This window comes from Myotis lucifugus, unplaced genomic scaffold (genome assembly GCF_000147115.1).
Source record: "Myotis lucifugus unplaced genomic scaffold, Myoluc2.0 scaffold_168, whole genome shotgun sequence".
NCBI lineage: Eukaryota > Metazoa > Chordata > Mammalia > Chiroptera > Vespertilionidae > Myotis > Myotis lucifugus.
Window position 1 is genome coordinate 2,786,688 of NW_005871216.1, and position 124,188 is coordinate 2,910,875.

General features: G+C 40.6%; 1 protein-coding gene across 1 annotated transcript; it reads right to left on the reverse strand.

Annotated features, from left to right (window-relative positions):
• Positions 1–12,344: 12,344 nt before the first annotated feature.
• On the reverse strand, positions 12,345–86,237 carry CUNH1orf87 (chromosome unknown C1orf87 homolog). Its single transcript, XM_006096116.3, has 11 exons — positions 86,131–86,237; positions 69,721–69,939; positions 59,362–59,500; positions 58,542–58,805; positions 53,538–53,659; positions 50,195–50,360; positions 42,655–42,752; positions 28,964–29,037; positions 23,572–23,642; positions 20,126–20,333; positions 12,345–12,505 (listed from the first exon to the last, which is right to left on the reverse strand). Exons 1-11 carry the CDS (start codon positions 86,235–86,237, stop codon positions 12,345–12,347), a joined length of 1,629 nt encoding a protein of 542 aa, XP_006096178.1.
• Between the last annotated feature and the right edge of the window lie 37,951 nt (positions 86,238–124,188).

Here is a 124,188-nt window from a genome sequence, read left to right on the forward strand (position 1 = left end):
TCAAGTCTGTTATTAAATCTTGATCTGGTGGCAGGAGACCTCAACCCAAAGGAATGACTCTAAGGCAAGGTTCTATTGACATTTCGGGTTGGATAATCCTCGTTGTGGGGAACTGTCTTGTGCATTGTGTACTGTTTAGCAGCATCTCTGACCTCAGCTCACTAGATGCCAGCAGCACCACAGCCCCCTTAAGATGTGACAATACTAGTAAGACAAAACCTCTAATGGTGGGAACACACACACTATGGTAGACCAGAAGGGCAGATGCTTTAGGTTGATGATGATGATTATGATGATAATAATAATAAACAACATTTTTTTCACTAGCTATTATGTTCCAGGCCCTGTTATACACAGTCAGATGTATTCTCATTTCATCTTCACAACTACCTTATGAATTTAGTATTGTTTACTCCATTTTATGGAAAAGGAAACCGAGGCACAGCAGATTAAATAACTTGATCATTGTCACACAAAGCTCATAAGCAGTGAGCTGAGACTTCAGTGCTTTCACCATCTGCTTTCCTCAAGATAGACTAGATGACAAGACTCAATGTTTGGGTCACCGACTGGTGTCAGTCTATGGATTGATTACTTATAGTCCATGATGAAGTAAATGAACTACATCACCAAGCTAACTGTTTAGTTCAGCTAATATATGTATGTTGTGGCCAGACTTTCTCAGTGAAGAAAGCATTGCACAGATTTATATCCTGACACAAGTTTCTTATCTTGTTGCAGGCAAGCATATTGTTACAAGTAGGCACAGAAATGAAAATGTCATCTAATATTTCCATAGAACTTGACCATTGACGAGTTGTACTCCCTTCTATATTCTTACTTGCTTCTTATAGAGGTTCCTTTCCAGACCTTGTGAAGCTGACTGAAGAGACAACATAAAACAGTCATCCCTTTCCAGTTGAGGGAACCAAGGCTCAGACAATTCAGCGATTTGTCTTTGCCATTAAGATAATAAGTTGGGAATCTGAAATCAAGTCCACGTTTCCTAACTCATAGTCCATGTTCTTTTTGAGTCAGTGTAAAAGCCTAAAAATAGATTACCTGCAATGCATGGGTACTCTTCTATTGTGGATATGACAGGGTTATTGAAATAACAATATCACAATTCTTTGGTCAACGTACTTTTCATTCAAAACTCACAGTGCTCATTTGAAATCTCTGGGGTTGTGGAAAGAGTCTGAGGTTTGGAATCAGTCTCAGCTTCCGTATTTACAACTTACATGATCTGAGGCAAGTTTTTAAGCTCCTCTGACCCTCAGTTCCCTCACTCGTCAGATGGGCATAATCACATCTACCTTCGGGTGTTACAATGGTACAGCACCCGGAAGGATGTCACCTGCATGGTGGGAGCGAAGTCAGTGTGACTTTTCTCTCCTTTCTATCTAGCATGTGCTTTTTGATCCTCTTCCAGATCTCTCAAACTGTCTCCTAACATAGTAACTAATAACAGTGGAAACTAATCTTTATCACTAATGCACAATCCATCTGGGAGAATGTCATTCCTTCCTAAATCAGGACTAATCAACGGGGCCTCAAGACCCAGCCCCGTCCTACCCTGAGCTCGTAGGAACAGATGGAAAATAGGCTGGGCAGATGGAAAAACTCCATTTTCCAACAGGAATTATTTATTTGTGAAGTTGGAGCCACTTGGAATGAGTATTTTGAATTAGGGGGATGAAATATGGTAAGATTCACAACAGGGCCATGAAATTAACTAATGCACTGTGCCTACCAGCGTCACTGTGAGGCACGGAGTAGGAATAATAATGGGGCTTTTAAAAAATGGTCCAAACACATAAATTATTTACTCGTGTGTGTGCATCAGTGTCAGTGACTCCCTTGAAGCTGTTCTGCTGCTGGCATTATCCCTCATGCCCTTCCTAAGAAAGGCTGTTCTCCGTTGCAAGGTCCTTTGTCTTTGTGATGAGGTTATTATAGGACATGGACGTTATAAAATACCTAACTGCCACCTTAGGAGACCTGTTTAGTGTTACTCACTGTGCATAGTGTTTTCTACACCTTATATGCAGCCCTTTTGATGATCCTGCAAAGGAGGTACTTTACCTGAAATTCAATGATATTAAATAACTTACCCAAGTCATACAATAGACAGTAAGAGTTTTTCCTGCCTCTATTCTTACATCTCAGAGTTTCCCCCATGTGCTCCCCAGCAATCAAAACATTCGTCCAATCACATCACAGCCTGTTGCCCTCTACCTGGAGTCTTAGCAGGGCATCAAGAGCCTTCCAGATCTGAGCCTACCTTATCCAGCTTCTTCACCCTCACATCATGCTTCAGATGTATGTAACCAGAGTTGCCAGTACTCAGAACAAAGACTGGGTTCATGGCTTAGGGGTTTTGCTCATCTTGCTTGGACTACCCAAAAAACTCAGCCCTGCCACACTCTAGGGCCCCACTTCTCACCCCATTTTGACCAATTGCTTCTCCTGTGCCAGGTGCACCTCAGTTATAAATATTCTAGGAAGACTTTCCTGACAACAGGGGTGTTCCTGTCACTGGGCTGAGCTGTGTGCCCCTGTGCTGTGGCCAAATACTCCCGGCTCTCCCCTCATGTAGCACCTACACTCTGTTGTACTCAACACCTTCAGTGTCTGCCTTCACTAACTGATTATGAGCCCTACTTCACTCATCTCTGAATGCCTGGTACCCAGCACAGCTCCAGGCACAGTGGGGAGTTTGTATTTGTTAAACCGATGAGTGAGTAACTGAATGATTGGATGGATAAGAATGACAAGTGCTATCTGCTCAAGCATCCATATGGTATGTCTGTGGTATTCATGATGGCCTCAGAAAACAAAGAAGTCACCCATTTAGGAGTAAGTCATGAATGTCTCATCTGCATCCCAGAGAGGGCTGAGGGAAACCATGGTGCTGGCTGAGTGGCCTTCTCAGAGTGAGGAGGACTGAGCTGGGACAGAGGTAGATGGGAGTGGACATGCGCGTTCTGACCTGATCAGTTCCAGGGAAGGAAGCTACCAACGATGCAATTCCAGAGAGGGACCAGTACGGGAAGGAAGTTCGAGTTAGTCAGTGGTATTTGGACAAGACTGTTATCTAGGCAGTTTGTAAAAATCTTAGGAAGTCCATTCAAACTGTTTACTGAGGCCTGGCCATAGTAGGTTCTCAGAAATACTTTTTAAATAAAAAAGAGAGAACTATACAGGGCTGAGCTCCTCTCTTCCCTCCCTAGACACAAGAAACTCAGGGTAATTAGAAGCTCCAGAAAGAAGCAATTCAGGCCTTTACTGGCTTCTACAGGCAACCCAGGGTAGGTTGGAGCTGGGAAGGGCTGTGTTCAAATCCTGGCTCTAATTACCACTCTTGCTGAGCCTCTGAGTCTCAGCTCTTCATTCATAATTCCCACCTCTGAGGCCTGTCATGAGTGATGTGTACGGTCACAAAACCTGGCCCAGAGTGTGTATTTAAGGGATCATTCTTTTCCCCTTCCTTTGGGTCCAGTGAACCTTGGCACAAGGCAGCAGGAAACAAATCCCAAGCCACACTGGTGTGTGGTTACGCAGTTCCTTGCACCCTGCCAGTCAGGCTCTCGGAATGGGGCAGACCTGCTACTGGCAGGTGGATAATAAGCCAAGATGGAGTAGGACTGGCAAGTCTGACAAGAGATGGCCACTAAGAACTGTGCTGAGAGAAGGCAGGTCTTCACCTCTATCTCCAACTCCTGCTGGACTTTTAGCAAAGTCACACCCTCATCTGCAAAATGGTCACCATGCTTCCCATGTCTCACCCTACCCTTAGCCTGCTCTTGTGTGTTGTTCTGAGGGTAGCGGGCATGCATGGAGACATGCCCTAGGCAATGCATCACAGTGGACCTGGAGAGAAGGGAAATTCCCTCAGGAGGTGGGGGAATAATGAGCCACAAATGCTCCTTTAAGAGGCAGGATTTATGCCCTAACCGGTTTGGCTCAGTGGATGGAGCATTGGCCTGTGGACTCAAGGGTCCCAGGTTTGGTTCTGGTCAGGGGCATGTGCCTTGGTTGTGGGCACATCCCCAGTGGGGGCTGTGCAGGAGGCAGCTGATCGATGTTTCTCTCTCATTGATGTTTCTAACTCTCTATTCCTCACCCTTTCTCTCTGTAAAATATCAATAAAATATTTTTTAAAAAAGAGGCAGGATTTACATTGGATCTCAGGCTCTGGAAGCTCCCACTGTACACAGGCCTTTGTTTTAGGTTTGCCTGAGCATAGCAAAGGTCTTAATAGACTGAGTCTGTGGCCCTCAAGTCAACTGAAGACATTGATGTGATTATAACTGTGATTGTTAAAAAAGAACAGAAGAGACAAATCCAATCTGGGGGTGGTGGTACCTTCTCTCTTTTTCTGCCATTGAGATAAGGTGGCCAAGACATGGCAACCTTTCAGATGCTTCATTAGTTGGAATATTTTGTCACTCAAAGTATTCTCTACATGGGAGGGACCACTCATCTTTCCATCACTGACATATTTTCATCCATCTTGAGTGCTTCTGAGGACAGAAAACTATCAGCTTTATAAAGCAGTCCACTAACAATTATAATTATTAGTTGAAAAAAAATTGATCTCCTTATAATTCCCCATTCCTCCCACCACTCTTAGACCTAAAGAGGAGCAGAACACCTCTCCTACCTGCCTTTCTGTTCCTTCACTCTTTCGCCCACATGCTGACTATGAGGGCAGGTGGTGCCATGGCTAAGGGATGGGAAGTGTTGTTAACCAAGGTCAGTTCTGTAGGAGTATTCTGAGGTCGAGAGGGATCATTTGGGAGGGGCTACTTACTTAGAGATTTACTTAGAGACACACTAATATGAAGTTAAAAATGGAGGGTGTTGGTCAGGGTTTGGATTACCTACTAAGGCACATATAATTTTGATTGTGCAGAATGAAACGGAATTTAATAACTAAGAGTAAGTAAAAAGGGTATTGCAAGAAAAGGAAATTGCATGTGCAGAGGCAAAAAAAATCACAAACATGCATAATATCTTTAGGAAGCTGGGAGTGGTCCATGTAACTGAAATAAAGATGGGGAAATAGAGGCAAATGAGGCAGGAGAGGTGGGAAATGGAGAGACAAAGGAATGCAGTGAGATGATTATTTCTAGCCAGTTATCAGCCAAGCTACAGTCAGTCTCATTTGATGGGTAATGGGTAGCCATTTAGTCATTATGCAGTTTTGTTACACTTTTTTCATTTATACAAAGACATTTATTTTGTATCCTCTATAGGCCAGGCCCTATTCATAACCCTGATGATTTGGCAGCACAGGGCCCAAGACATAGTTTATGCTTTATGTGTATTTTCCAAATAAATAAGTACGGTAGCTGGCTTGTATAACTTACGGTATTATAACTTCACTTAAGACATCATTTCTTACAGTGTCTTGCATAGAATGCTAGTTTTGAAGGATGTCAAAATGTTAATTGAAAATAAAAGTAGGTTGCTCAGATAAGTTTGAAATAATTAAGGGTAAGAGAGGCTTTTTTGTTTTTGTTTTAATTGTTTGTTCATTGGGCATTCAGACTCACTAAGGGAGAAAACATATAGCCTATGGTGCTTCCCAAATTTTCTTGAATATGGAACACCTGTCTAGAGAAGCACCACATGGTCTTAGTGATCCAGGGAACACATTCTGAGAAACGTAGATCTATAGAAATTAGAAACTAAGTAAAGAAGAGTGGTTTTCATCATTAAGAACATGGTGGAGGGACAAAGAGTTAGAAAAGAAGACCCAGTTGCTGTTTAAAAAATCCAGCCACAAAGTAACCTATCTGATTTCCGTTTTATTTCACTGGTGATATTCACAAAGTTGTGTCTAGTTACAAGGCATACTGGAAAATGTAGTCTCTGCAAAATGGCTACTTTTCACTTTGAACTCCCCATTATGGGTCAGGGAATACAAATTTTGGTGGACAGCTAACTATCTCTGCTGTAATGTCTGAAAGAAAGGTTCCATGACTGAGCAGAAGAGAGAAAACTAGAAGAGTCTGGATATGCAATTTCACACAGCTGAGTTCCAAGGGCTATTATTGGTAGTTATTTCACTCTTCCTATTACTTGCCAGGGTGAAGCAGTCAGTTTAGGCAAGTGTTGCCACGGTAACAAACAATCCCAAATTCTTAGTGGCTTAGTTTTTCTTTGTGCTCAAAGTTTATCTATATATATAAAGTCTAAGCGACCGAATGACCAAATGACCGAATGACCAAATGACCAAACAACTGGTCGACCAGTTGCTATGATGCACACTGACCACAAGGAGGCAGATGCTCAATGCAGGAGATGCCCCCTGGTGGTCAGTGTGCTCCCATAGCCAACCTCCTGCAGCCAGCCAACCTTCTGACATCCTTCATTTCAGCTGGCCAACCCTGATTGGCTCTCATCGGTCCCAATCACCGGCCAGGCTAAGGGACCCCACCCATGCACAAATTTGTGCACTGGGCCTCTAGTATACATATAAAATGTTGATTTCTGCTTTGCTCCATGTTGCCTTTACTCCAGGTCCTAGGCTGCTCTCTGAGAGACTGCTAGCTTGTGGTTGAAGAAAAAGAGAACATAGAAGAACCAGACAATATCTTTTTAAGCTATTGTTAGGAGGGACATGTTTCTTCTACCCAACTTTAATGACCCGAGTAAGTGATTGGGGTTGACAGGATGGTGTTGACAATTCTCTCAGTGGGAGAAGAGTGAAAAGTCACAGGTTAAGCCTGGTATCAATGAGGTAAGGAAGTATCTCCTAGGGAGAAGACACATTTTTGGACAATAGTTATTTTGAAAACATTATAATATATCAGAGAGGGGAGCCAGAATTCCTACCCTTTGGGGTTAGGCCACTGGAAGGTCCTATGACATTACCAACCAATTTCTAGGGAAAGTCATACCTTCAGTTGTTGGCAGTCACTCATCATTAAATAGGGGATTGGATTTCTAGTCTTGTGACTGTTAGAGGTAATGTTCTGCTCACCTGGGACTGCTCTCAACATCCCTGGAGCCCTGAGTCCAATAGTCTCTGGAGTACAGCACCCTTAATGAGGAATAGAATCCCAAATCCTGGCCTATGAAGGTGAGAGAAGAGTCTATACAAACTAGGGTGTGTGTGTGTGTGTGTTGAGAGGAGAGGATAGCAAATCTTGAAAAACAGTGAGGTGGAAAAGAGATTAGATATGGTGGCTTGGACATGCTCTTTCCTTTCCTGGTAACATCATTTCTCTTTACTCACCTGGAAAAATCTATCTCAGTACCCCAGGGTGAGCACAATGTCTTCTCCTTCAGGGAACCCTCGCTAATCCACTCAGGTGAAGACATTTAATTCTCATTGTTCCCTCCTCCTTCCCAGGGAAAATATAGGAACACATACTTATCACACACAGACAATTATTTACTTACTTGGTATTATGGGCTGAATTGTATCCCCCCATAAAAGATACATTGGAGTCCTAACCCCCAGTACCTCAGAATGTGGCCTTATCTTCAACCAGTATCTGTACAGAAGTCATCAAACTAAAATGAGGCCGTTATGGTGGGCTCCAATTTAATATGACTGCTGTCCTTATAAAAAGGGGGAATTTAGACACAGAGGCAGACATGCACACAAAGAGAATGCCTCCTCCCCAACTCAAGTCACTTCTAGAGGAAAGTTCTCTCCCTCTCTCTCTCCCCCTCTCTCTCTCTCTGTCTCTCTCTGATGTCTAGAAGGTCCAGGGTTTCTACAATCATTGTTGCAATTATTGATCAAACTTTACATTCTCTTTGGCCATAAGGAAGGGTAGTGAGTGGATTAAAAGAGAGATCAATTTTAGCAAAACAAATTGGAGCTGGAGCTGCCTAGAGAGGAGAATGATGACAAGTAATGAGGCCCACATCTGAATGTGTTCAAACCTAGGAAGGCTGAAGGAAACTCTGCTTAGGGTTGTTGCCATGAGACTGTTGAGAAATAGCTTTGCTGGTTGGCATCTTCTAGGAAGTGGCCTACTGATCAGTGTTTTGTAATTCCTGTGAGACAGAATCTGGGTAGCCATCCCCTCCTGGCGCTGTTGAAGATTGTGTGGGGAGCAGGATAAGTGTTTTGAGCAAGGGCTTGGTACAAGGTGCCAATTGCTTTCCATCAGATGAGTCTTTGTCAGAGTTCAATCTGCTTGTGAATTATTCTGGAATCCATTCCCAGCAGAGCCATCTGTTCACAATTGTTCTACCATCTGACCATTTACCCTCTATCAACACCTGTCCCCTGGGCACTCCCACTGACAGTTAGAGTCAACCCATTGTCCAACCTGGATAAACTGAGTCTGAGGAGAGACTTGGAAGGAGGGGAGGAGGAGGGAGACCTTTCAACACATTGGCATTCAGGGCCAAGATGTGTCTGGGGAGGCCCAACCAAGCCTTCACACAGAACTTGGGGAGAGAGCATGTGGCCCTGCCAGAACCATATTGTGCCCCAGGCAGTCTGATGTCTCCACAAATAATATTGATGCCTTTTGTTTGGAAACTCTTTGTGGAGGCTTCCCATTTCCCAACAAGCCACGCTAAATGCTGGTCCTCCCCCAAGCCGCTTGGCCTTTTGCACAGTCCCTCAGCCAACTGTGCAGGCAGATGAGGGGCTCTGAATGCTAATGAGGGGAACGGCTGGCATTCCTGAGGCACCCCAGCTCTGGGAACCCCGCCTTTGTTGCTAAGGAGCCTTGGAACTGTAGCTGAAAGGCTCTAACAAGAGGGGGGAGCGAGGAGAGGGAGAGAAGAAAGGCATTTGTGTTCAGAGCTTCACAGTTCTCTGACCAGCTCCAAAGCTGTCCAATTTCTGATCCCAATTAGAATATCAAACTCTGTTATTGTTTCTCTTAATAATCTTGGGAAATTCCTTTGAAGAGTCAGTGAGCACTTAGCAAACCTTTTGGACAGTGTGCTCCGTACAGTTGTACTTCTGCTTGTGTGAACAAACCACGTCGAGCATTCTGAAAACACCCTTTATTCCAGTCCCCAGAAGGCAGTCATGGGGATGGGAGAACTAGAAGAGGGTGAAAGCTGTGGAGTTTTCAAAATGTTTATGTGAGAGCTTTATTCAACAGATGTTTTCCAGGTGCCCACTTACTGGAGAATCTGGGTTCTGTGCTGGGGACAAAAGTGAGCAAGACCTTGGTCCTGGCTTGGAGTAACCTTGAGACTTGTTAGGGAGACAGACCTCACATAGTAAAGAGAAATTTGTGGGTTATTTGCTCTTACTGTGACCCAGAGAGCACTGTTGAAGTGTGCACCGGATTCTAACCCTTGCTTAGTCTCTTCCGTGCTGTAAGTCCTTAGGCAAGTACATTTATCACCTTAAGCCTCAGTTTCTCATCTGTACAATGGGCATAGTAATACCAACCTAGCTGGGTTATAGTGAAGACAAGTGCAGGTGAGAGAATGAGGAGCAGGAATGTGGAGGATATAGTTTATCAGGATCCCATTATCAGTGAGCCAACTGTGGGCTTGGAAGGTGTCTGTACCTGAAAAAGACAACTAATGATTTGGCCTATTGAATAGGGTAAATCAAAATACTGTCTAAGAGTAAAGTACTAAGCCAATTTCCCTTTATGGAGCATGTCTATGCACCAGGAATAATGCTGGGCAATTTGGAAGCATGATCTTCTTACCACAAGAGTAAGCAGTGAATTGCTCAGCATCACACATCTGGGAAAGAGTCTGCCCAGCTAGGGAGACCCAGTGCCTGTCTTCAGTGCTCTTTCTGTCTTCAGAAGCTGAGGCTTCCGAACATTTGGGGAAGACACAGGTGACACCATGTATCTCCAGAACATATAGGAAGTTAACCAGTCCACTGCACACAGGCACTCACTTGAAAAGATTTGGCTAGAGAAAGTTGGTCAAGACCACAGACACCCTCTACTGTGTTTGTTAGAACTTCACAATGACACAGCCATGAGGAGTATACAAAACACCACTGATCTGAGAAGAAAGAGAGAGAGAGAAATAAAAGGTTTTTTCATAAGCAAACCATGGAGAACTCCTAGCATAGAGGTCACAACAATATTTTGAAGTGTGATGACCTCATAGCATTTTCCTGTTTGTGTCCAGGGGTTTGGTTTGTTGATTTAACCTCTACATTGTCAACTTGGTATCTAAACTTTTCTCTATGACTAAAGTGGAATTTTTGTTCTTCTAGTGTTTACTTAGAGAAAAACTAATGAATATGTACTTCTGCAAAGAGCAAGTCTTGGATGTCTGCGCACAGACACACAAACACATGCAACAGATGTTGGGTAAAGTAGTGGATATTCTCAGATAGGAGTTGATGCAAGAGCAATGCCCACTTGGCTTTAGAAGGCAGATATATTTCAAAATTTATTTTGCTGTAGCAGAAACTTCACCTCCATATGCCATCTCACACAGACTGTTGTTCAAGCTTCCTGATTCTCAGCAGCTAACGGAAGGGACATAAGAAAGGTCCATCTCTACCGTGTGCAAGGAATTGTTCAAACGACATGGCCTTCAAGGTTTATAACACTCCTCTGTAAAGATAAGATTACTCCCACTTTACAGGTGGAAAAACTGAAGCTCAGGGAGAGCCAATCAACACGACAGAAGTACAGGGTATGTACCATCTGTAGTCATCTAGGTCTGGGGACACCTTTCATGCTATGTCAATGGAGTCCCCTCCAGTTGTCTGACTTGGTGGGTGCTGAGGTTCTCATCTATTGGGAGCTATACTAGATGCTGGACATAAGAATTGAGCCAGGTATAATCATTGCCCTTCAGGACCTTATGATTTAGTCTGATAACCCCAGCTTCATGTTCAGGGCCTTCCTTTACCTCAATCCCTTTTCCAATCCATTCCCCCACAGAGATGTATCTTAAGTATCATGTGACTAGTGCTTTCAAAATGCCCTATACATCTGGCCAATTGTCATCAGGTCAGGCCCAACCCAGCATCTTTCTTTTCACTTCCCTGAGGCTCTGTTTCCCCATCTGTGAAATGGAGCTGTAAGAACTGCCTTATTGCATTGTCAGAGTTGAGTGAAACAAAATATGTCAAGTTCCTAGTGCACAGTAGTTGCCTCGTGCATGTTGAATTGTTTGATCTAACATTCTAATTTTCCTCATTTGGTATTTTTAGCATGAGAAAGTCACATCTGTTGACTTACTTCTCTGGCCTAAAAGGCAGCTAGTAGGTCGAAGGGTTCTAGAATGTTAGAGAGGTGATCAGTCTGCCTCCAGAAGCATTTCTCTGGGCAACTCGAGGATTATAAAAATGAAAGCAGGTTAGACCAGAGGGCCCTTAGAGGTCGTTTATGTTAGTGGATCCAAATTATTTTGTTCATAAGGTTTTGTTCAAAAGACTTTATGAGACACCTGCTGTATACAATGGATAAAAGAGGGTACTCAGAGAGCTTTCTGTTTGCTTTTTCCCTTAAAACCAACTCGTCCATGCAGATGAGAAAACCAGGATCCAGGTCACTCGGCATTAATGATGGTCCTGGAAACATATTTGTATCTGAAGTCCTGGACCAGTGTTCATCAATAAGCTCGTGCAACCTGTGGTGTGTGTAAGTGTGTAAGTGTGTGTTGGTGTGGGAGGTGCAGAGTTGAGGGTGGGGGGATGTTAATGATAGAAGAACTGAAAATTGCTGTAAAGTTTTACTTGATTTTTCTGCCAAAAGAAGTGAAGAAAATGCTACCTATTTCTAGAATTCTTTGTCCCAGGAGTCCCTCCTCAAAACTTCTATCCAGTACTCTGGGAAAACATCCCTGGAGACAGTGTAACATTATCTAGTTATGTACTAGAGAAAACACTAGGCTTGTTCAGAAAACCTCAGTTGGAATTCTACTTCTTAGTAGTAAGATAATATATTGTTAATAGTTTTATTTTTCCTATAACGTGGAAATCTTTTCCAGAACAGTAACTTATCCAACAACGATGTATTTAGATCAATTATGTGACAGGCATTCTGGGGAATTGACAACATCTAGCCTGTTTTTTACGATATGAAAATGCAGGGTTTGCAAAAACACAGCTTGATCGGCAATGTAGAAAAAAAATATGTAATATTCATAATAAGCTTTATTAGAATAGAAGGGGATTTTAAGAAATTGGATTCTTGCCACCTCAGAAGAGAAAACCTGACTTTCTCGGATCACTTTGAGCTGCTTATGAGCGAGCATCACAGCCAGAAACCAAGGCCAAGTCCAAAGCATCTACATTAGCTGCATTGGCCTGCACCCTGACAGCGCCTGCCTCCACCACTACACTCGGGCTGGGGATCAACACGTGTGTGGGTAAAAAGGGAGATAAAGGAAACATCTGTTCTCACAATATGGGCTTGTTATCATAGCTCCTTTAAGTACCGGAGTGCTGGTTCCAAGAGCATATTTTCTCCGGAACGGAATCTCCTCAAGGCCTGGTCGATTTTCCGAGGGCTCAGGGACAGGTTGTAAATGAGGTTGTAGTTGTGAATGAGGCGCCTGGCTCGTTCCTTCTCCAGGATTCCTGTTAGTAGGTGGGGTTGGTGGGATGTTTTTAAAAGAGGATGGAGAAAACAAAAAAGAATACAAAATGTATTAGCTTGAATGACTTTGGAGTAACCATGAAATACTAATATTTTGAAACTTTAAGCTTCTTAAAAATCAAGTGACACCTTAAAATGATATTTCTAGTCCAGGTATGCATCATAGATGCCAGGAGGATTTTTAGGGTGACTTTGGGGAGAGGAGATGGGGGTCCAGTAAAATCTGTAGATAGATTCTAAAGCAACTTAAGCATGTTCTTTGTAGCCATAAAACTTAAAAAGCCAAGTTTTGAATTAGATGGGGTGTTTGCTAAAAAGAGTTTTTAATTGTTCTGGTTTATTTTTATCTGTGAAGTAGCCTATATAATAAAGAGCTAATATGCAAATGGTCATCACACCCTCGTGCTCTTGTGCCGGGGCTGGGGGACCAGAGGCCGGGCCAGGGCACCTGACGCTGCGCCTCCCGCCCTGGCACTGGGGCCAGGGGACCTGAGGCCATGCCCCTGGCCCCAGCATTAGGCCAGGGGACCTGAGGCCATGCTCCCTGCCCAGTGGGGCTTGACGGGGGACCTAAGGCTGCACCCCCTGCCCAGTGGGGCTTGATAGGGGACCTGAAGCTGCGCCCCCCACCCTGCGGGGCTTTATGGGGGTGGGGCCGGCTGGGTCTGGGTCTCGTGTGATTTGGAGGCGCACGCAGGTGGGTGGGAACTTAACTCTAGGTCCCGCGGCACATCCAAGACTCTGACAGGAGGGAGATTTTCATATACACTTTACTAATTTTCTTTCATCTCTGACACTTCTATTATAGAGAAAGGGCAAAGGCAATATTAAAATATTTCCTCTAATTAATTCCCTTTTAATGTGCACTAATTTCGTGCACTGGGCCACTAGTCCAAACATATACCTAAACATGCAGGATTCAAAAAGCACATTTTTATGCCTTTCTGGAAGTGTATTTACTGTGACTCCTTTCACCTTGCTGTGTAATCACAGGTAAACCACATAACTCCTTGTGGCTCAGAGTCTGAATCTGTCTAACAGAGATGGCGATGTTTATCATTATAGGATTTACTCTGGTATCCACGTGTTGTATATACCGGTGCCAACGTGTTTCCCATGGTAAGGTTAGGTAGGTTTCAATATTGGAAAGAGTTTAAGTGTAGAACATTCCATCAGCCAAGATCAACAACTCATTCATATGCCCCTAATTGTGAACTTACATATGTCAGACACTGTGGTTGGGAATATAAAAGGTTTATAAAGGTGGTCTATTACCTCAGGAAACTTCCAACCAGTTGGAGCTAAAAGATATGCAAAAAATTAACTAAAGTGCAACAACAATAACAATAATGGCTGATACTTATATATAAACTAGAGGCCTGGTGCACGAAATTCGTGCACTGGAGGGGAGGGTGTCCCTCAGACCAGCCTGCACCCTCTCTAATCTGGGACCCCTCGGGGGATGTCCGACTGCCGATTGTCGGACATCCCTCTCACAATCCAAGACTGCTGGCTCCCAACCACTCGCCTGCCTGCCTGCCTGATTGCCCCTAACCGCTTCTGCCTTCCAGCCTGATCACTCCCTAACCACTCTCCTTCCAGCCTGATCACTCCCTAACCACTCTCCTGCCAGCCTGATTGATGCCTAACTGCACCCCTGCCGGCCTGATCACCCCCAATTGCCCTCCCCTGCTGGCCCGGTTACCCCCAACTGCCCTCCCCTGCAGGCGTGGCTGCCCCAACTGCCCTCCTCTGCTGGCCTGGTCACCCCCAACTGCCCTGCCCTACTGGCCTGATGGCCCAGAACTGCCCTCCCCTGCCGACCCTCTTGTGGCTGTGGGCACTGCCATCTTTGAGGCAGTCAATTAGCATATTCCCTCCTTATTGGCTGTGGGTGCCGCCATCTTTGCAATGGCATGAGGGTCAATTAGCATATCTCCTCTTTATTAGATAGGATTCACCATGTTTCAGGCACCCCTACAAGCATTTTACCAATAACAATTCATTCAATCCCCATGAGAACCCATTTTACGGAGTGAGAAACAGATGTGGAGATGGCAAGTCACTTGTCCAAGGTTGCTCGAGTCCATGCATTAAATCACTCCTCTAGATTATAGAATTAGGGGAAGGACAGTGTTTCTAATCAGGCTCATATTGTTTCCTGGATATGTTCCTTAATTGTGAAGCTCTATGCTAGCGGTATAAATGAGAAGATTTTAAATATCAGGATGAAAGATACATCCCTTAGATGTTGCTTTACTACTTTCCTGTACTTGTGCAGACTGTAGTAAATGATTGTAAAATTCTTTCTCAAAGACTCCACAGGCGGTCCCCTGGTAATTTATCGAAAGCCACTGCCAGGCCATGAGAGAGAGGTCTAGTGGATGCCTGTCATCTCTGTGTAAGTTACCAAATACTGTTCGTATTGGAATGTGTAAGGACTGTTAAGCAAGATGTGCCCCTCTGAGCTCCCATCCAATGGGTGTTTTTATCAGTGGACTACAGACATGTGGTCCTAATGTGATTTATTTCTTCCACTTCTGTTCTGTTGTCCAGTCCTATTCTATATACTGCCCATCCTATCCCGGTTTGTTTGTTTCTATCCTATTCAGATTTGTTGATTGTCTATCTCTTCTATTAGAATGTTGGTCCTTTCCTCTGCAGAAATCTTTTTCTTTGATGTTGGTCAAGGGCATCTCTGCAGATCTCTGGATTAGCTGGCTGCTGTTGATCTGGCCTGGAATTGATTCCTCAGGACACTTTCTCATACCCTGTCTTTGGAGTAAGTGTCTGCCTGGGAAAAGTGCTTTAAACTTTTGAGCTGTGGTTTCTTTGACTTTAAAATAGGGATAATAAAATTGTATAAAAAAATCAGTAAAATAGCAAGTGCTTAGCAAAAGGCCCAGAACTAGTAAGCACTCATTAATGCAGTTAATACCAGAGAATAATGATAGCAATTATAACATCCACGTTGTTTCAAATATATAAGAATGTATTTTAATAAAAAGAAATAATTAAAAATATATATCCATATATACTTCAGTGTATATTTTAATTAAAAATTTAAAATAATGTTAACACATTTAGGAATCACCACTACTGTGTGTGTGTGTTGGGGGGGGGGGGCACATTTTCTACTATTTTATAAGCTTTACCATTGGTAGGGGCTCCCTACTGTCAAATAAAAGTCCATTGCCTGCCTTGGTTGGGTGGTTGGTTGGAGTGTGGTTCCATACCCCCAAATGTTTCAAGTTTGATTCCTGGTCAGGGCACATACCTAGTTTGCGGGTTCGTTCTCTGGTCGGAGCGTAGAGGAGGCAACTGTTCAATGTTTCTCTCTCACATCAATATTTCTCTCTCTCTCTCTCTCTCTCTCTCTCTCTCTCTCTCTCCCTCCCTCCCTCCCTCCATCCCTCCCTCTGTCTCTAAAAACCAATAAAAAACAACAACAACATATCCTCAGGTGAGGATTAAAAAAAAAGTCCACTGACTGGAATTTGTGTCTGTCTGATTTACAGTCATTAGGGGCTGCCCACAGCAGCTGCCTAAAATAACCCTTACAATCCATCTTAGTGATAGAAAGCTGGTCCTTCTCCCACCAGAATCAAAATGAAAGAAATAATAAGAAGAACCTCTTTAGCATCCACTTCATTCTATAGTTCACAAAGAATGTTCAGATCTCATGTGATCCTTTCTCAAATCTGGGAAGTACATTTTATCATTATCTGTCCTCTTTTATAGTGGAGGAAAAGGCTCATATAATATAAGTGATTGGCTTTCAGGACTCAGAAATTGGTAACATCTGAACTTGAATCTAGGTTTTTTTGGTAAAAGTCAACAAAGCAACAAAAGTAACTCATGTCCTTTCTGGTATATCATGGGAGTTTGGTGTATTGGGAAGTCCAATAGATCTAAATTTGAAGTATGGTTCAACTTCCTACCTTGAACTTGGCTTTCTCCTCCATAATAAGGACACTAATTCCTTCAACATGTGGTTGATATGAGGAGTTAGTGAGGCAGTGCATGTAAAGTCTAGACCCACCCAGAGAATGTCCTTGAGGGCTCTCATTGCATTCTGTCACCTTGAACTCTAAAATACTTTTCACCCAGCCTTTAGTTCACTGGGAAAATTCCAAATCTACCATTCATCCCAACATTTATCTCAACTTCCTTTCCTTCTTTAGAAAATATGACCAGTTATCCAGTCATTTCTTATTCCTTCTACTCAAGGATATTTTCTTGACAACCCCCATTAGAAAATAAGCACAAAGTAGGTTCCCAGAAACGCCAATTTGATGATGGATGGTCTGCCTTCATCCTGGATGGAGGACACCCTGGCCTACATATTTCCTTGCACATAATAAAGAACAGTGATTCATCAGTGGGCAAAATAGGTATCATCTGCTCAGTGTCTAGAATGGGGCAGTGGTGGTTTGCTAAATACTGGGGTTAATATGCCAACAAAATGACTTCAGTTAATCCTCTTTCCTAATTAAAGATAGTAATAGATGTTTCCAGATCTGCCTGACACATTCCTTGGCTGTTGAGGAACTACTGAATTTCATAGAAACAGAGAAAACAGACATAAATAGTAAAGAGGCCATGAGAAAGGCATTTCAGATCTGTTGGAATCTGCCTCCAAAGTCAACAAAATACCGTTTTTCCTCAGAACAGTTCAGAAGCATGAGAAAGGTCCTGGTCTTTGGGGAGTCTCTTAGCAACTAAGTTTATGATCCATCATCCATCATCGTAAGTCAGCATTTGTTTCTTTGAAAATGTCTTTTATTTCTACTCAGTTTTCTGTTTAATTTTGTTTCATTTTTGTTTGTAACTCATCACCACTCTCACAGTACTGGTCTGAGTACCTAGAGTAATGATTATTTCAATAATCTTTTAATCTCCTTTTCTCCAGTATCTTCCCTAAATGATCTATCTCAGCTTTCCTTGTGTTCTCCTCTGGGTGAACCTTTGCTGAACACTGGGTAGAGAATGAAGCCCCATCCTAGCTCTCAGGATTCATAATAGTGTCTCAACTTCACTATTCAACCAACATGAGTCTCGAGTTCTGACCTGTTCACTCACTTCGCCAAACTTCATTCCAACCTCCAAACTTTGCAGAAGATGGTTTCGAACTTGGAATGCCCTACCCACTTATCCAAAGTCTACTGCTCCTCAGGCTAATCTCAAGCTCTCTTTTGCATGGAGCCCTCTCTGAGTACCCCAGCTCACATTAGACAATGAGCTTCTTTTCATCTCTCTCACTGTCCTTTGGACTCTTTAACTCTTCTTTGTGTCTTTACTTGTAATAATTTACTATATGCTGTTTGGTGTTTTGTTTTGTTTTTGTTGTTTAATGATTGGTATCAAACTATTGCTAGTCTCTGTGTCTTACCTAAAAGCCCGTTGAGGTCAGAGACCATGTCTCATTCTTTCTTGTTTCCCTCCCATTCCAGCCTCTAGCACAGTGCTGGTCTCATAAGAGATGCTTAATAAATGATTTTCTGATTCAGCTAAATAAAATTTCATTGGAAATTTTTATTTTTTCCTTTCTTTGTTATAATTATTAAAAGTCCTTGGGTGATGGAGGGTAGTTATACTTCATGTGGTCTATATTTCATTTCCTTTGGAAATTCAAAACAAAATGAAACAAAAAGAAAAAGAGAGAGAATGAAAAGACAGGCATTGATATTGTATAATTACTTCTAGGGAGTACTGATGTGTATACTAACTCTTTAAAAATTAATTACTTTCAGTTTTATTGAAATATAACAGCGTGTGAATTTAGGATGTACAATGTGATGATTTGATACATGTATATATTGTGAAATGTTTACCACAATAAGATTAGTTAAAACAACCTTTACTTCACATAATCACCATTTCATTGTTGTTGATACTGTTATGGTGAGAGCATAAAAGCTGTACTCTCATACCAATTTTCAAGTGTACAAAGGGTATTGTTTAATCACCACCCTACACATTAGATCCTCTGAACTTATTGCTCTTATAACTGAAAGATTGCACCCTTTGACCAATGTCTCCCCATTTTCTTTAGCAACCACAATTATAATCTCTATTTCTTTGAGTTCAATGTTTTTAGATTCCACATATCATACACTAACTCTTCATGAACCACAATATGTGATTAAATACAACAGGTTCAGTCCATGTGCTTTTTCATAAGCTCCCTCCTTTCCATTCCCCAAGTCTCTGAATTCTGGAATTCATTCTCTCACTTGGACATTGCAATGGCCTCTGTTCCCTTTTTCCCGCTTTCATCTTCTTCTTTATTCATTCACACATCAAGGATCTTTATGAAATACAACTTTATCACATACTCCCCTGCTTAGAAACTACTCACTGTCTTTTCATTAAGTTCAAATTCTCTGGTCCAGCATTTAAGAGCTTCCTAGATCTGGTCCCATCCTATGTCTCCACCTCTATCAGTTAATATTTTTCTTTAAAATTTTTATTATTATTTTATTTTTAAGTTTTTTATTTATTTTTTGTTTTAATTTACAGTTGACATTCAATTACTATTCTTCTTAATAGCACCTATATTCTACCCAAACCTCCTTGCATTGAGCTTTACACATAGTACTTTGCTTGGCCAACTTGCACCTTTGCCAGGAAGGACCCCGTATTTCATTCCTTTGTATACAAACTGCCTTTTATCTTAATGATCCATTTCACATTATGATCCAGTCCCTGATCACCTCACTAGGAAGGAATTGTCCTTTCTCTGAATACCCACATAGCACATTCTAATGCATTTAGCACCTTCCATCTTGGATTTAGTTATTTGTGTACATTCACGAATTTATTTGCTGCCTCAAAATTATGTTAAACAGAATTGTGCAAGGTGCTGGGGTAAAAAGGTAATGTAGTCTACTGGTGAGATAGTACTAAGCCCTTAGACTAAAAAAAATACACTATGTCCAATATGATAATGGATATTAAAGAACTCTGAGAGACCAGATAAAGGTTTGCCTAAGTCTGTCTGGGGAAATCAGGGAAGTCTCAGAGGAATAGAGCTTTAGTTCCAACATATAAGATTTATAAGTATTAAGTAGTCAGGTGGAAAAGATGGGAGGTGTCAGGCGGTGGGGTAGGTAGAAAACAGGGAAACAGCTCAGATGGAAGGTGTAGGGTTAGAAAAGGCAGGCTTTAGGACAAACCAAGGCAAGTCTGAGGAAGGCAAGTTATTCATTATGACTGGGTAAGATATGCTGAAAGAATAACAATTGAAGAAGAGACTCGTCAGTCAGGTGGATAGGGCCCAGGTTTTGCCTTTCTAAGAAGTGTGGAGTTAGCCTGTTAGCAGGCATGCTGAAGTATTTTATTTAGGAGAATGAGATTGGATTATAGGTTAGACTCAGGTAGTAGAGTGGAGGGAGGATCAGAGACACAAGGAAACTGTAAGTAGCCTGGTAGGGGATTCATTCATGTCTTGATTCATCTTTATATTTCTTGATTGTGCTCAGCACAGCGCCAAGCACTAGGTTTATAGGAAAATTGTATTTTTTAAGAAGTGAAAAAAGATGTGTCCACTTTTCAGATGAGAACATGAAGAGAAAGGTATATCAGCTTCACACACTCACCTGTATTACTCAGATCACACAGGTAGAGGGCATTTTCTAGCTTCCTGAACCTGTCAATCCACATCTCACATTCTTCAGATTTGTTCTCCATCACTGGACTCACAAATGGCTGTGAGACTGGTCTGATCGTCAAAGAGCTCAGGGGATCTTTGGGGGCTGACATCTCAGCAGGAAGGTTTTCTGGCTGCAGCTCCTCTTCTGGAGACTTCTACCAAAAACACACAAGCATCTCACTGGCAGCACATTCACCACCCAGAGCGCCTCCAGTCTTTTGGCCAGAGACGAGGCCACACAACTAGTACGATTTATTGCAAGGTCTGGCTTTTTAAAGGTAGGAGGATGAGTTTCAAATCCTCAGTTCCATAGGACCATATCTGCCAAGTCTTGTTGGACGTAAACTACTATCTGAGTGTGCGTGTGTGTTTTTAAGGAGAAGGGTGAAATCATGACTTTTATTCGGTTTGCATTTCTGATTTACACAAAGCAAAGTTTTTGTAACTGGCTGAGCCTTTTCATGATGTTTTAGTCTTCATATTAGTGGCACCAACAGGACATGGGCTTCAGGAAATGGCTACAACATCTTGATGGGAAAACCTCTGGATCATGAATGTGAGTTTCTTGACAAAGAGTGGTTGAAACAACAGTGCTATTACCTTAGGCTAGTGGGCTCATTATAACAGACCATAAAGCACCTCTAGTTCTGTCCATTCCATTCATTTAACAAAGGAAGCTGAGGTGAGTGGAAGTGACTTACTAAGATCTTACATTGAATGGTAGACAGAACTAGAGCAAGGGTGTAGAGGTTATGTCTAGCTCATCTTGGTAACATAACCCCATGTTCAGTATAAAATAAAGATTTTTTAAAGAATAAATAGACAAACAAGTCTCAGCGGGGCCATCCTGTCACCTACCATGTAGAGAGCAGGTTATAGTTTGATCTACCCAGCTCTACTTTTCCAGGAATTGCTGCTCTCTACATGGATGTAGAGAGAACTGACATATATCTAAGTACTTAGTATAGGTCTGAGCATCTAATACAAAATGGGTCAATAAACACATTATCTAGTGATTTTGGAAATATTTGTGAGAGGTAAAGACAGAGAGATAGACAAACAGAGATCTCTGGGTGAGAGGTAGCAGGTTTTCCACTGTGTACTGGAAATGAGCAAAAGCTGGTCAGTTGAGATATAGATGATAGATAGATCAATAGATAGAGATAGAGATAGATAGATAGATAAGAGAGATATAGAGTTGACAGAAGAGAAGAGAGAGAAAAGATAGAGGAAGTTATGATAATGTTTAAGAACCTGATTTTAGTTCATTGTTACATTTCTAACTTTAGGTAGCATAATATGCTTCTCTATTCATCCAATAAATTATGTTGGTAGAGTTGATTCTCGTAATTGAAACCCAAATAATCTTAACTAATTTGCCATAGAAGTATGCCTCTAATTTGTGTATAACATCTGTGCTTCCCCCCAACTTTCAAATACCTGAGTTTTTCCAATATTGTACCTTTGTTTCAAACTTCTCACTTATAAGCTATGAAAAAAATCCAATAGCTCTAAACAATAGTAATTGCAATAAGAAGCCAAGTTTTGAGTTTGTTAACAAACATGGATTTAGCTGCTGCTAGGGATGTGAAGAATTGCTTCATTTGAAATAACAGAATGATATATGAAATTGTACCCATATGGATGATCAGCAACTAGTAGATTTTTAAGAGATTAATATTAAAAAATCCACTTCAATAAAATCAATTTTTGGAAAAGCTGCAAGCTACATAAAGAAAATTGAGTGGCGAGTGAGTCTTATACTTGTTAGAGCTTTGGGTCACTTTAGAAATCTGAAGGAAGCTTTAGGTTATCTACCCAGGTAAAAGCACATTTGTATACAGCTTGGTGGATATTTAGAGGTTCCAAAGAGATCCTTGGAGGTGAGAAACTGATTTTAAATAACTTTATATTTCTTTAGATAGTTCAACATTCTGTTTGACCACTAAAGACAGGGAAAAGGTAAATTTGTATGGACCCAAATTAAGCTCAACTCACTCACTCACTCACACATCTTATACTGTTTTGGTCCCATTGCCTCTAAATGAAGGCCAAATTCCTTGCTCGGCACACAAGACCATTCAAGTTCTTGCTCTTGCTATCTTCTTTCAGTCCTACTTATACATATTTTTTCTCCAGCCACATAGAACCAGAGAAAAATGAGGTTGTTTTATGCCTCATACATGCTGTTCCCTCTTGCCACTTACGCATTGATAGGTTGGGCTCCTCCTACTCATCCTTCAAGACAGGAGTCTTATTTCACTTCTTGTGGGAAGCCTTCCCTGGCAGCTGGGTGAGGGGCAGTTCTTTGCAGCTCCTTTATCCACTATAGCTCTTACTGTGGGCTGTTATAATAGTTATTAGAGTATATCTCTCTTCCACCAGAGAACTGGAGACTGGGCCTGTGGCATAGTCACTTATGTGTCTTCAAGGTCTGGTTAGTGTCTGGAACATAGTTCTTAAGATATGCTTACTGGAGGAATCAGTGAATGAGTGAGTGATTTTATTTGGGGCAATAAGAAAGTTGCTTTACCAAACCTCCGCTTCAATTTCCCTTTCTGAATTCTGTTGATACAGGGATGTGAGAGGAATCAATTATTGCAGAGCTGCAGCAAAACCCTCCAAAAGAGGCAAAATAAAAGAGCAAAGTCTATTTTTCATAATCTTATTCACAACAGACTTAACACTCAAGGAGAAAGCGTTTGCTGCTGTTTCCTGCATGGCAAGTGGCTTGCCAAAATGGATACTATTTTTCTAAAATATTTCAAAGTGTGAAGTGCATGAAGAGGCCTCCCGTCATTTTAAGATGAATTATGTTCTAATCCGGGCATTTTAAAAACAACAACAACAGAAAAACTCAGGCTGGTTTTCAATTCTGTCTGCATCTCCTCCTGGCTAAGTGCTGGGAATATTAAAACAGATTTTTACTGCTTGCCAGATTTTTTTTTAAAGCAAAGAAAGAACCCATTATATTTTAAAATGTGATGTCTGGCGAAAAGGTCACCCTCCGTTTCTGGAAGCTGGGCTGAAAATGTTAAAATAGGTCTCCTGACCACCCTTTATTTTGATGGCAGCTGGTGGATGGGTCACAGGCTTTGGAGGGACACCTGTGCACGTGCTACAGGTCCAGTTTCTTGGGGCAGATGGCACGCCTGTCACCAAGTGGTGATGAGGTCTCTGCATGCATGCTGGCTAGAGCAGGGACCAGCCCACACTCTAGGATTTCTGCTTCCCTTCTCTGCCGGAGGAGAGTCTCAAAGTCAAAGATAGTCTGACATCAAGGCATTGGGTGGAAATAAAAAACCCAGAAGGGAGGGCCCCACCCCACATCAGAGACCAGAAGGGGAAGGACCGGTGAAGCCCTCCCCGAGCTGCATACACCCAGGTGCGTACCATATGTTCGAATTTTCCCTGAGACATCTCAGGGACTTCAGCCTGCACTGCGGTGGCAGAGGTTTCCTTTCCTTCCTTCTCTGGACAAGAAATAAAAAGTGGAAGGTTTAGTTTGGTCTCTTCATTTTAATACATACACACATGTCCCCAGGCAAAGAAGATGTTGAGGCTCTGCTATATGGCTGGCACTGTGTTGGGTGGTGGGGATACACTGATGGGTAAGAAAGGCCGATTCCTGGCCTGATAGAGTTCTCAAAAGGGAGGCAGATGCTACATAACTACTCAAAATGATCATTTCATTACCAACTATCATAAACACAACACAGGAGAATGTGAAAATATTTGAACTTATTTTGGGGTATGTGTGAGTGTTAGAGGATCAAAGAAAGCTTCTTGGAGGAAGTGACACTTAAACTGGGGACCTGAAGTGTGAGTAGGAGTTTCCAGGCAAAGGTGATGGTGGGTGCATATGGTACAGAGCGTTCCAGATAAGCACAGACAATAGCCTGAACCGCCCTGAGTCAGGAGGGCTTTTACAGTCTGCGGAGTGATCCTGTCTCTTAATACAGAAGCAGGCACCTCTGCCTCTCCCTCCACACAGGTGTGTGCCTGAAGTTCAGGTAAAACCTTTGTCTTCTCCCTTCCTTGCTCCTTTCAGTGGTCAGAGATCCTGTGCAGGAAGATGTTTGAATAGCATCCTTAACCCAGAGATTCTATAAGTTGCTCATTTGGCTGTCTTCATGGATAGAAGAAATTTCTTTGGGATTCAGGAAAAAGACACAAAGACCTTCTGCTAAAACCCTCTAAGACAGCGGTTCTCAACCTGTGGGTCGCGACCCCTTTGGCGGTCAAATGACCCTTTCACAGGGGTCGCCTAAGACCATCCTGAATATCAGATATTTACATTACGATTCATAAAAGTAGCAACATTACAGTTATGAAGTAACAACGAAAATAATTTTATGGTTGGGTCACAACATTAGGAACTGTATTTAAAGGGCCAGAAGGTTGAGAACCACTGCTCTCAGAGTTATTGTGAGTACTGTGAGTATTCCTCATTCATCACTCAGTACCTTCCATCAGACTGGAGACTGATTTCTCTTACAAATCTGTGCGATGACCACACAGTCCAGATTTCTGGGTGCTTCAGCTCTGGTATTTAATGCAAATTCAAATATGCCATTAAGAAATACATGGAGCTCCAGTGGCGCAATCGGTTAGCGTGCGGTACTTATAAGAAATACATACTGCTTCTGAGTTGGGTTTCACCATCCTATATAATAAAAGGCCAATATGCAAATTGACTTAACAGCAGAACAACTGGTTGCTATGACACACACTGACCACCAGGGGGCAGATGCTCAATGCAGGAGCTGCCCCCTGGTGGTCAGTGCACCAGAAGATGAGCTCACAGCTGGCGAGTGCAACAGTGGTGGTGGGAGCCTCTCCCGCCTCTGTGGCAGCGCTAAGGATGTCCGACTGATGGCTTAGGCCTGCTTTCCAGGGGAGCGGGCCTAAGCTGTCAATTGGACATTCCCCGAGGGCTCCTGGACTGTGAGAGGGCACAGGCTAGGCTGAGGGACCCCCCTGAGTGCATGAATGATGTGCACTGGGCCTCTAGTTTTTCAATAAGTCCTGACTCCTTTCTCTACTGGCTGCATGACCTTGGGCAAGTTACTTGACCTCTTTGTGCCTCAATTGCAACTTCTGTAAAATGTGGAGAATGCCACCTAGAGGTGACTGTGAAAATTAAATGAACTAGAAAAGATAAAGCAAATCCCTGGAGCATAGCCAGTGTTCACTAAATGTTAATTAATAGAATTACCTATCAAAGGATGTTTATAATCTTCTCTGAAGCCCCAGTACCCAACATTAGAATAAGGACTCAATGCATGCTTGTTGACTAAGTGAATAACCTTGTGCCTTAATTTGGAGTTTGGTAAATAAAATCACTAAATATATAGTTCTGTTTCTCCAATTCCTTTTCAGACCCTAGAAGAGAAGGAGTTTTCTCTGTATTTCTGTATCCTCCCATACTTAGCCCAGCCGCCATACAGAGTAAGACTTAATGAGGATCTTGATGACAGCCAGTTAGGCCTGCCTCTTCCAGGCAGGTCTAATTTCATCTGCTGAAAACTTAAGTTGTCATGGGAACTCATCATCACTTAGTAGCAATGGCCCCTGTTTATTTCACCCAGAATGTAAAGGAAGCTTTCTGTTTCCTGTAAATGAAAAGAGGTTCACATTATTCTGAATCATAGAGTCAGAGAGTAAACGGGATTCTAGAAACAGTATATAGCATAAGGGCAGAAAGGTGGATTTCGGTGTCAGACCCGAATGCTAGTTCTGCTTCTTCCCTTTATAAGCTTTTGGATTTTAATTTTGTCATTTGTGAAAAGGGAATGATATCAGCAATTTGCAGTAATGTGGGGATTTTGCCTTAACATAGGAAAGATGCTCAAAACAGGACTTATTATTTGTTGTTGTGTTATCTATAATAATAAAAGCTTAATATGCTAATTAGGCTGGGCAGCTGAATGACCTTCCAGATGAAGCCAGGGCTGTGAGGGCCGAGCCCCTTGCACGAATTTTGTGCATCGGGCCTCTAGTTATAATTATGTGACCTTAAGCATGTCTAGAAGAGGATTTAACATTAACTAGGATGTGCCAGGCATTCTTCTGGGCACTGTTCATATGCATTATTCCTTTTAGTATAAGGTCTAGAATCTAGACTTTGTCCTAGTTCAGTTTCTCTTTACTGTCTGCACTTCTGAAACTTCTTTTAGGAGAAAATACATGCTAGTCGTCCTGGTGTCTTTTAAGTTTCTCTGTCTCCCTCTTAATACCTATAAGCATATAAAACGCTAATGATTTGCACATGTAAAAATCGGTGGAGAAACCCCAAGGCAGAGCTATTTTTTTTTCTTTCTAACACAGCAGGAAGGATAAATAATAACCATCTGTCTAGTCTGCCAGCTGAACATTTGTACTGGAGGAAATCAGCCAAGCTGGCTTCTAGAGATTTCCAGGTGTTGGAAGGGTCAGGTTTTACAGGGCTTCCTGTGGATTCTGATAGTTACACAGCCAGTGCTCTCATTCCTCCCTCCCCCCACTCTCCCTGTCCTCCCCCATCCACTGACTCCCTGCAAATTACTTGAATCAGTGGTCTTCAGTGCTGGCTGCTAACATGCTCATACCTGGGGAGCTTTAAACATTACCAATTCCCAGGCATCACACCAGGCCAATGAAATCAGAATCTCTAAGGGTGAGAACCCAGTTCAGGACTTGTAAAGAATTCCCTAGATAATTCTCAAGTGAAGCCAGGGTAGCTAAACACTGACCTCAGTGGACCTACTCATGAAGTTCTTGTGAGAAGGAAAACAATATATGTCAAATATCTATATATGCCAGACACTTCCCTCATGTTTTCTTATCTCAAGAATAACCCTGTGAGGTAGAAACTATCTCCATTTGACAGATGAGGAAACTGAGGCAATGCAAGTTTCAATTACCTGCTTATGACAACAGAGGTAGGGATAGGTCTGGGATTCTAATTCATTCATTTATTCAACAAGCATTTGTTAAGTGCTTACTATATACTAGGCCCAGTTCTAGGCACTATGATACAACTATGAACAAGACATAATCTTTTCATGGAGTGTGCATTCCAGTGGTGGAGACCAACAAATAGATACGTAAAATAATGTCAAGTAGTGATAAATATTATAAATACATCTAAAGCCAATTATGGTCATAGAACATAGTAGCAGTTGCTATTTTAGATAGGGCATCTGCCAAAGGCCTCTCTGAAGTGACATATAAGTAGAGCCATGAGTGAGGAAACAAGGGAGAAAGGCATGAAAATGTCTGGGGAGAGAGCATTTCAGAAAAGAACTATGGCAAGGGCAAAGATTTCAGAGGGCCTGCTTAGTGTGTTCCAGCAATAGCTGAGAAGAGAGCCTTGCGGACTCAGGATGTAAAGGGAAGATAGTGGGTTAAGTATTCACACAACTAAAGGGCCTCATGGGCCGTGCATGTGACTGGAGTTGATTTTTTATTATTTTGGCTTCTCGGCATTCATTTCTTCTCTGATATCCTTCCCTTCATTACCCTCTTATAGTGACAGCAACTGTATTTTGCTTTGTGTGGACAACTCCTCCCATCCCAGTGTGTGGTGTGGTAGGAATGTTTCAGCTCCAGGCTTGGTCTCAAAGAGTTGAAGACTAGGGTGGGTCTTACATCCAATGAAGAGTGGTGTCTTTATAAGAGAAAAGAGAAAAGATCTTAGAAAGAGGGACACAGAAGGAGGAAAGCCATGTGAAGACAAAGGTGGGGTTTGTAGTTATGCGGACACAGCCAAGGAATGCCTGGGATTCCTTGGAGGAGGCAAGGAAGGACTCATTTTTAGAGCCTTCAGAGGGACATGATTGATTTCAGACTTCTGGAAATATGAAAGAATAATTTCCTATTATTTTAAGCCACCCAGTTTGTGGTATTTTGTTACAGCAGCACCAAGGAAATGAATACACTCACCATCCTCTTTTCGCTCTCTCAGTCTCTCAATATTCCTATAACCAATCCCCCAAAATACTGTTGTGACTTCCCTCTGTTTGACATACCTAGTAAGGTTTTTGTTTTTCTGCTAGAATAGAAACTGACATACTTCCCCACCCTCAGATGCTCAGTACCTTGCATTTTGATCCAAAAGGTAATCAGTAAATGGTTGATGGATATAGTACATAGAGAAATTGCAACAGCAGATTAATATCAATGCATTTTTTCACCTGTCATATTTAAAACTAGCTAGTTGCTAAATATTTTGTCCAATTCATCCTTATAATTTTACTTAATAATATGTCTTGGTAATCTTCCTGTATTAGGTCAGCCAAGTTATTACAGTTGCATAGTTTTATCAATTGGATAGATTGTAATTTAAGGAAATGGTTCCTAAAGAATCTTTATATTGTTTCCATTTATTAAAACATTAAAAAATACTGCCATACACACACACACACACACACACACGTCTGTGGAGTGTTTTTTTTGTGAGTTATCAGTCAGATAGGTCTGTACCCTTGATCTAAGGAACTGCATGACTAAAGTTTCAATAAATAATACCAACTTCCATAATTATGCTGCATTCACCGTAAAGGGCTATCACTAGAGAATGCTTCATGATATAATAAAAATTGGAGAGTTATGCATTTTATGATCCAACTGCCCTAAAAGAATAGTCATTAAGGTAATTCTCACTCTTATTTTTTCTGTACTGGTGAGCCATTTAAATTTCTGGGAGCAATGAAATCAAACCCAACAAGCAAACAGTTGGAGCTAAGCATTAGAGTCAACAATAGCTCTGGGAAATAGGAGGTCCTCAGAGGAATAATATTACTAAACTCACCTGTAGGCAAGTCAGAGGACAAATCAGAGGAAGCTCTGCTCAACAACTCAACAAAATTCTGCCATCTGTGCAAAAATGGAGACAAAATATTGGTGATCAATATCATTGCTCTGGAATAATGTGCAACAAAGCTCAAAGTTTATATTGATAGTTTTGAAGGAGCTTTTTTATTTTCATCCTGCCTGGAGGACATGCTTAGAGAGTTGGGAAGGGAGAGAGAGAGGAGAGAGAGAGAGAGAGAGAGAGAGAGAGAGAGAGAGAGAGAGACATTGATTGGTTGCCTTCTGTAGCCTTCAGTATGCTTCCCAACTGGGGATCAAACTGGAAACCCAAGTACGTGCCCTGACCAGCAACCAGCAACCTTTCTGTGCAGGGAGGACACTCAACCAACTGAGCCACTCCTGCCAGGCTTGTAGGAGCTTTCTGAATCCTGTATTATTTAGGCTGCAATATAGGAAACAGAAGCTCCTTTAAGTATCTCCACTAGAAAGGACTTCAATATAAGGAATTAGGTGCCCACAAATGACTGCAAGGCCCAGTAGAATGGAAATTGATGTCTGTTGCTAGGCTCAGGGTCAGGCCTCCCTCAGCAGATATAGTCTAGAAACCAGGACATTGCAGGAAATTCTGGCTCATGTCTCATTTGCCCCTGACCATGAGGTTGGTGTGCATTTTAGCCACTGGAAAACTGATGCCTGTCAGGGTCTGGGGTTCCTACTACTGCAGGAAAATAAATACTTAAAATATCTTTGTCCCACTTCCTTCTGTCTTTTAAATCTCTGATGGAACTTAAATCAATTTCAGAACTTTGGTGTCAAGAGAGTTTTAAAAAAATGTTCTTTTTAGCCTTCCCAAGTATGGGATGCATTGCAACACAGGAAAGAGCATAGAAGGGAGTAGGAATGAGTGCTGAGTGCAAATAGACACTATTTAGTGAAGTCCTCAAGCAGAAATTGCATTGAGCAATACATCTGCATGTGACAGAGTCATGTAAGCTTACAAGTACTTTAGGAATGCTTTGGTATTGAAAAATCACTTATATTTGCTTGTCCAGCATCCATCCACTTTCCATTTATATACAAATATGTTCTTCTCTGGGGCAATGGACCACAATCAAGGTCCCATACCCTTCCCTGGACAATGCTGTGACTCACCTCGTCTAATTAATCTCTATCACTTTCTCCATTCCCTCTTTCTTCCCTTCCTCCCTCTCTCCCACTCTCTGTCTCTGTATCTCTCCTAATTTTTGATTTGGCACTTCCTGAAATTTTATTTTTCGCTAATTTTGTGTAATATTTCATATCCTTTCAAATATTTATTTTGCTTATGTGAGCCAAGGGCAGTTTCTGTTGCTAGCAACCAAATTACATCTGATAAGAATTTTTATCTCCTTCTTACCCATCAGAAGTTAAGCAAAAAGAAAGAGCAAGCTGTGAGATATATGTCCTAGGTTTTCTAGAAGATTTCTAGTGTCACGTGATTGTATTCTCTTTAAATAAAAATAATTCGTTAGCTATGTAACTAGTTTTGCTTACATTGCATAAAACATTTCCAGTACATGAAACCACAAATCAGCAAAGTTCTTAGATTGGTACAGAAAAATATGGCCTCCAGAGCTTCATTCATTTTGGGGCACATGAATACATCAAGCATAGGTATATAGAACCGCAAGCCAGATAAGCTGATGACTACATCAGCTGCTGAAGGCTAGGCAAGGAAGGACAAGCAGGATCTGATATTAGCACAGACCTGGGAATGAACTGCAGTAGAAGTAGTTCCTGTCTTTTACACTTGCTGCAATTTATTTCTAGGACTTACAGGAGCGCCAAGCTTATAACTAGAGCATCTTCTGATCTGTTGAAAAACAACAGCCTGACAAACAAAACCCAGATCCATTCATATTTTCACACTGCATAGCATTTATTTTTCAGAACTGATAGGAGTTATCAAATATGAGATGAGGCCTCTGGACAAATGGCACTGGAAACTCTCTTGTCCCTTCTTGATTATGTGGTGATAGTAGGGGAAGGAGACTGTGGGAAAATTTTCTAAGTACTGACTGTGGACGTTACCTGATTTAAATGGTGCATAGGACTAATATGACTAATACATTTCTTAAGAATCTTTGAATAAAATGTTTTCTTCTATATTTTTAATTAAATTTATTGGGGTGATACTGGTTAATAAAATTATATAGGTTTCAAGTATACCATTCTATGATACATCATCTGTATATTGCATTGTGTGCCCATCACCCAAAGTAAAATCTTCCATATTTTTTATTTGACCTTAGCACTTTCAAAAAGCCATTGACAACTTAAATGTGAGAATGGGCTCTGGTTGTCATAACAAGACTATAATTCTAATCACAGAAGCAGGTGCCAAACTCCTAATATCAAGTCAAAGAAATCGGGACTAGAGGACAAGGTCTGTGAGTCAGATCCTAGATTCAAACAGATCTGAGTTCAAATTCTAACTTCAATTTAATTTATTAAGTTAAAATGGCCTTCAGTGAGCTTTCTGAGGACTTTATGTGCATTTCTCATTTAACTGAAATAACCACTTGATGAGACATGTAGATAACTTGCCCAAGGACATGGATCAATGAGGCAGCCAGGATGTGAACCCTGGCTGTCTGACTCAAATCCTCTGCCCTTGACCATTGTACTATGTGATCTTGCATATGAATGTAATGTAACTTGGCTTTATTTACATTTTCCCTCTTTGGAATTCCATAAGCACAGCTCTACTGTCTTCTGACATTTATTATTGCAGAAGTTTGAGGTTAGTCTGATTTTTGTTCTTTGTAATTATTTTTCCTCTTTATTTCCTTTGGTTTAGTTTTATTTTGTTTTTGGCCTAGAGCCTTAAATACTTTGTCTTTTTAATACATAAGATTTGTCAGGATTGACATGGGTACATTTTTTTCTTAATTTAGTTTAGAGCAGTGTGAATCCTTTTCATCTGTACACAGATAATTTTTTTCTCTTCTTCCATCTTTGCAAAGTTTCTTCAGTTGTAACTTTTGTTTTTATATCTTGAACAATTTTTCTGTTTTTTTTTATCTTACAATACCAAGGTTTTGAGGGTTTGATTTCTAGTCTTATTCTTCTACATCTACTATCTTTTCTAATTTTCTTCTCTGTTCTTCAGATTTTGTGGGAACCTCTCAAAATTGACATTATGTATTAGATTATTTTTAGTGCTAATTTTGCTTTTTTATTGAGTACTGGTTACTCTTTTTTTGATAAATAATATTTTATTGGAACACAGCCATTTAGTTATGTGTTGTTTTTTTTACTGCTTTCAGGCTATGATCACATATTTGAGTAGTTGCAACAGACTGTAGACCCACAAAGCCTAAAACATTTACTATCTGGCCCTTTATAGAAAAGGTTTGCTGATATAAACATTTAACATAAATGCCATCATACCCTCAAATATCTAGTAGTATTCACATTTCCTTAACTGTTTCATAATTTTTATTGAGATATAATTTACACAACAATGTGTTAGTTTCAGGTGTAGAACAAAATGATTCAATATATGTACATACTGTAAAATGACAAACACAGTAAGTCTAGTTAACATCCACTACCACATATAGTTACAATCCAGTTACCTCTTAATTCTACCTCTTACTCTTTGCTTGAAACTATCCAGAATTCCCCAAGGTTTTACTAATTTCTTCTATTAACCTTTGGTGCTTTTAAAATTCATTTTTATAGCCTTTTAATCTCATTATGCTTATTATTTTCCAATTCCTTTCAACAGAGGACATACTAGTACCTTCTTATATCCTGTAGAGAACAGAGGTGATTATCTAGTTTCTAGAGTAAATCATTTAAAAAAGTTTGTTGTATTTGGAGACTGCAGAATCATGATTCCCTCTTTATGTTTGTAGTATTTTGAAAAATTGGGCCTTCTATGTTGGATTTTCTCTTTATTCAGGGTCAAATGAGGAACTGTTCCCATTCAGCACAATGCAGTGAATGAGTTGTGTAGATTTCCGTTGGCCTACCCTCTGCTCATTTAATCCTGCAGTTAAAGGGCAGGTGGCAACTGACACCAACGCCTGGATGCCTGGTACCCCTCAGTTGGGACCACCTCAGGGGTGGGATCGTTTTACCCCACCTATTGAATATCAGACACTAAATCAGTGTAGTATGTCATAATTGACATACCCCTCAGCATATACAATTACCAGCCTACACAACTGTATTTTCAGGAATTTTGCTTCACCAGATGTAAACACCATAGCCAGCTTTTCCCTTTCCTGCCTTCATTTCCCCAACTTACTGCTCTGTCAATCCTGAGAGTTGTACTCTCTGCATAGGTACAGAAAGGAGTGTGCAGTGTTGACCCTGAGAAGAGGTAACCTGCCAAGGATTCCTTGTGGTTAATTGGGCTCAAATTCATAACCAGGATCTAGCAGCCATTGCTGACAGAGGCCTCTCACATACACTGCACTTCAGGGAAAAAGCCACAGACTGAGCTGCCAGGCTCTTGCTCTGTGTTCCTGCAGGCTGACTGGACCCTTATAAGGGAGTTCCTGGAATTGTCTTTCAACCAATGGGTTGAGACCTGCCCTGCCCTGTCCAATCAGTAATGTACAGCTATAGCCTCATTTGCATATTTACTGACCAATCAGAGCAGCTCCATAATACCAATCAGAACGTGTGAATCAGGATGGTATTATTTGGGCCAATCAGAGTGTGTAAATCTGGATTTCTCATTTGCATAGAAGTGGACCTATCAGGGACCGAAGGGGGTGGAAACTTTACATAAGCAGGCCTTCCCTTTACCAGGTGGGGATCAGTCTTTTCCTTTCTAGGCCTCTCTGGTTTGCACTCTGTTTACCTGAATAAAGTTTGTCCTGTTTACGAACCCCAGACTCAGAACTCCTGTGGCATTAGACTGGTGGCAGTGACCTTTTGTTGACAGCAGGTAAGTGCATGTTTGTGCGTTCTTGAGTGAGGGACGGAGGAGGTGGAAACAGAACTACAGAAAGCACCTGTGTTACTTTCTGGTTGGTTAAAACATGGAGCCTTCAAATCAAAGGGAAGGCACAAAATGTCTTCTTTCTTCTGCACTTCTTTTAGGTAGGCAGGGTAAAACTTGGGGAACCAACTCATTAATTCGTCCAGATTCCGTGTGTTTACAGTTGGTAGAGATTCCTTTTAGATTGTGGCGTTATTAGTTTTTGCTACTGGTGCATTGCTTGTGTCTTTATTTGTCCACTGGAATTTTGATAAGGGGTTGTGAAGAAGGTGACATTTTATACAGAACATTTTATATATAGAAACAAGACAAAACAGAAGCCAAACACACAAAATGTGAGCTTTTTCATAGAAATACCCTTGTAATCATGATGAAATTAATTACAGGTGGCATGTTTCTCTGAGTTTCTTATAGGCTTAAATCAAAGGTGTTCAGGTGCTTCCTTCCCAAGCCCATTACCTCTTCCCCCTGTGAAATGTACACTTTGGTCATAACAGTGTGGTTCTCCAAACTTGCTATGTTTTGCTCACTTTTTTGCTCCTTCTCTTTGAAATACTCTTCCTCATCTCTCATCTGACTAGTTCCTACAAGTTAAGCTGACATACATGATAGAACAGTGCTGCAGAGAAGGTCTGTTCAATTGCTAGACTCAAAGGTTAACTCCCGTGATTCGAAGAGTTTAATCATTCTAGCCATTCCTTTGGGAATGTAATCACCTCCAGCTGAGAAGGTACAAAGTCTGCTAGACCAGTGGTTCTCAACCTTGGCTGCACATTAGAATCACCTGGGAATCTTTTTAAAATCCTGATTTCTGGGCCTCATCCTCCGGAAATTCTGTTTCTTTGTTATGGGGTGGGGCCACAGCATTAGTAACAAAGAAACAGAATTTCCGGAGGATGAGGCCCAGAAATCAGGATTTTAAAAAGATTCCCAGGTGATTCTAATGTGCAGCCAAGGTTGAGAACCACTGTGCTAGAAGGAGGAGGCAGATGGGAAGGAGACTATGGAGGAGACGGTTAGCCTTTAAGGCAGGGGTGGGGAACGTCCGGCCAGAGGGCCATGTAAGGCCCGAGAAATCAGTTGGTCTGGCCCTGCCAAGGCATTAGGGGTGAGTTGATTAAATGTTTGAGCAAATATAACAATTTTTAAGTTGATAATTTTGTATGGCTCTCAAATGATATTATAAATATCCAAATGGCCCTTAGCAGGAAAAAGTTCGCCACCCTTGTTTTAGGGGCTGTATAGTTTACTCAGGCTGCCATAACAAAATTCCACAGACTGGGTGGCTTAAACAACAGAAATTTATCTTCTCACAGTTCTGGAGGCTAGAAGTTCAAGATCAAAGTTTCATCAGGTTTGGCTTCTCTGAAGGCTTAGAGATGGCAGGCTTCTTGCTGTGTCTTCACAGCTGTGTCTTTTCTCTAGGAGTACAGATTTTCTTATCTCATAAGGACACCAGGCCGATTGGATTAGGGACTAACCTGATGAACTCATTTTAACTTAATCACCTCTTTGAAGGCCTTATCTGCGAATATAGTCATAGTCTGATGTCCTCAGGGTTTCAACATATGAATCAGGGGTGGGGATGAGGATATAATTCAGCCTACACCAGGAACAGACACCCAACTTTTGGAACAATTTACTAAGATCTCTGAATCTCAGTTTACTCATCTCTGAAGTGGGTATGAAAAATATAACTCATGTACTGCTGGGAGTATGAAGAGATAACCCATGTAAAGCATCTAGCCTCGTGCCTGGGACATGCTAGGTGCCTTGCATGAATCTCTTACTCCCTTAGTTCAGGTGGATATTTGATTCACCTGCTGGTTGCTCATTTATCATTGTTTTTCTCACCCAAGGATATTTTTTTCCATTGATCTTCAGAGAGAGTGGAAGGGGGCAGGGAGAAACATTGATGCAGTGAGACATATTGATTGGTTTCCTCTTGCTGTGCCCCCTACAGGGCTGGAGAACGAACCCACAACCTTTTGGTGTGTAGAAACACCTCTACAGCTGCGTGCTCATTTAACTGCACTGTCTTCCTTTGCTTTCAGCTTCTTGGTCATGTAGCCTGAGCTAGATTCTTCTCTTTTTGCATATTCACCCTGCTAAGCAAAGTCCTTCCCTGACACACAGGCAGTAAACTCAAATTCAGACAAAAGGGTTCTTTTTCCACTTGACAGATGCAAAACCAAGAGAAAATATTGACTTGCCCAAGTTCCCAAAGCCAGTGCATTTCTGGGATAGGATTTCCATCTTGGCCTATGTGATTCCGGAACTCCTGCTGCCTTTCTGCATGGATGGGGCTAAAGGGAGATTGGGAGTTTCAAACAGTGAGAAGAGGCAACCTGCAAGCCCTGAGCTTCTTTGGATCATATCTGCTCCAGGAACTTAAAAGCCTCCCTGCTTTTATATCTGTATCCCACACCTCTCCTGGGTCCTGGAGGAGAGGCCAGGCGACACTCAGTGACTGGTTCGGAACTGTGTTCAGTATCAAGCCCAAAGGTAGACCTCAGGCAGTTTGCCCATGGCCCCTGGGCCTAGCCACCATCCTATAAACTCCAGTTCCACAGGACTTGTAGAAGAGTCAGTATGGTGTATTAAGAGCCCAAACGCCTAAGCTAGAGAGCCTGCATTTGATTTAGCCTATTGATGAATTTTTTATCAGTTGCATATTGGTTTTAGCCCCTCTGTGCCTCAGTTTCCTCACCTGATAAACAATAGTACCAACCTCATGTGGGCACTTGCAAAGATTAAGAGTCAACGTTTATAAAGTACGTAGAAAACTGCCAAGAATATAATAAGCACTATATAAGTGCTGGCTATTAATAATAACAATAACTTTATTATTATCTTCACCGCTTATGAATTATGGGCTTCTGGAAGAGAAGACTGGAATTAATAAACTCTTAAAAGCCAGGTCCAGTTTCCAAGACCAAATCAATGGGTAGATCCAACCCATATCTTTAATAATCCACTGCTTAACAATTTTCCTATTCTCATTAAAAGTAATTGCTGAATCAGACACCTCATGTCTCCTTTATCTCGTAAAATCCTCTGGTTGGTCTTGGGATTTTCAAACCAGTCCTTTTCAACCTAATTGCACTCTTAATAATGGGCCAGATGTGTATGATAAGTCCTACTTAGGGCTGTGTCAATTGCTCCACTCTATTTACGAAGCTTCTATAGCAACTTCATTATTTATCCCCTACCCCAACACAATTTGGCTTGTGTGCCTGTGTTTTAAACTGGGTTTGAAGTGTTTAATTTTGCCAATACAATTTCAGAGTATTATTTTGCCTCCTGTTCTCTCTCTGCCCTCCTTAATTACCATTTATTGTAAAGTCACACAGAAATATTAAATGCTAATTCTGACTTACATGTTCCCGGCCAAGAAGAGGGATAATAATTTCCATCCAACACAACCTGAACTCATTTTACATCAGGGTGATTCAGAGTAGAGATTTGAATCGTAATCAAGTCTTTCTCAAAATCGCCTTACCCTGGCAGTCATTCAGTAATGTCTCTGCTAATTGGTAGGCAAATTGCAAAAACTAAAATTTCAATGTTACACACACACACACACACACACACACACACACAGCAACAACTTTGCAGCAGTATTCATGAAATTGCTCCTCTCATCAGCTCTTGCAACGTGACAGTTTAAGAAGAGATCACAATTCATTTTATTTGGTTAGATGGGGTTAATCCCACATCACCATAATCCCTCCTGATGTTTTATTGATTCTAAAGGACATTTAATCAGGAAGCAGCTCAGCACTAGAATCCTGCTAATTAGCAAGCAGCCGCATTCCAAATGGGTTCCCAATTGAACAGCAGATTAATGGACAATATGTACTAAAATAATGATTCGTGCATTCAGCTCCTGAAATGTGTGTCTGAATTGCATCTTTAATCTCTTAAGGATATAGGTTTGCATACAAAGCCCTTAACGGAATGGATTTCATTCACCAGAAGAAGCTTTAGCCAATAACTGTTTAAGGATGAAACAGGTTTATCACTTTCACGTGCAATGCTTCAGTGGTTTCATTGTTTTGATGTCCTTGAACATTCAAAGGTCAAAGACAGGTGAATAAAACAAATCAGCTCCTCTGATATGCACATTAAACAGTGGGAAAGTGAAAATATTGATATAATTATAAGTAGCCTAACCTCATTTGCTCTCCATTCACTCTTATTCTCATATCTCTGATTCTTACAATCTTGGTTCTGAACACCAACTTTTAATTGAGTATACTATATACCAGGTATAATGTGAGCTTTGATACTTGCATTTCCTCCCTTTATATTGTTGCCTTTTGAGGCTTCCCAATTTTAGCTTATTGGTTTTCTACTCGGCTCTTAGTCCACTTCTCTGCTTTTGCTGCTTAACCACCTTCCTCCACCATCACCCAACCACCCCTCTAAGGTTTAGAGAAGAGAAACTCCCTTGTCCAAAGCTGGTCTGGCAGAAATTCGTTGACTAAGCTCAACCTTCTATCATCATTTATTTATTAATTGATGTTTCCTTTAACCTTTAGCCTTCTTTGTTTTTCTGGATTGCTCTTATCAGCATGTGATATGCCACATGTTCTAACTTGTTCTTTCCCATTAGAATACAAACTTCATGAAGGAAGGAGCCTTGTTTTATTCACATCTGTATTTCCAATGACAAGAATCGTGACTGGTGTACAGCAGGCATTGAGTAAATGATTGTTAAATTAATTAATTAATTACTCAACATTTACTGTGTACCTACCATATGCTAGATACCAGCCTACAAGATGTTGAGAATAAAATAGGAAGGAAAAAGCCCTGGCTGGTGTTGCTTAGTGGTTAGAGAGTCAGCTGGAACACCGAAGGGCTGTGGGTTTGATTTCTGGTCAAGGGCACTCACTTGGGTTGCAGGTTCAATCCCCAGCCCTGGTCAGCACATGTGGAGGCAACCAAAGGATGTGTTTCTCTCACATGGATGTTTCTCCCTCTCTCCCTCTCTCTGTTCCTCCCTTCCATTCTCTCTAAACATCAATTGAAAAATATCCTCTGGTGAGGATTAACAACCACAACAATAAGTAAGTGACGGAAACAGTCATGTCTTTTGCCAGCATGGAGATCAGTATCTAGACATTAAACTAACAAATCACACAAATAAATATATAATTACAAATAGTGATAGGTGCTAGGAAATATATTAACAAGGGGCCTGATTTTGATGAGGTGATTAGAGAAGGCTTTCTTCAATTTGATCATGAGCCAGGGACTAGGAAGAATTCATGTATCTATATCCTTAAGAGTATTTTGAGACTGTATAACTTTTCTAGTTCAGTTTAATTCCATATTTTTTTAATACCTATCACATGCCAGGCAATCACAAGCATGTCCAACTCACATTAAATAAATGAGGCATGCGACCTGTAGGCTGTGAGTTTGACTTGCTTGCCGGACCCTTTGGGATACATCAATGAATAAAAAGAAGATCCTGCCTGCCCTATGACATATAGTCTATCAAAAATCAACAGATAACAATAAACATCACATCAGCAAATTACCAAATACATTAGAAGTTGATAAGTGTATAGAAGAGTGCAAAGGAAAGCAGGTTAAAGGTGAGAATGGGTGGGGACTACAACTTTAAATAGGGTAGCCTTATTGATAGGTGACCTCTGAGCAAAAACTTGAAAAGTGGAGTAGCATGAAGATATCTGGGGAAAGAGCAGTTTAGGTAGAGGAAACATTTGGAAAATAGGTGCTAAGGTGGATTTGTGCCTGGTGTGTTTGAGGAAGAAGAGGAGGACAGTGTAATTGAAATATAATGAACAAAGAAAGTTGTAGATGGAGCCAGAGAAGTGATGGGGGAACAGATCACATGGAACACTTTGTAAGGACTTGGGTTTGTTTTTTTTAAATCTCTGAAGTTAGATGCTCTTTCAGTGTTATGAGCAAATCAATGACATGAACTATTTTAGGTTTTAATAGGTCACTATAGCTGCTGTACTGAGGATAAACTAGGGACAAGGGAGAAGAGAGTTCAGTTAGAAGGCTATTATAGTAACACAGGAGAAAGATAATAGGTGCTTGGATGAGGTGTAGTTCAGTAACAATAGAGGTGGTGAGAAGTGACCAGGTTCTGAACATATTCTGAATATAGAGTTGATTTACTGATGGGTTACTGATGAATTGGATGTGAAGTGTGGAAGAGAGAAAAGCCAAGGATTACTGGTGTGTTGTGTTTTCATTTTTAATTCAGTTTTATATATATACTAGAGGCCCGGTGCACGAAATTCATGCACGGGTCGGGGGATGGGCGGGGAGGTCCCTCAGCCCAACCTGCACCCTCTCCAATTCAGGAGCCCTCAGGGGATGTGCTACTGACGGCTTGGGCCCACTCCCCATGGTTCTCTGCTCTCTGCGGGGCCTGCCTGCTCCACACCACGGGGATGGGCAACCAGGCACTGCTGGGTGCTGCCTGCGGGCCCCAATTTCCTGCTCCCCAGTCACAGCTGCCCCCACCCAGCAGGTCCTGCTGGGTTCTGCCTGCGGGCTCCAATTGCCTGCTCCCCGGTCACCGCGGTGACTGCTCAGCAGGCCCCTGTCAGGTGCTGCCTGTGGGCCCCGCTTGTCTGCCTGCAGGTCGCTGCCGCCACCGCCCAGCAGGCCCTGCTGGGTGCTGCCTGCAGGTCGCTATCATCACCACCAAGCAGGCCCTGCTGGGTGTTGCCTGCAGGCCCTGCTGGGTGCTGGCTCACGTTGCAGGGGTGACACCGCCAGCGTCCTGCCCAGCCACTATGGATGCCGCCATCTTTGTCTCGGAGTGATGGTTAATTTGCATATTACTCTTTTATTAGATAGGATATATATATATATATAATCTTTATTGTTGAAAGTATTACATATGTCCCCCTTTTTTCCCCCATGGACCCCTTCTATCCTGCCCCCACCCCCCATCCCCCGCCCCTGGTCTTCACCACCCTATTGTTTGTGTACGCGGGTTATGCATATATGCATACAAGTTCTTTGGTTGATTTCTTCCCACCCACCCACCCCTGTCTTCCCTCTGAGATTTGACAGTCTGTTCCAAGCTTCTAGTAATTTCCCTTGTGATTTCTTCTTTGATCATAGGGTGTTTGAAAGTATATTATTGGACTGGGGTATTGATTTTGGCTTTCTTTTTGGATCTTTCAAAAAGAAAACATTAGGCTCATGCTTTTATGAGCATGTGAAGTGCATTTATAAATGCTCTTTTATTACTCTTATCTACTATTTCCATCATCTCTGTTTATGAATTTTCTTTTATAAATTAGTTTTTCTCCTAATGATATATTGTACTTTTTTTGTCTTCTTTTCATGCCTGGGTAATTTTTGTAGGAATGCCAAAGATTGTGATTTTACATTTTTGATTTTGTTTTATTCCCTTTAGAAGTTTGGGAGCTTTGTTCTTAGAGGTAGTTAAGTAAGTTGGAAACAGTTTGCTCATTTTAAGCTTTATTAGGATTTATAAGATTTGTTAATTTGTCTAGAGAAATTTGGTCTCACTACAGCACAATATCCTTCTCATGACTTCACTCAATGGCCACAGGTGTTCCTTTCTGATTTGTGAAAATATGAACTATTCTTAGCCCTGTGTGAGATCGAAGCATTTTCCCACCTTTTTCTTTTGGTTTTCCTTTCTCTGGACTTGTGTAGTTTCCTCAAATGCACACAGTGGCCAGTTCTTACATGAAGACTCTAGGGCAACTCATTGGAAAACTCCAGAAAGAACTCTCTGGGGATCTCTCCTCTCTGCTACTCTGTACTGTGCATTCTAGCCTCCTTAGCCTTGCTGAACTCCACAGGAAGTGGAGCACATTATTACCTGTATTTTCTATATGAGGAAACCACGATTTAGAGAGATTTTTCTCTTCAGCTCAAGAAAAATCCTGGGCTAAGTTTAGATTCCCCCTTGTTCAATAAGGTGAGCTTTCCTCATTTTTTTTTTCTCTGTCAGGAATCACTGCTCTATGCTGCCTCTTGTCCAGTCTCTGAAAACTATTCCTCCATATAGTTTGTCCTATCTTTTAGTTGTTCAAGGTAAGATGGTAAATTTGATTATTGATAGTTGATATGGCTTGAAATGGAAGTTCAGTGCTTTTGTTTTTCTCTGGCTAATGGTTTGGCCTTAACACATTGCAGCTGGGAATAGTTCATATTTTCACAAATTGGAAAGCATTTGACCTTAATACATTGTGGACGAATCACGAGAATTCTCGCTTCATATTACACAGTGTTTTACAAAGTATCATACTTTAAAAAGATATTAGCTTGTAAGAACATGTAATAAATAACTTGAAAATGCAATGGGTATTTCATTTTAAAGTGTGCCTTTAACATTTATGTAAAACGTTTTTTTGTACTCATTCAATAGAAACTTATCTGGCCACTAGGCAAAGCTACCAATAAAACTACTGGTCCGAAATGTGTTTTAATATAAGCAAACATTTCTTTACTCTGTTTTTACCCCTGTCTTCCCTCTGAGATTTGACAGTCTGTTCCAAGCTTCTAGTAATTTCCCTTGTGATTTCTTCTTTGATCATGGGTTATTTGAAAGTATATTATTGTTTCACACATAAAACTTCTAATTTAGAGACAGATCTCTGTGTTTGGTATCCTTTCAGAGGACTCTGCATAAAAAATCAACTTACTTTATTTCATTTTGGTAAGCCAAATCTTGATGATTGAGCAATGTTTCCAGAAGGCTCAAAGTCAGATATAATCCATGTTTCCCACAGATAGCTCTGACCTGCACATAAAAAGAACGTTGTCACTGTAATGAAATTAAAAATTAGAACCTATATGATATTTTTAAAATATATTTTATTGATTTTTTACAGAGAGGAAGGGAGAGGGATAGAGAGTTAGAAACATCAATGAGAGAGAAACATCGATCAGCTGCCTCCTGCACACCTCCTACTGGGGATGTGCCCGCAACCAAGGTACATGCCCTTGACTGGAATCGGACCTGGGACCTTTCGGTTCGCAGGCTGATGCTCTATCCACTGAACCAAACCGGCTAGGGCTGATTTTGATAAAGAATTAATACCCCAGAGTGCACTGTACCATTAGGATATCATTCAAGACAAGAATGTCCAACTAAATGTTCAGCAACAGCAAGATTTTATTTGGTTGACACAGAGTATAGTTCATTACCCAGAAGTCACTGAACTTTAAAATTCTGATCTTACATATTTGTCAGCCACAGAATTGGTAGTCAAGTCCTAGAAATTATATACTTATAATATAGGTAAATTGCAAAATCTTTTTGTATATCTACTTTGATTTACAAAACAAGCTTGTTGTATTAGCATGGTTAATATTACCTGCATTTTATATATGAGGAAACCAAGATTTAGGGAGATTAAGTGATTTTTTCAATGTCACATAAATCATGGAACTTAGTCTAGAAACTAGATGTTCAATAAATTACTTGTTGGATGAATGAATGAAGTGTCACTGCAGTTTCCTATGTACTTAGTATTCTGAGTCTAGTTGACAAACCAATTCAGTTCTCAACTTGGTGGATGGGTGATACTTAGATTCAAACATGTCAAACTTTTAGGGGTGTGGTAGCATATGTTGTATGGTTAGCATAATGTTTAAGCATATAGACTTTGGAATAAAACAGGACTTATTCTGAACACCCAATCTGCTGCCTGTTATCTGTGTGACCTTAGGAAGTTACTTAACCTTGCTATGCCCAGTTACTGCATCTACTAAATAAGACTATAGTGTTTTCTGCTTCCCAGGATTCTGTGAAGATTACAGGAGAAAATAAGCAGTTAGAATAGTGCCGGGCTTTTGGTAGACATTGAATTAATATCTGTTGAATAAAGAAAAGAAGAAAGGGAGGGAAGAAGAAGAAAAAGGGAAAGAGAGAAGAGGAAAGGAAAGAAGTAGCAAGAGAAAGAACAAGAAAGAGGGATGGGGAAGGGAAAGAGAATGGAAAGAAGGAAGGAAGGGACAAAATAAAGAAAAGAAATGTCTAATTTAGTGTTAAATAGTAGCTACTATTATTATTTTGAGAGCAATTTCAGTATAATAAGTGCATCAAGCATGTCTTTTTATTCTGATCTGGCTTTTTAACATCATGAGGCTTTGCTGACTCTGGAGAGATTGCTCCTCCCAGGGCTAGCCAATTCCTAGATAAAGTAATGGACTGGCAGGAAAGTGTGCCCTTCATATGCAAACCAACCACCTCCTTCATTGGGCTCTCAGGCTTGAGCCACTTTTTCCCTGTGCTTGTCACCCCAGGGCCAAGTATTGAATAAATCAGAACAGAATCTATGCCTCAGGGTCCAAATTATTCAATCTAGTCAACCCTAAACCTGGTTTCCCTGCCTTGCTCATTCCACAATGAAGGCCTTGCCCACATGTCCCCTGATAGCCTCTGGTGCTCCCCCATGTGACCTGGGGGCGGTGCCATGCCCTTTCCTCTTGGGAACTATGAGTACCACACTATTTTTTCAATGGCAAGCATCTCCTGCTCTGTCGGTCTGACCATACCTGAATGATAATAAAACCTAGACTTAAACAGAAACGAGAAGATAATTTTCATTTGTCTATATGGAAGGAAACTAACAACAAATTTAGATTTGAAACTTGCCAGCATTACTTACTAAGTATAGAGAGAGGAGTTGTGTCAGGGAAGCTTAACAGCAAAACAAAACAAACAACACACACACACACACACACACACACACACACAAACACACACACGATCGATTTGAAACGTGAAAAAACAGCTAAGAGTTGGCTAGGAGAATAAGGGGTTTGGGAGAATCCAGGCAGAGGAAAAGCAATGTAAATAATGGGTGATAAAGAGCATGGTGCTTTTTTGAGACTGACTGTATTTTGACATTATTCAATATAGTTTTATACCCCTTTCCATGCTGAGCAGTAATTATCTGTTCATTAGAGCTTCTCTACAAGACAGTGGTCTACTGAGGGCTGGAATTGTGTTTCATTCATTTTCTTACCACCACTGCCTAGCACACTGTTATAAAATAAAAGAGCAATAATTATTAAGTAAATGAATACATGGATGAATGAGGAAATGAATGAACGAGTTAAAGACACTGAAGAGTGGAGTGTGTATGGACAGAAGTTAGTAAAGAATAAATTTTGAGAGGTAGAAATTAGTTCCATTATTCCATTTTACTCCATAAATAAGAATTGATTCATAGTTATGATTACAGCATATTTAATGTATTTTTATTTTATTTTTGGACGGAAGAAGAAAGGGAGGGAAGCATTGGTGTGAGAGAGAAACATCAATTCATTGCCTCCCACACCCCAGCCTCCAACTGGGATTGGAACCTATAACCTGGCATGTGCCCTGACCAGGAATCAAACTCACCACCTTCTGGTATATGGGATGATGCTCCAACCAACTGAGCTACACTGGCCAGGGCATATTTTGAAACATTAAGAGGTTGAAACATTGAAATATTAAAAGGTTATTCTAAAAACAGTTTATTTACTGCTGGCAATATTGAATTATGCTCCAGGCTAAAATGAGCAGCAGATTGGAAATAGTACATCAGAGTTCCTAGAAGCAGATTGATTGATAGCTGCTAAGAACTGACTGCTGACAGCTGTAGAGGAGTAATAGAAATATCTACCAGAAAATCCTGGCAGTTTAGTGTTATTCAGGATTATTATTAAAATCCTTTAAAGCATAGATATTAAAAGGATGACACTTGTTCAATAAGAAAGTGATTATGTGAAGTTTCTTCTGTTTAATCAGGGATTTTTAAAAATCAAATGTAAATAAAGTATCTCTTATTTAGAAACTGACATGTGAAATAAATATTCATTTCCCCCAAATCCTCATTGAAAGAGTGGTGCACAGATGCCCTCTACTTCCTCTCTTCCCATTTATGGCTTCATTTGCCTTTTACCCCATCACGATGGATGCTTAAACTGTGTTTACCAAGTCACTAGTAACCTCCATAGTTTCAAATTTAATGAATACTTCTCATTCCTAATTATCGATGACAGCATGCCATATGGCTTATCTCTTGGCTTCTTGACCACTCCCATGTGCCTTTTGATTATTTTTCATCTCCTCTGTTGGCTTCTTTTTGTCTACCTATTCCTCAACAATAAGTGCCGTCCTCACCCTTCCCATCTCACTTTTTGTTGTGTCCCTAGGAACCCTAACTGCTCACATGGCTTCAGCTCCGTATTGGAGTCTTAAATCATTTATTCATTTTAATCTCTAAACCTAGGTCAACATGTTCAAAACTGAACTCTTTATCCCTTCCTATACCCCTTCAACGTTTCTGTTTCCTGTCTCAGAGAATGGTACCGCCAGCCATCAAGTTACCAAAGCCAGAACCTCAGGAGTCATTTTTGATTATTCCTCATTCAGGGTCCCATTCAATTAGTCACCAAGAACTACTCTGTATTTCCTTAATAGCCCCATCCCTCCTGTTACTTCCTTGGCTTAAACCCTCATAATTTCTTGCTTGAATTACTGGACCAGCCTTTTATAGATCTATCTGCCTCTAATTCTCCATATTCTATTAGAGTGCTCTTTTCAAATTCCAAATTTGATCATATCATTCACTTGTTTAATATCCTTGATGATTCCTCTGTGCCTTCAGGATAAAATTTACACTCCTTAGGAACTTCATAAATTAGCTCCTACTTCCCATTCTGGCATCATTTGAGCAGCATCTCCCACCATCCCCAGCTGCCATTCATTCACTATGTTCTGCCACTATAGATGACTTCCAGCTCCTAAATTAACCATGCCCTCTCTCATTTCAGGACCATTTCTCATTGCTCCTTTTACCTAGAACACCTTTCTGAGTCCTTTCTCTGTTCCTTCCCCCAATTCTTTGCCAAATTAACACATCCTCTAAGATTTAGTATTTGCATCTTCTCTATGGAGAGTTTCTGGATTAGGCTAGGTTGGAGTTTCTTCTCTGTGCTCAGTGTTATGGCCATCGCTGCATTTGTTATACAGGACTGTGCCATGTTTAAAAATGTCACCTTTCCCCTGAGCTCCTGAAATTGTAATAGTCTGTTGCCCTTAGCCTTATCACAGTTCCCAGAACACACCGAATGAATAACATGTTGAATGCAAGTATAGAATAAACATGCCATATTGATCAGAAAGATGGCTGTTGAACTGGAAGAAGGAAGGATTTGAAGTTAGTAGAAATAATTTTATAATTTTAGGGCAAAGTGTACTGATACAGAAACAACAAACTACCAAAGAGGAGCTGACAAACTGCAGAAGACTGTCACCAGGTAAACTAGGGTCATAATGTCTTGTCACCAGAACAAACTTCACATTCACAAAGCCAGGATTCCCTCAGGAATGGGACTCCCTGCTGATGGTAATGAGGAAGTTGCATGAAAATGAAGCAGAGTAATTAGAAGGCCAGCCACCTGTGTTCTAGCTAACTCCTCTTGGGAGGGAGGTCTGGGAGTAGTTTGGGATGTAGAGTGGAAAGAGAATGAGCTCATGAAATGAAGAATGAATATAGGTTATGTATAAAAGGGGTTAATCTGAGCCTATGTACTTGGGAGCGTCTTAGTTTCTAAAGACCCATTGAACCTACTTGGGTAATGATCAGGGTGGTTAATAAATGTACGTGGATCCATGATGCCTCAGCAGTCCTTCCAGAAGCCATCATTGTATTAAAGACGTGCTAGAGGAACAGGATGAGTGAGTCTGTAGGATGAAGATGATAGGGAGTTGATATGTTTTCATATTGTTCTCTGACAGTGATCAAAATTCCATTGATTTGAGTGACAAGACTCATATTATCCTTCAAGACTGCATTTATTTATTGGAGAGGCTATCGATCATTTGTGAAACCTCTGAAATGTTGGCTGTGAGGAGGTGCCTCAGCACCCACCCCTGTCTAGCCCAGGGTGCAGAGTTTTACGAGAAACTGACGGAGGTCTGTGACTCTCTGCACTGTGACTCTGACATCAAGGAGATTTAGTACTGGTCAAAAAGAAAACCCCTTCTACTTCAAATGGCTCTTCCCAGGCCCCTCTGAAGTCCTGTGTCCAGGAATAAAGACGCTGGGCTGGAACTGCTGCCTTCCGTATCCAATGTCCCTTGGGCTTCAATTTGTCTCACGTCCTGGGGAAACAGAATTGTATCTCACATGCCTCCCGGAACTGTACTATACTTTGAGTGAGTTCCAGATGTCTTAAGAGATGCCAGATGGCTCACAAGAGGCAGACCAGCTTTCAGGAAAATGTGTCCCATTTCCTTGGATATGAACCATGAATTTAAGCTTTCAGGGCCAGCTGTGGGGGGAGAAGTTCAAGGCCGGCTCTGCCTGCCGGTGTTCAGGTATCATGCAGTGTGCTAAATGCCTTCGCATACTTATCTTGTTTAACAACAGACAGGAGGCAGACATCTGGAACCCAGTGTTTCCAGATGAAAAACCTGAGACTCAAAGAGGTTGAGCAAATTTACTTTGATTTTCAAGTCATTTATGTTCCACTCTAAGAGTATTGTCTGAGAACATTTGAGCGTCACTGATGCTGTTATGTAGTTTCTAATAACAAAGAATTGGTGCTTCTTAATCTATTCCTACTGATCTACTCCTGAGCATAAAAAAGTGTGTGTAGGATGTGTGGAATCTCCTGTAGTATCCTCTCTCTCTTTCTAGTAAAACATGCATGTAAGTGTAACACACACACACACACACACACACACACACACACGAGCTTTACCTTTGCATGCTTCGTTGACTATATAAATGAAAGCACAGAGCAAGCTACTTCTGTGCCAGAATAAGATCCCACTTTCAGCATATTGTTTCCTTGCTTCCTTAGTAAACATCACTTGTTCTTTTAAATTCTCTGCTCTCAATTCTAACCCCTATTTTTAAATCTTTCCAATGGGACTCACACCCCGCCCCCTGCTATAATTTTCAATTCCTTCTATTTCTCTACTCCTCTGGAATTCTAACTTTTGTGTCCTGAGCTCAATGGAACCTTCCAGATAGCTTCTGCCTAATGGTGTGCCAATTCTAGCTCTGAATTTTCAGTTTGTCTCTATACTTTGAATCCTGCCTCTGCCACTTGCTAACTGAGGGCTTTGGGTGACTCCTGAGGCTCATTTTTTAAAATTTATTAAACGGGTTCTAACAACTACTTAGATTTTGTATTTTCAGTGTTAGGTGAGATGATGTAAGTAAAGCATTTAGTGCAGGACTTGGCACTTAGTGAGAACACCGGCAAGCTAGGTGGTGACAAGTTGGTGTTAAAGGAATTGTAGCATTCGTGGTGATTATTATTGTGCCTGTATCCTAGGTAGCCTCATGACTGGGGTTTATGGTTCTGGATCTTCTTCCATGAAACACATCTGCACTTTTAATTAATGCTCCCAAAGCAGCACACTCAGCTCTATCAGCAATAAGTCACACCAGTCCCTACAATGTGCTGTTCCAAAGGAATGGATACCACATGCTGACCTCCTGGAAGCTGGTGAGGGTATAAGGAATGGACATTTGGCCTTGGCAAACACTTGTTTTCCACTGTGAAATATTATTTGGGTATTGCTATATTATTCCATATTGTTGACACAAAATATAGCTTAATATAACTAACTAGAGGCCTGGCACGTGAAATTCGTGCATGGGTAGGGCCCCTAGGCCTGGCCTGCAATCAGGGCTGATCTTCCCTGGCTGCTGGCAGCCGGCCCCTGACCCTGCCACTGCCACCGCCCTCTGTGTGTGGGGCGACTGGCAGGGCGATCAGGGCTCCGGCACCACCTGTGTTCACCACCACCCACCCCCTGGTTTCCTGTTCCCCATCGGGCAATTGGAGCCTGCTGGCCAGGGGGAGGGGCCAAGAGGTTGGCCAGCATGCCCTGATTGGGTGATCAGGGCCTGTGGACTGGGGGTAGCTCCTTCATTGAGCATCTGCCCCATGGTGGTCAGTGTGTGTCATAGCCGACCGGTCGTTCTGCTGTCCGGTTGATTTGCATATTACACTTTTATATATATAGAGAGAGATTCCTGGATCAATGCTGTACATTTCACAATTCCTTTTCTGTTTTGTTTCTCTCTTCTCTGGCACAGAAAACAAAACACTGTGCGATATAATCCACGGGCAGAACACAGATCATAACGGGCCTTCTTACTACAGACCCAAAGCCTCCGGGAAGCCTCCGGGGTAGACAGATCTGAAATCTAATTTTGTTACCTTGGGTAGGGACAAGAAGCCAGACAATGCGTGGTCTTCTTTTCGAAAACTCCGACTGAGGCTCTCTGGGTTGAGCTTGCCGTTGGCTGTGCTGAGTGCCAGCTTTAGGATCTCCAGCAGGCTCCTGGTCACTTCTGATGGTGAGTCGGCGTGTTGAGGGGCAGCACTGCTTGGAGGGGCTGGGGAAAGTCTGTGAAAAGGTGAACCCCTTAAGGAAGCCGCTGTGTATTTCATACTATGTCTCTCACCTGCGTTATACACCTTCTAAATCTGGGAACCTGGTCATGGGACCGCATGTGGCGACCTCACAGATTAACTCAACTCTGTTCCATTCTAGGGAGTTTACAGTCTCTTCTCCAGGAGGAATCCACCCATTCGACTAGAATATAGACCAAATTTGTAATCTACCCTCTCTTTTTGCCAGGTTGAGAGAAAAAAAATTAGAGGTGTCCATGGTAGTTTACTTTACCCGCATCTTACTTTTTTTTGAGCCCAGATAATCAAATTTCCAAACAGTACATGTCACAAGCAAAGCAAGGCAGATCCTGGCAGATCCCTGTGACCAGGGAACCTGTAGAGGAGGCAATCTTGACCCAGGCGAACTTCCTGCATTATCCTTGACTCTGCTATTTGTAGCTGGAAAACCCAGAAAAGTTTGGGAGTAATTATGTATTTACCAGATGACATGCAAATGTATGTAATTATTCAGGTGGTTTAGCAAACTGGCTTTTGTTACTTTCCATAACAGGTGAAAATGACCAGAGTGATAAAGTGTCAGAGTCATTTATTTTATGAAACTAGTTTGAGGTATTTACGTATTTCACTTTCAAAAGTATGTGTCCTTCCAGATCTGACCAAACTATTTTCTCAGCAATGGATTATTTTTAGATGCATTTAACTTTCCGAAAGTCATATGCTATCTTCTTTTTGCTCTGTAACTCTTACTTGAGCTTTGACACCAAACTCTGCCTTTCTGAATTACTTAACAATAGCTAATATTTTCTAAAAGTTTGGTACAGAAAAGGAGGAAAAGGGGCTATTTGTCTTTGCATTGGTCACCTAGCTCTGCACCCACTTTCCTTGTTCAGGGAGTTCCCAGCCCGGGAGCCTGCCTCTCAGTCCAGCTGAGGAGCATGCCAGCTATTTGCGTTCCCAGCCTCTCTTTGCTGCTCAGGGCACATGACTCGGGCCTTGTCAACCAGAAGTATCTGTCCCAGATTTGAATCAGAAGTTTTTCTTTCTTCCTTCTTTTCTTTCAATGCCAGTTTCTGGGGGTGGGAATTCATGGGGCTCTGGCCCCATCTCCGTACACCGGGTCCTGAACTGGCAGGTGTTGTATGGAACCCATTTACTGCAGCCGGTGGGGTTTCTTAGAAAACCTGCTGCAGGAGTGGATTTCATCTGGTCCCATTAGTGATGCTGGCGGCTTTTAAAACATCACAGAGCTGCCTCATTTAAAGCTCTACCTGAAGAACACGAGAGGGTATTTTCCTGAGCAGCACATTAATGAACAAGGAGCCTGGGTTCATTACAGGCCACTCGTCCTGTGCTTCTACACACACACACTATCTGGTCCATGTAAACAGCGCCTTCTGTGATGAATTCCAAATGATCTCTTCAGGCACCTTTTTTATAGGGTAGAAATCCAGATGTCCCTGCACATGAAGTGATGCAAGCTCTTTGGATAACGGGAGGTGCCAATTACACCCAACAAGTATTTATTGAGCATCTCCTATGTGCCAGGAACTATGCTAGACCCATGTTAGACACTGAATGGGCCAGGACAGACGCTATTCCCAACCTCAAATGTCAGATAAGTAATTACCAGGACAAAGTCTGTTATGAAGGAAAACGTCTATGTGACCGTACAGCAAAGAAACACAACCCAGTCTAGAACTCAGGAGAGGCTTCCTGTCTAGGACTCATAGACCCACCGTATCTGTCAATGCGTGGCCACGTTCTCCTGGGCACAGTCTACTACCTCTCACAGTCTGTACTGTATGAAGCGTGGTTGCTGACTATTAAAAATGTACAGGGCTTTATGGGTAGGACCGTTACTCTCAGAGGGATATTTGTTTGGACTATGAGCTCTTGAAGGAGTGACTGGGCCTTGCTCACCTCTGAATTCATTGTGCCCAGCAAAGTGTGCCTGGCACACAGCTGGTATTCAATGAATGTTTGATGAAGTATCAGAGTCAACAGAGCACATGTAAAGGGAATTAAATCTAACACTTGGCCCAGGGACATTTGTACAGAAAACCATACCTTTTTCTTAAAGAGGTAAATTCCTATCCCATGGCTCTTAATCACTATGTCACATGATTTGTAACTGAAAAGGGTATCTTCTGACAGGATAGTTAAAAAGTAGTAACAAACACTTCTATAGCAATTCCCGTGTACCAAAGACTTTAAGGACTTTGCATGAATTAACTGTCACTGTTACACATTGTTCCCATTTTACCGTTGGAGAGTGGAGGCACAGAGAGGGTAAGTGGCTAGCCCCAGGCTCCACCTAGTGGCAGAGACAGGGATTGAGCCCAGGCTTTTGGCCATGGGGTTATGCTCCTAGCCACCACCCTTTGCCAGTTTTCTTAGAGAACACAGAGACTGTCATGCTTTACTGTGTCTCATCTCTAATGATATTCCTCATTTCCTATGTTTACCTTTAATCACTTCTTTCCCTTGAGATTATGGGAAGGGATTATTGATTCTGTACCTTAAACTTCTCTGTGCTGGTACCTGCAGCGCAGGAGTTCACTGACTGAACATATTTCCGGAACACACTCTAGATGAGTACTGCACCAGGGCGCTATCATTTCTTTCATTTTATTTAGGTATTTATTTATTTATCTTAAGCCTCACCCAAGGATATGTGTTATTAATTTTTAGAGAGAAAAGAAGGGTGGAGCGGGGGAGGAGAGAGAAACATCGATCATTTGCCTCTGGTAATGTCTTGACCAGGAATTGATCCTGCAACCTAGGTATGTGCTCTGACTGGGAATCGAATCTGCAACCTTTTGGTGTATGGGACGATGCACCAACCAATTAAAATTAAGCCACCCGGCCAGAGCCACAATCGTTTTTTATTTCAGAATGGATTTTTTCATCTTTACACCGAAACCTCATAAAAAAACAAACACTGCTGTTAAGAAACATATACAATGGTTGCAAATAATTTCCTGTGCCCACCTGTTTACAGCACAGCGAGAGAAAACTAAGTGTAAACTGGGTGTTGGTGAACAGCTATGTTTCTGCACTGCTCACCTAATAGGGAATTGCCTCCAAGAGCCCGGCCAGCTCTGAAAGTCTGGGAATAATGTGCCCACAGAAAGGGAGGAAGTACCTTTCGCTGTGATGGGTACCACCCTGAGCTTCCCTCGGGCTGCTGTTCACGGCTCTTCTGCTTTGCTGTGGATCATCTGAGGCTGCCACTTTCAGAAAACAAAGTAGCTTCTCATAGTTCACCTGAAAATTAAATATGAAACAGAACATCCTCATTTAATTTACATGTAGGGAAAAGAGGCCAGCTGAAATGAAATGTGTTTGAAATATTAAACAATGAAGAATTTTTAAAGCAGCTTAAAAAATATAATAATTATTAGTGTTTTTTTTAACCAAATATTACTATTATTCTCCCTCCTGGACAAATGGTAAAATTCCACTTCCTGGGTAGGACCATGTGACCAGTTCTGGCCAATGAGTTATAAGCAGAAGGGACATGTGCTACTTCTGGGTTGAGGATTAAACTGTTGACATGAGGCCTTCAGAGCTCTTTTTCCTGCTGCCATATGTCCCAAACATTCCAGAGTGTCTGCTTCATCAGCCTGGGTTTTGGAGCTAAGATAATGACAGTGCCAAGAAGAGCCTGTGGCAAACTCATTACAAAAATGTAATGTAAATAAAAAATAAGCTTTTGCTCTTTTTTTTAAATTAAATCTTTATTGTTCAGATTACATTTGTTCCTCTTTTTCCCCCCCCCATAACTCCCCTCCTCCCAGTTCCCGCCCCACCCTCCGCCCTCACTCCCCACCCACTGTCCTCATCCATAGGTGCACGATTTTTGTCCAGTCTCTTCCCGCATCTCCCACTCCCCTTTCCCCCGCAAGAATAGTCAGTCCATTCCCTTTCTATGTCCCTGATTCATTATAATCACCAGTTCATTCTGTACATCAGATTATTTATTCACTTGATTCTTAGATTCACTTGTTGATAGATGCATGTTTGTTGTTCATAATTTGTATCTTTACCTTTTTCTTCTTCCTCTTCTTAAAGGATACCTTTCAGCATTTCGTATAATACTGGTTTAGTGGTGATGAACTCCTTTAGCTTTTCCTTATCTGTGAAGCTCTTTATCTGACCTTCAATTCTGAATGATAGCTTTGCTGGATAAAGTAAAGGTCCTGGGGGCTGTAGGTTCTTGGTATTCATCACTTTGAATATTTCTTGCCATTCCCTTCTGGCCTGCAAAGTTTCTGTTGAGAAATCAGCTGACAGTCGTATGGGTATTCCCTTGTAGGTAATTGAGTCTCTTTCTCTTGCTGCTTTTAAGATTCTCTCTTTGTCTTTTGCTCTTGGCATTTTAATTATGATGTGTCTTGGTGTGGTCCTCTTTGGATTCCTTTTGTTTGGGGTTCTCTGCGCTTCTTGGACCTGTAAGTCCATTTCTTTCACCAGGTGGGGGAAGTTTTCTGTCATTATTTCTTCAAATAGGTTTTCAGTATCTTGCTGTCTCTCATCTTCTGGGACCCCTATAATTCTGATGTTTGTACGCTTGAAGCTGTCCCAGAGGCTCCTTACACTATCTTCGTATTTTCGGATTCTTTTTTCATTTTGCTTTTCCGGTTGGGTGTTTTTTGCTTCTTCGCATTTCAAATCTTTGACTTGATTCTTGTGCTCCTCTGGTCTGCTATTGGGTGTCTGTATAATATTCTTTATTTCAGTCGGTGTATGCTTAATTTCTAGTTGGTTCTTTATCACAGCATCGAGGGTCTCATTAGATTTCGTGAGGCTCTCATCAAGTTTATTGGCAGCTTCTAGCACATTATTGCAAGCCCTCAAAATTGCGTTTTTTAGCTCTATACCCTCCATTTCTGTCATGTTTTTTTGTCTCCGCATTTTTTATGCTTTCTTGGTGCACCCCCTTGTGGTCTTTGTGCGCAGTCTTGTTCTAGTTAAGCCTTGATTGTTGTAGTTAATACTAGAGGGATTTGACCACCAGGCCGACTGGCTGTGAGAATCACCTGTATCTGCAGTGGGAAAACTTCTGTCCTCTGGAGAGTTGCTAATCTAGCCTTTGCCTGAGGCTATCCAGCAAACGGCTCTGCGCAGGGCTTGGGTGGGGCGGGTCGCACGGGATCAACAGGGCGGGCGGAGGGAGCAGTTATGGCTGCTCTCAGTCCCGTTCCCAGAGGCTCTGCTTCTCAGAACCCCAGCAACCGCTGCAAACCTTGGAGAGAAAGCTGCCCTCACGTTCCAACTGATGCCAGACAATCCTGCCTCTCCCGTTTGAGTCTGAGTCCCTAGAGACTTGCCCAGATCTGGAGCTCAGAGTCTGAGACTCCCTCCTGATTGAAAACGACAACCGCGCCCTCAGCCACCAGCCCGCTTTGCGCGCGTACCTCCGCACCTTTGTATTTTTCACACTGCGCCTCCTCTGAGCCTCGGTATGCTGTTCTCTTTCCTTCTAGTTGAAGAGTCTCTCCTCAGCCAGCCTTCCTGTGGTTCTGGGTGATGTCCGTTCCATCTTTTAGTTGTATTTTTGAAGTGGTTGTTTGCAGCAGCAATCTCCGGTGTTTACCTATGCCGCCATCTTGGTCTCTCCAGCTTTTGCTCTCTTAAGCAACTGAGATTTGGGACTATTTGTTACTACACTATAACCTAGCCTTTAGCCTCTCTCTCTTTTATATATGTATTATATATAATATGTGCTTATATTTAGATATATTCAGCAGATATATTCAGATTATTTGAGGATAAGGTCTTAGTTACTAAGGTAAATAAAAAAATTTCAAAGTTTTATTTTACTTCATTTTATTACTAGAGGTCCGGTGCAAGATTCATGCACTGGTGGGGTCCCTTGGCCTGGCCTGTGGGGATTGGGCCGAAACCGGCTCTCCAACATCCCCAGAGGGGTCCTAGATTGTGAGACCCCCTCCTGCAGGCCCAGCCCCCAGGACCTGGATGCCCACCGGCTCCCTCCTCCCTCCTCTCTGGGTCCAGGGTGCAGGTGACCAGATTCGGGGCTGACAGTGCCCCAGCAGCAGCCTAACCCATGGCCAATTCTGCAATGAATCGGGCTCCCTCCTCTACTGGTCAGAGCATCTGCCACCTGGTGGTCATTGCCCGTCATAGCTACCGGGCGAATGGTCAGACGGTCGGACGGTCGCTTAGGCTTTATATATATATTTTAATTATTATTATTTTTTTACATAGAAAAGGACTGAAGGAATGTTGTCCATTTTCATTGCTGGGCTGGATGGAATCCTAGGGATTATGGTGGACAGACAACTCCAGAGCAGTGGAGGGGGTAGCATGGGAGAAGGAAGCTAGACAGGGTCCCAGATATAAATTAGATTTCAAACCAGAAAATTTGATTGAATTAAAGATTCAAGGAGGTTGTACTAGTAAGTTGCCATTGTACTCCTAAATATTTCTCATACAACTAATTTTATTTTTGCAGTTTAAGAATGGGCAGGAGAGAGAACTTACATTCATTTGTGTACCTATTAACTGCTAAACATGAAACCAGGTTGGTTTTGGCCTTGTTTTCTATCATCACATGCTCACTAATGATTTTCCCATTGCTATTACTTCTTCCTCTTTTAGGGCACTTTTCTCTAGCTCCCTGAATTTGGTTACACTTGGACCTTGTTTTGTATTCACTTTCAAGTGCGAGCTTGGGAAGTACAAGCAGAGAAAGAACCCTGCCCTTGTATTGGGGAACATTTATCTCAGCCCTGGGTCTGCCATTAATTCTCCAGGTGCCCTGTGCCCTCTGGAGCTCAGTTTCCTAATCAGTAAATTGATGGTGGTGAGTTATATTTCAGAAATTACTACCCCACACCCCAAACTCTCTAATGCTCTAGGAACTGTAACACTTCTTAGTCAAGTTCTCCATTCTTACCAACTGCTCAGCTTGTAAATGGATTTAAATGCACTCATTATCTTGAATCTCTAACTATCCCACTAGTGTTAGGAGTAGACAATGAAAGTTGGGAAGGGAAAGCTCATTAAAGAGAAATTAAGCAGGACTAAGAGACCTAACTTGCCTGGTTCGTGAGGCTCAGTGGTTGAGTGTTGACCTATGAACCAGGAGGTCACGGTTCAATTCCCAGTCAGAGCATGTGCCCAGGTTGTGGGCTCTATCCCCAGTGTGAGGTATGCTGGAGGTAGCCAATCAATGATTCTCTCTCATTTTTGATGTTTCTTTCTCTCCCTCTCCCTTCCTCTCTGAAGTCAATAAAAATATATTAAAAAAAAAGAGAGGGACCTAAATCTATTTTCTATTCTGGTGTATTCTAACTAGAGATTTACACATTCTATACAATAAAGAGCTAATATGCAAATGGTCATCACGCCCTCACGCCATCATGCCTTAATGGCTTAGACGCTCAACACTGGGGAGAGAGGTATGGGGACCAGCCAGGCTGCGGCCTGGGAGAGGGACAAGCCACCCGCCCTGTAGTCCCGGGCACCAGTGCCTGAGGCCCGGGAGAGGGACAAGCTGCCTGCCCCATGGTCCAGGGGAAGCTGGCTTGGGTCCTGGGTGCCTGTGGGGCCTGGGTCCTGGGTGCCTGCGGCCAGCCAGAGGGAGGGAAGCCCAGGTCCCGGGTGCCTGCAACTAGCTGGAGGAAGGAATCCTGGGTCCCAGGTGTGGGGTGAGGCAGAGGCAGGGGTGAGGCAGAGGCAATTAGGAGCAATCAGGCCAGCAGGGGAGCAGTTAAGGGTGATCAGGCCAGTAGGGGAGCAGTTAGGGGTGATCAGGTAGGCAGGGTGGTTAGGGGCGATCAGGCTGGCAGGCAGAGGGGTTAGGGGCAATCAGGCAGGCAGGCAGGCGAGCGATTAGGAGCCAGTGGTCCCGGATTGCGAGAGGCAGTAGGACATCCCCTGAGGGGTCCTGGATTGGAGAGGGTGCAGGCCAGGCTGAGGCGCGCCCCCCCCCCCCCACCATGCACAAATTTTGTGCATCGGGCCTCTAGTATGAATATAAATAAGCTTTGTATCTTAGGGGTCAATAGTAAAGGTTATTTTTTAAAGAAAGAAACTAACCTTTTAATTCTATTACTCTGGTGGGTTCAAGTAAAATAAAGGAAAGAAATGCACACTGGAAATTTCGAGGTGGCCATACCATTTCAGGAGAGCCACTCCTGGCAAACCTCTGGCAGAGGATCTTGACTGTTGGTAACTGCAGAGGGACTTCATGCTTCAGGAAGAGGCGACTCAGCTGAGACTGAAGAAGAAATCCGGAAGCGATGGGATCCAGGATTTTCAGCTCTTTTTGAAGCTTGTCTAATAAGCCAGTACTCAAAGAGTGGGCCTTGAGCTCTCTTCTGACCAGGGCGAGAAGAAAAGTGTCTTCTTTTGTCGTTCCACTTAGCCTCTGGCCAATATCCTGATACAACAACAACCAAAAATTAACAGGGCTCTGAAATAAATTGGCTGAAGGCCCATGCAAGGAGGCAGAAGCCTCGTAGGGCTGGTATCAGAGCATCTACTTTCAGGCCTAGCCTAGTATAAGACAAGTTAGTAATACCTGAGGGTAAGTGTTCAACCTGGATGTATTTATTAGTTTACAATGCCTTAGGACCTTCTCCTTCAGAATAAAAGAAGCAAATAACTTCAGAGTACATACGACTTAAGGCATACCATCTTTGTTTTACAAAATAACCTTTTGATTATGTGAGAATTTAGAATGGCATATCTTAGAGACCCACTGGATTTGGGAGATGGAAGGTGGGCGGAAGGTGAGAAGTCCAGTTGGGACATTTGAGGTCTTCCTGTGAACTCCCCAGGAAAGCTTCCTGAAAAGCCAGTTAGATATGTGGAGTTGGGTGTCCACCTGTTCACCCTCAGACGGTCTTATTGTTTGTTCCACATCAAAGTATACAGTCAACAAATAATACCCCTTCATCCACAATAGAAAACTCACCAACTCTCAGTATACACACCTCTGGCTGGTCAGAGCTTCCCCTTTCCATCTGCTCCAAGGACCAGTCTCTAAGTTTTCTCCGGGGGAGGCCATGGATATAGGACAGGGACTGGTCTCCAGTTGGTACAGAGCTGCAGTAAACATTTGCCTGTTTGGGAGTTTTAAAGAAACAAAGACAAATAAACGGTAGTAAGTCTCAGAAGGGGAGCGGGAAAGAGAAAGAGGAAAGAAGAGGGAATATGACTGAGCCAACCAATTCCTTCAAACATATTCCCAGTTCCAAATGACTTAGTCCATGGAGTCACTGGGTCATCGAGTCCCCAAAGAAGAAAGTTTGTCTCAACATCAATTTCAGCATTATATAATTAAGTGTTTGACAAATATATTAATAATTAGATACCATTTCATTTGTGTAAGAAAGAAGGCATCTGCACAAAGTAAAATTAGGTGGAACATAAGGTGTTTATAGGCAAATTAGGGTGCTTATTAGAGAAAGGGTATCCTTAGGCTCTTGTAATTAGCAGATTCAGGAAGGATTAGCAAAGGCAATTGCCAGTTTTGTCTAGAATGAACTAGAAGAGATTAAACGCCCAGACTTTTACATCCCAAGAGTGATGTTATTAGAGATTACAATAGAATAAATGATGGAACAAGGGCTAATGATAAAATCCCATTTCCTCTTGCCATGGAGTATGTGTATGAATCATGCTTTTTTTTTTTCCTGTATTTTATGATGGTTTGATATCTGAGAGGGCCTGGCTGGAGGAGACTGTCCCTCCCAGTCCTAATTCCTAGAGATAGTGAACAGCTTCCTGCTACCACACTGTTCATATGAAAACCAACCAGGTCTTGGTTCATATCCCCATCCACCTCCTTTATCTAACCCTCACACACAGAGCCAGTATTTCCCCTGCCTGGAATCAACCGAGGTCTAGATAACTGATAAATGGAGACCTATACCCAAAGTCCCTGGGTTATTTAAGTTAGCCAGTTCTACTCTGTTAACCCCGCCTTGCCTTCCTCATGAAAACCCCAACAAAGGCCATGGCCTGTGCTTTCTCCTCACTTCTACCTCCTGACTGACCTTGTTGCTTTGTTGCTTCCCTATGTGGCCCTAAGTGGTAAAATTTAATAAACTCTTCTTTCAAAGGCATTGTCTTTATATCTGTCACTTTGCCATATCTGATAAAAATAAACTCCCAGGTACAAATCAGGGTGCATGGTTATTGTTAATATCAGGTAATTAGAAGGAGACATTATCAGAAGCATTCACAGAAAACTGAGTAGCTGTACTCAGTTGGTTGCCATGTTGAATGAATGACCTATTAGTATAGATAGCAACCTATGATGCTTCATGCTTTATAGTCATAAAGCATCCTATATAATAAAAGGCTAATATACAAATTGACTGAACGGTGGAACGACCGGTCGCTATGATGCACACTGACCACCAGGGGGCAGATGCTCAATGCAGGAGCTGCCCCCTGGTGGTCAGTGCACTCCCACAGGGGGAGCGTCGCTCAGCCAGAAGCCCTGAGCTGGGCTTATGGCTGGCGAGCGCTGCACAGCAGCAGGAGCCTCTCCCGCCTCTGCTGCAGCACTAAGGATGTCAGTTGGACATCCCCCAAGGACTCCCAGACTGCGAGAGGGTACAGGCCAGGCTGAGGGATCCCCCCACCGCTGAGTGCACAAATCTCGTGCACCAAGCCTCTAGTTTTAAAGAGAAGTCAAGAGGCTCTCTAGAGTGGGCAGAGTGAGCAGAAGTAGCAGAGAGTTCTAGAATAGTCATAAAAGTAAAACATTTATTGGCCACATACTCTGTACAGGCATCATATAGGTATTTTGCTTAATTCATTCAATTTAATCCGTACAACAATCCTATAAGGTAGATACTACATACAGCACCCTTTTATACTTGGGAAGCCGAGGCTGGCAGAAATTAAGTAACTTCATTCCTTCATTTAAGAAATACTTATGGATTGCCTAGTCTGGGCTGGCACTCTGATAGGCCCTACAGTGAACAAAGCAGACCTGGCCCCTGTTCTCACAGAGCTTACAGAGTGTGAGAGACATAGAAAGCAAAACATGGAGCGAGGGCCACTATCAGAACAATCCATGGGCCACCTAACCTGGACCTGGTGGTCCAGGTCTGGAAGCAATGACATTTAAGTCTAGGCTTGAGAGCTGAGTTAAATATGGATTTGAACAGGCTGAATGGGGAGGGAGGAGGAGAAAAGAAGAAGGAAGAGTACAGGAAAAGGAAAAGGAATATTGAAAATCTCATAGGTTCACACAGGGCATAACAGAGAAAGATGGGTGCTTTCAGAGCACAGTTGAAGTCAGAATTGTCCAAAGTTAACTCCCTAGTAAATTGTGCAGATAAGATTTGAACCCTGATTTCTACCCTAGGATGAGAGAGATTCCACATTCAGTACATAGAGTAGTTTCATTCTGTAAAATATTTGGCTAGGTATTTTAGACATATTGTTCAAACAGTAGGTGTCTTTGAAAATTACTTGTAATATAAAATACTTCCATTTACAAGCACATATATTTTTCTGTCTCTGAGAATTTGATACACTTCTATATTACAGTGTTCTGAACATGTACTTATTAACACTTCATTATGCTAATGAGGTCAAGGTGTTCTTTAGGTCCCTTTGCTCTCATTTAAACACCAAACTTTATTGAGTATCTTTATTTTCAGCACCATAGAGTCAGATGAACAAGGCAGGTATAATTCTTGCCCTCAAAATTTTTTGGCCTAGACATCACTGACTAAATTTTATGGCCTCCTCTATGAAAAGGGAAAAGATATTTTTCTCCTAGGAGTGGTATGAAGAATGTGTTATGATGCATTTTAAATATTTTGTAAATTCTAAAACTACATTATGTATTTATTTGTTGTTTTGTGTATCTCCCTCCAATAGACTGTAAACTCTGTGTGGGCCAAGACTGTGTCTTGCTGATTCTGAGCATTAAGAAGAGCACCAAATTGGAAGAGCAAACAGAGAGACACAATGTCAGAATGCTGATGACCTCTTGTTCAGGCCACGTGCACACGGGGTTTCAGATTTGTCCCTTCACTAATGTAAATCATCCTGGTTATAGTTTTTCAAAGGCAAAGCGTGTCCCCAAAGTGTCAATGAAAATAAAATGGGAAATTTTCATCAAAAATAATCATGTTGCCCAACTGGCGTGGCTCAGTGGTTGAGTATTGACTTATAAACCAGGAGGTCATGGTTCCATTCCTGGTCAGGGCACATGCCAGGATGCGCCTTGATCCCCAGTAGGTGAAGTGCAAAAGGCAGCTGATGGTTGACTCTTTCATCATTGATGTTTCTCTCTCTCTTTTCTTTCCTCCCTCTCTGAAATCAGTGAAAATATATATTTTTAAAAATCACCATGTTTCTGACTTTAGGAATTGACAGACTACCTATAAAATCTCTGATGCTATAGGTTTCTCTAATTTTCTCTATTTTGAATCACAAAATACTGCATGGGGATGATGTGATAGCCAAAATGACTCCTGACCAATACTGGTTTTATGATGTTTCCATCAAAGAATTGGTACAAATGAAGCACAGAAATTTAACACTAAGTTAGTAACTCTTTTTGGGGTGTTGGAACTTGCAAGTGTTGGAAATGTAAATAAGTTTTCTTCTTAAAAGATTGCTTATAAATAAAACTATTTTAAAATAGTTATATTGTAGAAGTCATGTCAATTTGCAGAGACATCCAATGCATATTTTAAAAGTCCTAAGAATGATATTATTCCATTGTATGCACATACAGTTTGTTTATCCACTCATTTGTTGGTGGATAGTTGGGTTTCTTCCTCATTCTAGTTACTATGAATAATGCTACTAAGAACATGGATGTACAAATACCTCCTTGAAACCCTTCATTCAATTCTTTTGACTCTATACCCAGAAGTGGTATCATATGGCAGTTCTATTTTTAATATTTGAGAAACCACCATACTGTTCTCTACAATACCTATAACCATTTTGCATCCCTACCAACAGATTTTATTCACACCTTCACTAACAGTCCTTATTTCTGTTTTTTTTCTTTTTGACGATAATTCTATTCTAATAGACATAAGATGGCATCTCATTGTAGTTTTGATTTACATTTTCCTAATGAATAATTATGTTGAATATCTTTTTATGTGCAATTGGCCATTTATTTATTTTCTTTGTTTAAATGTCTATTTAAGTCCTTTGCTCATTTTAAAAATCTGTTTTCTTGTTGAGCTTTAGGAGTTCTCCATATATCCTAGATATTAATCTCTTATTGAATATATGATTTCCTTCCATTCCGTGGGCTGCCTTTTTATTCTGTTGGTAATGTGTTTTGATGCACAACATTTAAAAATTTTTATAAAGTCCAATTTGTGAATTTTGTGTTTTAGTTTCTATGCCTTTGTAGTCATATCTAAGAAATCTTTGCCAGACCCAATGTAAAGATTTTTGCTTTGCTCAGCCAACATGGCTCAGTGGTTGAGCATCGACCTATGAACCAGGACTGGGTCATGGTTTGATTCCTGGTCAGAGCACATTCTTGGGTTGCGGGCTCAATCCCCAGTGTGGGGCAGGAGGCAGCTGATCAATATTTCTTCTTCATCATTGATGTTTCTCTCTCTCTCTCTCTCTCTCTCTCTCTCTCTCTCTCTCTCTCTCTCTCCCCCCTCTCTGAAATCAATAGAAATATATTTTTAAAAAAGATTTTGCCTTATTTTTTTCTTCAGGGAGTTTTATAGTTTAGAATCTTATATTTAAGTCATGGATCCATTTTGAGTTAATTTTTGTACATGGTGTTAGGTAAGAGTCTAACTGCATATTTTTACATGTGGCTATTCAGTTTTCCCAGTACCGTTTGCTGAAAAGACCACCTTTTTCTCTTTGAATCATCTTGATACCTTGCGAAAAATCATTTGGCCATTTATGTGAGGTTTTAATTTTGGACTCCCTATTCTGTTTCATTGGTCTATATGTCTATCTTTATGCCAGTGCCATACTGTTTTGGTTATTGTACCTGTATAGTTAGTTTTGAAATAATAAAGTGTAAGTTCTCCAGCTTTGTTCTTTTTCAGGATTTTTTAGGATCTTCAGAGACCCTTGAGGTTCTATCTGAATTTTAGGATGACTTTTTATATTTCTGAAAAAAGGTTATTGGGATTTTTATAGAGATTAATGATGTTAACTTTTTCTGTATAAGAACATACATGCCTATCCATTGTTCAAATCTACTCTTGTGTCTTTCAAGAATGTTTTATTTTTTTTCATAAAGGTTTAGACATTTTTTGTTAAGCTTATGTCTAGGCATTTGATTTATTTAGTTAACTTAATTGTTCATTTATTTGTTATTGTAAATGGTGTCTTGAATTTTATCTTCTGACTAGGTTTTTTCTATATACATGAAGTCTATTGATTTGTATATATTGATGTTATAACTGTTTTGTCAAATTCTCTTACTGTTTTAGTAGTTTCTTCACTAGCTGTTTTGAGAGTTATGTGTATAATATTATAATCTGAAAAGAGTTTTTCCTATTCTCTTCTAATTATGTTTTGAGTTGCTTTATATTGTTTAATTACATTGGTGAATATCTCCAACATAATATTAAGAACCAGTGGAAAAAATACATACATTTACTTCTTCCAGGCTCTAATGTGAAAGCCTCTAGCATTTCTTACATAGAGAGAGAATTTTGGAAATAACAATGAACAAGATAAAATATTATTATCAGGGGACTTATAGACTCATTGAAGGAGAGAGACAAAGAAACAACTTATTTTAATAGTATGATGACATCTGCTATAGGGTTATGCACAGGTTGATTTAGAAGTACATTAGAAAAGGCACATACCTCAGTCTTGATGATTAGACAATGATGTTTCTCGACAGAGCTGATATCTAAGTTGAGACCCCAGTGTAATTAGGGTTAAATAAAGATGGAGGGTAGAGAATTCCACACAAAAGAAATAGCATGGGGAAAAGATCTATATATATAAAAGCCTAAGTGACCAAACGACCGAATGACCAGTCAACCGGTTGCTATGACACGCACTGACCACCAGAGGACAGACGCTCAATGCACAAGATTGAGCTCCCTCCTATCTGGATCAGGCCTGCGGGGATCAGGCTCCCTCCTGTCTGGATCAGGCCTGCGGGGATTTGGCTCCCTCCTGTCTGGATCGGGCCTGTGGGGATTGGGTCAAAACTGGCTATCCCACATCTCCTGAGGGTTCCCGGATTGCGAGAGGGTGCAGGCCAGGCCTAGGGACCCCACCAGTGCAAGAATCTGTGCACTGGGCCTCTAGTAGGAGATAAAAGAGAACGGAACTCTATTTGGGAAATGGAAGTTCAGTTCAGTGAAAGATGGGGGATGGGAGGGAAGTATAGAGTAGACAAAGTTGAGTTAAAATGATCAGTCAAGGAGTTTGAATTTTATACTGGAGCATTGAGAATTAAACAGTGGTTTTAAATGTTTTAAGTAGGGGTTACATTTGATCTGTGGTTTTGAAGTTCCTCCTAAAAGAGGTAGTATATATACATCCCTGCCCCATTAGTGTTATGCTTTGCCATGTTGTTTGCTTTGGCCAATGGGAGATTAGTGGATATGACACAAGCAAAGGCTTAATGTACTTGTGGTTGAGTTTGTACTCTTGAAATGTTTCCATTACCATGACAAGAACTTGCCTTGAAGAACCCACTGATTCAGACCAATAAGAAAAACACAGAGCAGACCTGAACCAAATTTTCAATCTGGAGCCAAGCCTGGGAATGTCCAAGTGAAATAAATTAATGCTGTGTTCGCTCACATCTGCTGATGTAAGCATAAATTATTATAAACCACTGAGTGAGTGTTGGGGTAATTTGTTACACAGAAGTATTACAATAGCTGACCAATACAGAGAGGGAAGCATAGAAAAGGAAAGCCAATTTGATGATAATTAAAGTCTCTCTGCTGAGGTATAATGGTGGTCTGACTAGGATGATGTCAGAGGAAACATAAGGAAGAGAGCAGTTTTTGAGAGACAGGAAGGAGGTAGAATTTAAAAGTCTCAGTGATTAGTTGGATACCAGAGTTAGGGAGAGAGAAGAGGAAAGCATGCCCAGGTTTCTTGCTTGTGCAACTGGGAGAACTGGGAGACCATTCTGTGAGACAGACCACAAGACGAAGAGTGGGATTGGAGATTTTGCTTTGAACATATTGAATCTGAGCCACCAATGCTGCACAGCCAAGTGGAAATGTCCTTCACATCTATCTATTCATCTCTTAAAGGAAATAACATTTTGTGCTGCTACCTTCCTCACAGGGCTATTTTTTGTTGTTGTTTTCTCACAGGGCTATTGAGCAGAACAGGCAAGATAAAACACGCAAAAGGGGTTTAAAAGAAACACCACCAATCAGCCATGATAATTATCAAAATGAGAGCACTAACACTTTCATTTTCATGCTGCCGGATACAAAAAGCACACTAACTTTATTTTTGAAACCATGCTACTGAGTTCGTTGCTAGTCACACATTCTTTTTTATTTTCTGAGAGAAGGCAGAACTGATTTTTCTGAGAAATAATGTAAACAACATATATATTTTCAAAGACACATAAAGAGAAGAATTGGAGACAAAAAGATCCTAGGGTCGATGGTGAGAAGAACCAGGCTCTTCACTTGTGAAACTTTGAACTAAACATGAAGCTCTGGGCCTCTTCTTCTTCATTTGTGAAATGAAAGTTTGTAGTGGTTGATTTCTAAGATATCTAACTGTTCTCACTTACATGAAATAATGGATTTACTTAACATTTTTTGCTTTACTTACCTCCTATTAATCATATGATACCCTTCAAGCTGCATCTGTAATTTAGAAAAGTTTGCCCATCCTCACCCACGTTAGCATAAGTCTTTATCAGTAAATTCTCTTTTGGAGCAAATTCAGTCCAGATTGTCTGTTAGATACCACACAGGAAAGCTTATTTTCATCTATGTGTGAGGGATGAGGATCTAGAATGAGTTCTGATTGGTTTGTTTTTTTCACTGAGGCATGATTCCATTTACCACTTATCAAGGTGGTAATGAGGGTCTCTGTACCAGGCAACTGTGGCTGCCATCTGGCAGGCCAGCTCCACACACTTGGCAGACAGAACCAATTAGGCCCACACCTCCGACGAGGCCTTGCTGTGTTTGGTGGTTGAGTGTTAGCCCTACTGAGCCTCCCACGAGAAACCTCACTGAGTTTTTTGTGTGGGGGAGAGACACGTCATCTCCCTCTGTCACTCCAGCGCTAGCAAAGAGTCCAGATTATGGAGGCTCATGAACAGCTTACCCAGCGAACATGCTGCCCATTATAATGGCTAACGCAGAGTCTGTTCCAGGAATGGACAGCTCGCTGTGGTAGGGGGCATATTAAGAAACAACTTTCTATTTATAAGAAAACCTAGAAATGACTTACATGCCAAAAATAAAGGATTAGTTAAATGAGCCATGTTATATTCCTATAAAGGAATGAATACAGTTTGGTGATTAAGGACCTAGAACCTGGGCTTCAACTGGGCTCTGCCACTTCTCAGTCTTACAATCTGGACAAGGCATTTGAACTCTCTGTTTCTCAGTTCCTTCACCTATGAACTGAAGTTAATAAGTGTTCCTACCTCATTGGGTGCTTGAGAGTGGTTACATTAGTTAATCTATGTAAAGAGCTTAGAATAGCTCCTGGCACAGAGTAAATGTTATTTAAGTGTTCTGAGTATGACTCATAGAGCCATTAAAGAGGATGCTTAAGGTGAATTTTGTGAAGCTGGAACAGAATTCTTGCTATGAAGTGAATCAAGCAGGATAACAGAGTATATGCATCATGATTCATACTTTACTAGTATATCTATGCATGGAGGAAAGAAGAGAAAGAAGTACACCGCTATTTTTTTCTTTTCAGTTGAGTTTTGTTTTCTTCTTAATTGTATTCTCCTCGCATTTTCCAAAATTTCTACCTAAGTATGTAATATTTTATAATTAGGAAGATCAATATTAAGAAGAGAAAAGAAAACCTGGGTAAACATCTTATCTGGACATTTTTGAGTCACTTTAATTTTTCTGCATCTCAGTTTTATCATCTGTATACCATAGTGATAGAAATAACCTCACAGGTTAATTCCAAGGAGCAAATAATAAAAATTACCTGAAGGTGACCAGGCAATAATAAAGTGTTTCATAACTATAATATTCTGACCAAAGTCATCCTTGGGGAGCAACAAAAACAAATATATTAACACCAGAGTCAAAATTAGGTGAAAACTCAGAGGTCTTTAGAAGTTCATAATAGATTAGTTTACCTCTGCAGATGCAGTATGTTCTGCTTCAACCAAGTCCTAAATTCAAGGACTCATGAGAAAGCAAAAAGAATGCATTACCTGGGGATTAGGAAGCCAGAGTTCCAGCACAAGCTGTGCCATTGACATTTTGGGCAAGTCACTTTTATTTCTGGACCCCACTGTTCAAGTAGATCTTTCAGAGTATGGTCTGAGGTCCATTGCTGGGCTGTTAACTACTCTAAATTGCATTTTTTCCAGCATTCTTATGAACAAAAGTCACAAATCCATAGGCTTTTATTTTCTCATATAACTAAAACTAGCTTGTATCTGAGAGATTTAGTAGGGACTATTAAAATTAAAAACTAAAAATGGTTATGTTAAAGTGTGCTGCAGACTCTCAGCATTCTACTAAAATATCTGGCTGTCACTTAATGCTTGGCAGCACTGCAAAACTCCTACTCTATGTATTCGTTTAATTGCCGTTTCGACAATTTTTGGAAATGGTACTTTGTTACCAATAAATTGTTAGTTTTTTCTTGTTTTGGATCCAGTTAGCAATTGCTGCTATTCTTGTTTTTTAATTACAAAATACTAATCATTTAGATTCTTCATTATCACGTTAGTTTGTTGTGGATCATTTGGCTGATTCTGAACAAGAGTGCAGTGATATAGATTTCTATCCAGATAGTTTTTGGCTGATAATTTTTGGATGTCTAGATATGGTGGCACTGGATTTTGAAAGTAAGTGATCTCTCCCTGGAATGTTAAAGAAGACAGACCACACTACCTCCAACCTATCCCAAATTTACATGTATGGTGCTAATTATCACTATATGTCCATCATTGAGTGAGCCAGAGGCAGAGTAGGTTGAGCAACTCAACTTGTGGTCAACAAAGATGCATATATACAATAATCTCAAAATTCATTTTCAGATTTAAAAAATGCATTCTAAGTCTATCTTATGCAAAATACATCTATTACCATTTGTATGAATAGGTGCTTCTATTCTAACTCTGAATTTTCCTAGCCCTTTACCAAGAACAGTTCAGGTATTTGTCACTCACTTTGCCATCCAGAAGTCTGCTACCGAGCGCTCCCGTTAGGAGTTTCTGGTTGTTCTCGGGGGGCTTGTTCTCTTGCACATCATCTGGGCCATGACTGATTTGATGATCAGTGGGATTACTAGGAACTGGGGGGTCTCTGCTCATCTGCCTTGCATTACCAGTCACAGATTTCTGGAACACTCTTTGAGTTTCTGCCTTCAAGTTCTCCTCCTCCTTGCTGTGAAGAAAGGTTTTGCACTTTGTTACTCACAGGGTGGATTTGCATGTGCTAGGCTGGCATGAGAAAATAGAAGGTGTTTGTTGGTGTGAACAGTAGTAACCCAGCATTGGGGAATGAAGAAGTAAATGTTGTTTATTTGTCTAGGGATCATTTACCATAGAGAGGCCATGTTATTATTTCCTTAGCCTTTATTTCCCCTCCCCTCTTCCTCATACTCATAAAGATAATCTGTCCATCTGCTCCAAAGCTCCTATTGTAAGTAATGACAGTATCAAAATGAACCCTATAGATCATCACATATCTTACTTACAAGCCTGAAAGGTATTTTTGCTGTTTGTAACTAGAAAAAGAAAGTCAAGGCAGTTCGCCAGCTCCAGTTCTGCTCTATGTCTTCCCTCAACTCCTCACCTTGAAGCTTCTTTTCCTTTCATTAGTCCTCCATTTAAATTTAATATTACATAGGCAGGGGTGGGGAACTTCTGGCCCAAGGGCTGTATAAGGCCCACAAAATCATTTGGTCTGTCCCTGCCAAGGCATTAGGGGTGAGTTAATTAAATGTTTGACCAAATAGAACAGGCTAATTTTTAAGTTGATAATTTTGTGTGGCCTGTGAATGATGTTATAAACATCCAAATGGCCCTTGGCAGAAAAATGTTACCCACCCCTGAATAGAGAAAAGAAAAGGAAAATAAAAGTCCAATAGGAATGATTCATGAAAATGCAAATAATAAAAAAATTAAAAAATTATTCAACCTTGTTTCATTACTAAAGACTTATAAGTCAAAAACAATTGCAAGTCACCATTTTAAATATAGAAAACTTAAAAAAAAGTGAATGGCTACACCAAAAGATCTAAGTGATTGAGTGGGTAACCTGACAAAATGTATGAAGAGTCAGAAAGTTGAAACTCTTTAGCCTATTAAATCAAAATTTTAAGATTGTGTATTATGAAAAAAATGCAGAAGCAGAAAAATTAAAAACTCTAAATATTTAGTAATAGGTAGATATGTTGAATATTTAATTATATGTCCATATGATAAAATGTATAGAGCTATTAAAATAGTTAGGAATAATTTTAATGACACAAAAATGTCTAGTTATAGAAATAAGTGAAAAATATAATTATCTCAACTATGTACAAAGCATGTCTGTAATATATGTGTTTATGTGTGAGTATACAGTATATCTAGAAGGATATAAGCTGAAGTAAACAGTAAATATCTCTGGGTAGTGAAACTCAGTAGATTCCATTACACTCTATTACATTATATTATATCACATCACATCTCATAAAACTATTCTTAATTTTCTACACGAGAAAATATTATTTTATAATTTGGAAAAATAAATTTCAAAATTGTTATGTCTAGAAGGGATTCTATAAATTCTAGATGTTATTGTTAATACAGTAGAAAGGCTCTATTTTAAAGCATGTCATACTCTCTGAGCATGAAACAATTGCCTCAGTATTTGTTGATTTAGTAAAACCAAATCATAGGCAATGATTTAGATGTATATTTTTGGTAGTAATCCTCTTGGTTGTGGCAGCATGAGAAGGAAAGAAGGCCTAGGAAAGAACTCTGAGGAACTCCTACATTTATAGAGGGAAGTGGAACCCTAAAAAGCAATTTAGAAGAAATTTTCAGTAAGGTAGAGGGGGACCAGCAGTGTGAGTTTTTGGCAGTAAAGTGAAGAGGATGTTTCCAGAGAGAGGGCATAGTCAACAGCAGTGATTCCCAAAGTGGGCGCTACCGCCCCCTGGTGGGCGCTGCAGCATCCAGGGGGGCGGTGATGGCCACAGGTGCATTTGTTTTAACTTTTTTTGTATTACCTTTCTATTCTGAGTTCAATAAATAGTTTCATAATTTCAAACTTCAATGTTTCTAATTTACACCTTTCTTTACTATATTTTACGAAAAAGGTAGAAACATTAATACATATATCTTTCTGTTTAATTGCTATTAAAATTTAAAAAAAAATTAATTTCCAGGGGGCACTGAGTAATATTTTTTCTGGAAAGGGGGCGGTAGGCCAAATAAGTTTGGGAACCACTGGTCAACAGTGTTAGGTACTCCTGAGAAAGGTAAGCACTGAAAAGTGTCCATTGACATCACCAGGAATCTTGGCAAACGAGTTTCAGTGAGATAATGGGGGTGGATACTAGACTGAAGTGGGCTGAGAAAAGAGCCAGCTGAGCCAGAGAAAAGGAGAGGATATCATTGGTAAAATGAGATGATCCCTGACAAAGTGAAATGGGGTGTCACTGAGAGAACAGAGGCGGAAATGAAACCTCAAGGTTGGGTAATAGGGAGCTAGGTGAGGCTGCAGGCAAATTTATTTGTACATTTGGTGCCAGGATGTTGATCAAATTGCTGACAGTTTGAATTTTCTTTTGATATACACAGTATGGCTACTTGTTGGCTCTCTCAAGGGGGAAGTGGTGGGGTAGGAAGTCTGATTAAGGGTAGATGGCTTGAGATAGCTGCTATGAAGAGTGGAAGACAGCTGATCAGAAGAAAGGTTGGTGGGGCAAAAATGAGTGACCATGAAGGCTGGAGACCATGACTTTGTGGCATCAGCCTGAGAGCGTGAATGGTCTCCTCCAGGATTGCCCAGGAGTCCTTGTGGAGAAGCAAAGAACACAGTGGGGCACATTCAGGGCTGGGGTCTTGCCAGACAGGTGCAGTCAAATAACAACAGAGCAAGATGGGAATATAGAAGAAAGGTGCATATTTAATAAATAGTTCTTGCAGTGAGAGAAGACGTATAGCATATGGTCCCTGACCTTAAGGAACTTAATTTCATTTGGTTGTCCAAAAATAACACAAATAATCAAGTTAATAGCTGGTATAACTTGCTTCTATAAGTTAGATAGATAGCTTTTAGCTACAGGTTACCTTTTGGAGAGTTGTAGAGCCCAGAGGGGAATTCCAGGGGGCTTCTAGGATATTGGTACTATTCTATTTTTCGATCTGGATGGTTGTTGCATGGGTGTATTATGTTTGTGAAAATTTAGTGAGTATACTTATGATGTGCACATCTATGTATATGCATATAGATATATTTCTAAGTTTTTTAAAAAAATCGACATATATTTTATATAAATAATATAAAACATACCTCATTAACTTATGGATGAATGTCAAGTGAATGTTACAAAGAATCAGTGATATTTGAAATTCATAAGAGGAATAACCGAAATAAATCAGACAGATACTATATAATTTCACTTATTTGTGGGATCTAAAAAAACACGCAGAACAAAAACAAACTCATAGATACAAAGAATGAACTGGTGGTTATGGGAGGGGAAGGGACTTAAGAGAAGGGTGAAAGGGGAAGGGGCAGAGGGGACCAATTATATGGTGATGGATGGTAACTACACATACAGTGGTGAACACTATGTAGTGTATACAGATATCAAATTATCATGTTGTACAACTGAAATGTATTTAATCTTGTACCCCAATTTTACCACAAAAAAACTTAATGAGTAATAGTTACAGTTTGCAATGGTTGCAAAAATAACGTTTCTGAGCATTTAACCCCATGACAGTCACACTAGCCACTTACATACACTAGTTTATTTAGTCTTCAGATCAACCCTTCAGAGAGGTGCTCATATTTGTCTCATTTTTAGGATGAAGGTATTAAGTGTCAGAAAGTTTATTTGATTTGTCCAATTCTACATTGTTTTTCGGTAGTAAAGCCAGAATTTAAACCTAGGTCTACCTGGTTGCACCTAAATTCCTACTGCCCATAGAAGAGTCAGGAGAGACTCCATGGAAGTTTGGGATTATATGAGGGGCAGAAAGTAGAGGAGGAGGCAACGAAAGCAGGTAGTGCAGGATTTAAAGGCAAAACTGGGCACAGGGGCAGAGAGTTCGTTCTTCCAGATGAAATCAAGGGATAAATTATCTTTGCTTTAATCCCCTTCAAAATTTTTTTGTGGGCAGTCTCAGGACAGACTAGCTAGAGAAATGTGAAATATATCTGCCTGTCTGTTTAAACAACCACAGTAGATATAAAAACCAAAAATAACCTGTTAAATCTGTTGCTGTTTTTTTTTTAAAAAAAACCCCCACATACATAGCAGTTTAAAATTATCATGAAAATGACTTCCCAACTGAGAAATGGCATGTGTCTATTGCTAGCACAAACATCTAGTCAACACACATCGGTTGTTATGCTGTTCACAAACTCACAGTTCTTCTGTGCTTGTGTGCTATCTACCTGCGGTCCTGAAACTAGAAATCTGCCATTTCAATAGAATAAAAAAAAAAGCCATCAGTACTCTCTTGGAAGCAAGACACAGATAGCATCTTCATAGGTACTTCTGACTTCAGCTGCTGCTCTCAGGGACACAGTGAAGAGTTTTATGTCCTCTGGGAACTACAGTAATTAGGGGGGATTATTGTATTGCTGAATGATAAATAAACGTGGAGAAAACTATCCAGTTGTTCTCTCTCTCACACTGGGCTCTTCCTGCAAACCAGCCTTTTGGTGCCACCCTCTGCTACTGCTCAGAGTCTCAGAGTTAGAAAGAAACATTGCAAAGGTGGCTAGAAGCATCCCTCACCCGAAGAACATCAAATCTCAAACAGAGAACCCAAGGGGCTCAGCAAAAAGGTCACCAGATGCCGTCTTAAAGGTCTGCCAGTCTTGGCAGGCACTCAATGTCACCGATTTCCAACTGTGCGCTAACAGGCCCAAACCCTCTGGAGAAGGCGGCCCAGAGTGTGCCAAGGAGTGACTGCGGATCTAATTTCAGTAAATGAAAGCATGTTCTTATTTGGAAGTAATAACAGATAATCAACACAAGCAGACTTTTCCTTTTTTAAAAAAGACAACAAAATAAAAAATAAAATGAGACTTGGGAGGGAGTGTAACTGAAAATCTCACGGAACTCCATGGGGAAGCTGTAATATGAAACCTGTGCTAATGTGCAAATGTTATTGTGAGGGGTTTTTCTTCTGCTTCTTCTTTTGTCATTCCCTAAGCCACAGTGTGTATTATTATCATAGAAATTTATTCTGCAGAAAGAATTTTAAGACTTTAACTGCCAACCCTATCCCCGAATCATTTATTTCTTTGTTATTGTAATTATACAAGCTAACATTTCTAAAAGCTTATGTGTCAGCTATCACATATAAATTTGCATATTTTTTCATGCTGTACTAATAATCCTTATCACCATTATACAGATGAGAAGATAGATGACCAGAGAGATTAATTGCCCAAGATCACCTTGCTAGTCAGCACAGATCCAGGACTCAGGCCCAGACACCAGACCAAATGCTCCTTCCTCTACATTACTCCTCAAGTCTACACCTATAGTTTACAACTGTCTGTTTTAAACAATAGGATTTTGCTCCTCTTTAAAAATATTAGTTAAAATACCATATATAAAGGCATCTAGTTCATCTTCCCACCTAGACCTAAAGGCCCTGTACAGAACACCAAAGTGGCTGTCATTCAGCTTTGGTTTGTAACCTTCCCAGGGACAAGGAATTCAATGCATTTTCAAAGTTATTCCCAAAATATCCCATTTCTTTCTTTATAGTATTGAGTCAAATTCTCACATCAATGAAAATAACCAAATGTATCTTAAATGGCATTTGCACTACACTAGTTCACGGAATAAAAATGGTTTCTCAAATTAAGGTCATATTGGCTGCAAAATTAGCAACCAAATCAATCAGCAGTTGTCTTTTGGTATGATGTACTTTCAGTGATATCCCAGCAGCCCTTCTCTTCTGCAGTCTTCTTTCTTCACTTACACCATTATCCATGCTTACACTATGGACATTTTCTTCTATCTGACCTGTCTTTGAGCTACGCATTACTACCTTCTTAGTCGAGGTAGTAGTGGGCATCCAATCCACTCATTGTCTTCAGACTATGTTGTCTTAAAATTTATAAAAGGAGGTGATAACTTAAAAAATGAAGTATGTAAAAAGAGATATGGGACCATAGAGGAGTTTCCAACTCAATCTGCTTAAAGGGGATGAACATAACTCCATGAAGGAATTAAGCTATAAAATAGCAGTTGAAGAAGAAAATAAGAGGTGGAAAAACATTCCAAATGGGGTGAAGGGCTTGTTCTTGAAGGAAATGACAGTGATTCCTAACCATTGAACCTCAGGCCACCTGAGATGGGCCATAATCATGCAGGGTGCTGGATGATAAAACAGATATGTGGACCACTCTGATATTCTTAAATTGGAATTAAACAGGACAAGAAAATCTTAATTCTTGGAAAACATCTTAGATGATTCCTATGTGCACTAAAGTTTGAGAAATAAAAGCATAGAGAATGAAAAATGAAGGGTTTTTTCTATAATTGTGCAAAGTTTACCCATAATTTCAGGCAGTGTAGTACTGATTTTGAATCCTAACCTGATAACTTGTGTGACTTTTGGCAAATTAGTACTCGTTTCTGATTTTCAGTCTTTTATCTGTGAGATTAGAAAAATAATACTTACCACGGTAAGATGTATAAAATATTTAGCATCAAGCCTGGTGCTCAGTCAGCCCTTGACAAGTGGTAATTTTAGGTTAGTTATTAAAGTGCTATCTCCTTTATCCAAACCTCCCCATCACCCAGGTACAGAAAGGATGCTCTTTCCTTCGGATCCCTAAAACTTCCTTATTGATAGATAAAACTAGCATTCAAAAGATTGAAGTTCTATAGTACACAGGAACTGAGGAAAATCTATTTAAATAGATAAAAAGAGATTTAATGTAATCTGTCTAATAACAGTAATTACCAGTTCTAGAAATCACCCACTTAAAAAAACAAAGCAGAGTAGTTGAAATTAAAAATCTTCAGAATCCTTCATTTTATAGAGAAAAACAACAACAACAAAGCATCACCACAATGTCCTCAGGTGGATGATACCCAGGAGCTTTGCAGACTGTGCTGCTTTTAAATCTTTCAGCCAGCCTTGTTCAGCTTGAAATTTAATGTTCTTTGCACTTGCACTCTCCCCTGTTTTTCTTTTGCAAGTCTAAGCAAAATGATTGTGCAACTGCCTGTCCTCTTCACCAATCATCTCAGTGCTTTAAGGTACAGTTTCTGAGCCAAGTCTTCTGTCCATACTGTGAAAGGCGGCAGCACCAACAGCTCTCCTGGCTCCCTGCCATCCTCTGGATACATACATGTGGTCTATGGGAGTGGGGAACAATAATCTTTGCTATGTTATTTTCTTTAATGAGGTTGAGCTAAATCAAGGGTATGAAAAGAGATCATGGATTTAAAAAGAGGGATGGATAGACAGAACACAGGATTTTTAGGACAGTGAGACTATTCTGTATGACACATAATGATGGACATATGTCATTATACATTTGTCCAATCCATAGAATGGACGACAAAAGAGCAAAGCTTAAGGTAAATTATAGACTTTGGGTGATTAAGTTATATCAATCTAGTTTCATCAGTTTTAACAAATGTACCATTCTGGTGGGGGATATTGTTAACGGGGGAGGCTATGCATATGTAGGGAGAGGTGTATCTGTGGAATCACTATAACTTACCCTTAAATTTTGTTGTAAATGTAAAACTACTCTAAAAAATCAGCCCTAGTGGGTTTGGCTCAGTGGATAGAGCATCAGCCTGCAAACTGAAGGGTCCCAGATTCAATTCTGGTCAAGAGCATATGCCAGGGTTGTGGGCTCAATCCCCAGTAGGGGGCATGCAGGAGGCAGCAGATCAGTGATTCTCTCTCATCATTGATGTTTCTATCGCTCTCTCCCTTCCTCTCTAAAATAAAAAAAAAATAATTTTTTAACCAATTTGTGTCTTCCGCTGCTCTCAATTCTATAAAGAACATTCCATTCTCCATAGAACAAACCCAGAGTTCCTACCATGGCCCACATGACCTGCTACCTGACTTCATTTCCTACTCCTCTTTCCTTGTTTACTCTGCTTCACCAACATTGGCTTCCTTGCTCCTCCTCAAACACACCAAGAGGCTATCTTTTGTCAGTTCCCTCAGCCCAGAAAGCTCTTTTCTCAGATGTTTGCATGTTTACTCTCTGTGTAGATCTATGAGGCATGAGGATGGTGGTGGGCACCTGTGGTGTCATTTGGCACAGCCTGAACCTCATGGGCAGGAAGGCAGCAGCTACATGGGTGCCCTGATCTTTGGGCACTGTGCTCCCAGAAAGAGACATTATTCCACTTTTTATAGAGCAAGCTGAGGCAGCCTTGTGAAAAAAAAATCTGCTTGCATTTCAGGTGGTTGACTTAGGTGCTGTTTGTAGCAGTTGCTAGGAACACCATATGTCTAATATCTGAAGAGCTCCGGGCCTATAGAAAGTTGCAGTCTTAAAATAATGTGTGTTCTGTTACTATTGCTTTCACTTGTAGTGTCCTATATTTCAGTTAGTTCTAAAGTGTTTTTTAGATTTTTTTGTTATTGATATCTTTGTTAGTGTACATATCAGTTATTGAGTCATGTTAATAATTCCAGCTATGATTATAAATTCATTTTGCCTTTAACTTATGTCAATTTATATTTCATACATTGTAATGTTATGCAATTGAGTTTATATTAATTAGTAAGTACTAAATCTTCCTTTTTTTCCTATAAAATATTCTTTTGAAAATTTCTACTAATGGGTCTTGCCTTAAAGCCTGCATTATCTGATGTTTGTATGGCTACACCATTTTTTATGGAACGTTGGAATCTAGTGAGCCATGCCCAATGGGATAAAGTTGGGGCAGTCTTAGCCAGCTCACTGGTAGCTAACCATGGATAATTCTCATTGGATAGTTCTAGCTCTTACCTCCAGGCAGTCTCAGTTCAAATGTCACTTATGCAGAGAGGCCTTCTGGGAACACCTTTGAGATTTGAAATACCTTTATAATCCTCCTTTATGTTTGTTCATTGCACTATCCTCACTTGAATGGTCATTGTCTATATCAGTGATGGCAAACCTATGACACGCGTGTCAGAGGTGACACGCGAACTCATTTTTTTTGGTTGATTTTTCTTTGTTAAATGGCATTTAAATATATAAAATAAATATCAAAAATATAAATCTTTGTTTTACTATGGTTGCAAATATCAAAAAATTTCTATATGTGACACGGCACCAGAGTTAAGTTAGGGTTTTTCAAAATGCTGACACGCCGAGCTCAAAAGGTTCGCCATCACTGGTCTATATGTTTGTTGTGTATCTCTCATCACTAGAACTTTAGGTACATTGCTGTATCCTCAAGGCTTGGCACTCAGTAAGTGCTCAATTATTGTTTGTGGAAAGAATGTTGATGGGATTCTATATATGCATTAATATTTATAGCTGTTAATGTTAACACTTTAAAAAAGTTCAAGAAAGTAAAAAATGTATTAATATGAAGGGCTTTGAGGGGTTAAAAATGATAAGATATGGGCTCTAGGAGAGTCACGTGGGAAAATATAAGAACTTTATTTATTTCTTGGTTATAAATATTAAAGTACATTATTACAAATATTTGCTACTTTTTTTCCATAAAATCTTGCAGTCCGTTTTCCTTGTGCTTAACAATGCTGTACCAACAGCAATGTAACTATGGAATAAAGTGCTTTGGGTCATTGATTCTTGGCGCTGGAAGGAACTATAGAGGCCAATTTTATTCACTGGAAGTATCTCTACTCACAGGAGTTTCTTGAAATGAACCCAATTCCTCTTTTAGTTAACAACTCAATCCCCAGATTCTATAAATAAGCCACATTTCACACCCTGGATCATCTATAATGCCACACCTTTAGTGTCCACCCCTTTAGTGTGCCAGAGACCCTCCTAGAATGTGACATCCAGAATGAAGCACACTACCCCTCAGGTGACAAGTGCAGTTCTGAATACAGTGAGCCTCCCATACTGTCTATCTGGATCCATTCCCCTCATGATGAGCTCAAACACAAGTGTAAAGGGGAAACTCCATTTTATCCTCTACTTCCTATTACTGTCACACACCGCTGGTCACCAAATGTGTAGGGTTTTCCCCAGAGTGAACAATTCTCCCACACCAGCTAGGTGTCCTACAATCCAATTAAGTTCTGACACCATCTACATGGAATTATTGCAAATCCCACAGGTTAAGGGCTCAGTCCTGTAAGACTGCCCTGCCTCCTTCAGATGTCAATCGCAAGCCCAGGTTATGACCCGTATTTCTGACAGATGGGCTATAAGTCAAGGTTCCCCTAACTCCCTCCTCCAGTTTGATTGATTCCCCAGAGTGGCTCCACCAACTCAGGAAAACTATTTACCGTTTAGATCACTGGTCTCAGGAACAGTCAGATGGAAGAGATGCATAGAGCAAGGTGTGTGAGGAGGGGCATGGAACTCCCATTACCTTTCCAGGCCCACTACCCTCCCAGCACACAGAGGCATTCAGCATCTCAGAGGCTCTCTGAACCTTATTCTTTTGCTGTTGTTGTTTTTAAATTAAGGCTTTATCTCATAGTTGTGATCAATCATTGACTCAGTCTCCAGCCCCTCTCCCCTTCTGGGAGGATTGGGTGGGGGGTGCTGAAAGTTCCAAGCTTTTAATCACGGCCTGGTCTTTCTGGTGACCAGCCTGAAGGTATCTAGGAACCCATTGAGAGTATCCTCATTAAAGCAAAAGACATCCCATTACCCAGGAAATGTCAAGGGATTTAGGAGCTCTGTATCAGGAACCAGGGTCAAAGACCAAATATTAGAACAAAAAAAATGTTCTTAGTACTCATATCTCTTAGAAAATTGTAAGGGTTTTAGGAGTTTCATGCCAGGACTTGGGAGCAGAATTCAATATATGTTTTTCTAGTATTTCACATCAAGTAAAAACCAGATATTTATGCCATATAATCATTTACATGTACCCTTAACTAAAGACAGAATATATCTTTGCATATATCTCTGTTGATTTCATCTTGTTTTAGCTCACTTTCCTGCCAAGGCTTCCCAGCATTCTACTATCTACGTGTTTACTGACGTGATTTGTCTGTCCCCCTTCAACTGTGGATTAAAGAATGTTGACTAAGAACAGGGTCACACAGAAATCCTCTCCCTCTTCTTCACTCCTGTTGGAACATTAACTGTTCAATCACCACCATGTTGGTATGGCGTCTATCTTCATACTATCAAGTCCAGAATTATTTGCCTTATTTCAAGTCTTTGCGATAGAGATGTGCCTAATGACTGACTGAAATAAACACTATGTCTTCATCATTCCCTTCATTGGGACTGCAGTCACCTTATCAATAAAGAGAATGGGACAAGTTTGACATAATCTGTTTTTAGTCAACATGTACCAACCCTTAGTGACCATCACCTTTGTGTTTTGTTTTCACAACTAATACATTTAATTCTGTGGCCTGCAATTTTGCCAGGGATTATCCACAAGCCTTCAAGTTCTGTGGTTTTATTACCTACTTTTACACCTTTTAGAAAATGCGAGTATTTTTCTCCTGTTACCTGGCATATTTTCTTCTCAATGAGCTATCCAAGTTTATGCATTGGGATTTCATAGTAACATATGCATACTATTTTAGCAACATGGGTCTTTAGACTTGAATTTTAAAGCAACTAAGTATTGTCTTTTTAGATATTTATTTTTCTTGGTGCTCACTGTGCTCTAATTTATCAGGCTTTTCAATATGTATAAGACTTTTTGTACGCAGAGTTTACAGTTAAATGGGGGAGACAGAAATGCTTAGGAAATTGTCATAAAGTGTCATAATCCTGAAGAGGGTTATGGGAGTCTATAGAAGGTGGGGGCAGGTGATTTTGAGCTGATGGTGGTGACATCTGATTAGACTTGCATTTTAGAAAGATGATACTGGCAGTACTTGAGAATTGGGCTTCGCTATAATGTTATGTAGGAGTCACCTGGGAATTGACTAAAATGCAGATTCTGACTCAATATGTCTGGATAGGGGCCTGCAATTCTGCATTTATCACAAGGTCCCAGGTGAGGTTGGTGGAGATGGTCCATGGACCACACTTTGAGGAGAAAGTTTTTAGCAAGTGGAGTAGAGAATGAGAAGAGTAGAGGCAAGGAGTTGCATTGGAATGCTGGTGTAGTGATCCAGGAGGAAAGTGATGATGGGACCAACTAGGATACACTTGTTTCACTCTTTGAAGCCTATAGATTGGTCTCCCTTGTAAAAAATAGGTAAGTAGGTATGCAGTATTTTCCTTTCATCTGTCAATAATTGTGCTGTCTAAGTTACAGAAAGAGGGAGGGAGCTCAATTCCAGTCTTAGTTCTTAATAACTGGCCTCACTGTAAGCTCATCAAGGCCTCAATTGTCTCATCTCTTCTGTAAAATTATAAAGATTGGGTTGTTATGGGTTGAGTTGTGTCTCCCCCAACATTTATATGTTGAAGTCCTAACTCCCAGGACCTTCATAGGGTGACTGCAGATGTAATTAGTTAAGGCGATGTCATGCTAGAGTAGAATGGGCCCCTAATCCAATTGAGTGGTGTCCTTATAAAAAGATGAAATTTGTACACAGACACATATTCCTTGTGAAGCTTAGAGTTATGCTGCTACAAACCAAGGAAATACCAGAAGCATGGAGAGAGACCTAGAAAAGAAAGATCCTTACTGGGCACCTTCAGAGGGAAAGGGAGCATGGCTCTACCAATGCCTTGATTTCAGACTTTTTAGTCTCCAGAACTGTGAGACAATAAATTTCTGTTTGTCTAAGCCACTCAGTTTGTGGTACTGTGATATAGCAGCCCTACCAAATTACACTGACTTGAGAAGGCTAACCCCTATTTTGTAAAACTACTGTTTGGAATTCTCTGCTAATTTTTAGATGGCCTCTTATTCTAAAAAATAATAATAATAATAGTAACTTTGCTTTCTAGCCTGCTTTAGCCTACTTGAATAATAAGGAAAATAAACTTAGCTGTCTGACCTTGTAGGCCAGAGACTAGATATGCCCATACTCTCAATGCCATGCCAGGTGTATTTTTTAATTGGATAGAACTGTGTTGTTTTCAAGGCCACCAGCGAGATAACCACTAAGCACACATAGGGCTGGCTCTTTAATAAAAAGGGAAGTTCTGCTTGTAGCTCTGCTTAGAACTTGAATTCATTTTTCTCTGAGCCCATCAGTGAATAAAGTGTGACTCCAAACTCTCCGAGCATTGCTTGGTTTATTCTGGTTTTATGTAACAGATTTACTAGTATATATTTAAGATAACTTTCAGATGTAACATACTATTCAATCTTCTCCACATATCCTACAGGAAATCTGAACTAAATGTGGTTAAACAGAAAGACTTCTGTTTTTCCATCCATTATTCATTTATGATTTTTCTTTTAAATTCAGATTCTCCTTTTAGAGTCTTCTTTCTTTTTTTTTTTGGTTTTTACTTATGTTTCTTATGTAGATATTTTTTTTTTTACTAATACTAGTAGGCTCAACTGAGTCAATCCAAAGAAAACACCTTCTTGGGCCCCCTGCTAAAAGGTGTAGATGTAGTAGTATGACTAAATGCTTTGAGGACAGATTGTGGGACATGCATGAAATAACAGCAGTGAGTCTGTCCTTACATCAACAATAAGAAGGCTTTTGAGAATTATTTATTTTTGAACCACACTGGAATACCTTAGCAAAGCATTGTCCTAAGTCAGTGATGGTGAACCTTTTGAGCTCGGCGTGTCAGCATTTTGAAAAACCCTAACTTAACTCTGGTGCCATGTCACTTATAGAAATTTTTTGATATTTGCAACCATAGTAAAAGATTTATATTTTTGATATTTATTTTATATATTTAAATGACATTTAACAAAGAAAAATCAACCAAAAAGAAATGAGTTCGTGTGTCACCTCTGACACGCGTGTCATAGGTTCGCCATCACTGTCCTAAGTCATTCCAGCCACAGTAACATCAAGCCCATAGAAAACAAAAATAACTGCCTTAATATAAAAAACAGTTATAGAAAAAACAGAACTATGTCTTTTATTTCACAATTAATATAGCTGATTTAATGTACTTTATTTCCTGGATTCTGAGTTTAAAGAATAAACAGGAAAGCTCTGGACAGTAGCTTAATGGTTAGAGCATTGGCCCAGGGTCATGAGTTTGATTCCTGGTCAGGGGCATGGGTTGCAAGTTCACTCTGCACTCGAGGTCAGGTGAGTGTGGGAGACAACCAGTCCATGTGTCTCTCTCACATTGGCATTTCTCTCTCTCTCACTCGATTGTTCTTGCTTTTGCTCTCTCTTTCTCTCCCCCTCCTCTCCCTCCCTCCCTTTCACTCTCTCTGAAAAGCAATGGAAAAAATATCCTCAGGTGAGGATTAATAAAAATAAAAGAACAAACAGGAAAAATAAAAGGCACCTTCTTATAAGACAAAGGGAATTTTTCCTTATTTAAAAAGACAAGTATCCTTCCCCTAATCACCCATTTAGGAACATATTAGACTCCTGGAAAAAGGAAGGGGGTTGGGATAAAAGAAGCTAAACAAACAACTTAGAGAGGAAGGGAATTAGTAGAGCAGTAATGTTGCTTTCTGGGTAGGAGAACTCAGCAGAGAGTGCAAACTAATCGTATTTACTTTTCTTGACAATAACTGGCATTTAACAGGCGATCTTAGAATAATCACAGTGTCTCAGGTTTCTTCACCTGCAAGACAAAGGTAGTGTGCCTCCTAGGCATAGAGTACAAAATAGATGGAAACATTTCATAGAAAGAGATTTGATGTTTTCATTAACTGTCTTGTATCCAGGGAAAAATTTGCTTCAAGAATAATAGCAGAACAATTTATAAGCATATTGAATATACTGTTAGGCGCCAGAAAGGTGTTTTGCATATTTTTCTCATTGGCTCCTCACAACAACCCTACTAGATAGATGTGTTTTCCCCCACTTGATAGATGTACAATCTGAGGCCAGAGATATTAATTGTTTTCAATGTCAAAAGGTCAGGAAGGCACAAAGCCAAGATTCACTCTCATCTCTCAGCTCCGTAGGGATCCCAACTGATGTGCTGCAAAGCCCACTTCTGGTGCTATGGCAAACATTACTGATCATAGCACTTGCTTTGGAACCTCTTGGGGCTGACAATACTGATGGTGGGGAGGTAAAACCAGTTTGCCCTTCTAAAGCCTATACTCCATAACAGTGGTCCTGATGGTCCCTTCTAAAGCTTATACTGCATAACAGTGGTCCTGATGGTTGCTTCTGAAGCCTATACTCCATTACAGTGGTCCTGATGGTCGCTTCTGAAGCCTATACTCCATTGCAGAGGTCCTGAGAGTTGCTCCTAAACCTAAAGCCTATACTCCATAACAGGGGTCCATCTTCAGAGATTCTGATTATTTAGGTCTTGGATTGGACCTCAAATCTTTATTTTAAAGGACACTCCCGATGATTCTGATGATAGCCAGATTTTGTAGCCATTGCTTTCTGCATCTATGTTTTGTGAGGCCAGATATTTTTTTTCCTGTTTGTCTGGTTGTTTGGTCTGTTGGGTTCTGACACAGAGAAAAGGACTGTGGAAATCATTTTAGGAGGGAAAGGTAATGATTGACTAGATACTGTTTATGGAATGACTATAAGATGAAAGGCAGGTCTAGTACCTTCTTTCTCTCTTGTGAACCACCACAACTCTGGAAGGAAGAGCTGCTCAGACTGTTCTGTGCCACACGTGTAGTTAATTTTAGAGCTATAGGAGTGTGCTCCCTTAAACGTGGCTGTGGTGAGCTTAGAAGGGAAGAAAGACCTCTTAGTTATGCTCTGAGAAGCCCCTGCTTGCAGGAGTATCGGGTAAGAAGAAGAAGTGAAAATCTTACACTTTATAATTTATTTTTAATTCCACTCCTTTAATTCAGGGCAAATTGACTAATGACTTTCTCCCTTACCGCCCCCCCCACAATTACTACATGTGGTAGATTACAAACCTGATGAAGAGAAGCAGCAATACTCCATTAATATTTATAAATGTCTCACTGCTTCTATTTCCCATCTATTTGGAAAATCAGCCCAAGTAATTAAGGAATATGGGGAATTATAAAAATGAAAAATATCAGGAAAACAGTGCTCATAGAAGTTCTCAACGCTATTTTACTTCTACTGTTACTGCTTAATGACTTCATTTTCCATGAATGGCATTGTTAAAATGTAAATTTCTAGATGAAAAACGCATCCAAATTTCATTATGATCTAGGCAAAACAGATATTTTTCAAACAGTAAACTTACATCTTGGGCTTCTCCACAAGGTACCGAAAGTGTTTACTTCCGATGATTTTCACCACAGTCTCAGGCATTGCATCTGATGCCCGGGGAGTCTTCCGCACTGAAGACATGATTCTTCTCAAAATCCCTCAAGCCCCTGGGGGTGGAAAATAAGTAAATCTCTCCTCATGACTTTCCAGTTGGCAACTGTAACATCCTTGCCAATAATAACAATAATTAAAATGGTGGATTAAGTGCTTTAACTATATTATCTCACTTAACACTCCCAAGGAAGACATGAGTAAAATACTCTTAATTACTATTATCATTGTTGCTTTGCAGTTAAGGGAACAGGCATAGTATAGTTATTGTAACTCACTCAATATCACACAACCAGCAATGAACAGAGTTGGGACTCCCACCTAAAAAGTCTCCACAATTGATCTACTGAGCCATTTGGTGACTACCTTCCTTCCTGACACCACAGGGTGGCATTCTGGTGAGGTTAGAGTGGTAGCCAGGACTTCAGTGGGACATATGAATATCACCAGCTCTGATGATGTTTCCCCTTTTATAAAACTTGGATACGGTAATTCCAGTTATATTCTAGGGACTCGGGGTGAATCCGGTGAGATAATATATCTGAAGTAGCACCAACCATAGGAAAGAGGGTGTTTTTGTTTGTTTTTTCCTATGGCTGACCTGCCTTTACAGTAAGCTAATGAGTCTGAAATTGAGATCCTGCACTAGGTAAGCACTGGGAGTTTCAACAGGTCTGATGCCAAGGGAACTTAGTTCTGTAAATCTGGCCCAAGGCTGACGACTCCCTTTAGAACCTCTCAGAGCCTGAAAAGCCTTTAGAAATTATTCTAATCCAAATGCCTACGCGACAGACTAGAAGACCCCAGGCCCAGAGAGGCTGTGTTATTGACCAAGGTTTCACAGGCAGTGAGAACATATCTGTTTCCAGCGTTCTTCCCAAGGCCCCAGCTTCCCTTGGTGTGCGGTCAGCACCAGGACCGCTCGCTCTATATGGGTAGCCCCATCCAGCGGGAACTGCAACCTTTGAAGGGCCAACATTTATGATTGTGGGGTCTCCTCTCTTCCCAGCATCTGCGAGTCAGTCCTGAGCCCTTTCTCAGGAGAGAACAGAGGGGACATTCTTACCGTTTAGGCTGCGTTTCCCCACCAAGGCAGCTCAGGGTGCGGTAGGCACTCTCCCTGTAACTCTGTGGAGGCGGGGAAGCAGGGCGGGTGGCCTGGGGATTGGAGCCCAGGAGTCTGGCCAATCACAGGGCCTGGCTCACGGTCTGAGGCTGCTCCTGCCCAGATCACTAAGGACTCTGAGGGCTGTTGCTGGGCGGGGACAGGTTTCTATCCACCTGGGGGAGGCAGGAGTACTTCTCCACAGGTGCCAGGTTGTGTGGCTGCTGACAGGCTTAGGTATTTTCAAATCCGTGGTTTGGTGCTTCTTCAAGGACCTGTGAGCACCTTCCTTGAAATCCACCTACGTCACCTGTTGTGGTCACATTTATCCCTCTCTTTCCCTTAAGCTTCATTTCCTTTTTTAAAAAAATTTATTTTAGTGTTTAAAGTATTACAAATAGTAGTACATATGTCTCCTTTTCCCCCCTTTTATGATATTTGCACGTAGTTGGAAATCTTACACTTGTCGGTTCAAATCCAAGCTACTCCACTGTATGGCTTTGAATTAATCCACGCTACCCTGAGATTCCGTTTCTTCATTTCTAAAATGAAGAATCAATAACATGGACCTAAAGTTAAGTTGGTGATGAAATTAAATAAGATTGCAAAAAATAAGTTTTGAGTTGTATGGATATGCCAGACCCTTCATTTGAACCAGATAGCTATTACCTTATAAGTTACATTTTCCAATAAAATAATTTTATTTCTATTTTAAAGATTAAGAAAACAGGTCTTAGGGTTTTGAGAAATTTCCTGAGATCCCACAGAGGCAATTGACAGAGCCAAGATTTAATATAGACCTACATTACAAATATCCAGGTACATTTTACTATGCTAAAGACTTCAGCACATGTGGGTAAGGGCACTTTAAATGGACTCCAAAATTATGTTATTTTTTCCATCAGCAGCAGCAGCTTCCCAGCATCCATTCCAGCTGCCTCCTGCCCTCTAGCTGTGCTGTGTTTTGTGGTTTACTGTTTTATCTACTGGCACATGCAGCCAGAAATGCCGGATACAACCTGCTCCCCTCCAGGGCTCACTCTCTGGTGGGCAAGATACACATGCACATTCTATGATATACAAAATGCCATGGCATAGAGGAGAGGGGCCAGCCCCCTTCTCACTCCTCCAGCTCAGCCTTCACTTGGTCACCGTCACCACTCAGACCTCACAAGGCTCAACTCTGAGAGCCCCTTCCTCTAGTTCAGTGTCTCAAAGAGCTCCCATCAGCCTTGGAGATTGCCCATGGTTTCAAAGTCTTTTATGTCCTGTCCTCAACCTTGATCTCCCACTGCTTCTCCCAAGCTTGCTACACATCCCTGTCATTTATTTTATAACTGGAAATTTGTATTTCTTAGTCCCCTTCACCTTTTTACTCACCCCCCCTCACTGCTATCCATCCTTTAAATTTCATCTCAAATGGTCAAGAATATGGGCTCAAATTCTAGCTCTGCTACTTCAATGTGATCTTGGGCAAATCAGTTATCATCTTTGTAGCTTAATTTCCTCTTCTATAAAATGTAGATACCTTTTTTTGTGTGGAGATTAGTTGATTTATATAAGTAAACAATGTCTGACACATAATGAGCAATGCCAGTGTTTGCTATCATTATAATTATCTATCAAGAAGCTGAGCCAGCCCTGTGTCAGTGGTTAGAGCATCGGCCTGCCCACCGGGGCGGGGTGGTGAGAGGTGGGTTGTGGGTTCAATTCTTGGTCAAGGGCATATACCTGGGTTGTGGGTCCCATCCTGCCCCTGGTTTGGTCCCAAGTGGGAGGCAACCAATCAATGTATCTCTCTCACATTGATGTTTCTCTCTCTATCTCTCTCTTTCTCTCTCTCTCTCTCCCATTTCCCCCCTCCCTTCCACTCTCTCTAAAATCAATGGGTAAGGATTTAAAAAAAAAAGAAGAAGCCAAACCAGATCCCAGGAGCCAAAAATGTTTTCTCCGTTCTTTGTATAATTTGTGTTTTTTCTCTTATAAAATATGTCTTTCTTTACCTAAAAGTATTACTATTTGTTTGCATTGGTTTTCATATCTTCTTGGACTATGCATGTGGTAGGTTGAATAATGCCCCTCCCCTCAGATGCCCACTTCTTAATCCCTGGAACCTATTAATATTACCTTCTGTAGCAAAAGGGATTTTGTAGATAGATGTGATTAAGTTAACCATCTTGAGAAGGAGAGAGTATTCAAGTGGGCCCTAAAGTTAATCACAGATATTCTTAGAAAAGAGGGAGGCAGAGGGAGATTTGACCACAGAAGAGGAAGTAGGAGATATGACCATGGAAGCAAGAGGTTAGAGTGATTTAAAGACGGGGTCCTGAGCCAAGGAATGCAGGTGGCCTCCAGAAGCTAGAAAAAGCAAGGGCGAGGATCTTCCTCTAGAGCAGCGGTTCTCAACATGTGGGTCATGACCCCTTTGGCCTAAAGGGTCACCTAAGACCATCCTGCATATCAGATATTTACATTACTATTCATAACAGTAGCAACATTACAGTTATGAAGTAGCAACGAAAATAATTTTATCTTTGGGTCACAACATGAGGTACTGTATTTAAAGGGCCAGAAGGTTGAGAACCACTGCAGAGCCTCCAGAAGGAACCAGACCCTGCTCACTCCTTGACTTTGGCCCATTGAGGCTGATTGAGAATACATTTGTGTTGTTATAAACCACCAACTTTGTGAGAATTTATCATGGCGGCCACAGGAAATTAATGCAATGCTGTTGAAGGATCCACTTCTTCATTGAATTGATCACACTTATGCCTCAAATAGGCCAAAGTTCTTATCAATGACTGGTGTACAGATATTGAAGGAAAAAAGAAGTCTTCTATCTGTTTGGGTTACCAAACTGTGAGTATTGAGGCTATGGGTAGATGTCCGAATCAACACATATTGCCTTTTGTTTTCAGTAGAAGAAGAGAAAGCCACGTCAGAGTTGAAAATGGAGCCCGTGTGGCACAGGGGAAGAGAGCAAAGAGCCTGGATCCAGCTGTGCTTTAAGCTAGATTCTAGAATTCTCAAACAGCAAAGTAATAAATTTTCACTTAAGTTGCTTTGAGATGGGCTTCATTAATCTATACCCAAGAGTCCTGGCTAATACAGAGATTCTTACATTTCATGCTGCTAAGATTTACATATGGAGTGCAGTTAATTAAATGCCATTTCAAGTTTCACAGTAGATTCTGTGATAAAGCTTGAAGGAGTAAATTGATTTTGATCAAATTATAGCCAAACAACCAAGGGGTCTGGGCTGCCTGTCGCCACTTGAACTAGTTAAGTAGAGACAGGGTTGAATCATATATGAGTGTTTATTCCAATAATGCTGGCAGTATGGGAGAGCAGTCGATCACCCACAAAAATCTGCTCTGACCCCCTTGCCAGTTGGCTGGTTATATACACAGGAGGGAGAAGATAGCTACGTGCAGCTGTGAGCTACAAGTATAACATGGAAAGGGGAGGGTAGAGTCTGCAGCCCGGCCTTCAGGAGCTCAAAGTCTGATTTTAAGGTGGCTAATATTCTATGATGTTACAAACAGCTCAGCCCATTCCTGGGACCAGAGAGGTCATTGTTCCTGAGAAAAACTCCCAGAGGGGGTCAGGGTCCAGGTGCAGCAACCAAATCAAAGCATGTCCTGTCCTTGGTCTGTTCTCAAAAATGTATTTATTTTCTGAGTAATGGACCCATCGAGGCATCTTATCTTTTTACAGCCTTGTTTCATTCTCCAGTTTCCCAGGATCTGTAAGAAAACTTCTTATCTGTAGTTAGTGAGGTGAATAATTATTAGACAACTGGGGCTCTATTCTCATTACATGTCCTTCCCCGCTTTCAAAATCAGATATTCTACTACTAAAGACTATCTTTTGATTTTATCTTGACTTAAAGTTTTATAAATTCCAACTGGAAACCTGGCATTGGAGGGAGCTTTTCATTGCTCAGCACTTTCATCAGTTTGGAGGGATTCAGATAAAATTTGATATATTTTTTTCAGACCCAAGTTTCTCTGATTCGCCATTTCCTAGCCAAGTGACTTTGAAAAAACAATTTAACTGTTTTATCTTTAACATGGAAACAAACAATAATTACCTTGAAGATTGCTGTCAGGATTAGAGATAACATTCTTAGAGCCCCTGATACCCAATAGGCTTCCAATAAATTGTTATTGTTTCTAAATAATAGCAACTAACTTTTAGTGAATATTTTGTGTAAGAGCTTTTCATTCAAAATCTCATTTAATCTTCCCAAGTATTTTATGAAATAAGGAAATTAATATCCCCATTTTAGAGATGAGGAACCTGATGCTGAGAGAACGTAAAAAAAAGGAGCATAGTTAGAAGAGTCAGAGTTGCATTAAAAATTCAGGTGTGACTGACTCTAGAAGTAGCCCTTATAGTCACTACTCTACACCTCCTCCTGTAAATTTAGTTAACCATTGTCATCATTATTTTTACTACTAGTGGCCCGGTGCATGAAATTTGTGCACATTAAAAGGGAATTAATTAGAGGAAATATTTTAATATTGCTATTTGCCCTTTCTCTATAATAGAAGTGTCAGAGATGAAAGAACATTAGTAAAATGTACATTAAAATCTCCCTCCTGTCAGAGTCTGGCGCATGCTGTGGGACCCAGAGTCAAGTCCCCACCCACCCACACACACTTTGAAATTGCAGGAGACCCAGACCTGGCTGGCTTCACCCCTGTCAAGCCCCTCCAGGCAGGGGTTGCAGTCTCAGGTCACCTGGCCTGGTGCTGAGGTCCCCCGTCAAGCCCTGCCGGGTGAGGAGCATGGCCTGAGGTCCCCATCAAGCCCCGCTGAATGGGGGACATGGCCTGAGGTCTCCCACCCAGGCCAGGTGCCATGCAGCCTCAGGTCCCTGCTGTTCGGTCATTACATAACGGCATCCTGACTAATTTGCATATTGTCCTATTATTTGATAGATTAATGTCGTCAGTGGCATTGTTTTAAGGCTCTAGATTCCTTAGAGAAGGCAAGTCTAAGACAGGAATCTTAAGGAAGAGTGGCTTTTTTTTTTAAGTCCTCACCCAAGGATATTTTCTATTGATTTTTAAAGAGTGGACAGGACGGGGAGAGAGAGAGAGAGAAACATCAATGTGTCCACTGGTTGCCTCCCACATATGCCCCGACCAAGGCCAGGATCAAGCCTGCGACCGAGGTATCTGCCCTTGATTGGAATTGAACCCATGACCCTTCAGTCTATGGGCTGACACTCTAACCACTGGTTAGAGTTGGAGTGGCTTTTGTTTTTTTTATCTAGGCTTTTCTTCTTCACACTTTGCTTTATGATTTATGAAATGATATAACCAGGAAACATCTCTCCAGTGGTTTATATTAAACAAGGCAAAACAAAAAGCTGTGCAATAAATTAAATACTGTGCTTAAAACTGCTTTCCTTGAATTCAACAGCTTTAGATTATGAGTCACCAGAGAAAGATTCCAGAGAAACATCTTTATCCAATAGAGTAAGCTCTCTCTTTCTTTCCCCCAAAGAAAGATGAATAGCTGTAATAATGGAACCAAAGAATGCCCTCTCCTAAAACTTCGTGATTTTACATTTACCATGGAACAGAGTAAGGAAGAGAAAAAAGGACTCCAATGTTTTGTTTTGTTTTTCCCATATAAGTCAAAGTAGAATGAGTTTATAAACAGGAAACAATAAAGTACTGTTCTTTTGAACAGTTTAATCATAGAACTATAAAAATGAGACACTTTGCAGTGAAGTCCCTGTACGAAAAGAGAAGGGACAAATGCATAACACTGAGCTGTACTGAAAAGAATGTGGGGCATTCCATTCCCCATGAAACATACAGGACCCAGGCCAATGATCTTTATGACTAACCAGAGGCCCAGTGCATGGAATTCATGCACTCAGGAGGGTCCCTCAGCCCGGCCTGTGCCCTCTCACAGTCCAGGAGCCATCAGTCGGACATCCTTAGCGCTGCCTTGGAGGTGGGGGAGGCTCCTCCCGCCACCACTGAGATCACCAGCCGTGAGCCCTACTCAGGGCTTCTGGCTGAGCAGCGCTCCCCCTGTGGGACCGCACTGACCACCAGGGGGCAGCTCTTGCATTGAGCATCTGCTCCCTGGTGGTCAATGCACATCATAGCGACTGATCATTTTGCCTTTTGGTCAATTTGCATATTTGCCTTTTATTATATAGGGTGATAAAAAGATGAGAAAGGGCAGGCTGATTTTAGAATAGAATGTGAATATGGTCAGATTTCTTTCCTCTTTAAAATACTATCATGGCTCTGGAAAAACAGGACTGTGTAGCATACTGATTAGGTAAGCTGATTTGGGGTCCTATATTTACTTTACTAGGGTTGCCATAACAAAGTACTGCCAAGGGGGTGGATTAAACGACAATAAACATTTATTGGTTCACAGTTTGGAGGCCAGAGGTTTGAGAAGGTGTCACTAGGGTTGGTGAATCTGGAAATTGTAAGGGAGAATCTGTTCCATGCCTGTGTCCTTGCTTCCGGTCACTCACTGACCATTTTTGGCATTCCTTGGCTTATAAATCTCTGTCTTCATGTTCATATAGCTTTCTCCCTGTGTGGGGGTCTGTGTCCAAATTTCCCCTTTTTATAAGGACACAAGCCATATTGCATTAGGGATACACTCTACTCCATATGACCTCATCTTAACCAGACACATCTGCAATCACCTTACTTCCATAAAAGGTCATGCTCTCAGATACTGAGGGTTAGGACTTCAAAAAAAGTTAGAGGCCCAGTGCATGAATTCATGCATAAGTGGGGTCCGGCTGGCCTGACCCCAATTGGGGCAGATTGGGGCTGGGCCTGTCGGGAGGAGGAGATGGCGGGAGGTTGGCCGGCAGGCCAGCCCTGATCGAGCCTGATCAGGGGCGGACCAACTGGGGGAAGGGGCCGCAGGTGATTGGCCTGTGGGCCCCGCCCCCGATTGGGGTTTGGGGGCCAAATAGGGTGGGGGGTGCAGATCGAGGACCAGCGGTCTGGGGGAGGGGCCATGGGTGGTTGGCCGGCCGGCCCTGCCCTTGATCAGGGTGGGAGGGCCGATCTGGGGTGGGGCTGGATGGGGGGAGGGGCTGTGGGCCGATCAGGGTTGTGGGGGCCCATCAGGGTGGGGCCAGCTGGAGGGAGGGGCTGCAGGAGGTTGGCCAGCTGGCCCAGCCCCCAATTGAGGTGGGGGAGTGATCAGGGGCAGGGCTGGCCAGGGGGAGGGGCTGCAGGAGGTTGGCTGTCCAGCCCCGCCCCCTATTAGGGTGGGGGTCCGATAAGGGGCAGGCTGGCAGAGGGGAGGGGCCGTAAGGTTGGCTGACTGGCCCTACCCCCTGACCCAGCCGGTTTGCTGGCCACAGTGGGCATCATAGCTACCAGTTGTTATGGTCATTATGGCCGTTAAGCTCGCTGGCTTTTTATATATATAGATATTTTTGGAGCACAGCTTGCTATCCATTGAATGCTTGTGCTCTCCCTAGCCACCCGTCATTCATACGTTAAAGAGCTGCTCTACTCCCATTGTGGATCCTTTTTTTGGAGGTAATTGGATAATGTTTCCAAGAGGTCATGAGGGTGGAGCCTCATGATTGGATTAGTGCCCTTATAAGGAAATAAAGGGACCAGAGCTTCCTCTCTCCACCCTGTACAGGTACAAGAAGGTATACCTCTGAAAACTAGGAAGAGGGCTCTCTCCAAGAATCAATTTGGCTGGTACCTTGATCTTGGACTTCCCAGACTTCAAAACTGTAAGAAAAAAATGTTTGTTGTTTAATGTGTGTTTTTTTTTAATTTTTTTATTTATTTTATAGCAGCCAACCTAAGACACATTTCAACTTATAACAGGTCCTGCTCTAAAACCTGGCTCTGCACTTAGTGTGGTGGCATTATTCAAGCAAGCTCCTTTGCCTTTCTGGAATTGTATTTTCTTTAGGATAATACTAATACCAACTATCAAGTAAGGATAAAATGAGTTCATAAATGTTTAGTGTTTGGAATATGATAAGGGTGTGTTGCCATCAGCCTTACCTCCTTAGGAGAATACACACGTTCTTTAGTCTGCCTCCTTGGTTTGATTCTTGCTCACTTCTACAACCTCATCTCCCACCTCTTTCTCTCCCTCCTTATTAACTGACCCTGCACCAAGTTACCTGCAGTTCCTTAAACTTTCTACGGAGTTTTATCCATCATGTCTTTGAAAAGGTTGCTGTTTTTGCTTGAAATGTCTTCCCCATAGCCCTGTTTCTAACTTTCAAGGTCAAATGTGACCAACTCCATGAAGCTATCTGTTCTCAGTGCGCCTAGGCAGATGGTCTTCTCTCTTCATTGACACCTACCACTCTCAATGGCAATTACTGGTTTAATAACTTTCTTCCCTGTTCAGTTGCTCCCATTGACAGTAAATACTATGTCTTATTAACCATATAGTCAATTCTAAGCATAGTCCTGGCACATAGAATAACATCATCAATATATGTTAACTACATGAAAGAAAACAAACATATGTTGGATAACTTATAAGAATATAATAGTAACAAAGGATAGTATCTACTATTTATTTAAGGTTTACTATGTTCCAGTTCTAGTATCTTATTTAATTTCAATAATGATCCTATAAGAGATATATTATTTTCTTTGTTCTACGGATGAGAAATCTGGCCTCAGAGTGTTGGACTCTTGGTGATAAATAGCATAAACTCCACTAACGCCAACTCTAACAAAAAGGGCATTTCTCATGGAACCAAAGTGGAGAAATGAACCCAGGCCTCTGGGACAGGCAGGGATATGGAGAATTTTCTTTTACTAACCCTTGTCTCTGATGCTCTTTGTGAATCAGTCTCCTTTTTTCTTTTCTCTGATACACATTGGTGTTTTCTGATTCTCCAGACCATGAGAAAGAAAGTCACCCGTCCCAATTTGTGAGTTTATATCATTTCATAGTAAACTCAGACTTTGTTAGTCTCATTTACTAGGGAAAAATTATGATTGGCATCATCGAACTATAAAAATGAGACACTTTTGGGTTAGGAAAAATCTGAACTGATGAATTGTTGCACTGGGGAAAGGAAGATAATTGCAGAATCATGTACACACTTGATTTTTACAAACCTTCTTAGCTACAGGGAAGGACAGAACCCAGAAAGTTATAAGGTGCAGAAACCTGGTAGAGGTTAATTTGATAGGAGGTTGAGTAATTTGCCTAAGGTCTTAAAGCAAATAAATGGTAGAGCAATGATTCATATTCACATCTGTCTGACTCTAAAGCATTGCATTTCCTCCTTGGAGCATATGATTTTAACCTCTAGAGTATAATAAAAGAGGCCTGGAAAAATGTGGTTATAATAAAAAATTCTAGAGAGCCACTTCAGAATAGAAGTTCTAAAGCAAAGGGAGACCATTCTGGTCACCTCTGCTCTGGATTCCTGGGTTGTTAGGAAACTTCCATGCTCTTAGGTGTTGACATCTATAAATCACAGAATCTCAAGGTTGAAAGGGACCTTACAAGTGATCTTGTCTAACCATTCCTCCATCCAGCCAGCTGGAAAATGAATTTTCTTTGTCACATTTTTGCTCAGTGATTCTGAGGGTCTCAAAGAGACTGCATGGTAGAAGAATTAAGAACATTGACTCTGAGGCCAGAAGGCTTGGGTTCAAATATCAACTGTACCACTTACTACTTGCATATCCTTGGGCCTTAGTATCCTAATCTGGAAAGAGGGGATAATAGCAATAATTATATCACTCATTTTTTTTTCAGAGCAATATCCATCATATACTTATCATGTGAGGGCCCTCTTTTAAATGTCTTATACTTACCAACACATTTACCATCATCCTAATTCTATGAGGTAGGAAGCATTATTCTTAATTAAGGAAACTGAGGCAGAGAGAAGTACCTTGTCCTAGGTCACACAATTAATTAACCACATTTTATAGACCTCTGATATTATACTCTAGAGGACAAAGCAGTGATTTGAACACATGCAATGTGGTTATAGAGTTTAAGCACTACCCATTAGCCTATATACAATCTCCCTGCTGTTCTTGGGAAGAGAAAGTGATAAAACATACATAAAGCATTTAGCACAGGTACAGGCTCACCCTACATTGTCAATAAATATCGATGCTGCTGCTACTCTCCTCCCAGTTCCAAGCTTCTTAATACCAGCTCCCAAGCCCAAGTTCCATAAGCCCCTCAATTCCTGAGTGCTTCTGGGAAAAGAGGGAAGCCTGCTCCATTTCCTAATGGTGCTCCATGGCCTAGAAGAGGGACCCCATGTAGATGTAGGACTTTTCAATGTCCAATATCTCCACCCACTAGTACCCATGACCTGGTTAGGATAATGCTGCCTTTGGGGTTGGGGGACAGTAAGAAAGTAGGTGAGGAAAGGACTGCTTCTTGACAGCATCCCCAAGGGTTCAAATTGATTTCATGATAAAACTTACAATATTAACATCACTGATATATCTGTACCTATTAAATATTTATTGAGCATAATTTTAAGGCACTGAGTTGAGTTGCTGAGGATAAAATGAAGATTCAGATTTAAATGTCCCTCTCAAGATTACCAATAGGAGAGATAAAAGGTGCTCATAAATAACCATAATGCAAGATATAATGTGAAAAGGATTAACAAGAACTAAACATAAAATTTGAAGAAAAGAAAAATTACTTCAGAATGGTAGAATTAGGGAAGATTTCATGGAAGAATTAGCATATAAAGGCCTTTTAAAGATAGGTAGTAATTTGACATTTTAAAAGGAAGAGACTATGCAATGCAGAGGGGATAATATAAGTAGAAGTAAAAAGAATAACAACAAAAACAGCACAAAATTGTGAGATGTGGTCAAGAAATAGTGTCTAGTTCCATTTGCAGAATGGTGGAAGACAACATTGAGAAGGTAGAATTGGACCAGATTGCAGAAGACCTGGGGTATTGGATTAAATGCATATATTATTTTTGAGAGAGATGTATATGCTGTTTTACAGTATGAATGAAATTTCCTCACCCACAGTATTCGTGAGGAGAATCCAAGTTATGCTGTAGTAAGAGGCAACACCTAAATCTCAGTGATTTAAGAAAGCAAAAGTTTATTTATTTATTTTTATATATTTTTTGATTTCAGAGAGGAGGGGAGAGGGAGAGAGAGATAGAAACATCAATGATGAAAATTGTTGATCGGCTGCTTCCTGCACACTCCCTACTGGGGATTGAGCCTGCAACCAGGCATGTGCCCTTGACCGGAATCGAACCTGGGACCCTTCAGTCCGCAGGCCAACACTCTATCCACTGAGCCAAATGGGTGAGGGCAGAAATTTTATTTAAATTCATGTGGACTCTGCTGGGGATATGGGCAAGTCTCCTGGATGATTATCTTATATGTGTTGCCTCAGCTATCTGGTCTCTCTGGATCCCATGGTGCTTCTATTTCAACACATGCTTCCATGATGGCTGTGGCAAGAGATGAAAGTTCTGGAGGATTATTCACCTTGAACTTGGTACTTAGTTCTAGAAGTCACACATGCACTCTTTCTGCTAATAGCCTGTTGGCTAGATGGGTAACGTGGCTCTACCTAGTAAGAAAGGGGGCTGACAAGTATGGTCTCTGTGAGCCTGGGAAGAGAGAAAGAGTGGATACTGATGAGCCCTTGGAATATCTGCCACACCCACATTTCCAGAAAAGTCACTATGATTTAGAACAAGATTATATTTACAAACAAAATAGAGATATGTAAGATTTCTAATATACTATTAACAGAAAATTTCCTATCTGCCACTTTCAGTTAGAGGAAATGTTGATGGTTTATCCACCCACAACACATAATGAAAGAAACATATCCACTTATTTCTGTAATCTGCCAGTTGTTACCTCCAGAGTAGCTTACGCTGGTGAACATTACGCTGGTGATGTAGGCTCTGCTGACACACAGCTGACACCTTGTTTGACTTCTGCTGCAAGCTGCAGTCTAACCATCACAGACCACAGCTTCCAGAGGAACACCTCCTGGTCCCAGTGTGATGGCAGAGAAACCTGTACTAGGAATGTAGAACTCCTATATAATGTACATACGCACAGGTGCCTATATGTGATAGTAATACTAGCTGGTTTCAAGATCTCTTTTTTTTACAGAGAGTGGAATGCAGAGCTAGTGTGATTTAATCAATTAGAGAGCCTGAGCTTTGAACTTAGAGAGAGATAAGTTCCTCACTCTATGAACTAATTTCTCTGTGACTTTTGAGACTCAATTTCTTCACTTTTAAAATGACATGGATGCCCAGCCGGTGTTCACAGTGGTTGAGCATCGACCTATGAACAAGGAGGTCATAGTTCGAGTCCGGTCAGGGCACATGCCCAGGTTGTGGGCTCAGTCCCCGGTGGGTGGCGGGCAGGAGGCTGATGATCAATGATTTTCTCTCATCATTGATGTTTCTATCCCTTTTCCCCTCTCCCTTCCTCTCTGAAATAAATTAAAATTAAAAAAATAAAATAAAATGATGTGGATAACAACATAATTGTCAAAAATGTATTCATGATGATAATAGCTAAAATTAATTGTCAAATATTTTATATGTGATAGTCTATTATATGTCTATCAATCATCTATCGATAATTAACATATATAAGGACTCTAATTTCATTCATATGTAGTGGGAGTGGGTGTCAAAGATTGAGTCTACACTGGGATTTAGAAGTATCTGATGGACTGAACTGGTAAGCCTCAGCAGTAGGATTGCATGAGGGTTTTTCCAGGGTTGGAGAGGAGTTGCTGAAGGAAAATAATATGATTTTATGTGGGTGTCTAGGACTGAGCCTGGAATAAAGTGGACAATATAGTGTTTGTCTGAAATGTAGGTGTCCTTCCTATTACCCATGTTGGTACGCAACTAGAAGTAGATGTTAAAGGAGATGACGTGGGGAGACTCTGAGACACAGAGACACAAGCGGCACTTGTTTGGTGATCAGGTGACAAAGTGTAGCTCACAAGAGAAAAAAGAGGCTGTTTCCCTCCGCTTGGTCTGATCACCATGAGAATCAGAATGCAGCTCTGCAGTCTCTTGAGGGTGCGATGCTCTTGAGTGCTCTGGACCACAGTATCCTTGGCTGGCAGTCACCATCCTCCTGGAGGGTACCCTCATTTGTGCCCGAGCAAGACTGTGTAACCTTAAGTTGCTTACTGGCCAGTTACCATATCCTCAAGACAAAGAAAGAAACCAACAAAAGTACAGTGTTGGTCTGTTGGTGAGAATGCACAGAATACCCACTGGGGTCCTTTTAAATTAATGGGAGGCTGTGTCTTTTTTTGTTGTTGTTAATTTTTCCATTGATTTTTAGAGAGAGTGGAAGGGATGGAGGAAGGGCGGTGAAGGGAGAGAGAGAAACATATGAGAGAAACATTGATTAGTTGCCTCCCACATGCACCCAAACGGGGACCGGGGATCGAACCTGCAACCCAGGTATGTGCTCTTGACCTGACCGGGAATCAAATCTGCAACTCTTTTGGTGGGAGGGCTGACTCTAACCACAGAGCAACACCAGCCAGGGCAGGAGGCTATGTGTTTATTATCAAATCCATAGATTCTATTCCAAGGTCTGACATGAAGAAGTTCAGAAAATCCTTTATCAAGAATAAAAGGAGGAATGAAGAATTAGCCCAGTCCTTTAGTGAATGCTATGTTTCTCGGTGGGGACACTGCTGGCATTCTGGATGGAACATTTTTCAGTGTGAGGGACTGTCCAGATGACAGGAGGACATTCAGCATCCCTAACTCCTGAGCATGAGATTCCGGGAGTGCATTCCATTTACTGTGACCCGCAAAAGATACATCCCACCTCATTTCAAATACTCGTTGTGGGGACGCTACTTCCTGAGGTTAAAACTCATTGATTTAGGAATTCAAAATTATCGTGGAGCTTTAGAACCAATATTTCTGTGGGAACCCATAGAGCTTCTGTACAATGGGAACTCTCTTCTTCATATCTTGGTACATTGTAACTGGGACTTTTTCTGGCTCCTTCACAAGAAAGGAGCTCCACTTGACACCCCAGTGTGCTTGTCCAGGGCAATGAATCTGCCAAGGTTAGCCTAGTTGGAACCAATCATGACTCCTCAACATCAACTCTGGATCTCTGTTGTCAGAGACTGGAAGTGCCTCTGTATTGCATTCCAACTGGTAGAAAGTTTGGAGAGAGGAATCAAAATGGGGGTAAAATATTGCCATTGTTATCTTTAACATAAAATGATCTGGGACCTATACTACCTCATAGGGCATAAATTCATAAGAGCTTTATAGATTCTGGATAGAATAGTAGATTCTGGATAGAATAGTGTGTGTGTGTGTGTGTAGAGGGGGTTATTTGGATGTGGAATGGGAAAGGTGAGATAAGTGATGCAGGATAGAAAGATGCATATTAGCATCATTACTTTGTGTCTTACACGTCAAAAAGTCTTCAGCCTCCTGGAAATCCAGCAGCAAAACTGCCAGTTCTAATATAGATCACTAGGTGGCAGTAAAACAGAAATGTCTGCCAAAAAAGCAGAAATCCCTTCAGAATTATAAGTTTTATAGACCAAGACAACTACAGTTGTAAAACATTATGATGTATCAATTGGCATATTTGCTGATCAAATCTTTATAAGGTTTGAATAGGCTCATAAATACTGGGTTCTCTAGTTTGTCCTATTCATGCTTCATGCTTTTGTTGAAGACATTTTGGAGGACTGGAAATTCAGCAAATGGTTGAAATATCAAAGCAATATGCCACTGACAATTTGTTTTCCTGTGATTGAGGGGAAATATATATATATATATATATGCCTCGATTAGAAGCACTACCCAAACAAGCAGAATCTGCTATATTCAAAGATGAGCTCATTTCTCATGCAAAGCGCAGTCCAGGCTGGAGGGAACCAGCAGCTGAATCATATTGCTACTTGATTTTTGTGAGTTCCAAGTCCTTTACCATTCCCACAAGAGTCTTATTATGCAGGGATTTTTCCATTTTTTTAAAGTAAGTGGTAACTGGCTGATGGTAAAATCAGGCTTTATGATAAATGCATAAAATCATAGGGCAGGAGGTGACATCGAAACTCTCCTTTCGTTAAAGTGTTGGTCCCCTGTGGCATGTAGAAAAGAAGAGTGAACTAGTTTATGACTGTCAACATTTAACAGTGGGGAAACTGAGGCTCAAAGACATATGACTAGTGAGTGATTTAGCCAGACTATGAAATCAAATTCTCCATAGGGCATTGGGTGGGCTGTGAAACTGTTTACCACGAGAGACCCATTCAAGAATGTTGGACTAGCAAAGCAAGTTGAGCAGCTAAGCCCCTCTCTGCCTTGTTTTTGTAGATGTGCATACTGTTTTAGGAAAAAGAGTGAAGTCCCCTGAAAAGATAGACCTTTATCACGTGGTAGCTGCTTATCTTATATTATTCAATAAGGATCTCATCTCTGACCAATCAGTTCCCACAGATTCTGCCTTAAGGAATGTCTTCTAGCATCTTCCTCAAAGCTAATGCATGCATGCCCATTGCTCTACCTAGAATCTTCTGCCTCTGTTTTCACCTGGCTGAATTCTATTGAGGATGAGTGTGGTGGCCCTTTGATGTGTTCCCCAGGTACTCTCCCTAGGAACTTACCCCTGGTGGAGCAAGCCTTTGTCACTTTTATTTATTTATTTATTTATTTATTTATTTATTTTTCTTAACATCAGACAGTCAGTGGCAAAACTGAGTGGCAGAATCTGGGACTCCTGACCTTTACCTAGATGAGAACTCTCCATCTGCATTAGACTCTCTGCTCTGTATAATGAGAAGATAAGAACTCATTTCCATGTAGCTGGAGTAACTTGGCAGATTTCAAGATTTCCTGAGGCCCAGACTTTCACTTAGTTCTGTTTACATTGAGAAATGCATTCATTTGGCAACTGCTGGAACCCATGTGAATAGCTGCTAACTTGTGGCGTTAGCTAGTTCACAGATTCCTTGGTCCTCCAGACCTGGACTTCGGCAGAAGTTCAGGATTGGGAAACACGGGTTCTGTAATCCGTTTGTGTGTAGTAAAAATGTTTTTCCAGCTCTTCTCCTCCGTAGTGATTCTCTTCCTAAGCCATCTTGCCATACATTTGTCAAGGAAATTTGCCATTTCTAATTTGGAGACAACAATTAAGTCAGAGAAAGCTAAGCACCAAGGCTCATGAAAAAACATATTACAAACAGTTTAAAAATAGGAATGGCTGTATTTGCTCTATAACAAGCAGAGCATTAAAAAAATCAATAAGAACAACAACTAATGGTGATAATGTCTTCCCTGACTCATAGGGATATTTAAAAGTAAAATGATGTAATTGATGGGAAACACTTTGAAAAATAAAAGCACCATGCAGCACAAGACATTACGATTATGATACGATTGGCCTTAAGCACAGCTAAAAGTGAGCCTTTTCTCCCTCAGGACCAGATGTCATCATTGATAAATCATTAGTATAATTCCCAGGGTGCAAAGGATGTCTGCAGGGCCCAGGCTCTTATACTTGTGATCTCCTCTTCAGAGTGTTCAATGGTTGTGGCCAAGGGGAAGTCACAACCTCTCTGGGCCTTTGTTCCCATGTCTTTGAGCTGGGGATTACTGTTATCACTAATGGCTACCATCTACAGAGCAAGTCTGCGTTCAGCGTACAAAGCATCTTGGGTTTATTATTTTATTTACTGCCCTATCGAGTGCCTTATTTTATAGATGTGGAAAATGAAAAAGTGAAGTATCTGGGCTTAGATCATATAGTTAGAGGAGTGTGTGGTGTCTGTAGAAATCTACAGATCTTACGTACCCTGTGTGTAGTATAGGCTTGACTCCAGCATGCTTCCCTCTGTCCCCTCTTCCTTGGAAAATTGTTCCTTCTGCAGAACATATTTTTCAATAATCTGCTAGGGCTGCTAATCTCATGTACCCTTCCATGCCATTAGAGGGTAGAAGTGTGTAACACTGTTTTAGAGCCCCGCTGTCTTCACCTGCATGTGCAAACCCTGCACACACTGTAGGTAACCCAATTTCTTATTTATTTATTAAATATATTTTTATTGATTTCAGAGAGGAAGGGAGAAGGAGAGAGAGATAAAAACATTAATAATGAGAATCATTGATTGGCTGCCACCTGCACACCCCACACTGGAGAATGAGCCTGCAATCTGGGTATATGCCCGGACCAGGAATTGAACCGTGATCTCCTGGTTCATAGGTCGAAGCTCAACCACTGAGCCATGCTGGCCAGGCTAGGTGACCCAATTTTAGACAGCTTGTAGGAAATCAAGTTGGTGGTATGTCTTATCACCTTTCCTTTCTTGAGAAATCATCTTTACTGTTCGTCAAAGGTAGAGGAAGATAAATGTTAGGAAGACAGTTTGGGAAGTGGGAGAACCTTAGGCCTTGTGATTTAGTTAGGCTTTCAAACATATCTGAATAGGTAACTACTGACTATTGTTAGTGGTAGACAGTGACAGTTAAGAATATGGCCTGGAAGTGACAGGGATTCAAATTTTTGCTTCTGTCTTTTTAGTTTTATGATTTTGCACAGTTATCTAACCTCTCGAAGCCTCATTATACTCACCTATATTATGGGTATAAAATACCTGGTGGGAATTACTTGAAGAAAAACTCAGAGCTTGGTACTTGGGAGTTAATTGAATGCTGTAGTTGTAAAGTTTTTTGTACAAGTTATGTCAGTGAGTCAGATATCTAGCCGGACAGAGGTTGCCCAAGGTTTAATATCCCTGACTATATTGAAGTGTCAGCCTCTCCCTCCCTCTCTCCTTTCCTTTCCACCAGTCTTCGTATAACTTGTATATTTCTTTCTTACTTTCTATTGGTATTTATCAAACACTCTTTCAAGGACTAGGCTGCCAAGTCTCCTGCACTGCATTCCTGCCTTCTGAGCTGAACCTTATAAAGGAGTTCCTGGATTTGTATTTCAACCCATGGGCTGAGACTATTTCTGTCCAATTGGAGCTGTGAAGCTATATTCTCATTTGCATCTTTATCCTCCAAGCAGAGTAGCTCCATAATGACCAATTAGCATGTGCGATTCCAACCAATCAGGACAGTGTTATGTGGATCAATCAAACTGTGCAAATTTGGATTCTTCATTTGCATAGAAATGGACCAATCAGGGACAGGGTAGGCACTTTCTCTATGTAAGCAGGCCTTCCCTTTGTCTTGTGGGAGTGTACTTTTGACTTCTTCTGGAGGCTGCTTTTTCTCAGTTTATAAACTGTTCATCCGAATACTCACTCTCTTCTTTTACTACACGCCATATTGGGGACTCCTGTTGGCATTGTATTGATGGCAGTGGCCTTTTGTTGATAAACCCATCCTGTTGGGTATATAGTGATATTTTTATTTCAATTGGCATTTCTCTAATGCCTAATAGTGTTGAGTAACTTTTCATATGCCTATTGGCCACTTGGATATCTTCTATTGTGAAATGCCTGTTCAATTGTTCTTTTTCTTGATCTGTAGGCCTTTTTTTTTTTTTTAAATTCTGGATATGGATTCTCTGCTGTGTATACATATGGCAAATATAGCCTCCTGTGGTTTGAGTTTTCACTCTCTAAGTGCTGTCTTTTAGCATATAAAAGTTTTTAAATTTTATATAGTCAGATTTATAAATTTTTCTTTTATATTGGTGATTTTGTACTCTGTTTAATAAAATTTTGCTTACCTTAAGGTCATAAAGGTATTTTGTTTTGTTTTTAAATAGGAACTTTAATGTTTCACTTTTCAAATTTTCATCTACATTTCATTGAGGATTAGTTTATGTTTGTTGTTAGGGAGGGATCAAGATCCATTTTTTTTCCATAAGAATTTCCAGATGACCTAGTACCATTTATACAAAGTTCATTATTTCCTACTGTACTGCTGAAAAACCTGTCAAAATCAAGTGACCATGTATGCATTGGTTTATTTTTAAGCCCTCTCTTGTCTCCTATTGATATATTTGTCTACTCATACACCATACTACAATATCTTAATCAATGTAGATATAAACAAGACTTTATATCTTATAGATAAATCTTCCACTATTGCCTTTTATAAGATTGTCTTGGCTATTCTTGGCCTTTTACACTTCCACATGAATTTTAGAAACAGCTGGTCATTTTCCACAAAAGCAATATTAACTAATCCTGTTGGAAATGTTGAATGGGATAATATTGAATCGACACTATCCCATTGAATCATTTTGGAGGGAATTGACATTTTCACAGTATGAGTTTTCCAATACATAAGCATTGCATATGCCTTCATTTATTTTGGTTTTCTTTCATTTTTCTTAGTAATGTCTCATAGTTGTGTCTTGTACATTTTTTGTTAATTTTCTTCCTAAATTTTTCATGTCTTTGATGCTATTGTGAATGTTATTAATTTTAAAATATGATTTTCTATATTAATGCTATATAAAATACAATTTTTATGTTAACTTTTCTAGTTTCACTTATTAATTCTAATTTGTATATTCTTTTAGGTTACTTATTGCATACAATCATGTCATCATTGAATAAAGGCATTTTAGTTTCTACCATTCCAGTTATTATACTTTTAAATTTTTTCTTCCTTTGCTATACCAGCCAAATACTTAATACAGTGTTGAATAGAAATGGCAATAGCAGACAGCCCAGCTTCTGGCTGAGAGGTGCGCTCCCATACGGAGCTGAGCCCCCCCTGGTGGTCAGTGCGCATCATAGTGACCGGTCATTCAGCCAATTTTTGGGAGAAAGTATCAATATTTCATTAAATATGATACTTAATGAATTTAAAAGATGGTATTTATCCAATTAAGAAATGTATTCTATTTCAAGTTTGCTAGGAATTTTTAGATTAAAGGGTATTGGATTTTATCAAATGTTTCCTCTATTGTGTTTATTATATTACTTTGCTCTTTATTCCATTTGTGCTGAATTACATGGTTTGAATTTTGAGAACTAAACCAACCAGACATTTTTATTTTTGAAATAAACCTTAATTGGCCTTGGCCACTATTATTTTTACATAATACCGGTTTAGACGTGTTAATATTACATCTAGGATTTTTACAGGTTCTTGAGAAAAATTTCTCTAACATTTTTCTTTTTTGTAAAATCCTTGCCAGGTTGTTGAGTCAATGTTATGCTGGTCTCATAAAGTTAGCTCCACTTTCCTATTATTTGGAAAAATGTGTGCAAGATTGATGATATTTTGTCCTTAAATATATGGAAGAATTAACCAGTGAGGCTGTCTGAGCTTACAGGAGACTTCTACATTTGGTGGATTGTTTTTTAATTGGAGACTTAACTTTTTGAATAGTAATAGATTCTTCAGGTTTTCTACTTATTCTTGTGTCAGTTTAGCCAAGTTTTATTCTTTGTTTTTAAGACAATATGTAGAATATGTTGTGATATGCTTTTTTTTTAATATACCAGACTAGAGGCCCAGTGCACAAAATTCATGCACTGGGGGTGTGTCCTTCAGCTTGGCCTGTACCCTCTCGGAGGCTGGGAGCCCTCGGGGGATGTCCAACTGATGTCTTAGACCCGCTCTCTGGGGGGAGTGGGACTAAGCCAGCAGTTGGACATCCTTAGCGCTGCTGTGGAGGTGGGAGAGACTTCCGCCACTGCCACTGTGCTCGCCAACCATGAGCCCAGCTTCTGGCTGAGAGGTGCGCTCCCTATGGGAGCACACTGACCACCAGGGAGCAGCTACTGCATTGAGCCCTCCCTGGTGGTCAGTGCACATCATAGTGACTGGTCATTCAGCCGTTTGGTCAATTTGCATATTAGCCTTTTATTATAAAGTATTCAGTCTCATTCTTCCTCCCTCCCTCACACTTCCTACTCCCCTTCTATCTTTCTCTCTCCCCTCCCCCCTCAGTCTTACTAAACATTTATTCATTTTGTTATTCAAATAATCACTTTTCCTTCATTAGTGTTCTGTATTGTATTTTTTCATTTTCTGCTTTTTAATTTTATTATTTCCACTTTAAAAATATGTATATCTTATTGATTTCAGAAAGGAAGGGAAGGGAGAGAGAGATGGAAACATTAATGATCAGAGAGAATCATTGATGGGCTGCCTCCTGCATACTCGCTAGTAAGGACCAAGCACAGAACCCAGAATCAAAATGCAACCACTTGGTTCAAAGGTTGATGCTCAACCACTGAGCAACATTGGCTGTGCTATTCTTTCTACTTTTTGAGTAGATGATTAAAAACATTGGATTTTGACCTTTAAAAATTTATTTTCTAAAATATGCATTAAAGGTTGTACATTATCTTCTAAGCCAATACGTCAGCAGCATTCTGACAGTTTTGATATGATATGTTTTTATTATAATTTAGTAAAAATATTTTCTAATTTCCATTGTTATTTATTCTTTCATTTAAAGGCCTTTTGGAAATAATTTACATAATCTTTAGTTTTAGGGATTTCCTATTAAGCTTTTTGTTACTAATTTATAGCTGTAAAGCACTGTGTTCATAGGGCATATTCTATATTACTTTATTTATTTACATGTTGTTGAGACTTGCTTTATGGTCTAGCATATGGTCAATTTTGATAAATTTTCTATCCATACTTGAAAATAAGTATGTTCTGTTTCTATTTTCTTTCACTTGTATTGTTCTATATCTATCAATTTAGTTCTAAAGTATCATTTGTGTTTCTTAGATCATTTTTCTTACTGATATCTTTATTGTGTATATGTCAGTTATTAAGAGAGTCATGTTAATATTTCCAGCTATGAATATAGAATTATCTTGCCTTTAATTTATGTCAATTTATATTTAATATATTGTGATCTTATGCAATTGAGTTCACATTAATTAATGCTAAATCTTTCTTTTATCTTATAAAATATATATTTTTTAAAATTTCTAATGGGTCTTGCCTTAAAGCCTACATTATCTGATATTTGTACGGCTATACTAATATCTATTTAATTAAGGGTTTCATGGTATATATTCTTTCACTTGTGGCAGAAGTTATTGATGTCTTGCTCATTCACTCTTCTAGGACATACCAAAGCATCCTATGAGTCCTTTTTAAGGCATCTTCAACTCTCTGTCCCAGAGTTTTATTTTAATTTATTCATAAGGGAGGCAGGGAGTAGGGGGAATGGGTAGTCAGCAGGTTCAGCCTTCTACCAACAAAGAATGGGAGTTTATGGATAACTTTTTCAGTCTCCTTACCCCTCAATTGAGACAACTGTTTTATACCCTATACTAGAGGCTTGGTGCATGAATTTGTGCACCAGTGGGGTTCCTTAGCCTGGCCTGCAGGATTGGGCTGAAACCAGCTCTCTGACATCCCCCAAGGGGTCCTGGATTGCGAGAGGGCACAGGCCAGGCCGAGGGACCCCACCAGTGCACGATCGGGGCCAGGGAGGGATGCGGGAGGTTGGCCAGCCAGGGAGGGATTGTGGGAGGGCTCCAGGGTATGTCTGGCCCTTCTCGCTCAGTCCTGATGGGCCAGACCCCAGCAGCAAACTAACCTACCAGTTGGAGCGTCTGCCTGCTAGTGGTCAGTGCACATCATAGCGAGTGGTTGAGTGGCCTTAGCATATCATTAACATATTACACTTTGATTAGTTGAACAGACGACTGGACGACCAGACACTTAGCATATTAGGCTTTTATTACATAGGGTTTGCACTCAAATTCTTATATCAGGATCTACATCTGTGGAAATCCAGCCTAAAAAGCTATCCTTTTGCTTATAGTTTGTCAATGTCTTTATACTTAAAGAATGTCTATTTCAAGGAGCATATTGCTGTGTTTTGTTTTATTCAATCTGATAACCTTTGTCTTTAATCAAAATATTTAGTCCACTTACACTTAATATATTTACTGGTATATTTATGGGTTCTATTTTTTCTACCATGTTTATCATTTTATTATTTCCCCTCTATTAGCTTGTTAGTTATATATTATTTTGCCATAATTTTAGTGGGTATCCTAGAAATTACAACAAGCATTCTAAACTAATTACACTCAAAAATAAATTACATCTTTTACAGACATTGCTAGGATTTAGAACATTTATACTCTCTTTATTCTCTTCCTGGTTTTGTATTATTAATGTCCATAAAAGTACTATATACATTGTAGTGTTCACAAGACATTGTTGTTTTGTGCAGACAAAATTCATTTAAGTTTCTCTACTTATGTACCTTTACTAATTGCCCTTAATTCTTTCCCACATTTTGATTTTATTGTCTAGGATAATTTGCTTACTGTCTGAAGAACTACATTTAACATTTCTTTTAGTGTGGTTCTGTTGACAATTGTTTTCTTGGGGCTTTTGTTTTGTTAGCTTTTATGGAAATGTTTTTATTTAAATTTTTCTTTTTTTCCTTTTATATAAGTAACATTGTTTTTATTGAGGAATAACTTATATACACTCAATAGCACAAATTTTAAGTGTGCAGCTTGATGATATTTTTCATGTCCACAATCCAAATCAAGGCTTTGAACATATAGAGCTCCAGAAAGTTCTCCCATCCTCCTCCCACAATTCTGTGTTCTCTCACTATGTCTCTAACCATGAGTTAGTCTTTTCTGCTCTTGAACTTCATATAAATGAAATACAGTATGTACTTTTGTTTTTTGATTCTTTCAGTCAATGTTCAGTCTATGGAATCATCCATCATTTATGTGCAATAATAATTCATTTTCTTTATTACCATGTAGTATCCCATTCTATGGATATACCACAATTTATCCATTCTATTACTGATAAACATGGGTTATTTTTTATTATTGGCTATTTATAACAAAGCTGTGCTAAGCATGATTGCAGATGTTTACTTTTTGTAGGACATAAACACATTTCTGTTAGGTATATTTTCATTGTTTCAGTTTTGGGGATTGATAGTTATTTCCTTTAAGCACTCTTAATAGCGTTTTTATAGTTTTATAGCTTCTAAAGTTTCTACTGAAAAGTCAGTCATTAAGTCTTGTTCCATTATTGTTCCTTTGAAGGTAAATGTTCCCTCTGGCTGCTTTTACAATGATTTTTTTTTGTAGTTTTATTATGATATGGTGTGGTTTTCTTGGCATATATCCTGCTTTAATCTGTGACTTCATGTCTCCTGTCAATTTGTGATATTTTATCCATTGGCTTTCAAATACAAGTATCTCCTACTTTTTGAACTTTTGTTAAACCACTTCACTTTTATGAAAGACCTACATTAGTGCCTGTTTTCACTAAATAAAAGAAAGCTGAAGAAGATATTTGCTCTTATAAAAAAAAAGGAAAAAAGTGAAATTAGCATTCAAGCATTTGTTTGCAGTGAGCTATTATAGAGGCAGCACATCCCTGAGCAGTGAGAATGGTCCCGCCCCAAGGTTTTCCCTGGGGAACTACAGCAACATCTCAGCATTAAGCCATCATAGCTTCAAACTGTCTATGAACATCTGCGCTTTATCTTGATTTATTTTGTGCATTCCTGCTTTAATATATGTTAGTGCTAGTTCAGGTTTTATGTGTTATTTGATATGATTTAGTCGGTTTCTTTGGGGTCTGGAAATACTCAAAAATTTTCCATGTACATTAATGGTAATTATTTTTTTCAATTTACACCATCATTTCAGCTTACAAAGTTTTCATAGGCATGCACTACTTTCGGATAGTGGGGGAAACCTGTATTGCCTTTGATTATTTCTCTGCATTCTTCCTTTGTGTTATTCCAATTATATGTTAGACTTTTTAATCATCTCTCATATGTCTCTTATGATATTTTCTAATATCCCCATCTACTTTTACTCTTCTTGTGTTAGTTTAAATAGTTTCTATTGACCTAACTCCTGGTTCACTGTTATAACTATATTAAATTCTTAATTTAGATTATTATATTTTTTAGGTCTCCAATTTTCATTTAATTTTTTATAGGTTTCAGTTTTCTGATTACATTGTTCATCATGCCATCTATTTGTCTAAACATGTTTCTTACAGTTATTTTAAAGTTCATGCCTGATGGCTGCCCACACCAGATCACCACTGTTTTATTTTTTCCTATTGTCTGTTTTTATCTTAATTCTGCTTCTTTAATTGACTGCCAAACATTATGTGTAGGAACTTAATGAAGCTCTCAGTGATGTCATTTTCCTCCAGAGTGAGTTTATGCTTAAGATGGTAAATAGAGGATAGATCATGTGAATACTGGCTGAGACTGAGATGACTTGAAGCTGGGTGGCCACTTTGGTAAGGTTCCAGCTACGACTCGTCCATGCCCTACCTAGAGTGTAATCCTTCAGAGGCATGACTTATTTGATTCTTACGTTGTATTAGGCAGGATTCCTTTGGCTGCTGCAAGTAAAAAAAAAAAAAAAAAGGTGGCTGAAACATAGTAAGTTTATCATCCTATATAATAAAAGCCTAATATGCAAATCAACCAAACAGTGAAAAAACTGGTGGAATGACCAGGTACTATGACACTCACTGACCACCAGGGGGCAGACACTCAATGCAGGAGCTTCCCCCAGCCCATAGGCCCCAGGCCAGCCAAGGCGGGTGCCAGAGGGGGTCCTCCAATCGCCCTGCTGTTTGCCCTGCAGAGGGAGGCAGCAGGTTGGTGCCACCCCCACATTGCCCCACAAGTGTCCTCCTGCAGAGGGAGGTGACCAGCAGTGGTGGTGGGGTGATTGGGGGCAGGGCCAGCTGACGAGCAGGCGTGCCACTCCCCTCCCCCCCCGATCGTCCAGCTGGTTGCCTCCAAGGTGGGAGCCAGAGGGGGGCCCCCTGAAGGCTCCGCCAGTTGCCCCACAGAGGGAGGTGACTGGCGGTGGTGGCAGGGGGTGGGGCCGGTGAGTGGGCAGTGCCAGGCTGCCAGCCAAGGTGGATGCCAGCGGGGGCCCCCAATCAGCCCACCAGTCACCCCACAGATCGGCCCTGATCGCTGGCCAGGCGTAGGGACCCTAACCATGCATGAATTTCATGCAACGGGCCTCTAGTAGTAAATAATAAACTCCAGAGATAAGATGATTCTTTAGCTGTTAATTCATCAACTCATTCTCTCAAATTATCTCGGTTTTGTTCTCATAGTCCTTATATGGCTGCTGCAGTTGCAGGTGTCACATGTAGCTAACACTGTCCTAAGGTAGGGAAGTGAAGTTTGTCTTCATGGGGTTGGGTTCCACAAAAGAGTAAATAATTCATTTTCTAGGGGCTTTCTTTCCCTCATATGTCTCTTTGGTCAGAATTTTGCCACATGCCTATGCCTAAACCAGATTATGTCAGGGGCAATGGAATAGCCATGTTTGACTTAGACTGGTCAAGATAAACCATTTAGGCCTGGTGAGGAGTCCTTTCTCTGAAGATACAGCTGGCAGGTATATGAATGCCTAAGCAAAATTGGGTCCTGATTGACAAGGAAGAAGGGAACAATAGCTATCTGTCACATGGAGAGACAGCTGTCCATCACATCCAGAAATCCTGTGAGAGGTCTATTATTGTTATCCATCCAGTTTTGATTAAGAGACTCCTGTGATCAGAGAGTTTAAATACCCAGTACAAGGTCAAATATTGAGTGGCAGAGTCCCTAGCACAAGTTTGAGTATTTAGTGACAGAGTCTCTATTCAAACAAATATCTTTGATCCCACATTCTGTGCCCTTTTAAATGCCCTGAAGTCTTCTGACTGGGTTGTAAGTTTTCTTTTTTTGTAACTATCCCTAGAAGATGTTCATAAATCCAAATTAAGGTAGATAACCGTATCCCCCCTCCCCCCGCCCCTGCTTTTCCATACCTTAGCGGAAGCATCACAAATGGTCACTCAGGAGGAGAATGCTGTGTGAAGAGTGTTAATCACCTATGGAGCTATGATAGCCTAAAACTTGAATTCACATATTTATGTGGCCATTCCTCAATAAGTAATGGACATAAGTCTCCTAGGGCCTGAGCATTATAAGGTGTTGCTATTCGAGCTGTAAACCACTAGGGACCAATTAGACTTTTCACTTCCATTAGCAAATATGATTTGTGTCCACTCCCTGCTGCCATTCATAATTTTGAATTCCACTCTACTTAAAATGTTCTCTCTCAGCTTCAGCTGAATGATTTTCACGAGAATCTGTCTCTTTGAGATGTACTCTTAGAGTGATGCATTAACAGCCCTGACAGTGTTGGCTAGGTTGGGAGCACATTAGCCATTTCCATTTCTTTCCTCCAGAGTGGAGGTGGGAGCCAAGAAGCTGTGCTGTCGGAAGAGTTGGGGAATAGGCCGCGTCATGACAAAGCAGCTGGAACAACCGCAATTGCAGCCCTTGAGAGCAGCTCACGCCACGGGGTCAGGGGAGCAGCATTTTATGTTCCTTTGTAGAATAAACTGAATATTTTTATAAGAAACAAATCTTCCATCTATGATCCTGTTCCCATTAGAGGGTCAAGGCAAAAGCAAACCAGAGAGGCTTAATTTACTTAGGAGACATTCAGTATAAATACTCTATTCCCTTGTGTGATGTTCCTGTTCTGTTAGCCTTAATACGTGCAAACCAAGATGACTTACTCAAAGTTGTGATACACCCAAAGGCCATCCTTCTTATAACATGGTGTTCCTTTTCGGCTGGGTATCAGAAGATCCATAAAGTCTACATCAACACATTATGTATTTTCCCTCCACGAAACTACTCTGCAATCTGTAATAGCTAACCCCACAAGTTTGAAAGTTTACCTTAACATTTGTGGGAAGCAGATGGTTTCCATACACTGCCAACCTGTTGTTACCAGAGCATTTTCCAAGAATTGTTTCCCAACCACAGTCACTAGCACAATTAACCTTTCTGTGGATAGGATAAACAAGAAAACGATCACCAATCTGCATGCAAGCCAAACGTGCCATTCAAGATTTTGCCTCACAAGCTCTGGGACACACACAAACCCACACACAGCGTCACAAATGATTCCTTTATGGCATGTTCTCTGGTATGGTAGGTAGGGCTGATATCACTATTTCCCCCCACATCTCCTTCTCCATTTCATAGTGCACCCTCTCTTTCTAGTCACCTCTTTCCATTTACACATTTCTATCTGCAGCCACTGCGCTGGCAAGTCCTGAGATATGGTTCTTAACAGAACACTAACCAGGCAAAAAGTGTCCAGGCAGAAAGAGAAAACAGTCTCCCTCAGATCTGAGGCTTTAGGACCAGCAGTCCTCTGCTTTTGTTACCCTACAGTCTTCATCCAGCCTTCTTCAATACCTGTGGATTTCTTGCCTCTCCTTCTCTTTAACTCCCTGGTCTTTGCCTTGTTTTTTTGTTTGTTTTTTATTAGTGTCTTGCCGATCTCTCTCTCTCTCTCTCTCTCTCTCTCTCTCTCTCTCTCTCTCTCTCTCTCTCTCCCCTGACTATTTTTTTTAAAATTTTTAGTTTGAGACAATTATAGATTCACAGGAATTTGCCAAAAAATGTACAGAAAGGTCGATTTTGTGCCTTTCCCCAATGGTTATATCTTGCATAAATTAGTACAATATTCAAACCAGGAAGTTGACATTGGTGCAATGCACAAAGCTCATACAGATTTCACCAGTTTTAGATGCCTTCACGTGTCTATGAAGGTATTTTCTGGGTTTTAAGGAGGAAACAGCTTCATTCTTCTGCCTGATTTCAAAATGGCCGAGAGTCAGATTTAATAAACATAAGGGTACACATGGGACATTTTTCATAGAATTCACATGAGCCTGTTCAGTTCATCTTCACATCAACCCTTTCAAGAAGAGGTAATATTCATTTTTCATTTTAACCATGAGAAATTCAGTGGTATTCACACAGTCATTCAAGTAGTGGCCTGTGCTCACCATGCTACTTGCTTGTTCATTAAGGTTCTGTGTAGACCATGGCTGTTTTCATGGACTCTCCAATTCACAGCCTGAAATGGACCTCAGATTTGTAGGGGCCTCCTTCCATCTAGTTTGCCTGGTTGCTGACGCACAGCCTGGATTCACTCATAGCTAGTATGTCCTGTGCTTTTCTGATTCTGACAACTGATTGGGGGTCAGAATGCCCAATGATGATATTTGCAATTGTGCCTTAAATGTTGGGAGCAGTTTATGAAGTTCTTCCACACATAGATGTGTTGGTTTCCCCCCCAGCACATTGAGGTAGGTAGGCCCAGGTCTTTTGACTCCTGGTGAAAGTTCTCCACACTGTTTCCTGTCAAAGTGTGGGAGGATGTTGTCCCCATAATGGTAAATAAGAATGACTGAGTACCTACTATGTGTCGTGAACTATGCTTAGGCTTCTTTTGTACATTTTCTGGTTGTTTTTCTTCCAGCAGTCCTATGGGGTAACTACTATTATTATCCCCATATTATATACAAGGACAGGCTCACAGAGCATAAGTGACTTAACATCAGGCACAGAGTGAACAAGTGGCAAGCTGGGATTTGAACCTAAGGCTGGGTGACTTCTAACCTGAATTCTTAACCTAGATTTCTTGTTTTGAAGGAAACAATTATCTCAAGACAGTAAAATAAAACAGAAACATTCAAACTGTGTGATATAGGGTAGAGATTGCAGAATGCATATTAAAAATTTGAATTCTTTACTATTAATTACAAATTGAGATATTTCACATTAAAAAGAAGTCTAGATTTTCAGGATGGATCGATAGAGTTGGCAATGGATTCTTGGTCCAGCCCCGAGTCTGTGCTTTCTGGTTTGCCAGAGTTCCCTGCCAGCCTCTTTCCTCATGCAACTGTCCAGCTCTGCAGGCTCAAGAGGTGTGGGTGGCACCTTAGACAGCGAATCAAGGGAGTGGGCTTGGGAGTCAAAGCATGGGTTTCAGTTGCTGTTTTACTATTTCCTGTGAGCCTATGGCAGTCTTGAAGCATCACCACAGGTCCTTTGACATTTCCTCCCAACTGGAGATGGAATTCATGCTTTCTCCTTTTGAGTTTGTGTGAGCTTTTAATTGCTTTGGCCAATAGAATCTTGGAAAAGCAACCCTGTGAGTTTCAAAGTTAGGTTACAAATGTCATGTTGTTTCTGCCCAGCCCAGTTCACTGGATCATTCCCTTTGGAACTAACTCGAGACCATCATGCTAGAGAGGCATGGTCTGTAGGCACCATGGTCAAAAGTCCTCTTGATCTTGGTAATCACTCTACAATGTGTATGTGTATCAAGTCTTCACGTTGTAACTTTAAAAATATGTAATTTTATTTGTCAGTTACTCCTCACTACAGTTAAACACTATTCCCAGCTGAGTTCAGCCTTTCAGCTATCCCTGCCAAGGCACCAGACACGAGGGAAGCTATACTTGATTTTCCAAACCAGTCATCTTCCAGGTGAATACCACTGAGAGATCTCAGTGCTATGCGGGAAGAAAAACATCACAACCCAGCCCTGCTCAAACAGCTAACTGCAGAGTCGTGAGATGCAATAAAATCGTTTTTGTTTTAAGCTTTGGTAGTGGATTTTTCTCCCCAGCAATAAATTAGACAAAGTACTTTAAGCTCTGGGCCCTGGTTTGATAATGTACAAAATAGAATTCAGGGTAGTCTGTCCTGTCCTCTTCATACAGATGAGAGTGGGAGGGGCAAATAAAAGAATGGATTTAATGATATATCGTAAACTACCAAGTGCTATTTAAATAAGGTTTTTATGATGATCATAAAAGGCGATGGCTTTATGAAAATCTTTAAGCCTTCGTTCAAGGGAGATACAAAGACTGCAACCCACAAAGGGAGAGTGAACAGGTGAAATTCTTTATAAATGCTTGTGAAGGGTTTTAATTAGTCACATGTCTTAGTAATATGCTCCTGTAGCACCATGGCCTTTTCAGTATTCAGTATCCCCACCAAATGGCCTTTTAATGTCGGCAGTAATGGAGGACACAGTGACAGGACTCGAAAGAAACTGCAACTTCCAGCTATGTGGAGACATTAAAATAACCAGAACGAGGGTGTTACGGAAAGTCAGCCAGGCAGATTTTGCTGGACAATGAGCTAGTGTTGGGCAGAGTAATCAGGTCACTGTGTAAGACTATGCAGAGCACACTGGGCAGAACGCTTTTAACCAATTGGCTGACTGAAGATTGGGATAATTCTGTTTTCTTTTAATTAAGAAAATATATTTTTTAAAATATATTTTATTGATTTTTTACAGAGAGGAAGGGAGAGGGGATAGAGAGTTAGAAACATCGATGAGAGAGAAACATCGATCAGCTGCCTCTTGCACACCTCCTACTGGGGATGTGCCCTCAACCAAGGTACATGCCTTTGGCCGGAATCAAACCTGGGACCTTTCAGTCCACAGGCCGAAGCTCTATCCACTGAGCCAAACCGGTCAGGGCAAGAAAATATTTTTAAAATATATTTTTATTGACTTCAGAGAGGAAGTAAGAGGGAGAGAGACATGAAAACATCAATGATGAGAGAATCATTCATTCATTGGCTGCCTCCTGCACGCCCCACACTGGGGATTGAGTCCGCAACCCAGGCATGTGCCTTGACCAGGAATCAAACTGTGACCTCCTGGTCCATAGGTTGATGTTCAACCACTGAGCCATGCTGGCTGGGCTGTTTTCTGTTTCTTTTTATGCAACGACTTTCTAGAGAGCATTTCTGGCTGTGACAGGCAGCTGTGATATAGTGACAAGGTCTTGTTCAGACATTTCCCTTTGCTTCATTCTACCAGTGGTGGGTGGCTTTTCTGTAGGTTGTTAATTTGTTTAGGGTATTCCCTTAACTCTGCTGCCTGGTTAACTCCTTATGGTTGCAGTGCAAACATCACCTGGCTTTACTTGGTCCCACAAATTAGTTGAGGTTTCTCTGTCATGAATTACAGGGCTCCCCATGTGTTTACTTCACTATATTTATTACAATGATGTTGGTATTTAAGGAGGGGCAAAATAACCTCACAGTATGTTCAGATATAAAATAAAATGTAGCTACTTCATTTTCTATAATGGATCTGATCCTCCCAGGAAGTGGCAGCCCTGAGGGCATAGCAGGAATACTCAACTTTAATTGACTGATCACAGTATATAAGTTGCTGCCAGTGTGAAGTATCGGGCCTTAGATAGCCACTCCTACTTTAAATGCTCAGTTGTTCCAAATGCCTCCTCTGCTCCACATTCAAGATGGTGTCCAAGTGGCTGGAGGGGCAAGTTAGAGTAACTCTGTGGCTTTGGGGAGAAGAGGGGGTCTCTGGCTAGGAGTTCAGTCTTTGTGGGTCTCTGTATATTGTACAGTATACACTGTATGTTCTGTAAATATTGTGTAGTATACACTTTAAGTTCTGTAAAGTACACTACACAATTTGGTTACCTTTCATTTTTATAGAATAGAAGAGTGGTCTAGAGCATTTGCTTTGGAATCAGATTTATTTTAATACCAATCTCTATTCTGCCCTTTGTTAATAGTATTCTTTGACTAGACACTTCATTACCCAAAGCCCAAGTTTATCTTTATAATAGAGATATCAATGGCTATCATAGGCTTTGATTAAGTACTTAGCACAGTGCCAAACTCATCGTTTTCTTTCCTTTGCTTCTTTTCAGCTCTTTCTAGTTATAGCTTCTTCTGTGCAGGGCCTTCCATCCTTGGATATCCTTGGACTCATGTTCCTAATCCTATTTTTTCCCCCACGGGGAGAATGGCATGCTCATTGTTTGAAAAGCAGCGTATTGCAATGAAATGAGCACAAGTCTTGAAATCAAGAATTTCGTGCTTGCAGATTTTCATGAATGCCTCTCATATCCAGGCACCTTCAAATCAGGCCAGCATATTAGAACAGTCTTCATGAAAGGAAATGCAATGGAGTGGCAATGGCAATGGCAATGGAACAGTTTGCTGTATGTGACTCTAAATGAAATAAACCTGTCTAGCTTACAAGGAAGATACTCCATTGATCTATTCAATACATAGATTCTGATGTGTATTCCACATCAGAATGTGATTCCAGATGTTTTAGATTTGCTGGTTGTGAAATGATTATCTGATACCTTTCTCTAAGGTGCTCAGCAGTTTCCTTAGAGCAGTGGTTCTCAACCTTCCTAATGCTGTGATCCTTTAACACAGTTCCTTATGTTGTGGTGACCCCCAATTTCATTGTTACAAATTGAACATAATTAAAGCATAGTGATTAATCACAAAACAATATGTAATTATATATATGTTTTCCGATGGTCTTAGGCGACCCCTGTGAAAGGGTCATTCGACCCCCAAAGGGTCTCGACCCACAGGTTGAGAACCGCTGCCTTAGAGAAAATAATTTGTTTTATTTCCTCCAAAAATAGTTGATAAAAATAACATTCAGTATTCATTTCTATATCTGACATTCCCAAGGGGCTTGTAATTTCTCTGCTTCTTATAGCCTAAGAAGGGAGAGACCTTTAAATGATGCTAATGTTGTGATAAGCTTGGTGTGGAGCTTCTCTTTATAAGAGACGATCTCTTTTTCTAAGATTAGGTTACTGAGGTCTGGTCTTCTGGTAGTTACTTCCCTAGAGCTTGGGTCAGATTAAGGACATGAAGACCATACAGAGTGATCAGGCTCTGTTGAGTGGGCCATGAATTTTCTGGGCAGATTGCTATGTAGGAACAACATTTACTGTGGGAGTCTCTGCAGTTGTTCTCAATGTGTGGGTTAGGAATTACATTACGAAGCATGATCTACAAAAAGCACTTGGCTAGTAAAGCCTATAAATGTAATGTATAGCTTTTTGTTTTTTTCAGTTTGAAATGCTTTTCCTTTCATATTTAAAACCACATGAAGTTTGTTAACTCATCACCGATCTTTTTAAAAATATATTTTTTAATTGATTTCAGAGAGGAAGGGAGAGGGAGAGAGAGAGAGAAACATCAATGATGAGAGAGAATAATTGATAGGCTGCCTTCTGCACACCCTGCAATGGGGATAGAGCTGGCAACATGGGCATATGTCCTGATGGGAATTGGACTGTGACCTCCTATTTCATAGATCGATGCTCAACCACTGAGCCATGCTGAGTCGGCTCATCCCCTATCTTCCAAAGCCTACTTTTTGCTTCCCCTCTGAAAAGTCTTGCCTAAGCCATCTAAGTAAAATTAGTTACTCTACTTATTTCTTGTGGTTCTACTCTGTATAGTAATTATTTTGGTTGTAGGATGGCTGTATAGCATTTGTTCATGCATTGGTCCTTCCTCCCAACACTGTGGCTCTTTCTAGATAAAGGTCATGCTTGATTTGTCTATGATTTAGAGAAAGTATGTAATAAATAATTGAATAAATAATGATTTTTAAGTGTTCAGGGGAAAATAAGAGAAGACTTAAAAGACTTTGGATAAAAGAAGGGGTACTTAACCAGTGTTTATTGAAGTCCTAATATAGCTGTCACCTAGCATAGAATAATTCAAGTGTCCCTCACAGCACCCTTAGAAACAAGCATTACTGTGCTCATTTGAGAGGATAGGAACTGAAGCTAAGAAAGTGTAATAAATGTATCAGAATCACACAACCAAGAACTGGTGAATTCAGAATTTGATTCAAAATCTGTATGATTCCACAACCATAGTCTTTTATACTATTCTTTCCTATTTTGCAGTGATACAGGAACTCATAGTTTGTCTATACTCTCAGGGACCAGGCTTTCTGGAAGTCTGTTATTTAATTTTTTTTTACTCTATTTTGTCAACAGAAAATATTTAGTCACTTCTCAAATGTCAGGCCTGTCTCTACCCAATGACTCTTTGGCTTCTTGTTCACTTCTAAGGTGAAATAATGTCAGACTGATTGTGGAGAGCCCAAGATTTTAATTATGCTTTGATTGTCAGTGGGTAAAGTCACTGTGCTGAAATTGCAGAATTTTTAAAACTTCATTGAGGTATAACTAAATGTGTATAATTTTAAATGTGTAATTTGGTAAATATCCATGAAAATATTATATATCTATATATCTAATCTATATATCTATATATCTAATCTATATATCTATATATCTATATATCTATGTCTATGAATATGTCTATGTCTATGTCTATATCTACATATGATATATGGAAAAAATGACCACAATCAAGATAGTAAAATAATCTGTCACTGCATAATTCCCTTAAGTTTCCTCATGCCTCTGGGTAGTACATCCAGTAAAAAGTTGAAGAGAAGTGGTCCAAAGTGGTTGATTCCTTGACTTGTTCCTCATCTTTAAGGAAAACACTGAATCTTTTGCTATTAAGTATGATTTTAGCTTTAGTTTTTTTCTTGTAGATGTGCTTTATCAGATTGAGGAGATTCCCTTCTCTGTCTTGTGTACTGAAAGGGTTTTTTCTTTTTTCCTACTTGGATTGGATGTCAGATATTGTCAAATGATTTTTCTGAATCTATTAAAATGTTTTTTTTTTTATCTCTTTTTCCTTGTTAATCTGTTCATCTAATGATAAATTATACTCAAGATTCTTTACAACCTTTAGATTCTCTGTTTCTTTGATTATAGCTTATTTAAATTCTAGTATTGCTTTGGACATCATAAACCTAAAGTCTAATAACTAATAATAGCATAAATATATGTCTTAAGTAGTGTAGCAAATCCATGATTATTAAATATGTAGCTGGAGTTCTCATCACACCATGCAAACAAATGACATAGACTTTAATATTTATTTTTTATTTTACATAAAATTAATTCCTGACTGTACAAACCTGTGGGTTTTGATAAACATATAGTCATGTAAATACTCCTAAAATCATCATAAGGATTCATCTTTCTCCACCCAAATTCTTTCATGTTGTTTCCTTCTAGGCAAGCCCAGCACCCCCTCTCAACCTTGACAATCATTGATTTGGTCTCCATCCTATAGTTTCACCTTTTTCTCAATATTGTATGCACAGATTCACAGTCTTTGGGCAGGGGCTTCTTTTATCTAGTAAAATGAATTTAAGATTTGCTGATGTTTCCTGAATCAATAACTTGAGAGCACATTTTCCTACAAACTTTTTAAAAGGAAAGAAAAAAATGCTATTGGGAATGTGGTATATTTATCAGAAGAAAATGGAACCAGATTCATAGATGGTGAAGTGGAGAGGCTACTCTTTTCTTTGCAGTAGTACAAAAGTACCTTTTTTTTTTCTATGTAAACAACAAAACAAACTGTGAATTTTTTGGTTCAACAAGTGATGGTATCCTTCTATCACAGAATCAGGGGCAACCAGCTGCAAGTCCTTGTCATGGTTGCTATCCATATTCTGTACTCACTCTCTGCCCATTTTCCTTACCCAGTAGCAATTTATTAAATTCTCACTTGATGAATTAAACTGGATTAGATAGCAATGCTCAGTGTATAACCTATATGGTATTGAGAGTGAAATAGTTAAATAGAGATGGCGTAAGCGATGTCAGACTTAGTGATGGATTTCTGTTTTTCTCCCCAGTGAGAGACACATTTTCAATCAGGACTCTGCTGGTCAGATACTCTGACAGAGCAGGTAGCATGGGACAAGAGCAGCATGAGCCCCCAAAGAAAAGTTTAAGCAATGACAGAGAAAAAGAATAGATACAGTAGGTCTCATACACTTAGACATTTCACTCTAAAGGTTTTCTCTAATCCTTTAGAGAAGTTGAATAGGGCATAAGTATCAGGTTCCCCTTGTGTTGTATGTAGACAACAATGTAAATTATGCATTTGTTAACCATATTACAAATCCTATCTAATAATAGAAAAACATGGTAATTGACCATACCTTCGCTACGCTTCCCATTGGCTAATCAGGGCGATGTGCAAATTAACTGCCAACAAAGATGGCGGTTAATTTGCATATGTAGGCGCAATGCTGGGAGGCAAAAGGGGAAGGACAGAAGAAGCCGCCTGCCACTGATGGTGATCAGAGAGAGCCCAGGTGGCAGCAAGAGCCGGGTGGCAGGGCAAAGGT

What these genes read in the sequence shown, in the direction of transcription:
- CUNH1orf87 (XM_006096116.3), bottom strand. Translation starts at nt 86,237, where the DNA reads ATGTCTTCAGTGCGGAAGACTCCCCGGGCATCAGATGCAATGCCTGAG. An exon ending in CTTGTGGAGAAGCCCAAGAT is followed by an intron (nt 69,940 to 86,130) that starts GTAAGTTTACTG and finishes CTTTCTTCACAG; the next exon opens with CAAGGAGGAGGAGAACTTGA. An exon ending in AGACTTCTGGATGGCAAAGT is followed by an intron (nt 59,501 to 69,720) that starts GAGTGACAAATA and finishes TTTCTTTAAAAC; the next exon opens with TCCCAAACAGGCAAATGTTT.